The sequence below is a fragment of the Gorilla gorilla genome, chromosome 7 (assembly GCF_029281585.2).
Source record: "Gorilla gorilla gorilla isolate KB3781 chromosome 7, NHGRI_mGorGor1-v2.1_pri, whole genome shotgun sequence".
In the NCBI taxonomy this organism is placed as follows: Eukaryota; Metazoa; Chordata; class Mammalia; order Primates; family Hominidae; genus Gorilla; species Gorilla gorilla.
This window is the reverse complement of record NC_073231.2, coordinates 104,014,545-104,127,500: the sequence shown is the minus strand read 5'-3', so window position 1 is coordinate 104,127,500 and position 112,956 is coordinate 104,014,545. Positions and strand designations below refer to the sequence as shown.

The following is a 112,956-nucleotide window of genomic DNA, read 5'->3' as shown; positions in this document are numbered from 1 at the left end:
TGACGACATAATAGAACCACATAGAGACACATTCCTCTGGAGATAGCAGATAATTATTGTTTAAGCCACTTTTATTTGGATACTCTGTTACTTGCACCCTAAAGCATGTGAAGAGAAAGAAGCATTAATGAAGTCACCAATATCAATGAATGTGATGTTATAGAAAACTTATCAGACAAGGCATGGCAGCTCACACCTGTAATCCCACCACTTTGGGAGGCCGAGGTGGGACAACTGTTTGAGGCCAGGAGTTCTAGACCAGCCTAGGAAAAATTGCGAGACCCTGTCCCTACAAAAAAATAGAAAAATATTAGCCAGGGCCAGGTGTGGTGGCTCACACCTGTAATCCCAGCACTTTGGGAGGCCAAGACAGGGGGATCACTGGAGGTTAGGAGCTTGAGGCCAGCCTGACCAACACTGTGAAACCCTGTCTCTACTAAAAATACAAAAATTAGCCGGGCTTGGTGGTGTGCATGTGTAGTCCCAGCTACTCAGGAGGCTGAGGCAGGAGCATTGTTTGAACCCAGGAGGCAGAGGTTGCAGTGAGCTGAGATTGTGCCACTGCACTGCAGCCTGGGCAAGAGAGAGAGACTCTATCTAAAAAAAAAAAAAAAAAAAAATTAGCTGGCCATGGTGGCATGCACCTGTATGTAGTTCCAGGTGGGAGGATCACTTGGGCCCAGGAATATGAGGCTAAAGTGAGTCAAGATCACACCACTGCACTCCAGCCTGGGCAACAGAGCAAGACCCTGTCTCAAAAAATAAAATAAAATGTAATATAACAAATAGAGACCTTTTTCCTTCAGATATTTATTTGAAGTAAATCAGCCTCTTAAAATTGAGAATAGTTACCTACAATTGTTAGCTGTTCACTGAACATCTCGAGTGCTTAAGAAAGAAACTACACAATTTCTGAGACGACATGTCTTGTTTTTTCTGTATGTGAAATGACTTTTTCTCACTCTTTTCTCTCATTTGCACATTTCCCCTAAGAAACACTGAAAACTGTCCCTGCTCCCTTCTAGGCAGCAATTCTCTTTTCTTGAAGGTCTCTCTTTCATGAACTCATGGAAGTCAAAGCACATTATCTAAGAAAAACCTCAGCATTGTGTAAACAAAAGAAGGCAACTATCAGCCTTCAGGCAACAGTATAGAATCATGGTTTTTTTAAAGTGAGAAATACCTTACAGATCATTTGTGGTCACACATTAGAATTTGAATACAGGTAAAACCAGAACATCTCGTTAGAGTTCTTAAGATTAATAACAACATTTATCTTTCATCCTAAATTCATATATACAGTAGCTGGCAACTTTTCAGCAATTCCACCTGGTCCCATCTGAAGAAAACCCAATCCAGTCATCGCACACTGGGGTCCTATGGCTACCACATTCCTCATTCAAGGAATATTTACTAAGGATCTATCAAGCACTGGCACTGAGATTCAGTCGCTCGGATCTTTTTTTCTCATATTGCTTACAACATTTCTGGGAACTCATGACTTTTTCATATGCAATCAATTTTTAAAATATCGGTGAGAAACACTACATATGTGATAGAGGACTGGAATTGCCAGGTAGAGATGGGAGATGATAGCTGCTCTGGGTTAGTCAGTGTCTCCTCCTCTTCCATTGACTTGGACAAATGTTTACATCGGAGATGATCTGATTCTGGCCCCGACAGGCGCGGGGACCTGTTGCGGACGGCCGCGGGGATTGCCCCCTTGGGCAGTGCGGCCCGGAGGATGCAGACACTGGCCCAGCGGAAGGAGGGCGCGGTGCGAGCCGGGCGGCCCCGGGAGGCCGCAGACCGCCGGGCTCCCCGCGGACAGCTCGCACCGGAGGAGGAGAGGAGGCAGCGCCCGGCCAGGCTGGGAGCACCTACGGCCGCGCGGGGGCGGGAGCCAGGTGGCCTCGGCGCGCGCCAGCCTCGCCCGGGCACCGAGCAGGAAGTGGCTGCGGCGCGGCCCGGGCGCGGCCTCCTCGCGGTGCAACAGGGCGGGGAGGCGGCCGCAGCCCGAGCCGGAGCCCGAGCGCCGGGAGCGAGACCTCATGGCAGCGTTGGCGCCCGCGGGCCCCGGGGACGCCGCCTCGGCCGCCCTGGACGAGCTGTCACTGAATTTCACGTACGGGGCACCAGGCGCCGGCAACGGCTCCCTCTCGGGCGACTGGTACCGCAGGAACCAGGTAAGGGCCGCCCCGCAGCCACCGCAGCCCGGTGGGGACGCGGCCGGGGCGGCTGGCTCCGGGCGCCTCTGCGCCTCGGCCGCTTTCCTGCCAGCTCTCAGGAAGACACCCGGCCTCTCCGAGTGGGAAGAGCTGACATGCGATGTTTCCCGCATTGACCTAAGTCCGCCTCATCCGGGAGCGCGGAGGTCCGCCCTGTCTTCCTCTCCCGGACACCCGGCACTGGGAGTGGGCGCCCAGGTCTTCGGCCTTGACCTCAGCCACCCGTTCCTGGGACCTCCGGGTCCTGATCCCGCCTCCCCAGCCTGCGTCCGCCCTCTTCTCCCGGAAGGAATCTAGGAGTGTGGGGGCAATTCTCCACTCATTTTCACCCCAGGATCCTTTTACAGTTAAAAGAAAAGAAAAAAAGTGACACCCTGTTGTCAGAAGCAGAAAACTCATTAAGGGCAGCCTAATATCACCTCGCGCAGATGCCCTGCGTGTGTCCCTGGTATCTCAACACAGCTCTTCCATTTCCGTGCGAGGAACACATTTTCTCAGGTTGCATTTGCAGGACTCTCATTCTTTCCCACCGGCCCTTTGGGAAAACTTTGTTAACTTAAACAACGCCAGTTTACACTGGAAATATACATTTAACAAAATCAAAGGGACTTGGAGCCGCCCATTTATTTTTGGCCTGGTTTAAGATGAGGAAGAGTTCTGGCCAGCCCTTCCTCTAGCAGCGTTCATACTGCAACTGAGTTTTATCACGGTGGATTCCAGCTTCCTCCTGTTTTCATTAAATGTGTTACTTTGTTCTTGTTCTTTAACAAAACCATGGATACTTTTATTTTTGCAACAATATAATCAGAAAATATTTGTTGCTGTTGTTCTAAATCGGAGAGTTTAACCAATTATCAAAGATCTGGATTCCTTTTATGCCTGAAGTGTTTTAAATATTAATTTCTGAATGCAGAAGAGAATATATTTGTATAAAAAATAAGTAAGATAAATAAGCATGTTCACTTTATTAGTTTTCAAGAGGGGAGAGTATTGCTTTAAGTCATTTCATCATAAAAGATATAAAAATAGGAAAAATGAGGGTACTCAGAGCCTCTTGATCAATGTTTGTAATCCAACCCCATTTCTCCTTTCTTCTACCCACAGGAATTACAAAGAAAAGCATCATTTTTATGGGAACTTGAGTCTATCTATTATATTATTCTTTTATTAGAAGCATTCCCAATATAAGTTTAAGAATGAGTTATCTATCCCCTCTTGATAAAAAAAAAAAAAAAAATAGAGGGTTAGCAGATGTGATCATCCAAAAACAGGACATTGTTTTCACAGTGGAAACCTCTGTAGTCATTAGTTTTCTTTGACATTTCCTGGAATTCTTGATTGTCTTGGCTCTCTGATATCCAAACACAGATTATCATGTGACATAAATGCGAGGCAAATAAATACTGTTTGCAAGGCTTAATTTGCCTTTGACAGTGTGTATTTGTACAGGTTAGAAAGGATGTATCCAGAATGTGCTAATTGAAATTACTGAGCTGACATCTAAACTTTGCTGGTTTGAGATAAAACTGTATCAAGTTTTCTCATTATTGTGCAAATTTAGGCCCTCTTATAAGACGGTGGTATTTTATCTTTTCAGTAATTGCATTTGTGTTAAGCAAAAGTAAAAATTAATTTTTAAAAAGTTTACTCGAGAAGCATTTTATTGAGTGCCTCTGGTGTTGTCCAGGCCAGCAAAAATAAAATTGAGTCTAATTTTTCTTGTCTTTTTTGACACTGAATAGAAATGGCTGAAAATGGGTGTGGCTCCAGAAAAACAAAGTGTGAGATATAAATGTGTCACTCCCACAATCAAAATGAATGTTGGTTGCTAACTAGCCACAGCTTAATGATGCTTATTTGCTTGCCTCCATTGGCTTTATCACAACTAAAATATTTGCACAGTGCGTGTTGGCTGATAGCCTAGTTCTCTGTCCCTTTATCCCTTCCAAAGTGATTATCATCAAATCTGATCGATTAACCTTACTACATAGAAAAAGACAAACTTCCCTGGAATACTTTCATGTAATAGATGTTTAACAGTGGCCACTTAGAATCAATGTTGTCTAAGACAAAGATGTGAGTGCTTCTGGAGGAAGAAACCTCAGAGCAACTCAAAAGTAGTAGTTCAGTGGGGGAAGATGTCTTAGGAGCAGGGAAGTGAAGTCTTTGCCCTTTGCACTACTCAGACGCTGTGTGCTTGGTGAAAAGCCTGGCCTATAGAAGTATAGAAGTGATGGAGTTGTGCCAGGTAAACAAAAGGCACTTTATGTTTGATCCACAAGTTTTCAGTAGAGAAGGATAATGTTCCCAAGATGTTTATTGAGCCCCATGCTATGTACAAAGCACTGCAGGGATATTCAATATAGTGCAAGACCCAAACTCTTCCTTCTGTGAATACTATTAGGTGTTTGGGAAAATGAGCTATGTAGGTAATGCCAAAACAAGGCAGTATGTTGTAAGTGTCATGTGAGTGATATAAAGTCCCATGGAAATTCAGAGCAAAGGGGCATTTGGCTGGGCCATCAGGGATGTTTTGTGGAGAGGTGGTATTTGAGCTGGACGGTTAATGATGGACAGGGTTTCATTGATAGGCATGCACAGTGTAGGGCACTGCAGGAAAGGAAAAAGCTTAGGGACCCAGAGGCAGCCCTCATGGCCAGGACTGGTGCCTTTCTGAATATTTTCCTTCCTGGAGTACAATTCAACTATCATTCTGGTTGCGGTGGAAGATGGAGACTGACTATAAGGTAGAAATATGGTTTGGGGTCTTGGATATAGCATGGGTTGCTTTGAAGGACTGGTGACAAAGTTTGGACTTTACCTTGCAGACAGTGGGGAGCCATTGAAGATTTTTTCGAGCAGGAGTGCAGGAATCAAAGCAAATTAAATTTAAAAAAATTTAAATTAAGGCTAGCAGGATTCAGTTTTCAAACTGGCCAGCTGTGGACTAAATCCAGCCTACAGATACATCTTGTTTGACCAGCAGAGAGGCTTCAAAGTCTTCAATACATTGCCAACACTTAAAAATGAGAAGATTAAATATAAAATTTCAAGTTTCCATCATCTTTTTAAATATTAGGAGTTCCAGCAATGCCGGGCCTTTTCCCCCGCATGATCACTGAGCTGGATCTCATGTTTAAAGCAAGCTGTGCTCCCCGCTGCAGCTCTCTTGGTTCTCTTTTCTTTTACCTACTGACCCCCATATGCATTTTTTAAGATTTTTTAATTTTTATGGATACATAATACTTGTACATATTTATGCGGTCCATGTGAAATTTCAAAACATAGGCATTTAATTTGCAACCAGTGCTAGAGTCTGTCACCTCTGCTGTTAACTAGCATACTTGGACAAGTCACTTAATTTCTCTGGATGTCAGTTTCCTTATTGGTAAAAATTAAAGTTGGACCAAAAGATCTCCAGCTTCCCTCATGCTATGTGGTTGAATAAATAAGAGCCAAACCAGCAAAGTTTGTAGAGAGAATGGACAGAAGAGGGAAAATGTGGGAAATAATGAGAAGGAGGATTTTGTTGTTGGTTCTTTAAGTTTATGCATATTGTTAAATGTCTAAATTCACAAGGACATAGTCAGAAAGGTTTATTCTGCATAGGGTGAGATGAAACTTTAGGATTTTTTATGCCCTTTCTTTGAACTTTTGATTTTCAATGGCTTGGATTTTAAAGTCAACATATTTAAGGGAAAATTGATACAACTTGGCAGGGAGGAGGACAGTGAGGAGACTGACATTTGTTACGCATTTACTATGTGACACTTTATAGCTGTTATCTCATTTGAGCCCCCCTCAACCTCGTAAGGTATGTGTTATCCTCACTGCTCATGTAAGGACACTTGTGTTAAATAACTTGCCCCAAGATCTTACAGCAAGTGGGTTTAACTGCAAAACTACTTTTATTCCATGCCTGAAGGCCATTGCTAGAAACTAAGCCTTGAAAACAATGTGGTAAGAGTCCATGCGAGGGGAAAATGATTAAGGCTTCTGTCTTGCTGGACTTAAGAAAAATCATGCTGAGTTTTATATTACCCTTTTGTTAATTTTGCTTTGCTACCATCTATCTCTTTTCTGCTAGTAGCTGCATATGACTATCCCTTAAAGAAAGAATAGTGCAAAACTTTCAAATAATCAAAGGGCTGAGTAGAGGTTGCTTGCTGGTCCTTTCCATTTCCTTCCTAAGAAAAATCCTTTTTCTATTTTGTTTTGTTTATACTTGATTTTGTTCCCTTCCTTATGTATCCAATGTGACATTTTTTCCTTTATCAGATTTTCTAGGAGATGTATGTATAAGGCAGCAAGAAGCCAAACATGGTAGCTCGTGCCTGTAGTCCCAGCTACTCAGGAGGCTGAGACAGGAGGATCTCTTAAGCCCAAGAGTTCAAGACCAGCCTGGGCAACATAGAACGATGCTGTCCCTTAAAAAGAAAAAAAAAAAGCAAGAAGAAGGAAGAGGGAGGAAGAAAGAGATTAAGAGATTACCTCAAAGCAACTGTTCAAAACTTTTGTAAATCAATAAATAAGTCCCCGGGGCCCTTGTTAGAGGAACTGAGTTTAATATACTTGTATATGTGGCAGACCAGATATTTGCATTTAAATCTACCTGATACCCTCCTTATGGCTTGAGTCATACTACATAGTTATAATATTCGCATTGATGCAATCAGCTGAATCCAGGCTATGGGAAACTGCCAGCTTACAGCATACATGGCCTGGTTTCTTAAAAAATCATTTCTATGAGGAAAAAAAGGGAAAAAATGGATAGTTGGATGACCTATAGATTAAAATAGACCTAAAAGACACAGCAGAAAAAGACACCATTTACTATAGTATTTGGGAGCACACACTTGGTTGATAAAGCTATAAGGAAAAGCAAGAAAGTGATTGCCACAAAGTCAGGCCAGTGATTCCTCTGGGGAAGAGAGAGGGTTGTGATGGGAGGAGGGAAAGGGAGGGTTTGTGTGGGGACCCAATTTCTATTCTTGATCTGGATATTTTCCGTATGACAATTTATTGTAGTAATTTACTCATCAAAATAATTATCTTCACAGTTGTCTATGTAATACCACAATGAGATACCATCTCACACCAGTTAGAATGGCAATCATTAAAAAGTCAGGAAACAACAGGTGCTGGAGAGGATGTGGAGAAATAGGAACACTTTTACACTGTTGGTGGGACTGTAAACTAGTTCAACCATTGTGGAAGTCAGTGTGGCGATTCCTCAGGGATCTAGAACTAGAAATACCATTTGACCCAGCCATCCCATTACTGGGTATATACCCAAAGGACTATAAATCATGCTGCTATAAAGACACATGCACACGTATGTTTATTGCGGCATTATTCACTATAGCAAAGACTTGGAACCAACCCAAATGTCCAACAATGATAGACTGGATTAAGAAAATGTGGCACATATACACCATGGAATACTATGCAGCCATAAAAAATGATGAGTTCATGTCCTTTGTAGGGACATGGATGAAATTGGAAAACATCATTCTCAGTAAACTATCGCAAGAACAAAAAACCAAACACCGCAGGTTCTCACTCATAGGTGGGAATTGAACAATGAGATCACATGGACACAGGAAGGGGAATATCACACTCTGGGGACTGTTGTGGGGTGGGGGGAGGGGGGAGGGATAGCATTGGGAGATATACCTAATGCTAGATGACGACTTAGTGGGTGCAGCACACCAGCATGGCACATGTATACATATGTAACCTGCACAATGTGCACATGTACCCTAAAACTTAAAGTATAATAATTAAAAAATATATATATATAAAATAAAAAATAATACTAGCATTGCTATGACTATTCAACTTGCATGCTTCACCTAGGTAGCATGGGAAATGGTATGTCATATTCATTTTGTTAGCTTATGAGAATTAAACAATTTCTTTTTTTCCAGTGTTGATGCTTGTTCACACTGACATTTGATAACTTACCTTGGAAAGGCTGGCATTCCCCAAAGCTATCCTTTTTGTTCCTGTATTGTGCTGTTGTAAAAGCTTCAGCTCTTTACTGGATGTGTTGCCAAGTTTCTCAATTTCTCGATTTCTCGGCTTTCTCTATATAAATGGAAATAATAATAATACATATGTACCTTATAGAGTTGTTGTAGGCACAAAATAAGATAATGCATGTCAAATAGTTAGCAAAATGCCAGACACATAGCAAGTACCCAATAAACACTAGCTATTATTACATTGCAATCAACCTACATTATAGGACATGTCATAAAAATATATATCTAATAATCAGTAATTTTTGGACTCAGCTCATTGCAAATGGAAATAAGAAAAATTATGTCAGTTATTTAATGTAACTTTGCTTTCTTTAAACCATAACCACTATTTCTCTGCATCTAGTGCCTTCCTCATGCTCTTTGATGTTTGCCTCCCTTTCAGTCACATTTCAGAACACTTCCTAATGAGAGTCATTTTCTAATTGGAGCACTTGATATCTCGAAGTACTAAGGCAGAGATTCTTCCCATGTCTTCAGCCACTTTCCAGACTTCTAGGTTAGCAAGGTGGTGCGTATAGCACTGGGAACAGCTGATAGAGGTGTTTGGTGGCAATAGTGTCATCATATTTCATAGACCCTGACTGTAGTTTAACCAACCAGTAGGACCACCACCCCAGCCTAGGAAAGCTCATTTAGTGTTAACATAAGACTTTGTGCCATTTATTTTAGCTTTTTTTTTTTCCTGAAAGACCAATATTCCTCTATTCCATTTATAACTTCTGTTAACTACCCCCTTCCCCATCCTATGTTCCAATAGACTTACATTTTACATAAAGTCAAATCTCTTCACCCAGTCTGTCATGGCCCACCAAAGCGTCCTAATTGCATGAGGCCTGACAGATAGCACTCTACTGCCCCTCCATATAGCTCTCAGGATGTACACACTACACATTTGCCTCACCATGTCACTTTCCCAGCCCTTGGTCAGTCTCAACGTGTTTGTTTGTTTGTTTGTTTGTTTGTTTGTTTTTGACAGAGTCTCACTCTGTCACTCAGGCTGGAGTGCAGTTGCAGTTTTATGATCTCAGCTCGCTGCAACCTCTGCCTCCTGGGTTCAAGTGATTCTCCTGCCGCAGCCTCCTGAGTAGCTGGGACTACAGGCGTGTACCACCACGCCCAGATAATTTTTGTATTTTTAGTAGAGACAGGGTTTCACCATGTTGGCCAGGCTGGTCTCAAACTCCTGACCTCAGGTGATCCACCTGTCTCGGCCTCCCAAAGTGCTGGGATTACAGGTATGAGCCACCATGCCTAGCCTCAACAAGGTGTCTTGCCATCTTTGACACATATCAGGAGGTGCTGACTGATCCCTAATGTAAATATGGGCTAACATATATTTAGTTATGAGCTCCATGCCTCACTGAAGATTGCATTTGCCCCAACATGACTTCTTCAGAGACCCACCCTGAGCTTGGCAGGTCATACCAGGTCTGCATAAAATGAGTGTCTGGCTGCTTGCCTGTGGCCTCAGCACTGGTTCCCTAAATCAGCTTAGTCTTTTTTGAGCTGCTATAATAGTATACCACAGACTGGGTAATTGATAAACAATAGAAGTTTATTTGGCTCATGGTTCTGGAGGCTGAGAAGTCCAAGGTCCAGGGGCTGCATCTGGTAAGGGCCTTCTTGCTGTGTCATAACATGAGGGAAGGCATCACATGGTGAAAGAATGTGCAAGAGAAAGCAAGAGAGGGCCAAAGTTGCTTTTATAAGAAACCTACTCCAGAAACAAAGACATTAATCCGCTCATGAAGGCACAGCCCTCATGACCTCATCACCTCATAAAGGTCACACCTTCAATACTGTTGCATTGGAGATTAAGTTTCCAACACATGAACTTTGGGGGACACATTTAAACCATTTCATCACTTGACCCCACTTCACCTTCTTTGCAACTCTCAAATTGTTTCCTCCTTCAGGAACTTGGACTATTGACCTGATTTCTTTAGCTTGCAAGAGGAGTCAGTCTGTCTTCTGGTCTTTGAACTCGGCTTCCCTACCATGAATGCTTTGTAAGTTAAGAGGCTTTAGGTTGCAAGTTACAAAAAAAAAAAAGAAAGAAAGAAACTAACTTTAACTGACTTAAATAAGAAAAGAAAGTAATCCATTTGGATGATGTAAAAGGCCAGAAGAACTCTAGGTTCAGTCAAGCCTCCATCCAGGGGGGCTTTAAAAATATGGTGAATGCTCAGTTCCTCACTCTCATTTTCAACTTTTGTTCTTCAGGGTTGTTGGTTCCACTTTTAGCAGGCTCGCGCCTCTAGGGTACGTACTTCCTTTCACCCCCCTGGAAGAAAGAGCTTGACTTTCTCAATCACTAATGAAAAAACATGGGCTTTAGTCTGATTGGATGATGTTAAGACCATGTCCTGTCTCATACCAGTCGCCAAGGCTGGAGTTACCAGGCTTAGTGTTCCCAAAGCACATGGGCACCCTTGAGAAGGACTGGACACCCACCTGAAATAGGAGTCCTGTAACCAAGAGAAAGGGCACTGTATGCCCCAACAGCAATGTCCCCACAGGTGGGCTCAAGTCCTCCTCCTATGGATTTTTGTCTTCATGGGACACCCTTGGGCTAACACCACTCCCAGCTCACCCAGGACCTTTCATTTCTGTGTCCTGGCTCACATGAGCGGCTCCCCAGAATAACCCACTTACTCTGCCTTGTCTTTGTTGGTGGGACCTGAACAGTACTCTCCTTAGAAGCTTAGATTATAGGTTTAATTTCTGAAATATTTTCAAGAGCATCATCCCTAAGCAGTGACTATTTCCAAGTTCTAAATATATCCCTCCTTACCCCCAAGGAATTCTAGAAAGGCCTCTACTTATTCCTACTGATAGAAAAATTAAAGGGAATAAATGGCAAAGGTAGTGTCCTCTGCTTGGTCTCTATCTTGCTTCTTGCTTGGCAATTTCTTATCAACAAACACCTCTTCAGGAGGTAGGACAAGTTTAGTGCATTTAGCTGACTTAGGTTATGGTGTGCAAATATAATGCTGTATAGAGTCCTAGGGGTCATGTTAGCATTGTGAATATCTCATTCAAGTTTGAGGTGAATCCTGTGAATTCTGGGGGTCTTTATTTCCTCTTCAGCCTCTGGACTTGCAGGGCTCTGATCGTTCCAGGGCTGTTTTGGGGGCTGTCTGCATTGTGTTCCCTCTTACCACAGCCCACATTAGGCTGGGTCAGTGAATCAGTGAGGGTCCAAAATGTAACCAACATTCCATCCAAGAAAAACCGTAAGCAGAGAGGCCTTCTCTATAAGGCAGTGTTACCAAAGAGTCAGAAAACATGGACTATGACCTCAAAAAGTAGCTGCATTTTTTGTAATATACATTGTGTGTGTATGTGTGTGTGTGTGTGTGTGAGAGAGAGAGAGAGACAGAGAGAGAGAGAATGCCTTAGAAATACTTGAAAAACATTTGAAAGAGTGGTTAGAAGTCACCCTCCTTATATAACCTGGTGAGCTATTTACATTAAACTTCCAGAACTAACATGGTACTGTTTTGTGATTGTGAATAAGAGAGCCAAAGCAGAAGAGGAAACATTGTGATATACATTTGGATATGGCCGCTGGAGTCACAATGGTAGAGAAATGGGCAGTTGGACCCAAATGACAATTGCCATCACTGAATCGTGTGGGTGTCATATGAGCATTGACCATGAGGTGTGTTGGGACCTGGCTGCTATGCCAGTGGGATGTGAGGCTTTTGCCAGGAATAGTGGGCTTGGGGATGAGGAAATTAGCCTGGCTGTGAGGATTGGCCCTTTAGAGGTTGTGAAGAGCCCAAGTCACAATGTCTAAGGGGTATAGCACACTTGAACTTGATTGTCTGCCTCGATTTCAGAAAGGTCTAATCTGGTGGGTGGTGAGGGCCTCAGGAGTCTCTGGCAGAGATCAGTGAGTGAGTGGCAACATCATCACAATCCCTCCCCATATCAAGGCAGAAACTCACCCAGTGGCTGATACTTGATATAGGCTGTAGAGTTTAGTCTTTGGGGAAAGATGCTGACAAAATACTGTTGGAGTTCAAGGCAGGCATTGCTCCCAAATAGAGTATGCACTCCGGAAACCCAGGCAGGTGTGGGGTAGAGCATTGCAGCTGACAGAGCTCACAGCATCCAGCTTTTGCAGAGGAAGCCTTGTTCCAAACCTGGGCTGGGCCTGCAAAAGGTGGCCTGCAATCCTGCTTCTTTGGAAACAAAGGATTATGGGTTGTTAAAACTATTATAATAAACATGTTGTTGTAAAACATGAAAATTATAAGGCCCTATATTGACCTGGACATAGACAGTGGCATTCTTTGTGTTCAGCATGTCTGTTTTTGTTTCAAAAATTTCCTCCCCAGTATTATACAGGATTAAGCTGTTTTGTAATAGAACCAAGTTTAAGACTTCCTTAACTGGAATCTCACCTTTTCTTGACTATCGTTGCTCTCCATTTGACAAAGTGTTAAAAGCCCTCAAAGGGCGTGTTATTAAAGGTATTGCTTTTTCCATAAATTTGCTCTGCTGAGACTTACATTTCTCAGAAATGAAAAAACCTGGTGGCTTCTTAGTAAAACTCAGGCTTATTTTTAATGAAATTTTGTTTTTAAAAACAAAGAATGTACAATTATATAAATAAATATGTTCCCTAGTAAAAGACAAATGTAATCGTTCTTAATTGCATGGGAAGGCAATATGTTGGGGTTTTCTGCCTAGGCTTTAAGGTTGATTAAAAATTGGCATGAAACAGCTTGTAGAATAGCAATGATGTACTGTGTTATGTAACACTGAGCCTTTATGTTGGCTTTTAAATAACCCGATTTGGATCTGGTGTTGTACAGCTTTCTCAGGATAGGGACACAACAACCCAATAGCATACAATAACCAAGATAACAAATTAAAAATCTGCTCCTGACTGAAAATTTTTCTTTCTTCTTTTTCACATATAGGATTATAGTTTTAACTCGGTTTGTGTTAGTATTGCAGACAACTCAATTATCTACAAGAACAAAGGAGATTAGTGGTAAAAATAGCACAACCCACCCAGTAATCTAAAAAGCATTACCGTAGTTCAGGTTGTCTCCAATGTTTGCTACTATGAATACTGTTGCTTTTTTCTTTTCTTTTTTGTTTTTAGAGACAGGGTCTCACTCTGTTGCCCAGGCTGGATGCAGTGGTACAATCATAGCTCACTGCAGCCTCAAACTGCTGGGCTGAAGTGATCTTCCCACCTCAGCCTCCTGAGTAGCCGGGAATACAGGTGCGTGCCACCACGCCCAGCTGGTATTGTTTCTTTAGGACCCTGTTTTAATTAACTATCCTCATTGCCCCTACTTCTTGTCTGAACTCCTAGATCTATCTCCTGCTTGGTCTTCCTGTTCCCTGGTCTCCTTGCCAGTCCATCCTCCACACTGCAGCTAGGATGAGTCTTCCAAAAGCCAAATCTGGACTTATCCTTCTCTAGTTTGTGTCTTTGTGTTCTTTGAGTTCTTTGTGTCTTAGCACCGCCTACGGATCCGTGGCACAAAACGTCTCCTGCTTGCCTCTCCAGACCAGCTATACTGCAGTCCTCTGCTTTCAGGCCTGCAGGGCCCCTTGTTTGCTGTACCTTGGGCCCCTGTACTTGCCCTGCCCTTTGCCGGAATGCACTCACCCTGGTGAGATATCACCCTGCGAGGCTTCCCTAACTCCATCCCTGGAGTAGGCTGAACAAAGATCCCCCAGCAAAAGATATCTGCATCTAGATCCCAAAGTCTTCTTTGAATGTTACCTTGCATGGCAGAAAGAGGGCTTTGCAGATGTGATTCAAGTAAGGATCTTGAGACGGAGAGAGTGTCCTGGCTCACTCAGGTGGGCCTAAATGCCATCACAGGTATCCTCCTGACTCTTTGATTTCAGCCCAATGAAGTTGAATTTGGACTTCTAGCCTCCAGAACTGTGAGAGAATAAACTGTGTTATGTTAAGCCACCATGTTTTGTGGTAATTTGGTACAACGGCCACAGCAAACAAGTACAGTCCCTACCCTAGACAGATTTGTACTCTGTCTTCTCTATTCCCTGGGGTTTTGCGGAGCACACCTCTATTAGAGACTGAACAGGCTGTGCTCTGCTTGTTAGTGGTTGCTTTCTCTACTTCTTCTCAGCTTCCCTTTTAAAATTTTTTAATTTTTAATTTTTGTGGGTACTTATTAGGTACACATATTTATGGGGTACATGAGATGTCTTGATATAGGCATGCAATGTTTAATAATCACGTCATGGAGAATGGGGAATCCATCCCCTCAAGCTTTTATAATTGCGTTACAAACAATCCAATTATACTCTTTTAGTTATTTTTAAAGGCACATTTAAGTTATTATTGGCTGTAGTCACCCTGTTGTGCTATCAAATAGTTGATCTTACTCATTCTTCCTGTTTTTTTGTACCCATTAACCAACCCCACCTCACCGCCCCCTACCCCAGTACCCTTCCCAGCATCTGGTAACATCCTTCTACTCCTTCTGAGCTTCTTGGGGGTACTTTGCATCCTTGATTCCTGACATAGGACCTAACATTTAGCAGTTGCCGAATGAATACCAAATGGATGCATGACTGAATGGATAACATCCTGATGTGAGCTTGCTGAAGTTGTCTGTCCCCTACATCTCTCCTCTTCTCTCTGATCACTTTCATTTCACGTCCTTTCCCTCTACATAGTGTGTTTTTCTCAAGCAGTGCCTACATGCGGTCTTCAGTTGCGCAATGGTTTTATTTTTCTCCTTAACATCTTTTCTTGGTTCTGCCAGCTTCCTTTTCATTTCTTCTCTTGTTATCATCTCCTCTTAACTCTATTTTTAAATAAATCCATCTTCTCCTTAATTTCACTGAGCCTGCAAAGGAGGGTGTATTTAAAATTTTTTAGCTTGGAAAATTTTAAACCTATAGAAAAGTAAAAAAGAGTAGTACAATAAATACCATATGTCCCTCACCTGGAGATTCACCAATTGTTAACATTGTGAAATATTTGTTTCTCTTGCTTTCTCTTTCTCTCTCTCTCTCTCTCTCTCTCTCTCTCTATATATATATATATATATAGTAATGGACTATTTGAAAGTCAGAGGCACATGTTATAAATCTTTACCCCTAAATGCTTAAAGATGTGTCTCTAAGAGTTTGGATGTCTTCTTGTCCTGTCCTAACTGTCCTGGAGATATATCTTGTGCCTACCTGTCTACTGGGTACAAATGCAAAACAACTCCATCTCATTCCTAAGAGTTCACCATGAAATGGGGTGAGCTGAACACCCATGTCTCAGACACGTCCCCTGGTGTGTACAGGCCATTACGGTCATTTCTGCAGTAATTAGTTGACCTAAATCACTCACTCTGTACTATTGCTGATACAAGACACTAGATCTCATTTCCAGTTCATGCATGTTTTATTGCCAGGAACAAGAGATAGCATTATTCCAGTTGTGAGTTGCATACAAAGCATTATTCCAGTTGTGGGTTGCATACAACCATTACTGTGTTCAAAACGAGCTCAGAATCTGTGGTGCTTTTCTGCCATGTACTAGCTCCACTGGGATCTGATTTTGAATTTATGTTTTGAAGACAGAGCCAGGAATATGGTTGAGTTCAAAGCCAGAGCTGGGACAGATCACCAATTCCACACACCCCTGTATTACCATATCCTGTCTCCATATGGCCAAATCACTGCTTTCGCTCCACAATGGATTACAGGTCAATAACACAGTACTACAGGTCAATCTGAAATATCTAAAGATCATTCTGGCTAATAAAAGTAGGATAGAAAATTCTTATTCCAAATACAATTAAAATATCTGAATACTTATCAATGCTGCTATTTTGAACCTCATTCTATATAAATTGTATGCTGTGGCTGCCACCATGTATTTGCCAAGACATCCTGGAAAAGCCAGAAATTACGCTGCAGTGGTGACAAGAGTGAGCACTGCAGACATTAATTAAAGGCATCTTCCTGTGTTTCTGGCCTCTACTTATAACAACATTATTAAGATGTGGAACAACCTTTCCTCCTAACTATTGTCATTGCTTTATTTCATTTGTATTGAGAAAAAGAAACAAATTCTGCTAATTAAAAAATTGTGGTACATTGACATTGACTAGCCAAAAGGTTATCTATTGCATTCTACAGATAAATAGTGATTCAGACTTGACCTGGGTGCCTTGGGCTCAAAATTTGGCTGCTATCTAGCTGTGTGACTTTGCATAAGACACTTTCCTTCTCTGGCTCTGTTCTCTTCCCTGACCAGTGAAAGGACAGGGAAGTGGGGGAGTAGAAGAAAGAGAAAACAAGAGAAAGAGAGAGATACTTAAACTTCCATTAATTCTAAAATGTTAGAAAAAGAGATAATGTGCTGAATAAGTAATGATGTAAACTAGACATTTTTAATCTAATGTAATGGGAAGTTTCTAAGGGCCTGCTCAATGTATGCAAATGATACTTCTGATTGCAGGAGTTTGTAGTCATTAAAGTACATTTACCAGAGCTTGTAATTGGAAGCAGTATTTAGTAATGGTTACCTCAAGTTACTGTATGTCTTTGAAGGTAATCAAACCACCATCTTTTAAAAGCATTGCAAATGTGAAGTTTTCCTCCCCAATAATTAGGGGAGTTAATGAGGATTTACTGTGTTACTACCATTCAAAGAAATGTATTAAATAAATTTAATAAGCATGCAATCAACCTTGAATAATTAGACAAAATTTCAGAAAAAATATAGAATAAGATGTATCAGTTTATACAGAGGATTATCAGGAAACTTTCTGACAGCTGCTTTATACCAATATGTTTCTTGTTTTTTTAGTATAATTCAAATTCACTAGATTTTAAAAGTCAGCAAGTAGCTTTTTACTACACTTTTAATTGTTGAAATCTGAACTCTGGGACAAATTTTGCTCTCACAGAAACTGTGTGTTTGGTATATTCAAACCTCGGTTATTATAAAATAGTTACTCACTGAGATCCTTCTAGTGCCAAAGGTCAAAATGTCCTATTTCTAGACGGTTTATATTTGATCCGATAGTTTAGTTCAAATGGTATTTAATAAACAATGTCTCTGTGCCAGGTCTATACTAGTCATTAGGGTTTAAAAGATGAGTTGGTGTGTAAGTCACAGCTCTGCCTTCAAGGAGCTTATAGTCTAGTGGAGAAATGGCCTTGTAAAAATTAATTGCAGTATTGTATAATACATGTCCTGATAGAAATATGTAAGACTCAATTCAGAAGAGGGAAGTCAGGAAAGGTAAACTGGAAGATGGATCTAAGGAAATTATGCAGAATTCAGTACAAAGGGATAAAGAGTTAGAAAATATAGAAGAGATCTTAGGAAACAAGGGGTTAGAATGAAAAGACCTAATGTATAAGAGGAGTTCCATATGGAGAAGAAAGAGAGAACAAAGGGTAGATGACATTTAAAGGGATAATGGTGGAGAGCTTAACAGAATTAGTGAAGACATGAATCCTCAAATTGAGGAAGCATGAGTCCCAAACAAAACCTAAATCACATATACAGAAATTGTAGTAAAATTGCAAAAACAAAACAAACAAACAAACAAAAAACCATGATAAAGAAAATCTTAAAAGCATTCTGAGAAAAATAACAGATTGCCTACAAAGGAGCAACAATTAGACTAACAACCTACTTATCAACAACAACAATAAGGGCCAGAAATCAACAGAATAATAACATCAAAGTGCTGAGTAAAATTACTGTCAGCCTATACTTCTCTACTCAAGAGGAAAGATGAAGATATTTGCAGAGTGACAGAGAATTTGCAATTCAAAGAATTTTATTGAAAGAGCTACTAAAGTTTTCTTCAGGAAGAAGGACACTGAAGCCAGAAGAAAAAAAATAAGATGCAAGAACATAATATCCAAAACATGAAAACAACCCAAATATCTATCAATGGATGAATGGATAAATAAAATGTAGTATGTTCATGCAATGGAATATTACATAGCCATAAAAAGAAATAGTACATGCTCTAGAGGTGATACATACTGGTACATGCTACAGTGTGATGAGTCTTGAAAACATTATGCTAAGTAAAAGAAACCAGGCATAAAAGGCCATATACTGTATGAGTCTATCTATATAAAATGTCCAGAATAGGCAAATTCATACAGACAGAATGTAAATTGATGGCTGCCATGGACTGTGGGGAGGAGGGAATGGGAAATGACTGCTAATGGCTATGGAGTTTCTTTTTGAGGTGATGAAAATATTCTTTTTTGGTTTTTTTTTGAGACAGATTCTCACTCTGTCGCCCAGGCTGGAGTGCAATGGTGCGACCCCAGGTCACTGCAACCTCTGCTTCCCAGGTTCAAGCGATACTCCCATCTCAGCCTCCCAGGTAGCTGGGACTATAGACATGTGCCACCATGCCCAGCTAATTTTTTGTATTTTTTATTAATAGTAGAGACAGAGTTTCATCATGTTGGCCAGGCTGGTCTGGAACTCCTGACCTCAAGTGATCCACCCACCACAGCCTCCCAAAGTCCTGCAATTACAGGCGTGATCCACTGTGTCCGCCCAGGTGATGAAAATATTCTGAAATTAGATCGCGGTGATGGCTGCACAACTATATGAGTATATTAAAAACTATTGAGTTGTACACTTTAAGAGGCTGAACATTGTGGAATGTAAATTATATCTCAATAGAGCTGTTATTTAAAATAAGAACAGTGGTGAGCAAGAACTGGGTAAACATGGGCTGGGTATACTGGCTCACGCCTGTAATCCCAGCACTTTGGGAGGCCAAGGCGAGCAGATCACTTCAGGTCAGGAGTTCAAGACCAGCCTGGCCAACAGGGTGAAACCCCGTCTCTACTAAGAATACAAAAATTAGCCGATCATGGTGGCATGCACTAGTTCCAGCTACTCAGGAGGCTAAGGCAGGAGAATCGGTTGAGCCTGGGAGGTGGAGGTTGCAGTGAGCCAAGATCACGCAACTGCACTTCAGCCTGGGCAACAGAGTGAGACTGTCTCAAAAAAAAAAAAGAAAAGAAAAGAAAAAAAAAAGAAAGAAAGAAATGGGTAAACATGGATAAGTAAGGCAAGTATTGACTGTATGGAACAATAATAATGACCAGGAACTTTTATTCATTGCTAGTGGGAATGCAGGTATAGCCACTTTGGAAGACAGTTTGGCAGTTTCTTACAAAACTAAACATTCTCTTACCAGGCAATTCAGCAACCTTGGTATTTACCCACAGGCACTGAAAACGTATGTCTGCACAAAAGCCTGCACATGGATGTTTATAGCAGCTTTATTCATAATTACCAAAATTTGGAAGCAACCAAGGTGTCCTTCAGTAGCTGAATAGATAAACTGTGGTACATCCAGATAATGGAATATTATCAAGCCATGAAAAGACATAGAAGAAGTTGAAATGCATATTACTAAGCAAAAAAAGTGAATCTGAAAAGGCTACATACTATATGATTCCAACTATATAATATTTTAGAAAAGACAAAACTATAGAGACAGTAAAAAGATCAGTGGTTGCTAGGGGCTGTGGGTAGGAAGGGATGAATAGGCGAGCACAGAGGATTTTTAGGGCAGTGAAACTATTCTGTATGATATTATAATGGTGGATACATGTCATTGTACATTTACCAAAACCAATAAAGCATAAAAAACTAACAGTGAACCCTAATGTAAACTATGAACTTTGGGTGATGATGATGTTTCAATGTAGGCTCATGAAATGTAACAAATGTATTACTCTTCATTCGTGAGAATGGGAAAGGCTGTGCATGTGTGGCAGCAGGGAGAAAATAGGAAATCTGTACCTTCCTCTCAATTTTGCTGTGAACCTAAAACTGCTCTAAAAAATAATACTGGTTAAAAAATAATGATAATCATGACTAGTTTGAGGATATAAATACAAGGTAGAACTGATACACTAGTCAGCAACATATGAGATAGGACAGAAGAAAGATTGTGTTAAAACAAATGGAAGCTTTTATAGTGCTCAGGAGGCTGGAAATATTGATTAACTTTACAATTTATGTCAAGAATGCAGATAAATTAGTGGAGAAACTGGATCACTCATATATTGCTGATGGGAAAGTAAAATTGTACAACTCTGAAAAATAGTTTGGCAGTTCCTTTCAAAACTAAAAATGGACTTACCACACAAACCAGCAATTACACTTTCGGGCATTTATCCCAGAAAATGAAGATTTATTTTCATGTAGAATTTGTACACGAATGTTCACAGAAGCTTTGTTCAAAACAGCCCCAAACTGGAAACTACTCAAAAGTCATTCAATGAGGAATAATTAAACAAACTGTGGCATATCCATACCATGGAATACTACTCAGCAATGAGAAGGAATGACCCAACAGCTCAGATGAGACTCAGGGAAATTATGCTTAGTGAAAAAAGGCAACTTCAAAAGTACACATACTTCTAGATTCTAGGTATGTAACAATATTTTTGAAATAACATAGAAATGGAGAATGGATTGGATTGTGGTTGGTAGGGGTTAGGAATGGTGAGGGAAAGAGGATATATCTATAAAGGGGTAATACAAGGGAGTCTTATTGTGATGGTACAGATGCATATTGTGATTGTGGCAGTGGTTACACACACACACACAAATGGGTTCATATATAATTGGTGAAATCTAAATAAGGTATTTACCAATGCCAGTTTCTTGGTTTTGATATTTTACTGTAGTTGTGTAAGATGTAAACATTTAGGGAGGGCAGTTAGAGGAAATATGCCTGGGAACCCCCTATACATTTATTTGCAACCTACTATGAATCCATAATTATTTCAAAATTAAAGGTTTAAAAAAATCGCAGTACTTACTAAAATAATAGAAATAAGATGTATAACTTCCTAACCAGAAGAGTGAGAGCAGAGGGAGGGATAAAGAACACTCAACCAATTCTAACAGGATATAGGAAAGAAGAAATTGGGATGCAAAGGAAAACCAAGATAACTACAAATACAGACACACACAAAAGATAGTAGAAATAAATGAAACTATGTTGACAATCACAATAAGTGTAAATGGACTAAATTTCCCATTTGACAGAAAATTTCAGTTTAAAAAATCTAGTTATTTTCTATATATAAGAGATCCAACTAAAATGTAATGACAAAGAAATGTTGAAAGTAAAGTGATGGAGGAAGAGGAAATATCAAAAGAGTTATTATATTATATTAATATCAGATAAAATAGACTTTAAAACAAAAACATTATTGAGATTAAAGAGTCATACTGATAAAAGGAACAATTAACTGAGGAGATAAAATAATCCTGAACTTGTACACACCTAACAGTATAGCCTTAAAATATGTAATTCAAAATTCAGCAGATTTAAAAGGAAAAAAATGTCTAAATCCATATTTGTGGTAGATTTTTAATATATCTCACTTGTCAACTGATAGACAAAGCAGTCCAAAATTTAGTAAGATTGTTGAAGATTTGAGCAATGTATTAATGGAGATAGATGGGATGGATGGGTGGATAGATAGATAGATAGATAGATAGATAGATAGATAGATAGATGATAGAATATGTAGAATATATATATAATGTTAACAACTAAATACTTTCTTTTCAAGCATACATGGAAACTTATAAAACTTGACCACATGCTACCTGATCACAAGACAAATTTCTGTTTATATCATGTATTAGGTCATAAAGCAAATGTTGATTCACACACAGCACATTTCTGACCCAAACTCAAAAAATTAGAAATAATTTAATAAAATTAGAAATAATTAAAGTGGTAACCAACTTCATTTGGTTGATAACCAACTACCTCATTCACTTAGAAACTTTTTCAGAAAACATACTTTTGAATAATATTGAGGCTCAGATGAAAATCATGAGATAATTAGAAACTATTTAGAACTAAATGACAATGACTATGTACGTCCAAACTACACATGAAGCTGAGACAGACAGTGTACTTAGAGGGAAATGTATAGTGGTACTTTCATATATTATTAGATAAGAAGAAAGGGAAAAAGCTAATGAGTTAAGAGTCCAAATGAACAAGATGAAAACGGAAAAATTGAGTTAACAAAATAAAGATAATAAAAATCTAAGGAAGAAATATATTTATTAAATATATCAACCTCAGAAAATTACTTATCTCTGAGAGGGAGAAGAGACTGAAATAGCAATAGCTACATTTGTAGTATCTTGTTTCTTTGGACAAATATCTCTATCTACCTATAGTGTTTTTTAAAGTATTCTATTTTCAGTAACAACTTTATTGAAATGTAATTCACATACCATAAAATTCACTTATTTAAAGTGTACAATCTTTTGGTTTTTAGTATATCACAAAGCTATGCAACTATCACCACAATTAATTTTAGAACATTTTATCACCTCAAAAAGAAACCGCCTCACCCTTTAGCTGTCATCCCCAAGCCCCTCATTCATCCCAGCCCTAAGAAAACCCCTGATTTATTTTCTGTCTCTACATATTTGTTATTCTGGACATTTAATATTAATAGAATCATATAATTTGTGATCTTTTGTTACTGAATTCTTCCACTTAGCATAAACTTTTCAAAGTTCATCTAGGTTGTAGCATGTACCAGTACTTCACTCCCTTTTATGGCTGAATAATCTTCCATTATATAAAATGTATCACATTTGTTTATTCATTCATCAGCCAATAGACATTTGGTCATTTCCACTTTGGGGCACTAGGAATAATAATGGTGCTATGGATATTTGTGTACAAGTTTTTATGTGAACATATGCTTTATTTCTCTTGGATCATTTCTTCTCTGTAATGATAACCATTTTATGGACACTTTCAATCCTTTGTTTATCCCAAATATCACTGTGGAGTTTTGTAGTGGTAGTTAATATCACAATGATATTGAGCATTATTGAAATATTCCTGGAAAAAATAAGCATTTCCTTGGTTTTCAGACATCATAAGTTTATGACTCTATTTCAAGTGGTTTTTTGATTCTATAGAATTGTGTAAAATAGCACACAGTTATAAAAAATTAGCCAGGCATTGTGCCACGCGTCTGTAGTCACAGTTACTCGGGAGCCTGAGGCAGGAGAATTGTTTGAACCCGGGAGGCGGAGATTGCAGTGAGCCAAGATTGTGCCACTGCACTCCAACCTGGGCAACAGAGTGAGACTCTGTCTCAAAAAAAAAAAAAAAAAAGATAGCACACGCTATGATGCTTTTTCTAAACTGGTGTTAAGAACAAATGCATTAATTGTATTGAAACTGTTTCTTAATACACTACATTAACCAGTAATAATATTTTAAATAATAGGCCATTTCTAATAGTCTAAAATATTTATGCATTTTATCAAATGAAATTAAACAAGTTAACTGGTATTCAATAAATCTCCCTTCCTTTTTCCACACCTCAGTCTATGATTATACATTTAACCACAATTTTTCGCAGCACAGTCTTATCCAGTTCCATTATTGGGGATGCAAAGATGAGTAAGGAATGAAAACAGGACAAAACCTCTGCTCTTGATGATCTTCATTTAGCCAGAGAGAAGTAAGAAAAGAGTTAACATCAATCATGAGGTCCTGGAAGGAAGATAAGCTCTGAAGTCAAATAGACCTGGGATCCACCAGTAATGATGGAAATTTAGAAGGTAACTTAAACCTCTCAGGTTCAGTTTCCTCATCTATAGGAAGCGAATACAAATCATTACAAATACTAGCAAACTGAATCCAGCAGCACACCATAAAATTAATTCACCATGATCAAATGGGCTTTATTCCTGGGGTGCAAATTTGGTTCAACATACTCAAATCAGTAAATGTGATTCACCACATAAGCAGCATTAAAAACAAAACAGACATGATCATCTCAATAGATGTAGAATAAGCTTTTGATAAAATTTAACATCATTTCATGACAAAAAAAAAAAACCCTCAACAAACTAGGCACCAAAGGAACATACCTCAAAATCATAAGAGCCATCTATGACAAACCCACAGCCAATATCATGCTAAATGGGCAAAAACTGGAAGCATTCCCCTTAAGAGCTGGAACAAGACAGAAATGCCCACTCTAACCACTCCTATTCAACATAAAAGTCCTATCCACAGCAATCAGGCAAGAGAAAGAAATAAACGGCATCCAAATAGGAAAAGAGGAAGTTAAATTATCTCTCTTCACTGACGATATGACTCTATACTTAGAAAACCCTAACGACTCTGCCAAAAGGCTCCTTGACCTGATAAATGACTTCAGTAGAGTTTCCAGATACAAAATTCACAAAAAATCATAGCATTTCTATGCACCAACAATGTTCAAGCTAAGAGCCAAATCAGGAACACAATCTCATTTACAATAACCACACACAAAAATAAAATACCTAGGAATACATCTAACTAAGGAGATGAAAGATCTCTACAAGGAGAACTACAAAATACTGCTGAAAGAAATCAGAGATGACCCAAATAAATGGAAAAACATTCCATGTTCATGGATTGGAAGAATCAACATCGTTGAAATGTCTATACTGGCCAAAGCAATCTATAGATTCTATACTATTCCTATCAAATTACCAATGTCATTTTCCACAGAATTAGAAGAAACTGTTCTAAAATTTATATGGTACCAAAAAAGAGCCTGAATAGCCAAAGCAATCTTAAGCAAAAAGAACAAAGCCAGAAGCATCACCTTACCCAACTTCAAACTATACTAGAAGGCTATAATAACAAAAACAGCATGATACTGGTACAAAAATAGACATATAGACCAATGGAACATAATAGAGAGCCCAGAAATAAAGCAGCGTACCTACAACCAACTGATCTTTGACAAAGTTGACAAAAGCAATGGAGAAAGGACTTCCTATTCAATAAGTGGTTCTGGAAAAACTGGCTAACCAAATGCAGAAGAATAAAACTGCACCTCTCCCTCTCACCATATAAACAAATTACCTCAAGATGGATTAAATATTTAAATGTAAGACCTCTCAAACTATAAAAAGCACCAGAAGAAAACCTAGGAAATACCCTTCTGGAAATTGGCCTAGGCAAAGAATTTTGACTGAGTCCTCAACAGCAATTGCAACAAAAATAAAAATTGACAGATGGGACCTAATTAAGCTAAAGAGCTTCTGCACACCCAAAGAGACTATCAACAGAATAAAAAACCTATAGAAAGAAAAAAATACTTGCAAACTATGCATCTGACAAAGATGTATTAGTCTAGAGATTTCGAACTAATATCCAAAATCTATGAGGAACCTAAACAAATCAACAAGCAAAAACCAAATAATCCCATTGAAAAGTGAGCAAAGAATATAACAGACAGTTCTCAAAAGAAGACATTCAAGTGGCTAACAAACACGGAAAAAAATGCTGAACATCACTAATCATCAGGGAAATGCAAATGAAAACCACAATGAGATATACCTTCTCATACCAGTCAGAATGGCTATTATTAAAAAGTAAAAAAACAACAGATGCTGGTGAGGCTGTGGAGAAAAATAAACACTTATATATGGTTAGTGGGGATGTAAATTGTTCAGCCCCTGTGGAAAGCAGTTTGGAGATTTCTCAAAAAACTAAAACTAGAACTACCATTTGACCCAGCAATCCCATTACTGGGTATATACCCAAAGGAAAATAAATTGTTCTACCAAAAAGATGCATGCACTCACATGTTCATTGCAGCACTATTCACAATAGCAAAGACATGGAGTCAACCTAGGTGCCCATCAACAGTAGACTGGATAAAGAAAATATGGTGCATACACCATAGAATATTATGCAGCCATAAAAAAGAATGAAATCATGTCCTTTGCAGCACAATGGATTCAGCTGGATACTGTTATCCTAAGCAAATTAACACAGAAACAGAAAACCAAATACTGCATGTTCTCACTTATAAGTGGGAGCTAAAATCTTGTGTATACATGGACATATAGTTGGGAACAATAGACACTGGGAACTCTGGAGGAGGGAGGGGGCAAGAGTTAAAAAAAAACTGCCTATTGAGTACTATATTCACTGTCTAGACGACAGGATCAATACGAGCCCAAATCTCAGCATCTTGCGAGCATACCCTTCTAACAAATCTGCACATGTACCCCCTGAATCTAAAAGAAAAATGGAAATAAATAAATAAAGCTACAGTAACCAACAACAGCAACAAAAACAATAACCAAAAATAACAATAATCTACTTTACCTGTACTCCAGAAATGGAACATCTAAGCCTGGATGACAGCGCATCTGTTTATGGCATGGTTTACTTAATATTTTAAACCCACCATTGAGACATACTGCTCAGAAAAAGAGATTCCTCTGAAAATATTACTGCTCATTGACAATACATCTGGTCACCCAAGAGCTCTTACGGAGATGTACAAGGAGATGAATGTTGTTTTCATGCCCACTAACACAACATCCATTCTGCAGCCTATGGATCAATGAGTAGTTTTGACTTTCAAGTCATATTAGTTAAAAAATACATTTCGTAAGACTATAGCTGCCATAAATAGTGATTCCTCTGATGGATCTAGCCAAAGTAAATTCTGGAAAGGGTTCACCATTCCATATGCCTTTAAGAACATTTGTAATTCATGGGAGGAAGTCAAAATATCCACCCTCACAGGAATTTGGAAGAAGTTGATTCCAACCCTCGTGGTTGACTTGGAAGGGTTCAAGACTTAGTGTAGGAAGTAACTGCAGATGTGGTGGAAATAGCAGGAGAACTAGAAGTGGACCCTGAAGATGTCATTGAATTGCTGCCATCTCATGATCAAACTTGAATGGAGGAGGAGTTGCTTTTTATCGATGAGCAAAGAAAGGGGTTTCTTAAGATGGAAACTTCTTCTTGTGAAGATGCTGGAAATATTGTAGAAATGACTCACTGTAGGTTCAGATGATAATTAGCATTTTTGGTAATAAAATATTTTTAAATTAAAGTATGTCTAACATTTTTAAACATAATGCTATTGCAGTATGTTTATTAAGTGTAGGTTACACTATACTTAATAAACTACAGTGTAGTGTAAACACGACTTTTGTATGCACTGGGAAACCAAAGAGTTTGTGTGACTCACTTTATTGCGGTGGTCTGGAACCAAACCTGCAATATCTCTGAGGTAAGCCTGTATAATTTTGCTCATTCCTACTTTATTTTGTGGGGTTTTTTTCTTTCTTCTTTTTTTTTTTTCCTTTGAGACAGTCTTGCTCTGTTGCCCAGGCTGGAGTGCAGTGGTGCGATTTTGGCTCACTGCAACCTCCACCTCCCGTGTTCAAGCAATTCTCCTGCCTCAGCCTCCCAAGTAGCTGGGATTAAAGACATGCACCACCATACCCAGCTAATTTTTATATATTTAGTAGAGACAGGGTTTCACCATGTTGGCCAGGCTTGTCTTGAACCCCTGACCTCAAGTGATCTGCCCACCTCAGCCTCCCAAAGTGCCGGGATGACAGGCATGAGCCACCGCACCCTGCCTTGACCCTACTTTGAATTCGTGGTAATTATTGGACCTGCCACCAGACATTGTTTCTATTGTGTTAGTAAAGACACACATATATTACCAAAAAAAAAATGCATCATAAGTATTCAAGGAGAAATAGTATAGGGTATCCTTTGATAGATGAGAAGGGCTAGGAAAGACTCAACTAAGGTGATATCTACCTTCAGCATTCTTTATGAAAAGAAATTATGTATATTCAATTATCTCTGCCCACTTGTTTCTGCTCACTAATTTAAAAACATGTGATTCACTCAGGTACAGTTTATGGTTGTTCCTACCTCTGTTAATTATTGTATAATATTCAGAACTAGACTTGGACTGAAGAAAGGACAATCTTCTTTTCATGGTTTCTTAGGACGTGAAGTTGAACTCCCACATGATTTTGACAACTATTATTTAATTGTGGGGAATGTGTATATGGCTAATTTTAAATCTCTAAATTTTTGCCTCATGTAGGTTCCAGGGGGTGGGAAACAAACTTCAAAGTTAATTCTAACTTCAGGAACTATAAAGTAAGTTTTATATTCAGGTCATTTTGAAATATGAGTAAATTTTATAATAACCCATACGCTTATGGGGAAGTGGTAAGAAAGGAAATATTATAAGGTGAGCTCTTTTAACCTTATAATGATGGCTTAAAAAGTTAAAATAATAAAATAGTATGATTGGCATTACCGATTAGAAAATATAGAATATTGGCCAGGTGCAGTGGCTCATGCCTATAATCCTAACACTTTAGGAGGCTGAGGCAGGAAGATCACTGGAGCCCAGGTGTTTGAGACCAGCCTGGGAAACATAATGAGACCCCATCTCTACAAAAATAGAAAAATTAGGTGGGTGTGGTGGCACACCTGTAGTCCCAGCTACTTGGGAAGATGAGGTGGAAGGATTGCTTGAACCCAGGAGGTCAAAGCTGCAGTGAGCTGTCATCATACCACTGAACCCCACCTTGGGCAACAAAGTGAGACCCTGTTTCAAAAAAAAAAAAAAGGGAAAATAGAATATCCCCTCTAGTTGTACCTACATCTGTAAGTCAAGTCATTTTCTGAGAAAAATAAATAAAATGCTACATATTTTTATTTCTGGTTCTACAGCATTAAAAAATATATAATTGGTAGTTTCTACCATCCCTCTATTAAGAAAACCAAAATATCACCTACATCTTACAAATATTTTCTATATTCATTGGATTTGGAAGACATTATTGAAAACAAAATGAATGTTGCAATAACATATCATAAAGTTGGTGCATACACCCTGAGGCAAAAAAAAATGGGGAATAAAGAAACAGCAAAACCTTCATTTACTATGTCTGCCAAACAACAGGTTGGCAGTTTTTTTTTTTAAAGAACCATTTATATGATTGCTTTGTCATTTTAGATACAGATAAAGAAAATAAAGCTTTATTATTACCTCTTAGTATCGCCTTAGCCTATCACTTTGGATTACTAGCGTGTTGCATCATAGTTTCATAAGCGGACCTCATTCATTTAGGTCTCCAACCTCCTTATGGTATTGTTTTCTTTTTTTTTTTTTTTTTTTAGCATTTACATGATTTTATTTCATTTCAAAATAAAATTGGTGTTTTTGCTCGCATGTGTAATGGTGAATTTCTGATCCTTTCAGAATTTTCAAGTGAATTCTGGCCCTCTTTGATCAGCCCATCCACTTGAGGTCCATTTATTCTCTTACTGGGCACATTGTTGGATCACAGGATTTAGACGTGGCCTTCACAATCTTTGAATGGCTTTTTTTTTTTTTTTTTTTTTGGAGACAGAGTCTTGCTCTGTTGCCCAGGCTGGAGTGCAGTGGTATGATCTCGGCTCCTGAGTAGCTGGGATTGCAGGTGCACGCCGCTATGCCTGGCTAATTTTTTATATTTTAGTAGAGATGGGGTTTCACTGTGTTGCCCAGGCTAGCCTCAAACTCCTGAGCTCAGGCAATCCGCCCACCTCAGCCTCCCAAAGTGCTAAGATTACAGGTGTGAGCCACTGCGTCCAGCCTAATATAACTTTTTTTGTTTTTTTCATTTTCTTTTTTTTTATTATTATACTTTAAGTTTTAGGGTACATGTGCACATTGTGCAGGTTAGTTACATATGTATACATGTGCCATGCTGGTGCACTGCACCCACTAACTCGTCATCTAGCATTAGGTATATCTCCCAATGCTATCCCTCCCCCATCCCCCCACCCCACAACACTCCCCAGAGTGTGATATTCCCCTTCCTGTGTCCATGTGATCTCATTGTTCAATTCCCACCTATGAGTGAGAATATGCGGTGTTTGGTTTTTTGTTCTTGCGATAGTTTATTGAGAATGATGTTTTCCAATTTCATCCATGTCCCTACAAAGGACATGAACTCATCATTTTTTATGGCTGCATAGTATTCCATGGTGTATATGTGCCACATTTTCTTAATCCAGTCTATCATTGTTGGACATTTGGGTTGATTCCAAGTCTTTGCTATTGTGAATAATGCCGCAATAAACATACGTGTGCATGTGTCTTTGTAGCAGCATGATTTATAGTCCTTTGGGTATATACCCAGTAATGGGATGGCTGGGTCAAATGGTATTTCTAGTTCTAGATCCCTGAGGAATCGCCACACTGACTTCCACAATGGTTGAACTAGTTTACAGTCCCACCAACAGTGTAAAAGTGTTCCTATTTCTCCACATCCTCTCCAGCACCTGTTGTTTCCTGACTTTTTAATGATTGCCATTCTAACTGGTGTGAGATGGTATCTCATTGTGGTTTTGATTTGCATTTCTCTGATGGCCAGTGATGATGAGCATTTTTTCATGTGTTTTTGGCTGCATAAATGTCTTCTTTTGAGAAGTGTCTGTTCATGTCCTTCGCCCACTTTTTGATGGGGTTGTTTGTTTTTTTCTTGTAAATTTGTTTGAGTTCATTGTAGATTCTGGATATTAGCCCTTTGTCAGATGAGTAGGTTGCGAAAATTTTCTCCCATTTTGTAGGTTGCCTGTTCACTCTGATGGTAGTTTCTTTTGCTGTGCAGAAGCTCTTTAGTTTAATTAGATCGCATTTGTCAATTTTGGCTTTTGTTGCCATTGCTTTTGGTGTTTTAGACATGAAGTCCTTGCCCATGCCTGTGTCCTGAATGGTAATGCCTAGGTTTTCTTCTAGGGTTTTTCTGGTTTTAGGTCTACCGTTTAAGTCTTTAATCCATCTTGAATTGATTTTTGTATAAGGTGTAAGGAAGGGATCCAGTTTCAGCTTTCTACATATGGCTAGCCAGTTTTCCCAGCACCATTTATTAAATAGGGAATCCTTTCCCCATTGCTTGTTTTTCTCAGGTTTGTCAAAGATCAGATAGTTGTAGATATGCGGCATTATTTCTGAGGGCTCTGTTCTGTTCCATTGATCTATATCTCTGTTTTGGTACCAGTACCATGCTGTTTTGGTTACTGTAGCCTTGTAGTATAGTTTGAAGTCAGGTAGTGTGATGCCTCCAGCTTTGTTCTTTTGGCTTAGGATTGACTTGGCGATGCGGGCTCTTTTTTGGTTCCATATGAACTTTAAAGTAGTTTTTTCCAATTCTGTGAAGAAAGGCATTGGTAGCTTGATGGGGATGGCATTGAATCTGTAAATTACCTTGGGCAGTATGGCCATTTTCACGATATTGATTCTTCCTACCCATGAGCATGGAATGTTCTTCCATTTGTTTGTATCGTCTTTTATTTCCTTGAGCAGTGGTTTGTAGTTCTCCTTGAAGAGGTCCTTCACATCCCTTGTAAGTTGGATTCCTAGATATTTTATTCTCTTTGAAGCAATTGTGAATGGGAGTTCACTCATGATTTGGCTCTCTGTTTGTCTGTTGTTGGTGTATAAGAATGCATCTGATTTTTGTACTTTGATTTTGTATCCTGAGACTTTGCTGAAGTTGCTTATCAGTTTAAGGAGATTTTGGGCTGAGACAATGGGGTTTTCTAGATGTACAATCATGTCATCTGCAAACAGGAACAATTTGACTTCCTCTTTTCCTAATTGAATACCCTTTATTTCCTTCTCCTGCCTAATTGCCCTGGCCAGAACTTCCAACACTATGTTGAATAGGAGTGGTGAGAGAGGGCATCCCTGTCTTGTGCCAGTTTTCAAAGGGAATGCTTCCAGTTTTTGCCCATTCAGTATGATATTGGCTGTGGGTTTGTCATAGATAGCTCTTATTATTTTGAAATACGTCCCGTCAATACCTAATTTATTGAGAGTTTTTAGCATGAAGGGTTGTTGAATTTTGTCAAAGGCTTTTTCTGCATCTATTGAGATAATCATGTGGTTTTTGTCTTTGGCTCTGTTTATATGCTGGATTACATTTATTGATTTGCGTATATTGAACCAGCCTTGCATCCCAGGGATGAAGCCCACTTGATCATGGTGGATAAGCTTTTTGATGTGCTGCTGGATTCGTTTTGCCAGTATTTTATTGAGGATTTTTGAATCAATGTTCATCAACGATATTGGTCTAAAATTCTCTTTTTTTGTTGTGTCTCTGCCTGGCTTTGGTATCAGAATGATGCTGGCCTCATAAAATGAGTTAGGGAGGATTCCCTCTTTTTCTATTGATTGGAATAGTTTCAGAAGGAATGGTACCAGTTCCTCCTTGTACCTCTGGTAGAATTCAGCTGTGAATCCATCTGGTCCTGGACTCTTTTTGGTTGGTAAGCTATTGATTATTGCCACAATTTCAGATCCTGTTATTGGTCTATTCAGAGATTCAACTTCTTCCTGGTTTAGTCTTGGGAGAGTGTATGTGTCGAGGAATTTATCCATTTCTTCTAGATTTTCTAGTTTATTTGCATAGAGGTGTTTGTAGTATTCTCTGATGGTAGTTTGTATTTCTGTGGGATCGGTGGTGATATCCCCTTTCTCATTTTTTATTGCATCTATTAGATTCTTCTCTCTTTTTTTCTTTATTAGTCTTGCTGGCAGTGTATCAATTTTGTTGATCCTTTCAAAAAACCAGCTCCTGGATTCATTAATTTTTTGAAGGGTTTTTTGTGTCTCTATTTCCTTCAGTTCTGCTCTGATTTTAGTTATTTCTTGCCTTCTGCTAGCTTTTGAATGTGTTTGCTCTTGCTTTTCTAGTTCTTTTAATTGTGATGTTAGGGTGTCAATTTTGGATCTTTCCTGCTTTCTCTTGTGGGCATTTAGTGCTATAAATTTCCCTCTACACACTGCTTTGAATGCGTCCCAGAGATTCTGGTATGTTGTGTCTTTGTTCTCGTTGGTTTCAGAGAACATCTTTATTTCTGCCTTCATTTCGTTATGTACCCAGTAGTCATTCAGGAGCAGGTTGTTCAGTTTCCACGTAGTTGACTGGTTTTGAGTGAGTTTCTTAATCCTGAGTTCCAGTTTGATTGCACTGTGGTCTGAGAGACAGTTTGTTATAATTTCTGTTCTTTTACATTTGCTGAGGAGAGCTTTACTTCCAACTATGTGGTCAATTTTGGAACAGGTGTGGTGCGATGCTGAAAAGAATGTATATTCTGTTGATTTGGGGTGTAGAGTTCTGTAGATGTCTATTAGGTCTGCTTGGTGCAGAGCTGAGTTCAATTCCTGGGTATCCTTGTTAACTTTCTGTCTGGTTGATCTGTCTAATGTTGACAGTGGGGTGTTAAAGTCTCCCATTATTAATGTGTGGGAGTCTAAGTCTCTTTGTAGGTCACTCAGGACTTGCTTTATGAATCTGGGTGCTCCTGTATTGGGTGCATATATATTTAGGATAGTTAGCTCTTCTTGTTGAATTGATCGCTTTACCATTATGTAATGGCCTTCTTTGTCTCTTTTGATCTTTGTTGGTTTAAAGTCTGTTTTATCAGAGACTAGGATTGCAACCCCTGCCTTTTTTTGTTTTCCATTTGCTTGGTAGATCTTCCTCCATCCTTTTATTTTGAGCCTATGTGTGTCTCTGTACATGAGATGGGTTTCCTGAATACAGCACACGGATGGGTCTTGACTCTTTATCCAATTTGCCAGTCTGTGTCTTTTAATTGGAGCATTTAGTCCGTTTACATTTAAAGTTAATATTGTTATGTGTGAATTTGATCCTGTCATTATGATGTTAGCTGGTTATTTTGCTCGTTAGTTGATGCAGTTTCTTCCTAGTCTTGATGGTCTTTACATTTTGGCATGATTTTGCAGTGGCTGGTACCAGTTGTTCCTTTCCATGTTTAGTGCTTCCTTCAGGAGCTCTTTTAGGGCAGGCCTGGTGGTGACAAAATCTCTCAGTATTTGCTTGTCTGTAAAGTATTTTATTTCTCCTTCGCTTATGAAGCTTAGTTTGGCTGGATATGAAATTCTGGGTTGAAAATTCTTGTCTTTAAGAATGTTGAATATTGGCCCCCACTCTCTTCTGGCTTGTAGGGTTTCTGCCGAGAGATCCGCTGTTAGTCTGATGGGCTTCCCTTTGAGGGTAACCCGACCTTTCTCTCTGGCTGCCCTTAACATTTTTTCCTTCATTTCAACTTTGGTGAATCTGACAATTATGTGTCTTGGAGTTGCTCTTCTCAAGGAGTATCTTTGTGGCATTCTCTGTATTTCCTGAATCTGAACGTTGGCCTGCCTTGCTAGATTGGGGAAGTTCTCCTGGATAATATCCTGAAGAGTGTTTTCCAACTTGGTTCCATTCTCCCCATCACTTTCAGGTACACCAATCAGACATAGATTTGGTCTTTTCACATAGTCCCATATTTCTTAGAGGCTTTGCTCATTTCTTTTTATTCTTTTTTCTCTAAACTTCCCTTCTTGATTCATTTCATTCATTTCATCTTCCATTGCTGATACCCTTTCTTCCAGTTGATCGCATCGGCTCCTGAGGCTTCTGCATTCTTCACGTAGTTCTTGAGCCTTGGTTTTCAGCTCCATCAGCTCCTTTAAGCACTTCTCTGTATTGGTTATTCTAGTTACACATTCTTCTAAATTTTTTTCAAAGTTTTCAACTTCTTTGCCTTTGGTTTGAATGTCCTCCCGTAGCTCAGAGTAATTTGATCGTCTGAAGCCTTCTCTCAGCTCGTCAAAGTCATTCTCCATCCAGCTTTGTTCCGTTGCTGGTGAGGAACTGCGTTCCTTTGGAGGAGGAGAGGCACTCTGCTTTTTAGAGTTTCCAGTTTTTCTGTTCTGTTTTTTCCCCGTCTTTGTGGTTTTATCTACTTTTGGTCTTTGATGATGGTGATGTACAGATGGGTTTTTGGTGTGGATGTCCTTTCTGTTTGTTAATTTTCCTTCTAACAGACAGGACCCTCAGCTGCAGGTCTGTTGGAATACCCTGCCGTGTGAGGTGTCAGTGTGCCCCTGCTGGGGGGGTGCCTCCCAGTTAGGCTGCTCAGGGGTCAGGGGTCAGGGACCCACTTGAGGAGGCAGTCTGCCCGTTCTCAGATCTCCAGCTGCGTGCTGGCAGAACCACTCCTCTCTTCAAAGCTGTCAGACAGGGACATTTAAGTCTGCAGAGGTTACTGCTGTCTTTTTGTTTGTCTGTGCCCTGCCCCCAGAGGTGGAGCCTACAGAGGCAGGCAAGCCTCCTTGAGCTGTGGTGGGCTCCGCCCAGTTGGAGCTTCCCAGCTGCTTTGTTTACCTAATCAAGCCTGGGCAATGGTGGGCGCCCCTCTCCCAGCCTCGCTGCCGCCTTGCAGTTTGATCTCAGACTGCTGTGCTAGCAATCAGCGAGACTCCGTGGGCGTAGGACCCTCCAAGCCAGGTGCGAGATATAATCTCATGGTGCGCCGTTTTTTAAGCCCGTTGGAAAAGCGCAGTATTCGGGTGGGAGTGACCCGATTTTCCTGGTGCCGTCCGTCACCCCTTTCTTTGACTTGGAAAGGGAACTCCCTGACCCCTTGCACTTCCCAAGTGAGGCAATGCCTCGCCCTGCTTCGGCTCGCGCACGGTGTGCTGCACCCACTGACCTGCGCCCACTGTCTGGCACTCCCTAGTGAGATGAACCCGGTACCTCAGATGGAAATGCAGAAATCACCGTCTTCTGCGTCGCTCACGCTGGGAGCTGTAGACCGGAGCTGTTCCTATTCGGCCATCTTGGTATTGTTTTCATCTTACAATTGAGAAAACTGAGAGTCAAAGAAGATAATGGCTTTGCAGGGGTCACTTATAGTGAATACCTGTCAGGGACAGGTCTGCTGACTTTTGGAACAGCGCCTTTTGGTCTGACTTTTAAAATAGCTTGCTGCCTCTATGCCATGGTAACCCTCAGCAAAATATCTCACCTTTTTTTGTACCCCCTTCTTCTCACTGTAAGTGATCCACAGTATCCGCACTCCACTCTCTCACCTTCTTAGTCAACCTTAGTCTATTATTTCTTGTTGTGTAATAAATCATCCTAAAGTTTTGTGGTTTAAAATTACAACCATCAGTGAGTGCTTTGGAATCAATTCATCAGCTGGGGGTTCATTGATATGGGCCAGACTTGGCTGAGTCCACCTGGGTTCACTCATGCCTCTGCAGCCAGCTGGTATGTCAGCCGGGGGCTGGGTGCTCTAGGGATGGCCCCCCTCTGGGGTTGGACATTGACTATTGATTAAGGCCATAGACACGAGCACAGCAGGGTTGTGTGTGTCCCCATCTGTCATCACCCAGCAGGCTAGCCTGGGCTTGTTCTCAAAATATTTCATAACCAGAGGCGTGCAATACTTTTTGAGGCCTAGTCTTGGAACTAGCGTACTTTCGCTGCATTTGTAGCCTGAATTCAAGGGATAGGGAAATAGACTGTTCTTCCTAACAGGAGGAGGTACAAGACTACCTGGCCAAGGGCACGGATATAGGGAGGAGTAAGGAATTGTGTCCATTTTTGCAATCTGCCATACTCTGATTACTTTCAAATAACTTGTCTGATACATTAAGATATTAATAATGTAATAGTTTATACCTTTCCAGGAATACCTGCTTTGGGCAAAAATAAACCTGTGATAAGAATATTTAAAGGAACAGCAGCATAATGCTGTCTTGATGAAGAATTATGTATTTTTTTTATTTTGTGGCCTGTGCATTTGGTGTCATAGCCAAGAAATTATTGCCAAATCCTGCCACCATTTTTTTTTAAATACCCAGACTGTTAAAAGAAAAACTTCAGCTGAATTGAATTTAAAGGCGCTTAATTAAGTAATGAATGATTCAGGAGTCGGGCAGCTCCAGAATCACAGCAGATTCAAAGAATCTCCAGGGATGGCTCATGGTCAGAACAAATTTATAGACAAAAAAAAGGGAAGTGGCATATACAAATCAGAGGTGAGATAGAGAAATAGCTGAATTGGTTACAGATTGTCATTTACCTTATTTGAACACAGTTTGAACACTCAGAAGCATATGACTGGTTGAAGTATGGCTTCTGGCATTGGCCAAGACTCACCTATTGTTACAGGCACATACTCCTAAGTTCGGGTTTCAGTCTGGTTACCCACTAAGTTGGGTTACAGTTCATCCACAAGGACTCAAATGTAGAAGTACGGAGTCCTTCTCAGGCCATATTTAGTTGGCTTTAACACTGTTGACCCTGGGCCAGGGAGCTATTCTGCAGCAGGTGAATTTTTCCTTACTTCTCCAAGTCAAAGCACACTCTGACTTACTTCACCACCAATTTTGTATTGTTATAAAATATAAGTAATATAAAATTTTGCCATTTGTAAGTGTACACTTCTGTGGCACTAAGCACATTGTCATTGATGTACAGCTGTCATCATATCCACCTCCAGAAGTTTTTCATCTATCCCAGCTTTATACCCATTAAACACAAACTCCCCATTCTTCCCTCCCCCAACTCTGGCAACCACCATTCTACTTTCTATCTTCATGAATTTGACTATCTTAGATACCTCATGTAAGTGGAATCACACAAGATTTGTTCTTTTGTGATTGGCTGATTTCACTCAGCATTATGTCCTCAAGGTTGTAGACAAAAGTAGTCAAACTCTGTAAAATATTTGAGGAGATTTATTCTGAGCCAAATATGAGTGACCAATGGCCTATGGCACAGCTCCAGGAGATTATGAGAACATGTGCCCAAGTGGTCAGGCCACAGTTTGGTTTTATACATTTTAGGGAGATATAAGACATCAATCAATACACATAAGATGTGCATTGGTTCCGTCTAGAAAGGTGGAACAACTGGAAGTGGGGGCTTCCAGGTCATGGGTGAATTCAAGCTTTTCTGATTGGCAATTGGTTGAAAGAGTTATTATCTAAAGACCTGGAATCAATAGAAAGGAATATCTGGGTTGTGGAGACCATGGTTCTACTATGCAGATGAAGCCTCTGGGTAGCAGGCTTCAGAGCTCTCATCAGACCTAAAAAGGTTCCTGAGTCTTAGTAAATTCTCTCCTGGATCACGGAAAAGACCTGGAAAAGGATGGAGATTCTCTACAGAACGTTGATTTTCCCCATAAGAGACAGCTTTGCAGGGCCATTTCAAAATATGTCAAAGAAATAGGCCGGGTGTGGTGGCTCACACCCGTAATCCCGGCACTTAGGTAGGTCAAGGCGGGCAGATCATGAGGTCAAGAGATCGAGACCATCCTGGCCAACATGGTGAAACCCTGTCTCTACTAAAAATACAAAAATTAGCCACTGAGATCATGCCACTGTATTCCAGCCTGGTGACAGAGCGAGACTCCATCTCAAAAAAAAAAAAAAAAAAAAAAAGAAAGAAAAAAATATATAGGGGTAAAATACTTTGATTCCTTTCAGGGCCTGCTATCTGTCATGTGATGCTATACTAGAGTCAGGCTGGAATTTGGTGTCTTGTTGCTATAAAAAGTCTGTTTTGTCAGTCTTCAGATCTTTGTTTTAATGTTAATGCTGGTCAGCTGTGCCCTAATTCTAAAGGAAGGAGGGTATAATGAGGTATGTCCCAACCCCCACTTCCCATCATGGCCTAAATTCGTTTTTCAGGTTAACTTTGGAATGCCTTTGGCCTAGGGGAGGGTCCACCAGTCAGTTGAGGGGCTTAGAATTTTATTTTTGGTTTATAAGGTTCATCCATGTTGTAGTGTATATTGAAATTTCCTTCCTTTTTAAGGCTGAATAATATTCCATTATATATATGTACTCTATGTTGTTTATGCATTCATCCATTGAGGGACACAGGTTTTTTCCACCTTTTGGCTATTATGAATAATGCTGCTATTATTGAATATAAGTGTACAAATATCTGTTCAAATCCCTGTTTTGAGTTCTTTTGGATATGTACCCAAAAGTGGAATTGCTAGACCATATGGTAATCCTGTGTTTAATTTTGAGGAATCTCCACGCCATTTTCCACAGTGGCTGCAGCATTTTACATTCCCACCAGCAATGCACAAGTGTTCCAGTTTCTCCCCATCTTTGCTAACATTTCTTTTCTCTTTTTTTTTTTAATTATAGCCATCCTACTGGATGTGAAGTAGTGACTCATTGTGGTTTTGATTTGCATTTTCCTAATGATTAGTGATGCTGAGAATCTTTTCATGTGTTTATTGGCCATTTGTGTGTCTTCTTGGAGAAACAGCTATTCAAGTCCTTTGCCCATTTTTTAATCAGGATGTTTTTGTTGTTGAATTGTAGGCATTCTTTAAATATTCTGGATCTCAATCCAGATATATGATTTGCAAATATTTTCTCTCATTCCATGGGTTGCCTTTCACTCTATTGATAGTGTGTGTTGATGCAAAAAGTTTTTAATCTCAGCCAGGCATGGTGGCTCATGCCTGTAATCCCAGCACTTTGGGAGCTGAGGCAGGCAGATCACTTGAAGTCAGGAATTCGAGACCAGCCTGGCCAACATGGCGAAATGCCGTCTCTACTAAAAATACAAAAATTAGCTGGGTGTGGTGGTGCACGCCTGTGGTTCCAGCTACTGGGGAGGCTGAGGCACGAGAATCGCTTGAACCTCTACCTCTAGGAGGCAGAGACTGCAGTGAGCCAAGGTCATGCCACTGCACTCCGGCCTGGGTGGCAGAGCGAGATTCTGTCTCAAAAAAAAAAATAAGTTTTTAATCTTGATGAAGTACAATTTATCTATTTTTTTCAATGCCTATGCTTTGGTGTCATATCCAAGAAATTATTGCCAAATCCTGCCACCAATTTTTGAATACCCAGCCTGAAGCCATTTAAACTGCTCAGTGAATGACTTAAAGAATTTTAAAGTCAGTTATTTCTATTCAACAATGTACTTTTATAATTATGGGAGATGTTAATAAATATCCATTCATGGCCAAATTTTTTTCTCAGTCTTCATTTTCCTGATTAATGCCAAGTACATTAGATGTAAATAGGAAGCATGGAAATAGTACGTTGCATTGTGCCTCAATTGTTTCCCCATGAGGGATAGTGATCAAAATTATTACCAAGTGCCTCTATTAGGAAAAGAAAATTCTTAACTGATTAAAGAATATGGATATTATATATCAACTATATAATGAGTTTTCCACTTTTTACTTCATTTAAAAAATACTAAATTTCATTTCTAAATACTAAATTTCATGCTATACTTGAGTCAGGCTGGAATTTGGTGTCTTATTGCTACAAAAATCACATATAATAAAGCTCTAAAACTTCAAAGACATTTTGCATTCTGAAAAGGGTTCTTTGTGGTTGCAATGCTCATTTGAAATTCAAATAACTTCTTGGAATTTGAAGCTAGCTAGAAGTTATGTACTGTAGAATAAGAGGGAGATGATCCTTTGTATCACTGCTAATTTACACTAATAGAAGATATTATACTTTTGGACCTAGATGGGAGCAACAAATGCATCTTTTGAAATCGTTAAATAATACATGAGCTATCTATGATAAACATCTTGGGCAACGTGTAAGAACTTACCTTTTAACGTCTGTAGTTCTTGTGTTACACGATTATATATTTTTTCAAGCAGGTGTTTATTAAATCTTCAATTTTATATAGCAGTAGATGATGCAGAAGACCCAATAGAAAGAAGCATAAGACTTGGTTCTTTTCCCTCAGAGAATCTGAGCAAACATGATAATATAAAAGAGTAAATAAGGGAGGCTTACTATTTAGAATCTGAGAAAGTCAAGGTGGGCCGAGGTGGTCTGAGGAGGTCTCAAGGAGATGTACCTCTGCAGGCCAGGAGGGCGAGGTTTGGTTGGAGTGAGTGAGAGGCATACCTGCATGACCTAGGAGAGTAGTGGCATGAGAAAGTGTCACATCTGGCTAGAGGATGGCGCGTGCCACATACCTGAGGTAGAGGAAGCACATTAAAAGTAAGTCATGGACAGAGGCCTGGGTGAGGACTAATTGTGGTGAGCTGGTATAGCAGTTTATTATTTGATATAGTAGACTGCAGAGAATCATTTTAGGTTTTTGACCAGGGGAGTAGTAGGAAAATTTAGCCCATCTCCAGTGGAGATCATAGAACCTTAGAAGTAAGGGATTTCTGGAAACATCTTATCCAATATCCCATTTTTACTTAGGCCAGAGAAGTGAAATAACTTGCTCAAAAGGTCACCCAGTTAGAAAAGAGCAAATCTGTGTCTCAGATTTATCCTTTACCTTGTAGTCCGACGATCTTTCTTTCATATCACAGTCCTCCAAAAGATATTAGAGAAAAGAAAATAAAAAGAAAGGATACGTAAGAAGCAGCATCTTGATTGGAAAAACTCGAATAACTATTTAACTATTTTATTTATTTTAGTAAATGAGGCAGAAAAATATCTAGAGAATTCATAAAGGACCAAGTGATTTCTTAAAAATAGTGTTCGAAAAAAGTGAAGAACTAATTCTAATTAAATCCTATTAATATCCCAAACCTACCCTGGGAAATGGGTGCTAGGCTAAAGCTGAATTACTGAACAAATGAATGAACACCTAAATTTGTCTTTTTTCTTCCAGTAAATATCTTACAAGTATTATTTAAGGAAAACATTTTCTTTTACAGATTCACCTTTTTGGAGTTTTGCTGGCTATTTTAGGAAACTTGGTGATCAGTATTTCTCTAAATATTCAGGTAAGAAAAAAGCTTATTTTTCTAACACTATAGATTGATCCAGGGACACATTATGATTCTCATGGGCCTTGGGCACTTTTGTCTTTGTGGCTCTTTTCTCCATAAAAATTATAAAAAATATATATTTTATGACCTCACTGGTATAAACACAAATATAATCCAGGCTGGAGTGCATTCATTTTTCCTCTTCTTCTTCTGATTTTAAAAGAAATTAATTTAGCGGGATGGAGTGGTCTCTGACAGTATTGTAGACCTTAGTTAAGGGGCCGACAGTGTCTAATGGATAAATAGCACTGGTTTGATTTGCAGTACTTTGATTTCTTCCACAGCCTTCACCCCAGATGGGATTTGGACACTTTTTAGAAGCAGTTCATGAAAGTAGAGATTATAGAGTTTTTTTTCCCCTTTCTTTAAAATACTGTTAAATATGCCACTATAGACTAATGGTCTTGAAGAAAGAATGTAGAATACGAAATAGGAACTATAACTGAACATGAATTAGAAACATGAATAAATCGCTGATTTGCTAAACTGCAAACTGAATGAAATATGAATTTTTAACCAAACCATGAATTAAATAAAAAATTTTAAATCATTTAATGAATCAGTTTGAAATAGAATCAAATTAGTGCAGTCTTTAAAACGATTTGAATCAAAATAAACCTGAGCATCAAAATATCTCCCAGGATGTTATATGGTAATTCCCTCTTATCCTCAGGGAATGCATTGCAAGACTCCCAGTGGATGTCTGAAACTAGAGCTAATACTGAACTCTATTCAGTATATACTATGTTTTTCCTATACATACATACCTGTGATCACATTTAATTTATAACTTAGGCACAGTAAAAGATTAACAACAATAACTAATAATAAAATAGAACAAGTAAGTAAAATAAGGGTTACTTGAACACAAGCACTGTGCTACTGCAACAGCTGATCTGATAACCGAGAGGGCCACTGAATGACCAAGGGACAGGGAGCATCTGCAGCATGGATACGTTGGACAAAAGGAGGATTCACATACCAAGCAGGACAGCAAGAGATTTCATCCTGCTACTCAGAAAAGCATGCAGTTTAAAATGTATGAAATGTTTATTTCTGGAATTTTCCATCTAATATTTTCTGACCATGGGTAATTGAAACCACGGAAAATGAATCCGTGGATCGGGGGGTAACTACTATATTTGTTTATACAAATCTTTGCTAGAAAATGACCTAATATAATTTTCAATAATTCCCCAAAAATGTATTCGTTCTTAAAAAAAATACAAAAATAAATTAGCGTTCTTATAAAAAGAATTAAAGGAATACAAAAGAAAAAAAGTGGCATTCCCCTCATAGCTCAGAATGTTTTCTTATTTGTCTTCTGATTTACTTTCAGAAATATTCTCACCTTCAGCTGGCACAACAAGAGCACCCAAGGCCATACTTCAAGAGTGTGCTGTGGTGGGGTGGTGTCCTGCTGATGGCCGTGGGAGAGGCGGGGAACTTTGCAGCCTATGGATTTGCTCCCATTACTCTGATCGCTCCGTTAGGCTGTGTGTCTGTTACAGGTAAGCCATTCTGTATTTTGACAAACAGAAACTTAAAGAGCAGAATAATCGGAGAAAAACACACAACTGAAACAACAAATGCACCAAAGAAGAAAGTCTATTGCCTGGTTTCTTATCACGTTAACATGGAACAATTATTCTGCTAAATTTCAGCGATCCATTGTCATGCTGTCACATTAACCATAAAGAAACTTGCATTTTGTGACTCTAACACTTATGTGTGAAAGCCTGATGCCTGAGTCTTAATTTCTGTCGCTAAATTAACGGCGACAGAAAATGTTATACTGTGCTTGTAATCATTAATGAGTTACCTAAAAGCATTTGTAATGCAATGTTTTATTCATATGTTAAACTGATAATGCCTGTAGTTAGAGTCTTTGATGCCTGGTCTTGACTTCATAGTTTAGTATCTCTTTGACATTAAGAACTAAATATTGGTTAGTCTGCATTACTATAAGAATGTGTAATTTTACAGTAATGTCACAAATATCTACTTTGAAATTTTATGTAATTTACTAAATACATTTAGAAAAGAAAAAATGAGATGTGAAAGACTGAAAAAAATGAGCAAAAATCATTGCTAAAAAGGAGAACAAATTCTCTAAGCCCTGTTAAAATCAATAAAATCTTTTTGGTTTTACTCTTTATCTGCTGCTATGGAAACAGAATGTTTCTACATTTGCGTGAATTTAGAACTTGATTGAAATAGAAACAACTTGATAGTCATTATCTGTTAACAACTAGATCAAGCATATCACATGTTTACATATCCCAATTTAAATGTTCCTCCTAAACAACTATATGATATTCTTAAAGAAAACATCATTTAAACTGAAACGATGTAGATTCGAAGAGAATTTTATTTTGTAAGTCATTTATCTCAATCATTTAAAATATTTTATTTAAAATACTTTAATGAGGTCTAATAGAATATTTAGCAAAAAACACTTACTTTGCTTTCTAGAAATTGGCTACTTAAAAGAGCCATCCTGTTACTACTCCGAAGAGGCACACAATTTATGTAATCATTTACTGTTTTTAACATTCCAATAGAATAAGCAAATTGGGTAAACCTCACTTTCTATTTAGTAAACCACTAACATGTACATAGACATTTTAGACGTTTTATGTTTTCAAAATCTGAGAAATAACAGATAAAAGATCTAGTTATATGATGAACTTGGGATCCCTCCATACTCCTGCTGTCTTGAAAATGTTGTTTTATTCTCCATAATGACAGTGTATGTCATGCTGATCTTTAGTTTTTTTCCTTACTTTATGCCGTTTCCATGAAATAGCCAGAGAAAAATGTGTCCAGGCATATTGGATAGATAACTGGGGAAGGCTGGTGGTGAGTGCACCATATCGTATTGAAATTCTCCATTTATCTCATGTGTCCTGGTCCTGGGAAGCCTTTTGCAGGAGTGGGGTATAAGAAAAAGGGTGCTACCTCAGGTGGTTCAAACAAAGGGGAAATATTGTAAAGATCAGAGATTTCACAGAAATGCTATATAGCCAGACCTCATGGGGCCTGAAGTGAGAATGGGGCAGTTTTCAGCACTTCAGGGTCAGCAGTGGCACGCTTTCTAGACCTTCAGTGAAGCTGCCTGTGAGTCTGCCCACCTTGGCAAGACTTGATCCAAGCTCTCATTAAAACCTGAAAGCTGAAGCTTTCCAATCTTCCACTCAGAAAGAGTGTCCTATTCTCCCCAAGTCCCCTGTGAGCTGGTCCACCCACCTTAAAACTCTGAGCCCACTGCCTTGACAGATGGGCTTTTTCTTCATGCAACAGATTATTTTTCTTTGTGTGCTGTTAGCCCCAATTAATGTTTCAGCTTCAGAACATTTTTAGCTACCTCCCTCTCTGTCCATCTGAAGTGATTCAAAGATGTGAACTTACAGCCTCAAACACAACTCATTTCCTACTTTACAATCTTTGCACACAGTAATGTATGTTCATAAATAGTATTCCCACAGCAGTCCTGAGCTGGATTTAAGTCATTGTAAAGCTTTGTGGGTGGGTGAGGGACTGCTGGTGATGGAGGATTTTCCCTAGAACAAACCCCTGCTACCCTGAGATTCTTTATAAAGACTCTAGAAACTCTAGAGAATTTGAAGGAAAAGGGAAAGTATAAACCAGATGTCTCTTATGTCTGTGTCTACAGATGAAGCAGAAAATCCACACTTTCCTATGTTATAACTTTTTTTCTGTATCATTTCTTGGGAGCTTTAAGAAATCAAATCTCCTGTTGAATTTTAATAAAAAATAAAACCTATTGCAGTGTTGCTTGGGAAATTGCACATTCTTTTCTGATTTTTCTTCTATCTTTTGTTGCTTTTCTAAGAGTAGGAGACAGAGAGAGAGAGACTATTAAAATCCAGAACACTTACAATAGTTTTAGTCCTTAAGTCCAAGTGTGTTAAGTCCCTTAAGTCTTTCATCTTCCTCCCTCTCCTTAGACGGTCTGGTTCACACCAACACATTGCGCTCCATTTTTCCTTTCCAGAAGCAGGGAGAGACTGTGCAGGTAAACATGTGGACTAGTTTTACTACACTGATGATTGCTAATATACCAGACTTGCTATTTTGTCTCACATAATCAAAATTTCTGCTCCTTTTATATACTTTGAGTATAATATATATTTGTATACTTTAATTGAGTGTAATATATTCAATTATATATTATAATTATATTAAATATATGATATTTAATATATTTGTATTAAATAATATAAATATAATTCATTGATTATATCTAATATATTTAATATAATTATATTGATTATCTTTAATATATAATATTTAATATATTAATTATATTTAATATAATTATATTAAATTGTATTATGTCATACATTTAATATATATTAAATATAGTTACATATTAATAGATAATATATTAATTGAATATGTATTCAATTAAAGTATACATGTCATACGATTGACATGTATATATGTATGACATATATGACATGTATGTCATATATGACATATGTCTGACATATACTAGTCATATATAGGACTCATTTGTAAGAAGCACCACAGTTAGCAATATAGGCATTTCAACTTGCCCTCTACCCATGTTTTCCTTTCTTGAAGCATCTTTCTTCTGTGCTTTCTTTCCCTCTCTGTGTGTCCTGCTGTTCCTCACTGACGTGCTCAGCTTCAGGCAGCATTTGTCCAACATTAGTTTTACAGGTAGATTCATAGGTGTTCTAAGAAACAAAGAATTCCATAATCAAACAGGATTCTGCAATTTGGGGTTTTAAAGGCGACACAGGTTTCATTAGTGTAGAGCTTCTTGGGGCCCTAAAACAGGCCTATGCACACTATAAATCTTTGAGAGTCAGATGCAGTACGCCAGGTCTCCAAAACATACTGAACACATCTGAGATTCCCTTGATTGTATCTCAAGGGACAGCAGTTCTGCAGAAAACCCTTTAGGGAATTCTTAAGGCAAAGCTCACAGGCAGTCACATCGTGCTAGAGACTCAGCCTAAATAACCCGTCTATGCTTCACTGTGAAGACGACACAATGGGGAAAGATCTCAGTGCACAGGGATGCCCAGGCCTGGGTCCAGCTTTTTGAGAGAGTCAGAACCTTTGTATCCTTGTGTCATCTTTTAATTTTACTTTATTTTTCTCACTGGAAGTCTTTCTCAATGAATAATAGGTCCAAAATCTATTCTGACTAAAATGCTAGTTTTACTAGCAGTGTGGTTAATTCTAGATGTGGGTTTGTGTTTCCATTAATTAACAAAGCTTAATTAATGATTTTCAATTTCACCTAGAGGCTAGGTTCAATACTCGTCCAAATAAACCAGGGCAGCAGAAAGGTCAAGAGCTCTAGGGCCACACCGCCAGGGTTCAAATCTCAGTTCTGCCATTGGCAAGCTCTGTGACCTTAGGCAAATTATTAAAACCAATTTATGCCTCAGATCCCTAGCCTGTAAAGTGGGAATGAAAGTAGTTCCCATATGAGAGGTCATTGTGCGGAAGAACTGAGTAAACTCAAACATCTAAGGACAGTGTTTGTATTGGTTAGATAGTATTTGACATAATGACAACACTGGCTATTGTCACTATGATTTGTAATTATTATTGTGTAGATAAATAAAATACCTTATTCTTTATAATGGAGCATACTTCCATGCCTCCAAAGATGGCTGATGGTTAAATTCTCTAAAATGGAGAAACCAATTCAAGAAAGGCTTTTTATTGTTCTCATCTATGCAGTGGCTAAATTTACAGAGAGCAATAAAGTAGGATCCTCACAGCTCATTTTTCATCTAATTAAGTAGGAATTACCCTTCAACTCCTTCGCATATTCCCTACCAAAACACGGTGGAAAATAGAAGAATTTCCAAATAACCTACCAACACGAAATACATTTTAAAAACCAATACAGGAGTTTGTCAGAGGAAATGCTTAGCAAGCTAGATGTATATACGGTTTTCCATCTTCTTGCTCTGGCTTCAAAGCACTTGTGTTCTCTTGTTCATTAACTACAGAGAGGCCAAATGGCAGATTCCTTTCAGATCAACTGTGATTTGAGGATATGTTTTCTGGGAAACTATTAATATACCAGAAATCCAGTACAAAGAAATAGGTTAGATATTCTGTGGAGTTTGTAATAAAATTTCAAACTACTGCTAATCCTTCTTGTCTCAGGTAAACCCTTGCTCAAGAGGCCTTCCCTGGCTTTCAGACTAAGGTAATTAAACAGACTTACTCTCTGCTTTCTTCACACCCTACGCAGGCCCTCCTCTCATCTGTGTGGTGCCGTTTTGTGAATTAGAAAAAGGGAGCCCTTCCTCAAAATACTTTATTCCTGTCTGTCTGCAAATGATTGTAATACATTAATTTTGTTAGAGCAGGACACTCTGGGACCATCTGTCAGAGAATTGTGCTGAGAAATACACAAATCAACAAGGTGTGAGATGCGGGTGGTGCCACCTCAGATGTGGAGACTCTCTGCATTGCAAAACTTACACAGCCTGCCCAACCACACACAGCGACCCTGCCCTACACTTCTCTCAGCATGCTCACAATGACCTGTTTCATGTCCTTCCTCACCATTTAACTGAGACCCAGGGGACTGGTGACTGACTGTGTGTCTCGTTGCTTGACATTTGCCCTTCCTGGGAGAGCACAGCATGGGGAAATCACAAAATGCAGCCTGCAGAATTGGTTCAAATTTGAATTTTGACAAAACAAGGATAGGATGTTCCGTTCTAGGGTGTTGGAAGAGATAAATACTTGCTTAAAAGATTTCAATTCCTAATGAAGCACGGTGGTTAAACAGTTCATTGCAAGAGACTCATGAATATTCATGCTTGTGAACACGCATAGGTCTATAAGCCTTTCCTTTGGGGATTGAGTTCAGTTATTTGTGCATCTCCAAAGCGTGGGCTTACATTTAATGTTTTCCTTTTTCTGTTTATCCCCATGACTGTGATCTATGCTATGCCTAAACATTTAGAGATGATTAAAAACAATGAAGTTATCAACAATCCAAAGAATTGAAGCCACATGGAATTAAATAGCTTCATGGCAGACTTCTCTCAGTATAAAATTAACTTGTCTATGGGGCGGCAAGGAAGTGGGATATGGAGGGAGATCATTGCAGGGGCAAGGAGGGAGGGAGGGAGAAATAGAATGTGATGGAAGCACCGGTGACATTTTTCAGTTCTATGCCTCTGAGTATATTGATTAAAAGTAACCAGAAAAGAGTGCAAGAACATATCAGCTTTTTCCAAGTTAAATTCGGGCAATACTTTAGACAAAGTAATAAAGGTAAGAAACTAATATTGAATGAGCATCCACTATGCCAGCTATGAGACACATAAACTCATTACCTCAATCATTGCCCAGCTGAATGGAAATGAGTAATAAATAGATTGACTTTGGGATAAATTATATTAAATTAAGCACTTGAAATTTTGTATGGAAAGATAATAGCAGCAAGATCTCCATGGCCCTAGAGTAAGTTCCTAAGAGAAGTAGTCGCACTGTTACTGAGCTAATTTGTATTAAGGTTGGAGAGCTAACTGCACTGAGAAAATGAGGAGAGCATGAGTCTGATAAGTCTTTTCCATCTCTAATTTTCCCCAATATGCTGGGTTTTGCTCAAATCAAAATTCATGATGTGGAATACATGTTGTTTTGTGTATTTCTGTGGTGCTGTTATGAAGCCCTAAACTGAAATGTATCTGTAATCCATTAGACGACGGTCATAGCAGAGCCAGGAAGCCCTGGTGAGGCCTTTTGGAATTCCAAAGAAATCATGTCAAGGAGAAACTTTGGTCTCCAAGATTTTTATTAGAAACAAATGAAAGGAAACATAAACAGACCAATGAGCAAGTGACCCATAGCGTTACACAAACCTAGATGCTGCGAATTCTCTTTGTCCCTTAGAGCAGTGTGCTTACTGCCAGCCTGGATGAGGTCACCGGAACTCTAAAACCTCACAGGATGCCTGTGATAGTGTCACTTCACACGGACATTGATTTTAATGTTCAAGATATGCAGAAAATATCACTTTTCTTAGTGGCTTGATGAGTTATCTGCTTTTGCGTGTTTGTCCAAAAACCAGCCTACATAAAATGTGTGAAATAAAACTCTGAAGTTTTAATCTATGTCTGCTCATATACTCTCAGCAGAAAGCATTCCTGAAGCCTAAACACTTTATTTGAAACATCTTTTCCACTCATCCTTATTTTTTCAGCATGCCACAAGAGTATTTCTATAGAGGCTGCTAATGATGAAGTAACACACAATTAAATTTGTAATACAGAATTAATCTAGTCAGTGGTAGTATTTTTACTTTTTTGGGGTCTTTTCAACTTTAACATTAACGCATGCCAAGAAAAATGTAGAAAAGAAAGGATTATTGTTCTTAATCCAGGTAAGTTCCCTCATTTGAAATTACGCAAATTGTCTCTGAACGACAGTTCCTTCTTCATTATCTTCAGTAAATGACAATAGCAATTTTTTTAATCAACATGAATTACTTGACACTTTTCTTCCTGCCAACATGAATGGTAGAACTTTTCCCGCTGTAAGATGACATTTTTCAAACTGTCATATCCTCAGATATTCAAATCTTAATTCCATGGAATACATTGTAATTGACATACCTCTTTTCCTAAAGTTCTACAACTAACGGGGAATGATAATTATGTAGTAGTACCTCAATATGGTTAGAGTTGACTCTGCCTGTGAGCACGCTCGATGTGTCCACGTGTTTGAAGCTTGATTGTGACTGACATGAAAGTGTTTTTGTGGTTTGCTTTTTAGCAGCACAATAAAGTTGCCATTATAAGTGGTCAGAAACCACAAGCCAGATATTTACATGTGAGGTTCTGTTTGTAGCATTATTATGTTAATATGTTCTTTTCATGTCATGGGTTTTTTTTTTTTTTATAAGAGAGAGTTTTCCTTAGTGTTTTATCTTCTACTTTCCTACATTATAAATATACATCCTGGTTTCTCTTTATATCACAGAGATGACGTAATAAATTGAATGTCCAGGAAATGAAAATGGATGAAATTTTTATTTGTAGGCTAGATCAGAGTTCACAAACTTGCCTGTAGACCAGAGTTGGCCCATGTTTTGACTGGCTTAAACAATGCTTTTAAAGAATACTAATTAATTTCCTATGGGTAAAAATTAGACAATAACACACACACAAAACTGAATTTTTGGCTAAAGAATCAGATTTGGTAGTGCTGGATTTGCAGTTGGCTAAGGCTGATTCAGGAGTGCCACCTTTCACTGATCTTGAATAATTCACCACGGCCCCACAGCCCATCACCACCATGGCCAGCACCCCCCATCACCACAGCCCACCCTCTCATCATCACAGCCCACCCCCCTTATCATAGCCCACCCTCTCATCATCACAGCCCACCCCCCTTATCACAGCCTACCCGCTCATCACCACAACCCACCCCCTCATCATTACAGCCTACCCCCATCACCACGCCCACCTCCCTTATCACCACAGCCCACCCCCTCATCATTACAGACTACCCCTCATCACCACACCCACCCCCTCATCATTACAGACTACCTATCATCACCACGCCCACCCTCTTCATCACCAGAGCCCATCCCCCTTATTACTGTGGCCCACACCCCCCTCATTTTTTTTTTTTTTTGTCTTCAGAGGATTACCTTAAAGGCCCTTATAGGCATTTGAGTTTGTAACCTGTCAACCAAACATTCTTTTTCTCCCCAACTGAATCAGATAAGAATATCATATCCATAATCACATTTGAGTAAAGTATAATTAATTGATTGTCTTAGCTTTGGGTTAGATTTGTCTTTAAGAAGTGATAATAAAGGGTAAAAAAACAGAGAGAAATAAACAAAGTGAACAAAATCATTTAAAAATAGCCATGCCCTAAACATTGAAACAGTTATTGAACAGTCTTCTGTACCATTAAGCTTTTAATAAAAAATTATTATTTTAGGGGAAGAGAGTTTAAATAAAAAGCACACATATGTCTTAATGTTACAAATTTAAAAAGGGAATGCCCATTTACCTCTTATTCTACAGACACAGAGTTCTAAACTGACATGTAAAAATCTGCCCTTGAGCTAAATTGCTAACAGAGAAGTTTGGTATTTAACTTCTCATTTATTAATCCACATTAGTAGCTATTACAGAAGAACCTCAAACCAAGTATTTACAACTTTTCTGAATACTCATGCATCAGGTTAATTTATGGTTGGCTTTTTCTCTCTCGTGGCCTGCTATGGGTCTTAGAGCATCAAGTAACTTCCATAATAACAGCTGGTCTTGGACCGAGTCTCATAAACTGAAGGATTTCAGAGAGTAGGTGAATGAAGGACAAACCGAGGGTTGATTCCTAAGTAAATCAAGAAGCACGAGGAAGTGCAACACCAAGACACATACCTCGCTCTGGGACTGGCACCCTCCCCCACATCTAGACATGGTTTGGAAGGCACCGTAAACTTGCTTGGCCTTTATTTTATCTATTTTCATCTGGAAACCTGAATCCAAATGCCCAAGTGTAGGTTTCCTTATATGAACCTTGAACAGAATGAATCTCCATTTTGATTGCCAACCTAAGTGACACTTAATAGCCAAAAGAACAGATGACTCACCAATAGGAGTCAGTCCACAGTCAGCAGTCAGCAATTGCTGCTGAAAAGCTTCCTTAAAGCATTAGAGCTTCAAGGGCAACTGGATACATTAAATACATTAAACTGCTCCATGGAGGTACCATTTTGCACCAGAGGAAACACTAGAAGAAGGTTGCATGTCCTTTCCCCTTACGGATAGTATTCCTGCTGTCTTCCTCCGCCCTGCCCCCCCTGACTCCTATAGAACCACCCTTTGGGTTTTGGCATGTTATCTTTTCAAACTTTTTTATTTTTTAACGTAATTTTTAAAATTGTTTTAATTGACAATTTTATATGTTTATGGGGTACAGTGTGGTGTTTTGATAGATGTATATGCTGCAGAAACATTACATCAGGCTAATTAACATATTTATCATCTCATCTACTTCTCATTTTGTATGGTTAAGAATATTTAGGCAAAAGACCGGGCGCAGTGGCTCACTCCTGTAATCGTAGCACTTTGCGAGGCCAAGGCGGGAGGGTCACGAGGTTAGGAGCTCAAAACCAGCCTGGCCAACATAGTGAAACCCCATCTCTACTAAAAATACAAAAATTAGCCGGGCATGGTGGTGGGCTCCTATAGCCCCAGCTACTCAGGAGGCTGAGGCAGGAGAATCGCTTGAACTTGGGAAGCGGACGTTGCAGTGAGCTGAGATTGCCAATGCACTCCAGCCTGGGTGACAGAGCCAGGCTCAGTTAAAAAAAAAAAAAAAAATCTGTCAGGTGCAATGGCTTTTGCCTGTAATCTCAGCACTTTGGAAGGCCAAAGTAGGAGAATCAATTGAGCCCAGACGTTTGAGACCAGCCTGGGCAACATAGTGAGACTCTGTCTCTACAAAAAAAATTAAAAACTAGCCAGGTGTGTTAGTACACGGTATTGCCTATAGTCCCAGCTCCTTGGGAGGCTGAGGTGGGAGAATCATGTGAGCTCAGGAGGTTGAGGCTGCAGCGAGCCATGGTTGCGCCACTGCACTCCAGCCTGGGCAACAGAAAGAGACCCTGTCTCAAAAAAAAGAACTTTTAAAATCTACTCTTTTAGGAATTTTGAAATATGTATCACTATTAACTGGGTCACCATGCTGTGCAATAGATCGCTAAAACTTATTCCTCGTGTCTAAAGGAAATTTGATAAATTGGTATATTATCAATGGTACATTACCTTTTGCCTTTTATGCCATGGTATACCAATGGTGTACTACCTTTCACCTTTTATTTTTTTAATGCATTATGGCCATTGTGGTCTAGTGCCTGACTCTGGAGTCACTGTGTGACATTGTGTAATAAACTTAAACTCTCCAAGCCTCAGCTTTTTTATCTGTAAAATGAGTATAACAATGCCAACTATCTCATTGAGATGCTGGGAGGATAGAAAGAGTTAATTATTCCGTGTCAAACCCTTAATAAGTAGAATATTCAGCCACCGTTATTGTGTATACATTTTCCTGTCATAATCATTGTATAAATATAATTTTCTACCTCTTTTAACATAATAGCATAAAATTATCAATATCACTATGTAATTTTCCATAATAATTTCTATTAGCTGCATGATATTCTACTGATTATTGCTGAACGTTTAGATTATTCCAGTTTTCCACTATGAAAAATAATTTTGCAATTGACACCTTTAGGCTTGAGACTCTCCATTTTTTGGAATACTTCCTTAGGACAGATTCACAGATGCAGAATTACTAGATCAAAGAATTTGAATAGTTTGATGCTGTTGATAGATATTGTAAAATCACTCATCAGAAAGTTTCTATCAATTTACAGTGACTCTAGCAATGTGAGGGAGTACTGACTTTACTTCTTCCTTGTCAATACTCAGCCTTAAAATTGTGTGTGGAGAAGAGCACCTGGCTCTAAATTATCTTTATTACTGATGATTTGGACTTTCCCCTATGTGTTTGTCTACTCTCATTTGTGAATTACTTGTGTTCCTGCCCATTCATTTATCCACTGGGGTTGTGTTTCTTTGCATACTGGTGGGTATACCTGTTCACACATATCATCACTAAGTAAAGAAAAGATGCTGTGTCAAATCTTGGTGTTTTCAGTTATACCTGCACACATAGACCATGGTCATCTTGGAAAACAGGGGACCTGTCTCTTTTCCCTCAAATACTCAAAGCCACCTGGGAAAACACAAAGAGCACAGCTTGGTCCATGCACTCTTATTTCTAATAACTGACTGTTTATAAAATGTTCAAGCAAGGAGAATAATTAGAAAGGACGAAGCACAAATGCTTCCTTTCACCGGTTGAGGAAATAAAACCAAGGCTAGCACATCAACATGTGCTGTATTCCATAGCTGGTTCTGGACAGAGCAACACTCAAACCCAGGTGTTCTACATCCCAGCCCAGCACCGGCCACCTAGGCAGTATTGTGGAACTTCAGTTCTTCAACAGGACCTTCTTCTTTTCACCTGGAGTGATACTCTGAGTAACAAAACAGTAGGGAAGTCTTTTTGGCTAATTCCTGTCCGTATTCCACTTCCCAGCATTCTCATGAATCAGCCTCAGCCTTTCCAATAGAGCATTTCCTTAAGGATAATGAAGTAAGAATGAGTTGAAGACCGCTCAGCTCAGATTAGACCCCCTTTTGCAAATTTTATATATCGGCCCCAAGATAAGATGATTCTTGGGCAACTGCAATAGCACCATCCGCCATCAATTGTTGATAAGCTTGTAGGGAAAGGGTGTCACATTGTATAAACATCTCCCACCTGCCAAGAATAACAGTTCACTGACTATGGGCAGTGAGTTTTGGCTGGGAAAATAGCCTGTCTGAATCAGGGACATTTTATTAACCTGCTAGGACTATTGTGTGCTTAGGAGAGCCCGCATCTTCCTCCTGGTTTTTCTTACATCAGTTTTCCCCCGAAAAAGTACTTTTTAATAAAGCACCAAGATCAGTGAGCACTCTCTGTAGACCCATGTCTTCTGAAGGCCAGAGGGAAAAGCATTCATGAGTCTCTGCCCAAACATGTCTCAAACCAAAAATGCACACACAATTGATTGCTTAAGTAAATATCCAGTCGTAACTATGGTTTAACCATAACTAGTACAAATCTGTTTAATTTACAGCTATGTTCTGTTTTAATGCTTTTTAAATGATTAATCTTGAAATGCTCTATTTTTGAATATTAAATTTTACTATAGGAATAAAAGTATAATAGATTTTCCCCTTTTCTAGGTGTTCATTAGGCAATGGTTATTGTGATAGCAACTACTAGAAAGTGTTGGGCTTGATAGACCTCTGATTACAAACATATATGCAAGTACTTCAGTTGATGTTTTTCTCATTTGAAAAATTTACTACTCTACTTAAAAGTCATGTTATTAGCTGTTGCTCAATACTGCCTTTTTGCTCAACACAGCTCTCATTTTAGCATATTTTGCAAGATAAATGAGTTGAAAGTAAATGTATCTTAATAGAATGTTCTTTTTTTCTTGCCTTTTTTACTAGATAAATAAAACTAAAAAATCTTGTTCTATTACCTAAAAATTTTGTAGAAAATCTTAAGTTCTCTTAAAACAGAAAAAAAATGTTATTGGCTGAATGTGGAAGTGCATTAGACTTCTATTATCTTTCAGAAAGGAAGAGTAGCATATTTATGTTTCATACAATTCTGACAATTGTTTTATAGCAATTGATATAATTTGATACAAGTAGTGTATTTCCAGTTTTTTGTTACCAATCATGTCCTTTTTGCTTTTAGCAATGAAATTATTTCCCATATAACATTTTCCCCTCCTCCTTCTGAAAGTAAATGTATTTATGAAACTGTGGCTTGGCAACAAGAAAAGTAAAATGATGTGTTTTCTTACTTCAAGGGAGCCAATGGGGTATAGTGTACTAGAAAGAGCTCTGGACTGAGAGCAAGGAAATATGAGTGCCAATTCCAGCTCTGCTGTAATGTAAATGTGTTTTAAATGGATGGATCAGTGAATAGACAAACAAATTCTTTGGACCTCAGTTTCCCAATTAGCAAGTTTAGAACCTGGAGAAGATTATGTCTATCTCTCCTACTACCTTAAAATCTCATTCCATGTAAGCAATGTTTCCCTTCTTACTATAATCCTTTGTAGTGAAATGGTCATTTCAAGGATTGTTATAATGGAACACATTTGGTATGTGTTAATGTAGCGACACTTCACCTATTTTTTATTGCTAATCGATCTCCTACTTAGAAACATCCCTTACTTAATTACACAGGAAGTCTGTGATTGGAGGGTGGGGTAGGGGTTTGGGTTTTTAATACCTTTTCTCATGCTCTACCATGTGAAATTAGTTTCCCTGGATTATTTTGGTCCAAATCTGAAATAGAAAATTTGCATACATTTTTATACCTATCCCAAATTCATTTCTTACTTTAATGAGCCATGTAGTCATGCATTAGTTTATCTACAGAAAACCTTGCTTTAATGTTTTAAAACCACAACACTCAAACTCATGCTTGATGAGCATTTCCCATGCCTGGTTTACTCTGTGTGAAACTTCCATTCCTGTAAGTAACCTGCCCAGGAAAAGTTTTGAAGGACAAAGATCAACCAGAATGAGAAAAAGCTAAGTTGAGAAAAAAAAAAAAAAGGAAACAAATAGCATCTCATCTTATCCTGCATGAGGGTTTCTGGTGTGGACTTATTTTGTTTTCAATAAATTGCCGGAATATCAGATATAGTCACATTCAAATTTAACCACAGCATCTGTTTAATGGATTATTATACCAACATTAAAATTATGTCTATGAAGAATTCTTGATGACATGGCAAATTGTAATGTGTTAACTGAGGAAACTGAGAAAGGAAATTTGATATTAAAGTTTGATCTCAACTGAAGAGAAATAAAAACACCAATATATTAACTGCAATTTTCTTTACAGGATGATATTATTTTATGATAACTTTTCTTTCCTGTACTTTTACTTTTAAAAAACAACCAGCAAATAGTTTTTGTTAAAAATTTACGCATATATTATGTTGCGTATCTTTTTGTATTATTGCAATTTTGGATTTTCCCACGCCTATACTCATAAATGACCCCATAAGAGGGACAACTCAGAGAGGTTCAGTTTAACCCTGGTACCTGAGGCAACAGTAGCAGACCATGGCTCGACTGTGAGGGAGAGAGTCCAGTAGTGTCACTAATGGGAAAGAGAACAACTGCAAGGCTGAGATCCCACACTCTTTCATTTCATTCAACGAGCATTTATTGAACACCTTTTATGTGCTAGATACAGCTACTCACTGGAGATCTTAGAAGAATAAAAAGACATATCTCAGATTAAAAGGAACTGATGGTCTTTCGGGGGAAGACAGGCAAATAAATCTTAGGTGTAGTGAAAAAGCTATACACAGGGGTAATCAGAGCATAAGGGTGGCAGGATCAGCTCGGCCCAGGGGAATCCAGAGGTGACACTTGAGTCTAGAGCTGGTCACAAGGACAGGAGCAGAGCTGGACATGTAAAAGCCATTAAGCATGAAACTGCATGGTGGATTCTGGGAATTATAATTACTTCAGTAAAGGTAGGCTACAGATTATCAAATAAAGACAAATGTGGTGACCAAAGCATCAGAAGCAAAATCATATCTTTGAGTGTTCTGCTTGGTAGTGTGGCCTTTGTCCTGTAGACCAGCCACTTAGGGGTTTGAAAGCAGTGGATTTACATTAGATTTGCATTTTAGAGTGATTACTCTGGTGGTGGTATGGGGAAAGGGGAAAAGGGGGAAATGGGAGGTCAGAGGGAAGCTAAAGGTCTAAGCCAGAGAAGCTGCCCTGAGCTTGGGATAGGGCTGGTGATCACAGGAATGAAGAGTTGGGAACAGACCTAACAAAGAGTGAAATAAGGCTGGTTGCGGTGGATTACGCCTGTAATCCCAATACTTTGGGAGGTCGAGGCAGGAGGATCACTTGAGCCGAGGAGTTTGACACCAGCCTGGGCAACATAGTGAGACCCCATTTCTAAAAATAAAAAACTTTTTTAATTAGCTGGAAGTGGTGGCATGAGTCTGTGGTCCCAGCTACTCGAGAGGATCACTTGAGCCTAGGAGTCCAATGTTGCAGTGAGTTATGATCTTGCCACTGCACTCCAGCCTGGGCAACAGCGCAAAACCCTGTCTCAAAAAAAAAGAAAAAAATAGAGTGGACTATAGATTTAGACCCAGTGACCTGTTGGATGTGGATCGTCAAATAGAAGAGAAATAGGAGCAGTCCTGGGATTCTGGTGTTAATAAGTAGATACAGGAATTGTCGGAACAGGAATTATAGGAGGAGATGCTGGGAAATCATGAGTTTCAGTTTAGCACATATTTAAAGTTCTTCCTGTCCTTCTTTTTTTTTTTTTGAGACAGGATCTCCTTCTGTCACTGAGGCTGCAGTGCAGTGGTGCCATCATGGCTCACTGCAGCCTCAACCTCCCAGGCTCAAGAAATCCACCCACCTCAGCCTCCCCAGTAGCTGGGACTACAGGCCCATGCCACCATGCCCCACTAATTTTTTGTATTTTAAGTAGAGATGGGGTGTTTCACTATGTTGCCCAGGCTTATCTTGAACTCCTGGACTCAAACTCCTCCCAAAGTGCTGAGGCTTACAGGCATGAGCCACTGCACCCTGCCCCATCCTTCTTTCTTTCCTTCCTATCTCTTCCTGTCTTTCTAACCCTTCCTGCTCTTTCTGCCTTTCTTCTTTCTTTCATTTGTTCTGCCTTTTAGCAAACTTTTATTAAGCCTTCACTATATACAAGACACTGTCTCAGCCACATCCATTGTAAACCACACCAATTTCCACATATCCTCAGCCACAGGGGGAAGAAAGGCCTTTTTATAGCCACAACTGCTGAATGTCTCTGATCAGGACATAGCCCATCAGGCATAAGGCACAAATTGCTTAACTTCTTTCAAATGGCATTGCGTAATAGACACTTTTATATTGGAACTACCACTAATGGCCATTTTCTTTATAGGTAGTGCCATTATTTCTGTTACATTTCTGAAAGACAATTTGAGAGCCTCAGACTTACTCGGTAAGTAATTATTTAATTCATGTAATTGTAGCATTGCTTGATCAGGAAATAAATAATACAATCCGTAAAAAATATGTGCGATAAAAACTGGAAACAAATTACTGAAATGGGTGTAAGTCTCATTTAGAGTCAGGCATTATTCTGTCTTGGAGCTGCCATCTCTTCTCGCATAAAATACTTCCATTTCTATTGTGACTACTGCTAAACGTGATCAATTTTTGCTATAGCAAATTATTAATTAATAATTATAATGAATTATTATAAAATAATTTATGATTATAATATTAATCAGTTGAAGGGATTATATTACTATAATGCACTGAATTATAATTTCATAACATTTTATTATTATAATAACCCATTAAAATACAAATACTTTAGGCACTTTAAATAAAACAATGCCTCCCTTCTTCCAGGGAGATCATATTTTTTTAAAAATTTGAGCTCTAAATGTGACACTAGTGTTGGTATGTTGAGCATTTGTATATTTTATAATGGGTTATTATAATAATATTAATGTTATAAAATTTTATGAACACCATAAAATTCAATGAAAACATCTGTGTTACCTAATAGACTATTACACTCCAAAGGATATATTTGTTATATTGTTACACGAAAGTACTGCATAAAAATGAAAACCACAAAAAATTTGATGCACCAACTAACTAAAATTTATATTTGGCTTTTCCCAAAAGTAGCACAGACCATTGTTCTTAAATATTTTATTTGGAAATACAGTTATTAATGGAAAATGACAGTAGCCTTCCTGGCTGTAAGAAACATTTCTGATGTATGGCAAAGCCATCACTTATGTATTGAATTTTCCAGCTATTGTTGGACATATCATTGGTGAGAAGAATTATAGAGATTCATATTTTCTTCCATGACAAAATCCTGTTTGAATTGCTGCTGACATATGATAATGAATACAAATACTTTAGGCACTTTAAATAAAACAATGCCTACCCTCTTCCAGGGAGATCATTTTTTTTTAAATTTTGAGCTCTAAATGTGACACCAGTGTTGGTATGTTGAGCATTTGTTTTCCCTGATCATGTTTCCCTTGAGCATAATGTCTTGAAAATGTTTTCTCTTTTTCTTTTCCTCCTTGGTTTGATTCTGCTAGCAGAGTTTTTAGTCAACATTGTCAAATTTTTCATGGTTAAATGTTTTTCTAAATGCATTCATATGTGGATTCTATCTCTTCCAACATATTATTTTTCTATACCCTTTTTTATATATTGTGGTTTGTAGAATCATTTGGGGAAGTTGTATGGACACAGAAATAAGAATGGCCAATGCCTAATGCAGTGGCTGATGCCTATAATCCCAGCACTTTGGGAGGCCGAGGCAGACGGATTGCTTGAGTCCAGGAGTTTGAGATCAGCTTGGGCAACATGGCAAAACCCCGTCTCTACTGAAAAAAACAAAAATAGACAGGTGTGGTGGCATGCACTTGTAGTCCCAGCTACTTGGGAGGCTGAGGCAGGAGGATCACCTGAGCCTCGGAGGACGAGGCTGCAGTGAACCAAGATTGCTCCAGCCTGGGCAACCGGAGTGAGACTCTATCTCAAAAAGAAAAAAAATGACCAATACCTGAGTTTTATAAACTAAAAATTAGGTCCTAGATATATTATTTTTCTCATTTTTCAAGTGGCTTAAGGGAACTTTAAATCCTTTTATCTAATATCTGTCATCTTTTATAGTTAATGGTTGAATAATGATCAAATTAATCTAAGGTATTTAATGAGAGAATGCAGATATAAAGGGGGATTTGCTGACTAATCTTGAATATTAGTGATAAACGATAATTAAGACAGAATCCCCATCCACAAATAATTTATAGTCCATGATAATATAGATTCATAAATAGTTTTTTTTTTAAGTAGAAAAGAATATGTGCTATAATGTCATGAGTCTTTAGTTTAGAAGTGTTTCTGAATCAGCATTGCTGACATTTGGGGCCAGATCATTCTTCATTGTAGGGGCTGCCCTGTGCACTGTAGGATCATTAAGATCCCTCCTGACCTTTACCCACTAGATCCCTCTAACATCCTCCCACTCAGTTATGACAACCAAAAATGTCTCCAAACATTCCAAAATGTCTCCTAGGGGACAAAATTACTCAGGTTTAGCTCTGTTCTTCTCTAACTGAGAAGATCAGAGAGAATTTTTTACAGCAGAGATAACATTTGAATTGGTTCTGACAGCTGGGCAGGACAGGCATAGGCTACATCCAATAATTTGGAGGAGGACATACAGAGGGAATAACATGAGAAATGTTAACAAAGATACAAAAAGGTAAAGTAAGTTTCTATTTCATACTGCACCTTAACTCCTGCCTGTAAGGCTTAGGAAAAAATAAATGCAAGTTGTAACTATGGAAAGGAAGAAATAAAAATATCAATATGTACAGTTTATTTTCTTATATACTTAGAGGATGCATGATCAACCAAACATTACCAGAAGCAATAAACCAGCTCTCAACATTAAAGGATCTAAATTAAACTGACTCTCATAACTTAAGATCTGGATTCAACTCTGGCTATCAACTGTACAGGCAACCTAGTATTACTTAACTTCTCTAAGCCTCACTTTTCTGGCAAATATGTAAGACAGTTTTGAAGATCACATTAAATAATTCATATGTAAGTACTTTGAAAAATGCAAAGCTTTGTCAGTATAATTGTCATAATTTCTATTACCACTTTCATTGCTGAGAGATTCCTAAGAGGTAATGCTAAAAATGTAATATAAGGAAGGGGAAAACACACACACACACACACACACACACACACACACACACACACATCAAGAAAACAAACTAACTAAATAAAACCTTTAATTAATTATTTGGGATTCTTTGCTAATTCCTCACCATTTTTTTTTCTTTTGAGATGGAGTCTCACTCTGTTGCCCAGGCTGGAGTGTAGTAGCGTGATCTCAGCTTACTGCAACCTCCACCTCCTAGGTTCAAGCAATTCTCCTGCCTCAGCCTCCCAAGTAGCTGGGATTACAGGCATGCACCACCATGCCCAGCTAAATTTTGTATTTTTAGTACAGACAGGGTTTCACCATGTTGTCTAGGCTTGTCTCTAACTCCTGAGCTCATGATCCACGCACCTCTGCCTCCCAAAGTGCTGGGATTACAGGCATGAGCTATCACGCCTGGCCTAATTCCTCATCTTTTAAAAGCAGCTAAAATTTATTAAACATTTACTCTTGCCAAATACTATGTTAAGTGTTTTGCATGGATTATCTCATTTGAATGTAGGAACAATCCATTTACAGAAGCAAAATCTGATACTTAGCAAGGTTAAGTAACCTGCCCAAGGTCATATAACTAGTACATGATAGACCAGTATCCTAACAATGGCAATCTGGTATAGCTATAGTATAAAGTTAGGGTGAGTCTTTAGTATCAGAAAGCTATTATGTAACCTTATATAACCTTTCTCTTTTTTCTTTTTTAAGACCACACTAGAGGAACCTTATGTAATCTTTGCAAAGTTATATAAATAAGCTTTTTAAGCCTCAATTTTCTAATCTTTAAAATAAAGATAATATTACATACCTCACAGGATTAAATGAGTTCATATATGTAAAACTCTAACAACAGGGCCTATCACATAATGTGTTCAATAATATTAGCTATAATTGTCATTATTACTACTACCACCATCACCCACCACTGTACTCTACTAATTAATCAGAGGAAACCTAGATTAGGACATTTTTGCAAACTTTAGTAATCCAGGTAACCTTTCCCACAACTCTGATTGGGTGCTCTGTTTTGTTTTTTCCTACCTAACTTAATGCTTTTGGAGTAGGGCTATGTAACTCATAAGTCACATTTATTTCATACCATAGTTAAACATGACCAATTTTTGCCTTTAATCTAGTGTCATAGGAATGAAAAAAGGATTTAGTCACCTATTCTATACCCTTGCCTCCAACAAGCGATATCCTAAGATTATCATTATCTGAGATGTCATAACCCACTTCATATTTACAGAAGTCCAAGGAAGGACTTTTCCCCAACCCCTCTCAGAAATGTGTCAAGTCACATGTATTTTCTTTGAGCCTTTGTTGCCATTGCCTTGAGAAAATGTAGCTTTTTCTGTTAAAAGCAAAAAAAATTTTTTTTTAAAAGCATCTTTTTCTTTATAGGGACCTAAACCAAACAGGTAAAAGAGTAGTTAGTGGTGTTTTTTAAACATTAACATATGAACATGCTAAAAATTAAATTATCAAAATGTGTAAAGGAAAAATCATTTATTTTTCTCTGTTTCAAGCAAATGAAAGTTTGTTTTTCATGATGAAACAAATGAAGATTTGGGGACCATGTGGAAACAAGCTGAACTAATTTATTGCCAAATGTTACTCTGTGACTATGAAGCTTTTCATCACTAGTCTCAAAAAATGACCTCACAAAGCTATTTCTGAAAGCAATCGCCAAGTATTATTAAGTCAATGACAGGTTTGGACTGTGCTCTGATTCTTAGTGGATTAATTATTTTAATAATTATTTTTCCTTTTAAAAAAAGCACCAGATTTCTCTCCCCTTCAATCGGCTGAAAACTATAGGATTTTCTTCTCTCTTCTCCCTTAGACGTCAAAAGCACCAAATCATCTGTGAGATCCTAGTTGATTTAAGACCAGATAGAGTCATCATGGAAATAAAAATGACAGTCAGCCTAAATAGAATATCAGGAGATTAACAGTGAGAGGAGGGCCATTTCCTTCCTTCCGTTTCCCACACCAGAAGTCAGCTTGATTTGGAGCCAATGTCTAGAATACTAAACTAGCTAAATGACCCATCATCTCTGGTTGAGAAGACAGATTGACTGTTTTGGTTGCAGAGCTGCCTCAAGAATGGGAGCCTTTCTGATGGAAGGTCTGGGACTACTTGAATTCACCACATCACCGAGATTTTCAGTCGAGGGCTCCTTCAAGGTTTAGCTACCATAAGCCTGAGGAATCCAGAGAGAGTGTACTTATGGGAGGGTATTTCCAAATGGTTTGATGTTAAGGAGTCCAATTTATTCTTTGACTCCTGTTATCCCACAAAAGCAATAACTGGACTCCCACTGACCAGGAGACATACTGCAGGGACCAAAGGGATAGACTGCAATCTTGGTTACAGTCAGGTTAGCTGAATAAGAAAAACTCTTAAGGCTCCTAAAAGTCAGGTCAGACCAGATTCCAGAAGTCAGCAAATGGGCACTTAATATTAAGTAGCATCCAGCTGGAAAGTGGACAAAATTCGAGATTTCAGGTTTTAGTTCAGGGAGAGAGGAGCTTGGGAACCAGGATATCTGTTGTGGGAAAACTGTGCAAGTACATCTTAGATTCCAAGACTCCGCCAGCTAGAGGTGCCAGTGAACAGAAGCTTCAGAAGGAGCCTGATTCTGGGGTATTTTCCTCCAACCACATTTTTGGTGCACAGGTATCTAGAGAAGACTTTTGCAACAGAACACTAGTAGCCTCCTGAAACAAAGGCATGCTCACAGCTGGATCCAGTTAAATGTCAAGTATTTCCCAAAATATAAAATATTCCCCCAAAACACTACTTCAGTGCAATATAAATGGTCAAATATGTTTAGAAAATATGACAACCATATCCTCCTCTGGGACATTTACAGTGAATGCTAATACATTAAGATCTGAGAGGTTTTCCAGTAAAAGAATGATTTAAGTTTGTTTAATTCACCTCTTCTCAAATACATTTGCCTTGGGACCTTTTTTGGTGGAGCATCTATCTTATGAAACTGGTTCCAGGGAACACCAGTTTGAGAGTGCTCTTCTAAAGGAAACTTAAGGCCAGAAAAATAACCTGAGACCAGTCAAGGACCCCAGGGTCCTCTGCCAGGAACAATCAATTCCTTTAATCCCCAATGAGGATGCTGCATATGGCCTCAGGTTGTGCTCTGTACAGCTCCTAGGGGTGCCACTCATATAGACTTCAATGTAAGTGACAGCCCTGAGCTGTCCATTCAGTGGCCTTAATTCTTAATGCAAATAAGAGGCTGTGGAGTATAATAGTTAAGAAAATAGACTACCTAGGTTCCAATCCCAGCTCTCCTCTTCTTAGCTGGAAAATCCCAGGCAAAATAGTTATTTCTTCTGTGACTCAATTTCCTCACTTGTCAAATGTAGATGGTAACAATTTAAGAGTATACATTATATAGTATTCATATTATATGTCATATACTATACAACTTATGTATAGTATAAGTTGTAACAGTGTAATAACACAAAGGTAAATCATTTTCACAGATTTGTTGTAAAGATTAAATTAGTTATGTATAAAGCATTTAGAACTGTGCTTACAAGTATTAGTTATTACTATTATAGTTATCATTATCATCATATTTTAGCATGATGCTGATTATACCATAACTCTCATGTCAGCCATACATGTCTATGAACTCAATAATTTTAAGAACATCACCTAAAAAAAATTATTACTGGCTGGGCATAGTGGCTCACACGTGTAATTCCAGCACTTTAGGAGGCCAAGGTGGGAGGATCACTTGAGACCAGGAGTTCGAGACCAGCCTGGACAACATGGCCAGACCCTATCTCTGCAAAAATAAAAATTAAAAAATTAGCTAGTCATGGTGGCACATGCCTGTAGTTCCAGCTACTCAGGAGGCCAAGATGAAAGGATCACTTGAGCCCAGGAATTCGAGGCTGCAGTGAGCTATGATTGCATCACTGTACTCCAGCATGGGTAACAGAGTGAGACTGTGTCTCTATTTAAAACAAAAAAGATTACATTCCCTTGGCATATGCTCTCCCAGTATAACTAGTGTATCTATTATAAAAGGCAGGGATTTGCTTGTTTACCTGTTTTGCACAAATATCAAGTTTATAGGAAGAGGTTTTATTTAATATTCGTGTATGTTATCAAGCTAAATCTAAGATTCCCACCAGACGATTATAGACTTCTAAGTGACTTGAGTTGTATTTGGTAAGAAAAATGTATTTGCTGCAGGTTTGGGCATGAGGGCAGAGGATGGCGTCCCATGCCTGCATTGTGGGTAGCATCTAGCATCTAGACATTGGCTCTTACCTGCAGCTTACCCACAGATGTCTGGCTGCTGTTTTATGTCCCCTCCAATATCCAGATCTTGGGACTCTATGCACTAGTTTCCTGAGGCTAGCTGTGGGTAGAAAACATAGGACTGCTATTTTTTCCTTCTTCTTTGTTATGTCTGTTAGTTATGCCATGTCCTTCTTTCTGTTTTCTTTGAAAACCAACAGCAAGAAGTCTTTGCTAGGCATTGAGAAAACACCAGCCAATTCCTTCCTGCTCATTCCTTCCATTCTCAAATTGGGTTATCTCCTTAGAGACAGCCCCAGTGATGGTCCCTGATCATCCCAAGGCTATAATATTAGAGACATCATTTTGGACTAATTTTTAAGCTTAACTCAGGTGGCCATTGGCTCATGGCATGCCTGCATCCTGAGATGCATCCTGAGATGGATGTATCCTGAGATGGATCTATCCAGGGTCCGCTGTCACGTCAGGCCTCTCAGTGGGCTTTGAAGCATATTCAGTTCCTTAGACTGGCCTCTTGCAGAGCCAAGTTCCTGGGATTTTGCAAGTATGATGACTTAATTTGTACCTAGAGATGAGGAAACTGAGTCTGAAGTAAATAACTTGCCTAAGCTCTTCCAGGTAGCAAGTAGCAGTGAAATGTGAATTTTGTGGGGGCAGTTTCAGCTTGGATTAGGCTTCTGGGATCCAAGTCTTGACCTAAAATGCAACATTTCTGCGGGTGAGGAACATGTTGGTGATACCCTGCTTCCTTTTGGATCTTACATGACCAGACAAAGGAAGTGGAGCAAGATGGCTGAATAGAAGCCTCTACCAATCGTCCTCCCTGCAGGAACAGCAAATTTTACAAGTATCTACACACGAAAAAAGCACCTTCATAAGAACCAAAACTCATGTGAGCAATCACAGTACCTGGTGTTAACTTCATATTGCTGAAAGAGGCACTGAAGAGGGTAGGAAGGATGGTCTTGAATCACCAACACTACCTCTCCCACATCCTCCAGTGGTGGCCAAGTGGCACAGAGAATCTGCACACTCGGGGAAGAACACAGTGATTACTTTGCACTGGAACTCAATGCTGCCGACACCGGGTAGAGCTCAGCTGATGGCTGCAGAGGGAGCATTTAGACCAGCTGTATCCAGAGAGGAATCAACCACCCCAGAGGTGTGAACTTGAGTTTTGGCAAGCCTTGCCACCGTGGGCTAAAAGGCTCTGGGGTCCTAAATAAACCTGAAAGGCTCTCTAGGCCACAAGAACTGCAACTCCTAGGCAAGTCCTGGTGCTGTGCTAGGATTAGAACCAGTGGACTTGAGGGGCATGTGATCCAGTGAGACACCAGCTGGGCAGCCAAGGGAGTGCAGGCACCACTCCTCCCGCAGCCCCAGGCAGCTTCAGCTCACAGCTCTGGGAGAGCCTCCTTTCTTCCACTTGAGGAGAGGAGAGAGAATAAAGAGGACTTTGTCTTGCAACTTGGATACCAGTTCAGCCACAATAGGATAGGGCATCAGGCAGAGTCCTGAGGCCCCCACTCCAGGCCGTAGCTCCTGGATGACATTTCTCAACACACCCTGGACCAGATAGGAAGCCACTGCCTTGAAGGGAAGGACCTAGTCCTGGCAGGATTCATCACCTGCTGACTAAAGAGTATTTGGGCCCTGAATAATCAGCAGTGATAGCCACAGTACTCACCGTGAGCCTTGGGTGAGACTCAGAGATGTATTAGCTTCAGGTGTGGCCCAGCATATTCACAGCTGTGGTGGCTATGGGGAGGGACTCCTTTTGCTTAAGAAAAGGAGATGAATGAATAAAAATGATTTTGTCTTGCAGCTTAGGTACCAGCTTGGCCACAGTGGGGTAGAGCACCAAGAGGGCTCTTGGGGTCCCTGATTCCAGGTCTTGACTCTTAGATGGCATTTCTAGACTTACCTTGAACCACAGGAGAGCCCACTTCCCTGAAGGGTAGCGGCAGGTCTGGCAGCATTCACCATCAGCTGACTGAAGAGCCTTTGGGCCTTATGTCACCATTGGCAGTACCCTGGCAGTACCTGAGGGTGGTGGACAGAGGAAAGACTCCTCTGCCTGGGGAAAGGGGAGGGACAAGTAGAAAAGACTTTGTCTTGTGGTTTTGGTGTCAGCCTAGCTGCAGTAGAATAGAACACCAGGTAAATTTCTAAGGTTTCTGACTCCAGGCCTGGCTCCTGGACAGCATCTCTGGACCCACCCGGGGCCTAGGGGAACTTGTCACCCTGAAGGGAAGGACACAAACCTGGCTGGGCTTTGCCACCTGCTGATTGTAGAGCCCTAGGGCCTTGAGCGAACATAGGCAGTAGCCAGGCAGTGGATACAGCAGGACTTGAGCAAGACCCAATGCTGTGCTGGCTTCAGGTCTGACCTAGTGTAGTCCCAGTGGGAGTGGCCACAGGGGTGCTTGTGTCATTCCACCCCTCGCCCCCAACTCCAGGCAATTCAGGACAGAGAGAGAGAGAGAGAAAGAGAGGGAGGGAGAGAGAGACTGTTTGTTTGGGAGAAAGTAAGAGAAGAGAACAAGAGTCTCTGCCTGTTAATCCAGGTAATTCATCCAGATCTTATCCAAGACCACCAACATGGTACCTCTACAAATCTGCAAGAACTACAGCATTACTGGGCTTGGAATGCCCCCTCATGTAGATATGGCCACAGTGACCAAAAACTTAGATCACAACACCCAACTTCCCTAAAATACCCAGAAAGCCTTCCAAAGAAGGATGGGTACAAACAAGCCCTGACTGCAAAGACTACAATAAATATCTAACTCCTCAATGCCCAGACACTAACAAACATTCACAAGCATCAAGACCATCCAGGAAAACATGACCTCACCAAACAAACTAAATAAGTCACCAGGGGCCAATCCTGGAGAGGCAAGGTTATGTAACCTTTCAGACAGAGAATTCAAATACCTGTTTCGAGGAAACTCAAATAAATGCAAGATAACCCAGAGAAGGAATTCAGAATACTATCAAATAAATTTAACAAAGAAATTGAAATAATTCAAAAGAATCAAGCAGAAATTCTGGAGTTGAAAAATGCAACTGACATACCAAAGAATGCATCAGAGTCTCTTAACAGCAGAAATGATCAAGCAGAAGAAAGAATTAGCGAGCTTGAAAACAGGCTATTTGAAAATACAGTCAGAGAAGACAAAAAAAGAATAAAAAGGAATGGAACACGCTTACAAGATCTAGGAAATAGCCTCAAAAGAACAAATCTAAGAGTTATTGGCCTTAAAGAGGAGGTAGAGGGAGAGATAGGATTAGAAAGTTTATACAAAGGGATAATAACAGAGAACTTCTCAAACCTAGAGAAAGACATCAATATTCATGTACAAGAAGGTACAAGAAGGTTCATGTACAGAACACCAAGCAGATTTAACCCAAAGAAGACTACCCCGAGGCATTTAATCATCACATTCCCAAAGGTCAAGGATAAAGAAAGAATCCTAAAAGCAGCAAGAGAAAAGAAACAAATAACATAAAAAAGGGCTCCGATACATCTGGCAGCAGACTTTTCAGATGATCTTACACGTCCAGATTACTCCTTTCGGCAAATGGGCCAGCAGAAGGTAAACTAACAAGTTTCCTAAGTCAGAAATCTGTCTTTCAAAAGAAGGAATATATGTGGCTTTACCGAAATAAAAATAGCAGGAACTGACGTTTCATACCACTTTTAGAAAAAGGTGGAATATAAATAAGTTTAAAAGGAATTTATTTAAGGAAGTGCAAATGACTAACACTTTTAAACACTTATGAAAAATGTGCATACAACTCATAAAGGGGACAGTAAATCACATAAATATAAATGACACCAAATAAACAAGCATGCAACTGGTGGCAGCTACCCAGAACTGCCTTTGTAATTATTGCAGATAGCTGAAATAAAAATTATTAAGAAGAAAGAATGTGTGACCTGCTGAACTGCCATAAAGTTACGTAGCAGATGCACAGTGATGTGAGGCCCAAATGAAATAATATATGTGAAAGGGACTTAGAAAGTATAATTGCAGCCGGGCACGGTGGCTCACTCCTGTAATCCCAGAACTTTGAGTGGCACAGGCGGGCAGATCTCCTGAGGTCAATAGTTCGAGACCATCCTGGCCACCATGGTGAAACCCTATCTCTACTAAAAAATACAAAAATTAGCTGGGCGTGGTGGCACGTGCTTGTAGTCCCAGCTACTCGGGAGGCTAAAAGGAGGATCACTTGAACCCAGGAGACGGAGGTTGCAGTAAGCTGAGTTTGCACCACTGCACTCCAGCCTGGGTGACAGAGCAAGACTCTGTTTCAACAAAAAAAAGAAAGAAAGAAAGTATAACTGCAAAAGCATCAGCCATTTTATATTTTTAAAAAGTTTTGAAATGCAGTGAAATATACCCCATAAATATATACACCTCCTACGTACCCACAAAAATTACAAAATTTAGAAAGAAATGCAATGAAGATATACATTGATAGGGACAGTTATGGAAGGCAAATGCAGACGTGGATGTGAAGTAGGGAGGGATATGTCAGGATGTGAAACAGGGACAATATTGGAAAGTTGTTCAGTAAACAATACTACCTCCATGAGGTAGAATACCAGTAGACTTAAAAAGAATGAAGCCACCCTGCATTTACTGATGTGAAATATCCTCCAAAATGTTCTAAGCAGAAAAAAAAAAAGCAAGATACAAAAAAGTTTATATAATACACAATTACTTATGTAAAAAAAAACCTCATGTACACTTATACACACATGCATAAAACATCTCTGAAAAGAAAACCCCAGGAACTAGTGGTGGTAGTTAACTTTGAGGAGGAAAACTAGTGAACCACCAGGGTACATGAGATTTAACTTTCCACCAATCACCCTTGTGTATTGTTGGAATTTTGCCATATACATGTGTTGCCTACTCAAAACTAAATTTAAATACAAGAAAGTTAATAGAACTGGATACTATTAGAAGAGATAAAGGAGTGTCTGGCAGAGGAGCTTGATATAACTAGAAATTTGGATTTCACAAAAGAAACAGAAGTATCTGAGACATCTTAAAGTAATATGCTACTTTACCATACCCAGTTTAGAAAACAGTTTTTTTGAATCTCTTCCTCCTAGGGACCTGCTTTTGAACAATTATGTAATTTTTTTTCCAAAGAAAAGACATGACTGACCAATAATTTTCTCCCAAGTTCTTATATATGGTTTTATTATTTGCTTTTCTTATAGTGTTTAATAATGTATACTGTTTTTTGTTTTTAAAGTTCTTATTAGAAATAGCTTTAAAGATTGCATATAATCTGTCTTCACAAAGTATTACAGAATAAATTGTTACATTATAGGAAACTTCCTTGTAGCTCTACAATACCCTGAATTGCTGTTGTCTAGCTTTTGCGAAAAATCAAATGCTATTTGTTTCCAGGAACTAGAGTTCAAAACCTAAGTCATTTGCATAAGAGGAACAGGAAATTGGTGCCTTCAAATTGTGAGACTTTGTAGACAAACCAAATTGTTTCAAGTTGGAGTCTATGTTGGTTATAAATTATATCCACAATAGCACTGACCTCAGAGATGAAGCAAGTTGAAGCAAGTTTTCAAGTGTGCTATCTAAAATATGCTACTTATACCAGGGGTGTTTTTTCAGACTGCTAATTATATATACATAAGCAGTTTTCAACATTATTTGGAAGGGCAAGTCCTCCCTTCACCCCTTCTTAGGTGGCCTCACCCCCTAATCCCCCTACACACATTCCCTTCTGTCATTTTAAGTAATGCTAAACCGATGGCAGTAACACATTCCTTACATAGGTTTATGACGTGGTTTCTATTTTATTTTTATTTTACTAAGCTAACCTTGGAATTCTATATTCTAGATTGGATTAATTAAACTCCTACAGCAAAGCCAGCATTCACCTTTGTTATTGCTGCTAAAAGGACTCCAATAAATGGCAGTGATTAAAGATGCTCATTACCAGAGTTTCAAATTGTTAAATCACCTGAGGGTGCTTCAAGGCCCCAGGGATGAGTGAGTGTAGAGCAGATCATCATGTGATAGTTTCCCTGTCCTCTGGACTGTGCCATCTAGATCTAGACAGATCTAGATGTGTCTAGGTCCATCATGCGCTTACTGACCCATGAGGAAACAGTCAGCTTAGGAGGTGTTTTCACGTCTTCGTAGCACATATTCTGATCTTCCCAATCATTGGGGAAAGCTTCCCTGAAGATGCTGGGATTCATCCAGAACAACAGAGAAAAATTGGAAGTTATGTCCTGCCCCATCCATCCCCCGGCTCTATTCCCCTGTAAAGGGAATGCCTTCAGGTGAATGTGGACGCTATCCAAGGATGGTTTGATGAAACGGAGTATAATAGGGAGGGGCGATTGGCACTTTTACAAGTAATGCGCAGTCTCTAGGCAATGTCTGCGTCAACAAAAGCTTTAGGTTGGTTTCAATTTGGTTTTTCTTTTCAATTTTATTTAAAGGTACGACACTGGCATTTGCAGGAACATATTTACTGGTGAACTTTGCTCCAAATATAACTCAGGCAATCTCAGCAAGAACAGTACAGTATTACCTTGTCGGATGGCAGTTCCTGATCTATGTGGTAAGAATTCTAAATATTTTACTATCCCCGAAGCTATATTATCCAGACCACTGGTACATGCAGATATTAGAGAACATAATCTTTTCCTTACCAGCACTAATATCTTATTAAAATCTAAATGTAGTTGACCAATACCAAAGTATTTGAAATACTAAGTCAGCAACAGAAGCACCCTTAGTTTCCCAGGTATCCTTTCCTGGAACAATTTCCACATCGATTAATCCAGCAAGTTCCAGAGCAATACGTTTTAGGAAAACTCAGAGTAAAAAAAAACATTCCCTTCCAAGTTGAAGGGGCAATACTTAAGGACACATTTTGCTTTACTGAACTTTATTCAAAATAGGGGTTCTCTTCAAAAAAGTCCTTGTTTTTTATGGCTGCATAGTATTCCATGGTGTATATGTGTCACATTTTCTTTATCCAGTCTATCATCGATGGACATTTGGGTTGGTTGCAAGTCCTTGCTATTGTGAACAATGCCACAATAAACATATGTGTGCATGTGTCTTTATAGTAGAATGATTTATAATCCTTTGGGTATATACCCAGTAATGGGATTGCTGGGTCAAATGGTATTTCTAGTTCTAGATCCTTGAGGAATCGCCACACTGTCCTCCACAACGGTTGAACTAATTTACACTCCCACCAACAGTGTTCCTGTTTCTCCACATCCTCTCCAGCATTTGTTGTTTCCTGACTTTTTAATGATCACCATTCTAACTGGCGTGAGATGGTATCTCACTGTGGTTTTGATTTGCATTTCTCTAATGACCAGTGATGATAAGCATGAGGGATAGCATTAGGAGAAATACCTAATGTAGGTGACAGGTTGATGGGTACAGCAAATCACCATGGCACATGTATACCTATGTAACAAAACCGTACATTCTGCACATGTATCCCAGAACTTAACGTATAATAATTTAAAAAAAAACTTGATAGATGTAGACAAACTGCCCTCCAAAATTTCCATATTCATTTACATTCCCATTAGTACTCTCAACCAATATAAAATATTTAAACTTGTATATTTTTCTCTTTTATTATAAATTTTATATCTTTAATTTTTCCAGTGAAAAGATTAAAGTGATTTATTTTTTTAAAAAAAGTCCTTGTTGAGATCAATGCCACAGACTGTCTGAGAGGAGCACACAACAGTACTACAATGCCAAGAGATGTATAAAAGAATGAAATGAGGCTGGGCATGGTGGCTCACGCCCATAATCCCAGCACTTTGGGAGGCCGAGGTGGGCAGATCACTTGAGGTCAGGAGTTTGAAACCAGCCTGGCCAACATAGTGAAACCCCATCTCTACTAAAAATACAAAAATTACCCAGGAGTGGTAGTACACACCTGTAAACCCAGCTACTCGGGAGGCTGAGGCAGGAGAATCACTTGGACCTGGGAGGCAGAGGCTACCATGAGCAAAGATTGTGCCATTGCACTCCAGTCTGGGCGACAAGAGCAAAACTCTGTCAAAAAAAAAAAAAAAAAAAGAATGAAATGAACTGATAGAGAAATATGAAGGTGTTAACTGGGTTATCTTGTTTGATGCAGTGGCTGTATCTGTAGGTATAAAAAAAGAGAATATGATCGAAAGGGCTGATATGCAACTTGTCACAGAAGTTAGTATAGATTGGGGAATAATCATATTCTAGGAAGGGTATGTAATAAGAAGAAAACTGGGATAGTCTAGCTGAGTATTTAACCAAGAACCGGTTTGGTAAAATAGTTGTGAAATCAATAAAAAGAATTAGGCTGGGCGTGGTGGTGTGCGTCTGTTACCCAACACTTCAGGAAGCCAAGGTGGGAGAATCACTTGAGCCCAGGAGTTTGAGACCAGTCTGGCAACATGACAAGACCTCAACTCTACAAATAATTTTAAAAATTAGCCAGTCATGGTAGTATGCACCTGCAGTCCCAGCTACTTGGGAGGTTGAGATGAGAGGATCTTGAGCCCAGGAGGTCAAGGTTGCAGTGAGCCATGATTGCAGCTCTGCACTCCAACCTGGGTGACAGAGTGAGACCCTGTCTCAAGACAAAAAAAAAAAAAAAAGTCAAAGCACACAGAATTATACATTTTTAGAATTAGAAATGACCTCAAAAGCTAACTGGTCTAGCCTTCTGCCATTAAAACAGGTAAAATAGTATGATCCTACTTTATATGCCTAGTATTGAAAAGTGTGACATTGGCATTTACAGGGACGTGTCTACTGAGGAAATTTTGCTCTAAGTACACGACCGAAGCAGTTCCTAGTGTATATGACAAGAATTCTATATATCCTGCCATTTCTGATATGTATTCTGACCACTAGAACACAAATACTTACAGATCTTTTCACTTTCATTTCCTTTGTTTCCTTTTCTATTCCTTTCTCTTGCCCTACAAAGATACTTAGGTTTCTCTGTTTAAAAAAAAAATTCTCATACACTACACACCCCTTTAATAAACTGTCCAATATCCCTCCTGCCATTTATACCAAGAATGTCTTCAAATAGTCTACTCTTGCTGGCCCTGTCCACTTCCTTAGCTCCCACTAACTCTTCACTCATTCCAATCTGTGGATGGGGCTGTGGGTCAAAGGAGGTAGGGGACTTTGCTAGCAGAGGGAACAGCAGACAGATAGAACAGCACTGCGTTATGTGGCTGGAGGGAGCTCACCGGTCAGATTTGTTTATTAGGAGGAGCTTGTACCCACAGTGTTGATGATGAACAGCAGGGGAGGCAGCCTTGTTAAGAGGTTGCTGACACAGTCCAAGCAAGAGATGATGGAAGCCTGAATTAATGCAACGGGAATGGGAATGTAGAAAAGGACCAAGTTCTAGAGTATTTACATTCCCAACAGGAAGGGGGCTAGGAGTGACGAATGAGGGTGTAGGAGAAGTCTGGGGAAGTAAATTCCTCTCCATGAATTGCCAAAGGAATTGCTTTTTTTGGTCCTGATTCTTCTTGAACCTTATGCAGCATTTACTCCCTGGCCCATCATCTTCTGGAACCTCTGTCCTCCTTGCTTCCTCCAAATGTTTTCCCTGTCTCTCTTCTTCCTCTCTGACTAATCCATGCCAGGCTCTTGAGCACTTCCTCTTCCTCTGCCTCGCTTCTATTGATGCTGCACACTCTTCCAAGGTCTTCTAAAAGAATCCCGTTGCCCACCCACCAGCATCCTTTTGAAATACTTCCTAATCCAGATCTACCTCTCCTTCCCAGGCCCCTCCTGAGCTCCAGATCTATATTCTTATCTGTCCACTTATTACTCAACCCTGGATGTCCCACAGTCTCCTTAAATGTAACATATCAAAAACCGAACTATCTTCTCCCCCAAACTCTCTCTTCTCTTCCATGTCAGCCTCCCATACTGGAAACCTAAACTACACATGACTTCTCCTTCACCCTCATTCCTCACTCCTACCCCTGATCCTGTTGGAAATGTAAAGTCTCTTGAACTTGACCCCCTTTTCACATTCCCATTCCTGTTGCATTAATTCAGGCTTCCACCATCTCTTGTTTGGACTGTGTCAGCAGCCTCTTAATAAGGCTGCCTCCCCCTGCTGTTCGTCATCAACACTGGTACAAGCTCCTCCTAATAAACAAACCTGACCAGTGAGCCCCCTCCAGCCACATAACGCAGTGCTGTTGTACCTGTCTGCCTCCCCTACCTCCTTTGACCCACGGCCCCATCTCCTTATGACCCCTGAAAACTCACCCTCGTGGGCATGGCTCAGATTGGACCTCTTTATCTATTTACCTGCCTGTCTTATTCCAGAAGACCCTGCACTTCTTCAGGATATGAACTTGTATTGGTTGCTCAATGTATCACTCAGGCCATCAGTCATAGTGCCCTGCCTATTTAAATCCCTGATCCTCATATGTTATGGTCCTGAAATTCATTTTCATAGGCCTTATTTCTACCCTAGTGCTGTCACTTCCTAGCTCTTCCCCTCACCCCTGCCCTCCTTCAGCCTTTAAGATTGGGCTTCCCAACTCAGATTGCCTGTCTCGGGGCTGTCATACTTTGTGCCAACCCCTCTGCCCCATTTATCTTCCTACTTTTATGCCACACTCAGTTCTTTAATTATCACAGCTTTCATCAGTCCGTGATAAGCACTAGCAGGAGTTCTAATCTCTGTGATTTAGTTCTGTTTTTTATACTTTACAGAAAATTTCATGATAGTCCAGACTTGAAGCCTTACCAACAAATTATTACTCTTTGCCTGCAGGCAAAATAAATTCTTCATCTAGTTAAGAAAAGGGTCACATAGCCTGAAACCAGAAAATTAATGGCGTGAGTTAAATCCTTTGTATATTAAAGATGCATCAAGACTTATTTCCTGGAATAAACAGCATTGTTTAATGATGATCTATCTTGTATTGCTTTAACACCAGAGAAAACATTTGAAGAGATCCAAACTACTTTTTATTAAACTGTGTATTTCCACAAAAAGTACTGAGATTAATTGCAGTTTGCCATTTTTCCAAAATCAACTCCTAAAATAAATTTATTCATTCATTTATTCACGTATCCATTAAGTGGTGGTTAGACACCAAGTTTAGAGAGAGGAATTCCCATAGCAGGAATTTTACAGTTCTGGGAGAAACCCATGTATCTGAAAAATCATATTAAGATAAAGAAAGTATATTTGAAAGTAAATGCCACAGAGAAAAATGTAAATAATTTCAGGTATTTATAACATAGCATAAAATAAACCTTTAATAAAGTCACTTTTGAATAACACTGTTGGCATTAGACTCTAAGGAGAATAGATCTATATTATATTCATTTGTAATCTAATTCATTATATAATTGCATCTCTAAAGACTCTAGAAGTGATGAATTTTATACTAAGATTGTGAGCTGAAATTTGGTTTGAATCTGTTAAACATCTAAGTAATATTTAATCCTCAGATGTGGCAAATTCTGTGCTTTTCTGCAAGCCCTGACTGCAGAGATAATAATTACAGTAATTAAGACTATTCTTTGACGTATCATTCATCTAACTCTATGTATTATACCAAGTATAAATAAGAGCACCTGAACTGGCTTTCGGGACTGATCAAATAACTTCTAAAATATTTATAAGCCTGAATACATTTTATATTTCTCACAAAAGGAATTATAATATTGTGGCACCCACTGGCTCACATCAACCCCTTGTCTTGTTGCGTGCCCCAGACAGATGTCTGTTTTTCCTTCAAGACTTACATTAAATGGAAGCCTCACAGAGACAAGGCTCAGGAGCTTTTCCTCTGATCTGGTACAGAAAAGAAAGGAAGGAAGATTTGAGAAGCCCAGTGTATACCAGCCAGAGGAGAATAAAGTGCACTCACTAAAACAGCCTTTCCCAGCCTGTCTGCTGCAGACGGGCAATCCCCATCCTTGCCAAAACGCAAAGAGGAGTGGAGTTTTCAAAGTCAAACTAGGTGAGAAAGATTCTGCATAACATGGCCTGTCTGAGAAATTCATCATCTCTGTTAGCATGTTAAAAGCTAGAAGTCCTGTAAGAATGAGAAAGATTTGATTTTGTTAATCCTACATGCCCCAGGCTTATTTGACCATGAGGCCCTTTTCTTGGAAGGACCTTTTGTTGAGTAATACCTATGAGCAAACGTGTTCTGCAAAAACCATGTTAGAAAATGCAGCCCTGATTCTCAATTACTTCATGTTCTTTGGCAGGCTTGGTCATGGCTATTTTGCTCACCCAGATTTTCCAAAAGATTATTCAAATGGAACCTCTTTTGTGAACATAAAATCCTTCACAAAATAATCTGCACATTGCTCATTTTCTCTCAGACAAAAACATTAAATCAGCAGATGCTGGGGCCAAGCCTGTCATCTGGTGTCATTCTGTACCCTAAACCTGATTATAAGTCAGCCTTTCTGGCAAAGCTGCGACAAAACCCACCATCAGGTATTAGAAACCTAAGGGAGAAAACTGTATGTTTTTATAGGACATCAGTATCTATGGCATGATGTTATTTGCTTTATTGTCTGAATGCAAATAGCACTTGTGTGTCCACACAAGGGTCCACTTCTTCGGTAGCAGAGTGGCTGAGCCCTATGTTTAGCTCAGACTACATTCTGTTCTTTACCTGCACACTGGCCGTATACATGGGGCACTGTTATCCTCTGCATCTGATAGATGAGGAAGTTGAGGCTGGAGAAGGCCCAGGAACTTGTTTAAGGTCACGTAAGTACTAAGTGATAAAGCCAGAACTCAAAACCAGTTTGTTCACTTCTGGGGTGCACAGGCCAATACACCTCACTCAATGCCTCTCTGCAGAATTAATAAACTGACTACCAAGGATCAGATCTTTGTCCAAACATGGCCTTAGAGAGAACCTTTGCAGAGCTCATTTGTTTTAGACAGAGAAGCCATATGCTATGGCCATAGGCTATGCATTTGAGAACTTAGTGAGGGAAGATGAGGTCAAATCGGGCTCAGATATTGGTACTGGCAGTGGGGCATCCAGTGCTAAAATTTTGTCTGTCTCTTTTGCCACACACCCCTTCAGCTGCCAGTGCTCTTTGTATTAGGTTGATGCAAAATTAATTGAGGTTTTTCCCATTGAAAGTAACTACTTTGACAAATTGAAAATTGTCTACTTTTGTCATTTTTCCTTCAAGGCTTACATCAAATGGAAACCTCACAGGTACAAGGCCCAGGAACTTTTCCTCTGATCTGGTACAGAAAACAAAGGAAGGAAGAATTGCACCAACCCACCAACCTAATACAAAATCCCTTTGCTATGTAAAGTAACATCATCACAGCTTCTAGAGATTAGACCAGGGACTTCTATGGGGGCCATTATGCTGCCTATCAGAGCTGCATCATTTAGCCCCTCTGAGCCTCAGTTTCCTCACCTGTAAACTGATGATAGCACCTACCTCCTAAATGGTTGTGAGGATTCAACAAATTCGTAACAGGAAGCTCTGAGAACAGTGCACAGGGTATGGGGGACACACAGTAAGTGCTGTTACCTTTTCTAACCTGTGAGATTGCAATCAATAATGCAGCCTCTTCCTGGGGCACCGCAACCTGCAGAAATCACAGCTTCTTTAATATTGATGTTTTCAGGGAGAAAAAAAATGTTGCTAGAAAAAAATCAGCATTAATTCATACTGCTTTAATATTTTATTCCTAGGAGCTGTGTGACTTCTTGCCACAAGGCAGAACCAGGGCAACTCTAGTTATTCTGTGAATAATGGGAACTCATGTTTTATTTATCTGAAGCCACAGAGATGGAATTTGCCCACACATGAAAAAAGTCATACATGGTTTCTAGAACTGATAACAAATACCTGCAAAAATTAATAATCAGCATGAGAATCGATTTACCTAATAGGCTCTGTGTGTTAACACAGGAAGAGCTTTCTTTTCTCCAGCAACAAATACAGCGGCCCAAACGCTGCTGTGAATTGTCTATAATTGTCTCATGTGAGAAATGGAAGCCTGTGGTTGAGGGGAGACTGGGCCCAGAGGGATATTTCTGTTAACAATTGGTGAAATGCACAGAAATTAGGACACCCAATGTTTTGATGGCTGTTTTAGGGAAGGCAAAGAGATACAAGTTTAATAGCTTTTGTAGCGCTACTCAATTAAATCAAAGGTCTGGCAAATAAGTCCCATAAGAAACAGTTAAAATAATTGGTTTAATTTACCCGGAGAAGAAAAGACAAAGGGATGAGTTCATCTTCCATATTAGATGAAAAGGTTTTTAAATGAGGAAGATAAGGGCCTGCTGTTTCCCATGCCCACAAAGGATTAGAGAAAAAAACAAACCCACAAGCAAACCCTTGAATGGAAACAAATTTAAGTTGATTTAGACAGGGTGTTGTAGGTAGAATGCATTCCTCAAAATAGTGAAGTCCCTAACTCCTGTGGTTAAAAAAAGAAAAAAAGAAAAAAATTAGTGATGGTACTGTCTGCTGTTAGAAAAGTAAACATTCATACTTACAAATTCAGCCCAAGAATACCATCTCGTCAAAAATAATAGCCTGGGCCGGGCGTGGTGGCTCATGCCTGTAATCCCAGCACTTTGGGAGGCCAAGGCAGGTGGATCACTTGAGGTCAGGAGTTCAAGACCAACCTGGCCAACATGGCAAAACCCTGTCTCTACTAAAAATACAAAAATTAGCCGGGCGTGGTGGCGGGCACCCATAATCCCAGCTACTTGGAAGGTTGAGGCAAGAGAATCACTTGAACCCAAGAGGGAGAGGTTTAAGTGATCTGAGGTTGAGCCATTACACTCCAGCCTGGGCAACAGAGTGAGACTCCATCTCAAAAAAAAAAGATGTTAAAACAAAAATAAAACTGAGAACTCAAAATTACACTAAAGTTCTTAAGGACAGGAAAATTTTAGACTTTCAGTCAATTAATATTTATTGAACAGTTTATTAGACATTAGGTCTTTTTTGGCAACTTATTCATAATAAATTTGAGGTGTGATTTACTCATTAATTCCATCAGTACTCATTGAGTGACCGACTGTATGCCAGGCACCAGAGATTGGGTGGCAAAAAGATTAGGTAAGATTCCTGTTCTAGGGCTGGCATTCTAGTAGGCAAGACAGAAAAGAAACACAGAAACATATGAACAAGAAATGATGACAGCAAAATGCTCGATAGCAACCTGAAGCTGGGGGTGTGACAGGATAATGAGTGGCTCTGTTAGATCAGAAGAGTCAGAGAAGAACTCTCAGAGAGGTGGCATTTGACCTGTGAGCTGAGTGACCTGGAGGAGGCATTGTGCAAAGATCAGTGAAAGAGCATTCCAGGCAGAGTGAACAGTTAGTGCAAAGGCCCACAGGCAGGAGCAATCTGAAGATTGCAAAGAACTAGGAAAAAAAAAAAAGAATTTTTAAAAATTGCCATGAGGCTGGCACAGAGTGGACCATCCAGGAGTGAGTGGTACAAAATTAGGTCCAGGGAGTTGCCTATGACTTTATGATCCAGGAGGGAGTTTGGATTTTATTCTAAATGTGATAGGAAACCACAGGAGGTTTCATCAAAGGAATGAATGGGTCTAGTTTATATTTTTACTACATGCATCATCCTGGAAGAATGTCACAAATATAATACATGGTGAAAAAAAGCAAGCAAGTGAAAGCAAGTATGATTCCACTTGTATAAAGTCCAAACATGCAAAAATAAACTGAGTACCATTTAGGGACATATAAAAATGCGATAAACCATAAAGAAAGTGAATGATAAACACAGATTTTCAGTGTAGTGGTTCCTGGGGAGGTTGAAGGAGGAGGGGAGTGCAGCTGGAGACGGGCGCATGAGAGACTTCAGAGGTGTCGGTACGTTCTGTTTCTTAGGTTGGGTAGAGAGTCTGTGAGTGCCTGTCATATTACTCTAAATCCCTTTGATGTGCATCATATATGTTCTCTATGAATAAAATATTTCATTATCCAAATTGTGTTTTTAAATGATTCCTCTGGCTGTGGAATGGCTGGATTATAGAGAGGCAAGAGTAAAATCAGAGATGAGTTAGAAGCAAATGCAGCTGTCTAGAGAGGAAGGCAGGGAGTGAGGGAAAGGGGTTTGGGGTTTGTGCAACACGGAGTGTGGGAATGCCACTAACTGGTGGGCAAAGGCCCTGGAGGAACAAGCTGGGAAGGTAGGGAATTTAGTGGGAGGTGTTACCCACATTATTGTGGCGTGTCTATTAAACATGCATGTGGAAATGTCTCATAGATACTTGGGGAAATGAGGCTGAACTTCCAGGGAGGTTAGGACTGGAGATCTAGATTTGGGCATCACTGGCGGAGAGGGGTGTTCGAGCTCTGGGTCTGGATGGCCAAGGTGCTTATACTGCTCTCCTGTGTCATCCCTAGGAACCTCAGTCACCCTCAACTCTCATATGAGAATTGCTGCAAAATCAAAATGAGAAGTGTGACATTTTGAAGACTTTGCATAGAATAACTTACTCTTTTCCATCTTTTTCATTTCTAGATTTTAGAAATATTAATTTTCTGCATTCTCCTGTATTTCTATAAAAGAAAAGGAATGAAGCATATGGTGATTCTGCTAACCCTGGTGGCAATTCTAGGTAAAGGCATATTTTGTTTTCTTATTCTTTAATTAAGCTGTGCTGAGTCATAAATGAGGTTTGAAGGAAAATACTTAAGCATTCTACTCCTTTCTCATTGTTTATATTTTTCAGCTCTGATCTATAGGAAGAAACTGAGTCTAAATTATAAAAATTATACGTTGCCTGTCCATTACTGCAATTGATATATATTTAATTTTTTAAAAAATACATTTAAGGATTTTTTGCTTCTTGATAACTTTATTTGCTCCCTGATAATTTGAAGATATTTTGTTAATAAGTAATTGAAAATCTTAAAAGAGAAACAAATTAATGATCCCAATTAAAACTCTTGTGTCAGGAATTGGTTAGCAAGACCTATACTATTTATATTTTCTTTAAAAACTTTATAATATGACTAATACGAAACATAGATGTAAGCAGTATGATTTTCTTAAATATCACATTTCTTTCATTCATTGTTTACCAACCCATTTACTTTGTTTTTCCAGAGGCACCTTGTTAGAGTTGAAAATGAGTGCTTAGATAAGCCCACTATGTATTTTTAATGTATCTTCCCTCCCTTCTCCTTTTCTGTGTCTTTCTGTCTCTCTGTCCCTGTCTCTTTCTTTCTCTCTCTCTCTCTTTCCCCCACCCCTACACACACACACACACACACACACACACACACACACACACACACTTTCTCTCTCTCTCACTCATATATACCAACACTAGGAGATCTCACTAATCATTTAGGAAATTCCCTTTAAAAAAATATATTTGTAAATCTTCCTTCATTTCCTCTTAGCCAGTCAGATGGCCCACACATCACGTGCTGTTTGCCATGACTCCGAAGGCTGTACTCATACCCCTGGGGCAGCATGCAGCCTCCATGTTAATGAGGTGCTAGGTTTTCATGTTCCTATCTCATCAACTAGTTCTCTCCTTTGTACTAGAAAATTTGTGTTTTTGATAGTTACTTATAGAAACAAATGTACTCTGTGCTATATTCAGGTATGCTATAGATCAAGAGAACAGAAAGAGAACTTTATATTTGTTTCTTTCCAAATTACCAAGTAGGGAAAACAAAAGCAGACAACTAAGAAACAAGATGTACCTTATATAAGAAAATAATGAAAATGAAGCCAACTTTAAATAGGAATGTAAGATAACAAAATTAAGATAATGCATAGCAGTTATGATAATAAATGTAAATGGAATACGTTTACCTAGTAAAAAAAAAAAAGAAATATTCTCAAATTGGACATCAGGGAAACTTACAGATTGATTTTGAAAATGATTCTGGAATTGGATTCAGCCAATTTGCACTAGTACAGCTGTAAGGATTATTCAAATAGCAGCCACCATGCTCCCTTCCCCTAATATCTCCTCCTCTCAACCCCAGCCCCGTCATGATAAATACTAAGACAGGGGTTCTCCAGGACCCTCTTCCAGCAGTGCCACAGCCAGCACCCTTTCTGATTGGCCCTTGCAGGTTGCAAAGTGTTTTGGCTACATGCATAAATTTTTATCTAAAACAAGGTAAATCAGCTTGAAAGTAAAACAAAGCAGGAGGTCATGATATTACTAAATGAAAATTAAGGCAGAAGATATTAAGTGAGATAAAAGGGGTAATTTATCCTGACAAAAAGAGCACAATCCACAAAATATCATATCCAATATGCAATAGAAAATCTGCAGAAAATGCAAAACTACACTAACAGAAATATAAGGGGGTTAGGAGACTTCTCTCAGCTCATGGAAGATAATTAGACAGAAACCCATATAAAGACAGAGGATCTGAATAATTAATCATGAACTGGTACCTCTAATATTGAACTCTAAATCCTGAAAACAGAGAATAAACTTTCTTTCAAGTGCATGTGTAACGTTTACAAAAGTTGATCCTATAATTGACCATGAAGAAATCCTTGATAAATTCCAGGAAGTTGAAAGAATACAGACCACATCCTCAGATCACAGTGAAATAAAAACAGAAAAATAATAACAAAAATAGAAACCAGTAAAACCCTACCACCTGGAAATGTTAACACTACCCTTAAACTGCAGCTGTGCAAAGTACAAACCAAGATTTAATTGCAGCATATTTTTAAATTATTATTAAAGCACTTAATATTAAACCTAGAGTTCATGACTAATGCTGTATTCAGAGAGATTGATTGCTTTAAATGTAAGTCAATTAAGCATTCAACTCAAGAAATTAGAAAAAATACTGAAATAAAGCTAAGGAAAGCAGAAAGAATTAATTAAAATTAATTTAAAAGGCAAAAATTAATGAAATAGAAACAAAAAAAGTAATGGATTTATAACTAAACACAACGTGTTCTTAAAAGACAACTAATAAAATAGATCCTCCATCAGAAAAAAAGAAAAACCACAAATACCCCAAAATAGAAATGATAGATAGATATGCATATATATAAATTTGAATGAATTGCTTATTTTTTAATGAAAATAACTATGGAGGAAATAAAGGAGTTGTTAAAAAGCTATATCCTAAAAAAGAACCAGGCCTAGAGAGTTCCAAAGGTAATATCTTCAAATCCTTAAGGAATAGATTATTCTGATGTTGTTGCAACTATTTGAGGATATAAGAAGCAAGCTTTTACTTTTTAGAAAACATAATCAGATAAGACTCACCTCCCAAAATAGGAAACAAAATAGGACAAACAAAAAACACTATGAAATAATATCACTGCTAAATATTGATACAAAAATCCAAAAAAATAAAATTAACAAATAAAACACAGAGCAAATCATACTCAGTGACAAAGTGGTCTTTGTTTTGTTTTGAGGCAGAGCCTTGCTCTGTCACTCAGGCTGGAGTGTAGTGGCACAATCATAGCTCACTGCGGCTTCAAACTCCCAGCCTCAAGTGATCCTCCTACCTCAGCCTCCTGAGTAGCTGGGACTACAGATGCGTGGCATCATGCCTGGCTAATTTTTTTTTTTTTGGAGAGACAGGGTATCCCCATGTTGCCCGGGCTGGTCGCAAACTCCTAGGCTCAAGCAATCCACCTGCCTCAGCTTCCCAAAGTGCTAGGATTAGAGGCATGGGCCACCGCACCTGGCCCAAGTGGTCTTAATAAAACTGGTTCTTCTCTGTAACACTTACAACAATTTGCACTTACATATTCTACTTATATGTTTATATGCTGTTATGAGCCCCTCTTCCTGGCCAGATTAGAGCATGTCTATTATTTACAGTATATATTCTTTAAGTAGAATTGAGCACAGTAATCACCCAGTAAACATTTGAATTTAATTAACTATGGGAATGAAAGAAGGATTCTTTAAGAAATTCATTAATATAGTTCATCAAGTTTCATATGCACTCCTAATAAAGAACTTGTTGGTGAAATACCAGAAGCGTTCTCATTACGGCAAGAAATGAGAACCAAGATGCTCACTCTGCACTGTGTGCTCATCTTGAATATTGTACAATGAGCATTAGTACGTTTTAAAAAAGTAATTATGAAAGTCACGTTGTATCCATGAGACGTAACAAAGTACATGATATTGCTTGTGTGACTGATAAAAAATGGAATTAAAAAAAGAAAATAGCAAGTGAGGGTAGTCAGAAGAAAGAAACCTGGCTTCTGGCGAATGGCCCACTTTGCCAGTAGTGGTGATCATTCTTAAAGGACTCCAGGCCTGGTGTGATGGCTCACACCTGTAATCCCAGCACTTTGGGAGGCCATGGCAGGTGGATCACCTAAGGTCAGGAGTTTGAGAACAGCCTGGCCAACATGGTGAAACCCCAGCTCTACTAAAAATACAAAAATTAGCCAGGTGTGGTGGTGGGTGCCTGTAATCTCAGCTACTCAGGAGGCTGAGACAGGACAATTATTTGAACCCACGAGGCGGAGATTGCAGTGAGCCAAGATCGCACCATTGCACTCCAGCCTGGGCCATAAGAGCGAAACTCCACATCAAAAAAAAAAGTACTCTAACGCCTCTGGGTTGATCAGGAAACCAGGAAGGCCAGGAAGTCCTTCTCTATCCATGGAATGCTTTGGTTATCAGGGACAAATTAATAAATAAAATGCTTATGGCTCTCATAAGGAAATGTTGACGGCAACCTAGGAAAATTTTTGAAAGGAGGTATGTTGATGAACATCTAAGAGGGAATTGAGAGGGCCAAATTTCAAAAACAGGTCAGCACATGTTTAGAAAAAATGGTGTTGTTCTAATGATGAAAGTATACATGGTAATTATTGACAATTAAGAAAATAGAGAAAGATACAAAGAAAAATATAAAAATCTGGTGCAACTGAGCACTGTACAACAGAGTGTGACTGGTACTCTCTGGAAGGCAGTTTGCTAGTATATTTCACAAGCCTTCACAGTGGCTGTAGTCAGGAATTCCCCTTTGGTGGTTTTCCTAAGGAAATAGGCAGAGTGATAAACAAAGACTTACGTTCAAGAATATTCATCACAGCCCCACTTTTAATAGTTAAAAAAAAATGGATACAATCTAAATATCCAAAAATAGAGAATTGCCAAAATAAATTCATACAAATTCATGCTTTAGAAGAATACTTAATGGAATAGAAAATACTTTAGGTAAATAGGTTCCTAAGTGTTATATACTTGGAAAATAAGCTCCTAAGTAGCATATACCTTATGATTCACATGTTGTAACCTATTCATACTTATAGGTAGGAAAATAACAACATGTCCAAATGTCAAAAATGATTTGAGGTGAGTGCTGAAACTACAGGTAATTTTAATTTTCCTTTCCAGGCTTTCCCACATTTTCCAAAAATTTTTAAATGAATATGTTTACTTTTGTAGATTTTTTAAATGAATTTAAAGTTAATTCATTATCCCAGTGCTAGAGATAACCACTGACAATATCTTGATGTAGTTTATTCTCATCTTTTTTTCTGTGCTTACCTAAGTACCTTCTATTTTTAAGTATAACGTTAGAAGAACACTGCATTACAATTATGTATTTCCACCTATCCTCATCAACCACCCCCCAAAAATACTTAGAAGTACTCAACACCAGCCTAGAAATAATTTACAGGTTAAAATAGTGATTAATCAGTTGACAATTGTGCATGCTTTGAAAATGTAATGATTGGCTACAGAAATTGATAGTTTGTTTAGCTATCAATAACAGAGAATTCTAGTTTTGTCTTTGTCTTGTGTTGAAGTATAATATAAAATCAGATAGTGGTTAAATCAGATGACCTTTAAGGTCCTTTGCAATTCTGAGGTTCTGAGGCTAATGGAACAGTATGTTCAACTCCTTCTCCATTAATTGTCCCATTGGGAAACCTGGCTGTTCAGACCACAAGATCATAATCACACTGTGTTCTAATTTCAGGCAGTGTTTAGAAGGAAATCAAGGTCCCTCAAGAGCTAACCTACAAACTTAAACCATCAAGTGACACACAGATCTCTATAGATATTTAAAATGCCTAGTTTAGCTAAGATGTGACTATTGGCATAATCAGTAGGAAATATGTAAAAGAATCAGGTCAAAAGACATCTTAAGATGGAGAAAGGCCTGATTGTAAGGGCCTCTTTGTTGAGAAGTGGGGTTTGTTTTTAGAATTTATCACCTGATCTCCTCTGTCAATTATGATTTTTTTTCCTTTTTTTTTTTTTTTTTTTTGAGACAGAGTCTCGGTCTGTCACCCAGGCTGGAGTGCAGTGGCCCTCTGCAAACTCCGCCTCCTGGGTTCACGCCATTCTCCTGCCTCAGCCTCCCGAGTAGCTGGGAATACAGGCATCTGCCACCACACCCAGCTGATTTTTTGTATTTTTAGTAGAGACAGGGTTTCACTGTGCTGGCCAGGATGGTCTCGATCTCCTGACCTCATGATCCGCCCGCCTCGGCCTCCCAAAGTGCTGGGATTACAGGTGTGAGCCACCGCGCCTGGCCAATTATGATTTTTAACTAAAAGAAAATGCCTAATTTGGAAGTGTGCCCTAGTACCCTTCAAGTTAAAGTATATTTTCAGTTTTTGGAAAAGGATATTATGGGAGGCTTTTCTTGGCTAGCCACCACTTGCTGTTTTAAATATATATATATTTCAAATACATACATACATATATATATATACACACACACACATACATAAAATACCTTTTCAAATAAAATGAAGGAAACTCAGATATATTATGACCAAGTAGATCAACAGCAACAAAAGGAGTATTTCTCCTTCGCATTGCCTTTGACTTATAGTTTTTTATTTCATGTAAAAATTATTTTTGAACTTTCAGTGAGTTTTAGCTAAATTATGGAATTATTTGCAACAGTAACTTCGAGGGACATAAGACAGACAGCATTCTTTTCTTCCTTACAGAAAGATGATGTTGCCAGAAAATGCTCCATTACTTTCATAGTGATATAACCTTATCAAGTTACTTTTTCTTAATTGCTGTTTGGAACCTATGAACAGTTTGTTCTCATAAGGGATGAGTTCCTCTTTAGCATAGAACATAAATAGCTATTGCTTATGTAAACCTTAAATTGATGGTCCACCCTGAGAAATGAATACTCGACTCTGCTCCTGCTTCCAATTATTGTCATTGTCAAAAATATTCTTAATGAAACTTCTAGATGTCTCCTAACAAAAGGGCTCATATACAGACTTAGCACAACTCACTTGATTTTAGCCAAAAGGCTGAGAAGCAATGACTTAGTACAACTCTAAGTAAACTCAAGAAGTGAGTTGCATTTCACTTTCCAGTCTTCTCATCTACTTGGTTTTTAAATTTTCAGTATAGTTTAATAGTTATTTTCTCACTAATGTCACATGGACAATCTGACTTTTCTTATCTCCTCCCTCCATTGTTTTTGCCTTTCCCATCTATTAGTAATTATAACCTCCACAGCATTCTTTCAACAGTTAGGGATGGAAAAGAAGCATCTTGCTCCACAGATTAAAAAAAAAAACACACAGTCACACAGCAGATCTTTAGCTGATTTAAGCAAATTTCATATCCAGCATGGCTCGAGCAACAAGGCCACTGCTTACTAATGTCACATCCCTTCCTACACCTCTCACAACTGTGTTCATTCTTAAACCATAATTGGTATATTTGCTACTCTACTACATAAGCTTAAGATATTTGTTAATTCAATCTGAAATATGTTCTTTATTTGTGTTTTTTGTTTTCTTTTTCAGCCTCATTGACTGTTATTTCAGTAAAGGCCGTCTCAGGCATGATCACTTTTTCTGTGATGGATACAATGCAACTAACTTACCCCATTTTCTATATCATGTTTATCATCATGATAGCATCTTGTGTTTTCCAAGTCAAGTAAGTTAGCTTCTGCATACTCACTAATCTTTCAACATTCCGGTGCTTCTCTGGGCATTAATCTTTACTGGCTTCAGATGATAATTAAAATGAGATACAACTGATTTCTAAGGGTGAAGGGCCTGTAGCTTGTCCTCAGCCAACATGCCTTGCTTCCTCCTTTGCATCCAATAATGAGTTTTTATGAAGGGTTGCCTTCATGTCTTGTGAGTTCTAAAGCACAGCCTTAATCCAGCTAAGTGCACTTTGATACTTTCCTGATGCTCTTCTGCTTGTAATTAATATCCGTGGTACACAGGTTGTCATTAGCAATAAATCAAAGGGTCAGGTCCACATCCAGGCTTTCATTCTAAATATAGGACACACATGAACCCTTCACCTTCATTTCTTAGCTCATGCTCACTAATTGCCCAGAGAAGGACGAAACCAGACATTTGGCCGGGAGGGAAATCCTTTCCCCAAAATTTTGCATCTTTGGCCAGAATTTCCTTTGTATCCATGGGATTGCGGAATGATTGTTTTATGTTTCTCTTGAGGCCTAATAGTGGTGACATGGAACGTTTTAAATTTCTGCTCTTCCCTGCCCCCACCTCCATCAACTCTAATCACTTCCCCTCTATCTCTCACATTGGGATTGTGCCTTTGCCTGCTGGGCTTTCTTGAGTTGACCTGAAAGTTTTCTGTTCACCCCAAAGTGCTATGCAAAAGCACCATCCCAGATAAGAAATCAGAGCTCAAAATCAGTACAGGAGTGGTTCCTTCTGTAGGTGTGAGAAATACCATCTAATTGTTATGGGCTGAAGATAGGCCCTGTTACAAGGTCTGTGGAGAATTACTGGAAAAACCCAATGTTTTGTCACTGGTTTGTCATCTCCTTATAAGCCTGTGTTTCTAATACTTGCATTTGCTATTTCATTTATCTTTTTCTTCTGAATTAATTGGTACTGCCACAGTATCTTTTGGGATTAGTGGCATTATCTTCATACCATACTTTGTAAATTTGACAGGCAGACACAATTGGGGGTAAACTGCATCCTGTCACCCTTGTCTCAGTCTCCTGCACCCATCACGCTGTACGACTGTGGTTCTCAGCCCTGGTTGCCCATTAAAATGACCTGGTTTTTGTACATACATATGTACATGCATGTATATGACCTGGCTTTTGTACATATATGTACTTGCAGGCATACATGCACATACATGCATTTATGTATACCTACATATGTGTACGTACACACACACACACACACACACACACACACACACACACACACAGGCTCTACCCACAAAGTACTTTTTTCAATTTCTCTAGAGTAGGACCTAAGCATTAGTGCTTTTTAAAAGCACCCCGGTGATAGTGCAATTCACTGCTTCAAAAAACAATCTAGTCCCTAGCAGGGCAGCACAGCACAGTTGTGGGAACTGCATTTGTGTTGGTGGCCAGAATGAGAAGCTGAGCTCCCACATGTGCTCTGCAGCTGGAGCACTGAGCATTGTTTTTGAAACATTAAACATTCCTTTACTTCTCCATCTTCTTTCTTGGCACGTGGCATGTCAGTGGATAGCTCTACTATTCCCCAGATATGATATTTAACAGATTCTAGGGTCTATCCTAATGAATCAGGCCCAGTGTGATACTGGTCCAGCAGCTTGAATCGCTTCCAACTCAAACTTCTGTGGCCTCGGAATATGATTAATTGCTTTTCATTGTTACTGTTGTTGGTTTAAACAGACCATAAAACCTGACATCTGATCTCATACATCAGATGCATATAAGCTATGACTGCTGATTGGAAATGCCCTTTCACTGCACCTCCTTTCCCTTTGTAGTTGTAGCTAAAGAACACGTGTTTCTTGAAGTTATTGTTAACTTATTGCTGAATGTCTCTTAAAGCCAAAGCTCCAGTAAGTGCCTTCTGCCCTAGGTTCCTGAATCAAGCCACGAAACTCTACAATACGACAACAGTAGTGCCAGTTAATCATATTTTCTTTACAATCAGTGCCATCGTTGCAGGTGAGTTTTGGTTTTCTATACATAGGAGATTCCAAGCATAAATGAAGTTTCTCTCAGAGTAAATGAGCGAATCCAGAAATCTTTAGGTTGTAAGGATCTGTGTTGCCTCCACCTGGTGTCTGAATTTCCCCTATGACAATCTTCCAGGAGAGGTTCCTCTACTTTGTGTGAATGCTCTCTGCCTCCTGGGTCAGCTCAGTCCTGCTTTGGATCACTCTCATTCTCTGGAGATTTCTAAGTAGAAAGTGTTTTCTTATATTGGAGCTGAAATGAGTTTCCTTGCAAATTTAAGACACTCATCTTTGTTCTTGTTGGAGTCTTTCCCTTGCCAGCCCTTGGATTAGTCCATTTTGTGTTGCTATATAGGAATACCTGAGACGGAGTAATTTATTTTTAAAAGAGGTTTATTTGCCTCATGGTTCTGCAGGCTGTACAGAAGCATGGTGCCAGCATCTGCTTCTTGTCAGGACCTCAGGAAGCTTTTACTCATGGTAGAAGGCAAAGGGAGAACAGACACGTCACATAGGAAGAGATGGGGCGAGGGAGAGGGGTAGGTCCCAGTCTCTTTAACAACCAGATCTCATATGAACTCAGTACTGACAGAGGACACCAAACCATTCGTGAAGGATCCACCCTCAGGACCCAAACACCTTCCTCTAGGCCCCACCTCCAGCATTTGGGGATCACATTTCAACATATGATTTGGAGGGGACAGATATCCAAGCTATATCAGCCCTTCTGATCATCAAAGCAACTGAAAGGTCCTCTTGAGTCTTGTCTCTGAGCCATACATGCCCAATTCTACTAACTCTTCCCTATATGCCCCTCACCAGCTCGATCAGAGAGTACAATCCAAAACTGAATTCAATGTTCCAGGGCAAGCCTGAGAGACAAGAATAGAAACTACTGCCTTTGCTATTCTGGCCTCTATTTTTCTACTATTGCAGTTCTTTTATTAGTATGGACCATTTTTTAAAATATGACAGGCATGATAGCATTAAAACTAAAAGTATAAATTTGAAACTCGGTCCAAACCAAAAACAGTTGATTCGAGTATACCATTTCTATATTTGGTACTGGTATGCCCTCATTCATTGGCTTATTTGATGTATTTACCACCTTCTTGATCTTGAGAGTTCATTTCTCAATGTAAAGTTTATGTATTTGGGGGAGTAATTGAGGATTGCCTGTTTCCTAACTGGCACATTTTTTTTTTCATTTTATGGAAAACAATGTGACTGTCAGTGGGTAGTCCTTTAAAGGAATTAATGCATTTTCTGTTTCCCAAAATTGAAACTTAATATTTAAAGAAAATATTCTATCCCATGACATCTAATTTTTTAGTATTTTAAGCTAGTTAATAAATTAAGAAAAGATTGCATATTGATATGTCTTAGAATTATTGGAAAAGGAAAATAGGCCAAAAAGAGACATAGAAATGACATAAGCCTGAGAGTTAATATTAATTGCATAAAGAATATAGTTGCCCTGATCGGAAGATTTTCTGCAGCCTGGGAACATAGCAAGATGTCATCTCTAACAAATTAGGGGGAAAATCAGCCAGGTATGGTGGCACGTACCTGTATTCCCAGCTACTCAGGAGGCTAAGGCAGGAGGATCGCTTGAACCCAGAAGTTCGAGGTTACAGTGGGCTATAGTCACACCACTGCTCTCAAGCCTGGGTGACACAGCAGGACCCCGTCTCTAAAAAAATAAAAGTTAAAAATAAATAAATAAAGATTTTCTAGGAGGACCAACAGGGCTGGGTCTTAATACTCAGCATACAGAGTAATTGATGAGTCGGGGGGATGGCAAGACCTTTTGGGAGTCATAAGAGTCCCCCTGATGTTACTGGTGAGTGGTATGGTGGTGGAGCTTGCCAACTACTTCTCCTCTCTGCCTCCATGAGAAAGCATAGCTTACAATTAAGATGAGACCGTATTTTGCCTACTAATTAGTCAAGTTTTGATTGTTCTTTTTATTGCAATATCCAATGCTGATAAGGCTACAGTATCACAGGCACTCTTATGGGCTAGGTAACATGCCACCACCCTCCTAGAACTGAGTTTTGTAGTTTTTATCAAAAGCCTTAACAATATTTCTACTCTTTGATTCTACAAGTCAACAACAAAAACCCAAATAACCTGATTTTAAAATGGGAAAAGAACTTGAATAGATGTTCTTGAAAAGAAGATACACAAATGGCCAAAAGATGTGAAAAGATGTTCAACACTTCTAATCATAAGGGAAATGCAAATCAAAACCACAATGAGATATAATCTCACACCCAATAGGATGGCTGCTATTAACAAGAGAAAACAACAAATGGTGGTGAGGGTGTGGATCAACTGGAACTTTTGTACACCATTGGTGGGGATGTAAATGGTGCAGCCATTATGGAAAACAGTGTGGCAGTTCCTCAAAAAATTAAAAATGGAATTACCATATGATCTAGTAATTTCACTTCTAGGCAAGAGAATTAAAAGCAAGGTCTTGAAAAGACATTTGTATATGTATGTTCATAGCAGCATTATTCACAATAGACAGAAGGTAGAAGCAACCCAGATGTCCATCAACAGATGAATAAATAAACAAAATGTGGTATATATATACAATGGAATATATTCAGCTTTTAAAAGGAAGGAAATTATAACACATGCTACAACATAGATGAACCCTGAGAACATTATGGTAAGTGAAATAAGCCAGTCACAAAAATAAAAATATTCTATGATTCCACTTATATGCGATATCTAGAGTAGTGAGATTTATGGAAACAAAAGTAGAATGATGGCTGCAGGGAGGAGGAAATGAGTTGTATAATGGGAATAGAATTTTAGTTTTGCAAGATGAAAAAGTTCTGGAAATTGGTTGCAAAACAGTATGAACCTACTTATCACTACTGAACTATACACTGAAAACAAAAGATTGAGATGGTAAATTTTATGTTATGTATATTTTACTACAACGTTTCTAAATTGGGAAAAAAATAGCCAGGTGTGGCAGTGCACACCTTTAGTCCCAGCTACTCAGGAGGTTGAGGCGGTAGGATTGTTTGACCTAGAAGTTCAAGGTTACAGTAAGCTATAATCACGCCACTACTCTCCAGCCTGGGTGACGGAGAAGGACCCTATCTCTAAATAAATAAAAGTTAAAAATAAATAAATAAAGATTTTCTTGGAGGACCAAGAAAATCTCTAGAAACAGAAATTCCACTTCTAAAAAACCCCACAAAAATTCATAAAATACCTGGGAAAATGTGTTGATGAGGCATACCTCATTTTATTGTGCTCTGCAGATATTGCATTTTTTACAAATTGAAGGTTTGTGATAATCCTGCATTGAACAAATCTGTTGGAATCATTTTTCCAACAGCATGTCCTCACTTCATATCTCTGTGTCACGTTTTGGTAATTCTTGCATTATTTCAAGTTTGTTATTATTATATCTGTTATGGTGATCTGTGATCAGTGATCTTTAATGCTACTACCATAATTGTTTTGAGGCACCACAAACTGCATCTGTGTAAGACTGCCAACTTATCAATAAATGTATGTGTTCTGATGCTCCACTGACCAGCTGTTCCCACATCTCTCTCCTTCCCCTTGGGCCTCCTTATTCCCTGAGACACAATAATATTGAAATCTGGCTATATTATTAAATATAATAACCCTACAATGGCCTGTAACTGTTCAGATGAAAGGAAGCATCCCACAATCCTTCCCTTAAGTCAAAAGCTAGAAACGATTAAGCTTAGTGATGAAGGCATGTCAAAAGCCAAGATAGGCTGAAAGGTAGACCTTCTGCACCAAACATTTAGCCAAGCTGTGAATACAAAAGAAAAAAGTTTTTGGGCCGGGCGCAGTGTCTCATGTCTGTAATCCCAGCACTTTGGGAGGCTGAGGCGGGCGGATCACCTGAGGTTGGGAGTTCGAGACCAGCGTGACCAACACAGAGAAAACCTGTCTCTACTAAAAATACAAAATTAGCCGGGCATGGTGGCACATGACTGTAATCCCAGCTACCTGGGAAGCTGAGGCAGGAGAATTGTTTGAACCCAGGAGGCGGAGGTTGCGGTGAGCCAAGATGGCACCATTGCACTCCAGCCTGGGCAACAAGAGTGAATCTCTGTCTCAAAAAAAAAAAAAGAAAAGAAAAAGAAAAAGAAAAAAACTTTTTGAAGGAAATTTAACATGCTACTCCAGTGATCGCATGAATGATAAGAAAGTAAAGCAACCTTATCACTGATATAAAGGAAGTTTGAGTGGTCTGGACAGATCAAACCAGTCACAACATTCCCTTAAGCCAACGCCTAAACCAGAGCAAGGCCGTAACTCTTTTCATTCTATGAAGGCTAAGAGAGGTGAAGAAATGACAGAAGAAAAGTTTGAAGCTATCAGAGGTTGGTTGATGAGGTTTAAGGAAAGAAGCCATCCTCATATCATAAATACAAGATGAAGCAGCAAGTGCTGATGTAAAAGCTGCAGCAAGTTGTCTGGAACATCTAGCTAAGATCATTGATGAAGGTGGCTACACTAAAATACAGATTTTCAATGTAGACAAAACCACCTTCTATTAGAAGAAGACACCATCTAGGACTTTCATGGCTAAAGAGGAGAAGTAAATGTCTGATTTCAAAGCTTCAAAGGACAGGCTGACTCTCTTGTGAGGAATAATGCAGCTGGGCACTTTAATTTGAAGCCAATGCTTATTAACCATTCTGAAAACCGTAGGGCCCTTAAGAATTATGCTAAATCTATTCTGCCTGCACTCTTTAAATGAAACAACTAAGCCTGGATAACAGCACATCTGTTTATGGCATGGGTTACTGAATATTTTAAACCCACTGTTGAGACCTACTGACCAGGAAAAAGATTCCTTTCAAAATATTACTGCTTATTGTCAATGAACCTGATCACCCAAGAGCTCTTGTGGAGATGTACAAAGAGATGAATGTTGTTTTCATGCCTGCTAACACAACATTCATTCTGCAGCCCATGGATCAATGAGTAATTTTGACTTTCAAGTCTTATTATTTAAGAAATACATTTTGTAAGGCTGTAGCTGTCATAGATAATGATTCTGCCGATTGATCTTAGCAAAGTAAATTGAAAACTTTCTGATTTTCTTGATGTCATTAAGAACTTTTGTGATTCATGGGAGGAGGCTAAAATATGCACATTAACAGGAGTTTGGAAGAAGTCTATTCTAACCCTCCTGGATGATTTTGAAAGGTTCAAGACTTCAGAGAAGGCAGTAACTGCAGATGTGATGGAAATAGGAAAAGAACTAGAATTAGAAGTGGAGCCTGAAGATGTGACTGAACTGCTACAACTTCATAATCAGACTTTAATGGATGAGGAGTTGCTTTTTATAAAAGAGCAAACAAAGTGGTTTCTTGAAGTGGAAACTACTCTTGGTGAAGATGCTTGGAACATTGTTGAAATGAAAACAAAGGATTTAGAATATTTCAGTAACTTAGTTGATAAAGCAGCAGCTGTGTTCAAGAAGATTAAGTAGAGATTTTGAAAGAATTTCTACTGCAAGTCAAATGCTGTCAAACAGCATGGCATGCTACAAAGAAATCTTTCATGAAAGAGTTAATCGATGTGGCAAACTTCATTATTGTCTTATCTTAAGAAGTTGCCACAGCCACCCCAACCTTCAGCAACCACCACCCTGATCAATCAACAACCATCAACACTGAGGAAAGTCCCTACAACTAGCAAAAAGATAGGACTCACTCAGGCTCAGATGATCATTAGCATTTTTAGCAATAAAGTATTTTAATTAAGGCATGTACTTTTTTTAGACATAATGCTATTGCACATTTGATAAACTACAGTATAGTGTAAACATAACTTTTATGTACACTGGGAAACCAAAAATTTAGTGTGACTTGCTTTATTGAGAGATTAGCTTTATTGTGATGTGGTCTGGAACCAAACCCACATATCTCCAAGATACACCTGTACGAAGAAGTATATTGCTGCTTTACTGAAGAAAAACAATTGAAAAAAAAAAAGAGAAAAAAGATGTAGAACCAACTTGAAATGCCCTTAAAGAAATGAATATTATGGTATATCAGTTTAAAATAACATGAAAACATTAAAATGATTATAAGGAAGTATGTAATAACCTGGAGTGTGCTTCAGAAAGTTTCATTCATTCAACAAATATTCATTAGAACTGGACATGGCTTCTTCCTGTAAGAAGTTCATTCCCTAGGTAAGGAGATAAGGTGAAGAATGAGAAAGCTCCTTGAGGATAGGTCTCTGTCTTGTCATTTCTCCAAGACCTAGAGCAGTGGCTGACACACAGCAGACGTTCAATAAATATTTGTTGGCTGGCTAGCAAGGATAACACCACACACAAAAAAAATTAATTCCAGGCTACATATAACTTAAAGATATCTTAACAAAAACTCTATGAAAGCTTTGGAACTTTACAGAAGAAATCATTGAGACCAAGTGGGAGAGAAGCAAAGTTCATCAAAGTAGATGATGCATCCTTGTTTACCTTTGGAAGACCAGAAGAAGATGAGAGGGGGCTTGGCAGTGGGAAGTAGAGCTAAGGTAGCACTTCAGCTGCTAGAGTGTGCTTCGGCACTTGAGTCGCCATGTGGCCAGACCAACAGATCACTGGGCATCTCCATGAGTGACAGCATGGGTGGCAGCAGCTGGCCTGAGGTGGACCTGCCATGTCAGAGGCCCCAGAGTCTACCCAGACTCTCAGGCCAGGCTGGCTGACCCCTGACCTAAAACTGCAGGTGGGGAATAGTTGCTAGAGTGTTGTTTTCTTGTATGTTCCAGTTGGGCAATCCTGGGCTGGATGAGAAATTTCTGCTTGCAAATATATGTCAATTATGTTTATTTTATAATAATGATAATTATATCAGATCTACAAATCTATGTTCTTTTTGGAATAATTCAGAATGTGTGGCATGCAAATTTTCTTAAACTAAACTGCTGAATGTGCATTTTAAGGATGACTAAATTTACTTTGAAAAAATAACATATTAACATAATTTTACAAACAATATTTAGCTATTATAAATAACCTTACTTCAAAATCAATTTTGTCTTCTTTTCCTGTGTTACAGGTATCATATTTTATCAGGAATTCCTTGGTGCTGCTTTTCTCACTGTATTTATATATCTTTTTGGGTGAGTAAATGTCTCAGAGGTAAAGCATGTGAAATTCTATTACTTTTACATAGGATTTTCGGCATTGTACCGGAGGTATAGAAAATTGGAAAATAATATAAGAAACATCAGTTTCCTGAGCTCCTAAAAGAAACATATTTTTTAACTTAAGGCCCTAAACAGGGCTCAGTGTCTTTGGCTTTGTGACTTAGGTATATCTCTGCAGTTCTGAAACACTGGGGATTTCCAATTCCAGGCCAAAGACAAGATACATCCACTGGCCCTTGTAGTTACTCCACGACCTTTCTGTACTGTATCAGACCTACTTCGCTCTTGGGAACCCCTAGATTAGATCTAAATTAGAGAATCATGATCCTCTAGGGTCACCCAAAATAAAAGGCCAAGATGGGCAGATCCCTTGCTTTAGTCATGATAATATCAGGTTGGTAGCATCCATTTCTTGTGTTAAGAGTGTGCAGCTTGAGCTCTCCCTAGAGATTTGGTGGGCATCATTGCTAGCATTGCTTGCAAACAGAGAGCAGAACTTTGACAATATATCGCCAGTGTATAGGAGCTTCCATGACTCCATGAGGCACTTCATTAAATGTTTAGCTGCTCCTTGATCTAGTAGTCAGATGATCTTTGTTATGCAAACTTGAGCCTAGGCTATTTTCGGTGTAGGAAGCCATCTATCTTGAAAATTCAATTTCATAAGATAATTGGGCAAGGCCAAACTTCTGAGGTCTGGAAATTATGACTACTCTTATGGCCAAGGAAAACTAGATTTCTTAGAAAATTAAAGAATAAATTATTTTTTCTCTTGTGTCACATGCCAGAAATGGATCTGGGCGTGCATGGGCAGAAAATGAGACAGGATGTCCCAAAGGGTTTTGAGCCTGAGTTAGCCCCCAGATGGTAAAAACCTGGGCCAGAGATCTACTGGAATCTGCCCAAGTCTTGGTTCTGGGTAGAACTATTGGCTGTGCTAATTAAGACAAGCACTAGGAAGCTTACCGTGAGAAACTGGATGAACAAAACCAATGGGATTTATGTCATCATGTAGAATATGGAGCTCAGTTATTTAATACCATGAGTCTGTTTCAGTGTTCTTGTATTCTTTATTAATATTATCCTTACAGGTGTTTTCTGTCATTCCTTGGTGTATTTTTGGTCACAAGAAATCGAGAAAAGGAACATCTGCAACAGTCTTATATTGATTTTGGAAATATTCCTGGTAAAATCATATATTCTTTATAGTGGAAAATTTGATCCTTATAAATGAATAATTATTGGTATTATTTTGGGTGGTAAGTTAATATAAAACATAATTCTTACCCTAAAAAATGTACATTTAATAATGAAACCAAAGGTGCTATTTTCAGTGTAAATGTTACTAATAAATTATTGAATGTCAGTTTTGCACAGAACTGGGGATATAAAAGAACTGACCATGTTTCCTCGATTTGGGTGATTTGGAGGATTTCCTTTTTGGGTTTCCTTAAATTGGAAAAGGGTAGAGAAAAGAGTAGCAATGACTACCAGCAGCAGACCCCTGCCACTTTGACAGCCTTGAAGGAACATCCAAGGACAAAGGGTAGGCAGCTAAGGAGCATGTCTTGGGGGAAGCCTGAGGTGGCCTGTGCACTGTGGTTCAGGACAGTCACCAAAACATGAGTAGTTTCTTCCCCCTTCCTCACCCCGCCTACCCAGAGAGCAAACACTCTTTCCCGTTCTCACTCTCACTGAGAAATAACTCGCCTAGTCATGTAGACAACAAAAGCCAAGTCCAGGACAAAGGAAACTGTCTGCTGTGTCACCTCTTCCCCTGTCCACCCGCCCTCAGCACTCTCCAGCCTTACTGGGGATGTAGGGGGACCTATAGGTTTCCAGGCAGGAGTGGAGATATTCTCACAGCTTTCTCCACCATTCTGTTAGCATCATGCCTGTGAAGCAAAAACTAGGGAAGCCTCATCCCTAAGACTGAGAAATATGGCCCCATGCAATGAATTCTGTGTTCTCTTTGCCATTCGAGCCATCTTATCTGCTGGGAGCAGTCAATGAAAGAATTGGCATCAGTGGCAAAGTGCGTGTGATAGAAGCCTTATATGGTTAGAGGTTCTTTGATAGGAAATAAAGTTTGACTTTTTTTTTTTTTTTGAGATGGAGTCTTGCTCTGTTGCCCAGGCTGGAGTGCAGTGGCACAATCTCAGCTTACTGCAGCCTCCCCCTCCCGGGTTCAAGTGATTCTCGTGTCTCAGCCTCCCAAGTAGGCACCACCATGCCCGGCTAATTTTTCTATTTTTAGCAGAGACAGGTTTTCACCATGTTGGCCAGGCTGGTCTCGAATTCCTGACCTCAAGTGATTCGCCTGCCTCGGCCTCCCAATGTGCTGGGATGATAGGTGTGAGCCACTGCGCCGAGCCTGATTATTTTTAACTCTATTTTTTATTTCACAAAGCCCAGTGCATAGGCTCCGTAGTAGCTTTAGAAGTCACTATCAAAGGCTATTTTTCTATGTTGTTATATGCATTCGACATGGAAAAGAAGACACAACCCCAGAGAGAAAGGCTTGGAGATGAGTGAATGCTTCATGTGAATCTCCAGACTAAACCCACCTGATTTCCATGGCCAGCATGTAGATCCTGTGGGGTGGGGATAGTGGCTCTGACACAGACAACTCGCTATCGCATAGCTAGAGACATGGCGTTTCAAGGGCCTTTTCTTCCTTGATATTCATCTCTTCTCTTTAGAGAGTGCCCACATAGTATAAAAGAGAGGTGATCAAATGTGGCCTAGATTGAGGAGAAATTATTAAGACTTATTTTTCTGTAAGACCTCAAAAGATTCTCTATGATTATTATCTCCACAGGGAAACAAATGTTGGACAAAATACAACCAGATTCGAATAGCTTATCCTACGGAACTTTGCCTGATGGAAGTGACTCAACAAAGAGCCAAAGTGGAGAGAAGAAAGAGGTCTAAGTGCTGAGAGGGACGGCTGTTGGCCTGTTACTCGATACCACCTTTTTAAAAAATTGCACATGTTCAATTTGTGTCAGCAGCTCTTTTATAAGCTGACATGTGCTAGCATTCATTTCAGTCCTTTCCCCCACCTCAGCGTCTATGGACAATCGGGAACTTCCTAAGCTCTGACAGTCTAATATTTCCATGGAATGTGATTTGGAGTGTTCCCCACAGCCTGGACCTCTCCCTAGTGATTATCTAGCCAGCTACACCTTACTCAGAGCCCGGCTGCTCTAGCAGGAATGTTGCACAGAAACATACATTTGCGGTTTGGCCACAGGTCGCATGGGTGGCTTCCCCCACGGGTAGTGTCAGTTGCTTCACTTTAAAAAGTCACTTCAGCCCCACAACCTCACTCCCAAAAGAAAGGTTTGAGAGCGCTCATTTTTTTTCTAAGACACCTTTTATAAGCCTCCCTATAAAAATCTCACCTTTCAAGTCCTAAATTAGAATTGCAAGTCATCTTTTCTGAAAACTAATGCTATCAAAGTCCTCCTTTGAAAATTAAGGGTCTCTTTAAAATTAGAATTTATAAATGGCATTCAGTGATGGTGTACACCAAAATTAAAAGACCTTGACTGGTGGGCTTTTTAAATGTAAGAAAGAGGAAGTTTAAGAAGTAGGACTCTGCTTGTTTCAGTAGCCCATATACTAAAACAGGAACAATGCAGAGAAGATTAGCACAGCCCCCGCACAAGGCTGACACATAAATTCATGAAGGATTAGAGACAAAAAGTAGGACTAATGTTTGTTTATTTTTTAATAAAAATATAGAACGGTGATGTTTTCTTCAGCTGTATGATTCTATCATACTTGAAACTGAAGAAAAATTTAATATCCTATGTCTTTTTTATAGCTCTCATAATTTATCAAGTGGATTTATATGTCTTATTCTCCATATAAGTCTAAAAAATCACATTTAAATTCTTAGTGACAGTTTCACTACACATCATTTCTTCCCAAAGTCATTATCTCAAGCTTTGTAAATTCTTCTAGATAAAAGGAGAGTTGTGATTAGAGAACTGAATTTCAGCCACTTAAATCTGTAGACATAGAAAACAACCCAGTGGTCAAACCTGAGCTTCAAGAGGAAGCCCAAGTCCTCCTGTTTCCTGAATGGCTTTTCCACTCCAATTCATCACATATCTGCTAAGACACATTTGCAGGTAGAATCCATAATAATATCTGTTATTTATGATCTACCTAATATTTAAAGGAGAAGAAAAGAGGTAGCCTTCGTTGTAGCCAACATCCAACAATAAGTCCCACCCTTACTGACATTTCAAAGCCTTCAGATCACTTCTGACATGTCTGTCCAACATCATTCCAATCAATAGTCTTGCATTTAAATAGGTCGTTTAACTCGGTGGTATTGAGACTGTAACCTTAATGGCTCAGGTCTTTTAGCTTTGTTCTTTGTCATAATCTGCACTCCTGGCCAGACTGACCAAACCTGGCTGCAAAGGAAAGAGATTTGAATTGATCACCAATGTATGAAAAATACAGAACCCATGTCTGGCTCCTAAACTCCTGGTAATAATTCCCGCCATTATAGCAAGTGTCCCATGCATTCAGATAAAGCAGTCATAATTTATGGCATATTTTACCGAATTGGTCCAGTATATTGGTACTACAAGGCTCAGCCAAGAAATGTATCTGGTGCCTTAAACTACAGATTTCTGGTGACTCTTAAAACTGGTTTCAAAGATTGAGAAAACAATTAGATTGAAGACTTTTGCTTCAAGTAGACCTGCATTCATAGCTAGAGTGCATGAGCTTTTCAGCACTGTAGAATTTCACACAGGCACAAGCATAACACCAGTACTCTAGCAGCCACCAACAGTTGCATCTATTAAACGTTTTGAGAAATGACATTGACTTATGCACATTTAAGCAATCAACAATGTTCTAGAAGTCCAGGTAACATATAAAATATATTCAGACCTAGTTTTACTTTCCATATTGTTGCTCCAAAGTAAGGTAAATAGGAGTTTTAGTTGTACTGGCTTGTAAGATTTTTTAAATTACACAGTGCATGACAACAACTAAAGCCAACTCAGTCCTTCTCTTGGCATTGTGAGTTGAGGACCTTTAGCCAACTGTTAGCTCATCTGACTATTTGTCTAGACCAAGGGTCGACAAAGTTTTCAGTAAAGACCCACAGAGTACATATTTTGGAGTTTGTGTTGTCTGTCCCAACTGACAGACATGGTGCAACTACCCAACTCTGCCATTGTAGCACTAAAGCAGCCATAGACAAGATGTAAACAGAAGAGCATGGCTGTGTTCCAGTAAAACTTTATTTACAGGCCAGGCATGGTGGCTCATGCCTGTAATCCCAGCACTCTGGGAGGCTGAGGCTGACAGATCATCTGAGGTTAGGAGTTTGGGACCAGCCTGGTCAACATAGTGAAACCCCATCTCTACTAAAAGTACAAAAATTAGCCAGGCGTGACGGTGGGTGCCTGGAGTCCCAGCTACCTGGGAGGCTGAGGCAGGAGAATCGCTTGAACCCGGGAGGTGGAGGTTGCAGTGAGCCAAGATCATGCCATTGCACTCCAGCCTGGGTGATAGAGTAAGACTGTCTCAAAAACAAACAAACAAACAAACAAACAAAAAACAAGTGGCCAGTCTGTGAGCTATAGTTCCCAATACCTGGTCTAGACTCTTCTGCCCTTGCTCTGCAGCTGCTTTCCTGTTGATTGGGCATTCAGGGAAGGAGTTTAAAAAGTGACACTCATGGCTCATGACAAATGAGATACTTTGGGAGTGTGGAAACATAGCTTGATATTTGCCTTCAGAAATTTTTGCTTATATAAGTTCTAAATGGAAGTGATAAGTTCATTCTTAGGGTCCAAGTTGAAAGGCAGTGGTTCTTTTGTGAACTAACTACATTCGAAAAGCCTCTCCAATTCCACATTCCAAGTCTATAACAGCTTTGGAAATGAGTAACAATGACCTCTCATGTAGTAGATTAAAGCAGAGGCCTTTGCCATATGATTGTTTTTTGGCTTAAATGTTTGCTTGCCCTGTAACTGTAATACGTTGGTTACCAGAATCACTTGAAAACAAATACAATAAAAAAATTTCTCAAGCAGTGACCCAGAATGTATTCTTCCCCCTCTTCAATACCCCACACACTCCTAGAGATTCTGTTCTGTGGCAATGTAAGAAAGAGAAAGGCAGATTTCATAGATGAGTACAATTTCAGTGCTATGAAAGAGTAATGGTGGTAATGTGTAAGTTTGGCTCCAAAGGACGCAGGTGTAATGGTGGACATGACTCAAAGAGATAGAAATGTCGAGCCAAGTTCCCTAAGCCAAGCACCCTCTTTGTGCTCCTGTTTCCAAGCATGCAACTCATCCAGGAATGGTGAGTGTACACACTCAGCCATGCTGAAGGCTGCCTCAGTGCTTGCCAATTTAACAGTGATATGATGGACATAAATATAGCAGTTACTAACATGAACCTTCCCAACACTCTTCCAGACTGCTTTACTTAAACTCTGTGGCTGGTTATAGAGGCAGTCTTTGCACTGGGCGGCTGCAAGGCTAATGCACATGTTTGGCACCAGTGAATGTGAGTCCTTTAGTGAGGTTGCTAGATAAACACCACACATTTTGAACTATTAGAATAAAATCTCAAAATTGAACCCAACGTGATTGTATGGGGAATTTAGAGGCTGCTTCTAATCGTTAGACTCATCAACAGTCTGGCTCTTGTTATGACCATCTTGAAGTAAAAAAATAAAATAAAATTCCACACATACACAGTTTCCATGCAAATATAGACCAGCCTTGAGCTATTAAACCTAGCATTTTAGCAATTGTGGTAAATGCAGGGAAGAGCCTTCCCACCCAGGAATTTTTGAGTCTGTTCCCTTTCTCACCAGCCTCAGGGCACCACACAACATGATGTCCTGTGCCAGAAGAGCAAATCAGTTACAGGAGCTGTGGCCCATCCAAGGAAGCTTTTTTTTTTTTCCTGAGAGGGAGGAAACTCCTCATTTAATGTTGGTCCTTATTGAGAGTTAATGAGTCCCAACCACAATGTAAAAGAGAAATATCAATCCCAATATCAAATAAATGTGGTGTTTTGGGGTGCACCCTGCTGGGCCAGGTGCTGCCAAGAGTTTCATGGAGTTCCAGACAAGATGTAAGATAGTCTCCATGTTCCAGGAAAGAATCTCCTTCCCAGGGAGCTGACAAGTGCATAGCCAAGAAAGAGCCCTCCATTCCTCGTAGGACCAGCAAGCATGGACCGAAGCCACTTTGCACATTTGAGTTGCTGCTATCCAAACATGAACAAATCCATCCAGTGTGCACGCATCCCACTTTCAAGCCTTTCCCTCATGGTTCTAATTTGAAAACCAACCTCAGAAATGTTCTGAGGCTTGGGCTCTACTCCCTCTATCCAAAGCACCTCACCTAAACCTTCTAAACACTGTGCATGAACAAGGAGATGAATCAACTCAAGAACTCTTGACCCAGGGACTCAAAGCCTGGGTTATTTGCCTGATTATAGACTACTAGCTCAATTACCACATGACTCAATCTTAGCAAATGTTCATTAATTCACTCAAGCATAATTGATCACCTACAATTTTCAATGTAACATGCATTTTTTTAATAGACTTTATTTTGTAGAGTAGCTTTAGGTCACAGCAAAATTGAGCAGAAGGTACAGAGAATTGCCATCTGCTTCCTGCCCCTTCACATGCACAGCCTCTCCTATTAGCAACATCCCCCACCAGAGTGGTACATTTGTTACAATCAATGAGCCTACATTGGCACATCATTATCACCCAAACTCCCTAGTTTATGTTAGGGTTCACTTTTGCTGTTATACATTCTACGGGTTTGGACAAGTGTATGGTGACATGTACCCATCATGATAGTATCATACAGATCAGTTTCAAAAACCCTCTGTGCTCTGCCTAGTCATCCCTCCATCCCTGCAGGCCCTGGCAACCACTGATCTTTTTACTGTCTCCAAAGTTTTGCCTTTTCCGGAATGTCATATGTTGAAATCATATAGTATGTAGCTTTTTCAAATTGGCTTCTTTCACTTAGTAACATGGATTTAAGGTTCCTCCATGGCTATTTACACTTAGTTGCCCATTTCTTTTGAGTGCTGAATAGTATTCCATTGCCTGGATGTACCACAGTTTATTCGCCTATTCGTCTACTTGGTTGGACAAGTAGATAAATAGATATCATCTTGGAAGGACATCTTGCAATTGCAAAAAGCTTCCAAGTTTTTGCAATTTAAAGCTATTGGGAATATGATGATGAATTAGACCAGCTCTTTGGGAGTTGTCTGTCTAGTTAGAGAAACCATAGCTATCATTTACTGAGCTCTTACTGCTAATCTTTTACTTGTGTTATTCATTTCATCCTTAAAATTCTCTATTAGAGAGGTCCTGATCCCCACTTTACAGATTAGAAAACCATGATAAGAGGCAGGGCAGGGATTAGGGTAAGTCAAGAGAGGCCCAAGGCACACAATTTAATGAAGCTTATGAAAATCTGACTTGTGGGGTGGTGAGAGGACCCTGAGAGTGAGTGCCTCTTTAAATGTTGTGCCCTAGGTGCCTCACTGTGTCCCAGTCCTGGCAAAAGGAGTTACGTGACTTGACCAGTATCATTCAGCTGGCAAGTGGCGGAGCTGGGATTTGAACCCAGGACATCTAGCTCTGTAACCCACACTCTTAGCACAAGTGGCCAAAGTACCTACACTGTGCAATTGAATGTCAAAAATGCCTTAAGAGACTTAAAGGGCATGGGAGCTTGGAGGAGAGAAAGGTCTAGGGCACAGTCTTCAAAGGGATTCAAGATTGTAGTGGGTTAAATGGTGGCCCCTGAAACAATATGTCCATGTCCTAAACCCTGCAACCTGTGAATGTGACCATATTTGGAAACAAGTTCTTTGCAAAAGAAATTCAGGATCTTGAGATGAAAGCAACCGGGATTACCTGGGTGGCACCTAAATCCATTGACAAGTGTCCTTAGACAGAAAAGGCAAAACACAGAGAGGGCCCTATGAAGATAGAAGCAGAGACTAGAGTCCTGAAATCACAAGCCAAAGCAGACCTAGAGCCATCAGAAACTAGAGGAGACAGGGCAGGACTCTCCCCTAGCGCCTTCCAAGGGAGCACAGCCCTGACTACTCCTTGATTTCAGACTTCTGACTTTAGTGGTGATTTATTGTGGAAACTCTAGGAAACTAAAACAGGGATTGACCTGGTCTTTGAAGTTCATGTAGAATTTGGACATAAGGGGAAGCCCCATGAGCAAAGAAGAAACTGAATAGTTCAAGCCTGGTAAACATCTATAACATGGGGTCACACGAAGAGGAAGGCAACTCAGTAAGGCTAGAAAAGCAAGTAAGAAGGCCCTGAGTGGTCAGCTATAACACAGATTTAAGAGTTCAGGCTTGATTTGAGAGGTAAACGATTGTATTAACTTCATTTCCAGGGATGCAGACTGAACTTAACGAACATAATCAGTATCTTTCCAAAAACTCACCTAGCCATGCACACTGGCAAATAACACTCAAAAACAACAACAATAAAACTCACCTATCAGAATTTAAGGGCCGGGCGTGGTGGCTCACGCCTGTAATCCCAGCATTTTGGGAGGCCGAGGCGTGTGCATCACGAGGTCAGGAGATCGAGACCATCCTGGCTAACACAGTGAAACCCCGTCTCTACTAAAAATACAAAAAATAAGCCGGGCGTGGTGGTGGGCGCCTGTAGTTCCAGCTACTCGGGAGGCTGAGGCAGGAGAGTGGCGTGAACTTGGGAAGCAGAGCTTGCAGTGAGCTGAGCTGGTACCACTGCACTCCAGCCTGGGCGACAGAGTGAGACTCCGTCTGAAAAAAAAAAAAAAAAAAAAAAAATTTAAGGACGTTACTCCACATCTTCCTTAGGCAGTCACTCTCAGTATAAGATGGCATAAAAGATATTCAAGAAATAATGACTGAACTCTACTTTTGCATTTGTGGCTCATCACATCCTACCAGAAATGATCAAGCATAACGAGGCTATGAGCTGAACAGTGACCTCTGAGTTGGCCTCAAGCAAAACAGCTGTCTCCAGAAAAGAATGGGCTGGGCCATCCAGAATCTCACTCTCCAGAACTTGGGTTGAGAGGCATGGAGACAGTCAAGGAGGTAGGAGTGGGAGCTGATACTGGAAGGCTTCCCAGAGAGATATAAAGGTGCAAGGGGACCACAGATGGCCTTGGCAAGCCAAGGTTAATAGTATACAAGGAAGAGTGAATCATGAGAGTAAATGAGCTAAGAGCCAAATCTGTTGGCAGAGACAGGGGAAGTAAGAAAACACTGCAAGGAAAACAAAGACTCTGAGAGAGGTGACAAGGAGAGCAAAGCCCAGGACCTGTTGCAGGTGTATAAAGTTCATGGCACACTTACAGTAACAGCCAACTCCCTCCAGCTGGCTGGAGAGACTCTTCTGAGCCACCAAAGGGCCTGAGTTCCATGGGAGTCATTGGGTTTCCAGAAGACAATAGATAGATCAGGCTGTTGGCACCAGACAGGGAAGGGATGAGTTCATTTGAGAAATACTTCATGAAAACCAGGAGGCCATCATTTCCATTATTCACACTATGGTGCAGGACTGTTCAGTGAGCGTCCATAGTGGCAGGGGACAACCTTCAGATAGAAGATGGAAGAAAGTGGGCCCAAGAAAATGATCAGGAGTCCCTGGTGGATCCCAGGCCTAATCTTAATGAGCAGTATACCCTTATTTTTTAAAGGTATGTAGAGTACTCTCAATGCATGGTCACTGGATGACGGCTGAGGCATCTGCTGAGTGAGTATTTGTGTGTGTGTGTGTGTGTGTGTGTGTGTGTGTGTGTGTGTGTGTGTGTGTGTGTGTGTGTGTGTGTGTTGGGAGTGGGGCGCAATGATGCATAAAAAGACGTTGAGGGAGCAGGGGATGTACTGGGAACCCTTTTCAGTGTGGAGAGAAAGGTCAACTCCCTCAGTCACAGACAGGATAAAAACGGGGAGCACAACAGCAAAAGAGCCCTTTAAACACCTCCTTCCTTGACTCTCTGTCCACCTAGGAATGCAAATCTGAGCAGGTGGCTCTTAGGGCAAAACCAGAGAAATGAACCGGGTCGTGGGAGGAGAGGTGCCTCCAAGTAGCACAGCCCCATCCCCTGGGCTCTCACCACCCCCAAGCTAGGAACTCCTGCACCAGGTTGCGGCTCCGCTGCTGTGCCTTGGAACAGGGTGAGCGCCCCCATGGAGCCTGGTACGCAATGGCCACCTTTCTCCTTTGGCTTGGGGGTCTCGGGGTGGCAACCTGGGACACTGCTGTCCGGGACATGACAGGGCCCACCCTGCTTCTCAGTCGCTAACAGGAAAACAGGATTCTGCAGGGGAGGACAGAAATCTGTCACCCGGGGCACAGGGCTTGCCTTGCTGGCCTTTCCACGGGCCTTCTCTAAAGCAAACCACCTGTTTCCTGCCCAGCATGGGCCTGAGCCTTCCAAGATGTCCGCAGAAAAGAAACGTGTCCAAACCACTGCTGAGGAATGACAGTCTTGGCACTGCCTCCAGTTATATTTGTTGTTCACTAAGGAGTTTTGTGGAATTCAGACTCATTTTCCACTGAAACAAGGGAAAGTAAAGACGGCACCAAATAAAAATAGCTTCCCGGAGTTTCCTGTTTACTCTGTTCTGCAGGCTTCCCACGGCCTGGGGGCTTTACTGGACGTCTGCACAGAAAGACCCTCTCCAAAGAACACCGCAAGTGACGATTTGCTTTCTTCTTCTGTGTTTCTATCTCTCTTCCTTGTGTTCCACGGAAGTTTAGTTTGGGGGTCTGTTGGGTTAACTCCCAAGTCTCCTTTTTCTAGCCCTTTTTAGAGGGAGACAAGGTTGCAGGGTGTTTCTCTGCTTTCCATGGCCCTGTTCTCTCACAAAGTAGAGCCAATTATGTCCGGCCTGCTGGGCCTCAGAAGGAAGATGTAGGAGAAAGAGTAGGTGACACAAATATAAAAGGACTGTGGAGAGAGGGGACCTGGCCAGGCACAGTGGCTCATGCCTATAATCCCAGCACTTTGGGAGGCCAAGGTAGGAGGATCACTTGAGCCAAGGAGTTCCAGACCAGCCTGGGCAACACGGGGAGACCCCGTTTGTGCAAAAAAAAAAATAATAATTAGCCAGGTATGGTGGCACATGTGTGCCTGTGGTCCCAGCTGCTTAGGAGGCTGAGGTGGGAGGATCCCTTAAGCCTGGGAGGTCGAGGCTGCAGAGAGCTATGATCTCGCCACTACACTCCAGCCTGGGCAACAAAGCAAGACCCTGTCTGAAAAAACAAAACACAACAAAAAAAGAGGGGGTTTAGGCCTGGCACAAAGATTTCACATCCTCCTTCAGGATGATGTTCAGGAGAGAACAGAATTGACAGCAAAGACACAGGTGACAAGACAGGAAAAGCTCATCCAACAGAAGAGCAGAGGTGTCCCAGACATCAAGCCTAACGGAGCTGTGTGTGACTCTAAGCTTTTGCTTAAAACCACGGAGACATCAAACATGTTTGGGGAGAGTTCCGTCTGAGGAGCAAGCAGCTCCTGGGTGGGCCAGGAGTGACGGGTCTGTGCTGCAAATTGGTGTTTGGCCCCTGCACACAGCCCACGTGCTGAACATGTTTTTCCGGTCCAAAAACAATGGGAGCAGCCTCACTTTCCCTACTGATTTTTGCACCACAACAATAAAGTTAATAATGGAAAAAACATATCCCATGGCCAGGAACACTCTCAGCGAGCACAGCAGAGTGTTGGATCTACCATCTATCAACAGAAACTGCTGAGAGCAAACCAAAGCCTGTTAACTGATTTTTATGAATGATCGAAACAGCAAAGCAGATTTATTTGATTTCCATCATATAAAAATTGACAGTTACATAAATATATCTCTAAAACTATCAGGATGAAAACTATCCTGTTCTTGACAGGAAGCGAAGTCACAAAAAAAGCTAAACTGACACTGCTATCGGGGGCCTCTTGTGGATTGAATTGGGGCCCCCACCCAAAATAAACATTAAAGTCCTAACCCCCACTATCTCAGAATGTGACATTATTTGGAAATAGAGTCTTTACAGAGGTAAGCAAGTTAAAAATGAGGCCATTAGGGACTGAGCCCTGACCAGTTCAGCTGGTGTCCATAGAAAAAGGGGAAATGTGCTCACAGAGACACACAGAGTGAAGCCAAGGCGAAGACACGGTGAGACACCATCAACAAGCCCAAGGGAC

At 39.5% G+C, this 112,956-nt stretch overlaps 1 protein-coding gene and 1 non-coding gene across 4 annotated transcripts; both read left to right on the top strand.

The window, feature by feature from the left end:
* The first annotated feature begins 1,810 nt into the window (after window positions 1-1,810).
* NIPAL2 (NIPA like domain containing 2) lies at window positions 1,811-105,771 on the top strand. Of its 3 annotated transcripts, XM_004047356.5 has the most exons (11): window positions 1,811-2,186; window positions 41,659-41,727; window positions 43,112-43,283; window positions 59,404-59,463; window positions 73,029-73,150; window positions 83,107-83,203; window positions 90,352-90,487; window positions 92,413-92,501; window positions 99,604-99,667; window positions 100,786-100,880; window positions 102,516-105,771. In XM_004047356.5, the coding sequence occupies exons 1-11, from the start codon at window positions 2,052-2,054 to the stop codon at window positions 102,626-102,628; spliced, it is 1,152 nt and encodes a 383-aa protein (XP_004047404.1). In that variant the 5' UTR covers window positions 1,811-2,051; the 3' UTR covers window positions 102,629-105,771. The 3 variants fall into 3 exon arrangements, with proteins under 3 accessions (XP_004047404.1, XP_055204043.1, XP_055204045.1); XM_055348068.2 differs by lacking the exon at window positions 100,786-100,880 and having other exon boundaries at window positions 1,922-2,186; XM_055348070.2 differs by lacking the exons at window positions 90,352-90,487; window positions 92,413-92,501 and having other exon boundaries at window positions 1,922-2,186.
* LOC115935656 (U6 spliceosomal RNA) lies at window positions 103,300-103,404 on the top strand. The gene has a single exon (XR_004071280.2). It is a non-coding gene; the product is annotated as a U6 spliceosomal RNA (small nuclear RNA).
* Window positions 105,772-112,956: the final 7,185 nt, after the last annotated feature.

What these genes read in the sequence shown, in the direction of transcription:
- NIPAL2 (XM_004047356.5), top strand. Translation starts at nt 2,052, where the DNA reads ATGGCAGCGTTGGCGCCCGCGGGCCCCGGGGACGCCGCCTCGGCCGCC. An exon ending in AGGCTGTGTGTCTGTTACAG is followed by an intron (nt 43,284 to 59,403) that starts GTAAGCCATTCT and finishes TTTTCTTTATAG; the next exon opens with GTAGTGCCATTATTTCTGTT. An exon ending in GTATTTATATATCTTTTTGG is followed by an intron (nt 99,668 to 100,785) that starts GTGAGTAAATGT and finishes TTATCCTTACAG; the next exon opens with GTGTTTTCTGTCATTCCTTG.